This window comes from Cajanus cajan, chromosome 6 (assembly GCF_000230855.2).
Source record: "Cajanus cajan strain Asha chromosome 6, NIPB_CcT2T_4, whole genome shotgun sequence".
Taxonomy (NCBI): Eukaryota; Viridiplantae; Streptophyta; class Magnoliopsida; order Fabales; family Fabaceae; genus Cajanus; species Cajanus cajan.
In genome coordinates this window covers 9,662,889-9,807,067 of record NC_138522.1, presented here as the reverse complement: position 1 = coordinate 9,807,067, position 144,179 = coordinate 9,662,889, and the positions used below count along the sequence as shown (strand labels likewise).

The 144,179-nt window shown below is 33.7% G+C and overlaps 8 protein-coding genes, 1 long non-coding RNA gene and 1 pseudogene across 10 annotated transcripts; 7 read left to right on the top strand and 3 right to left on the bottom strand.

The window, feature by feature from the left end:
* The first annotated feature begins 22,694 nt into the window (after window positions 1-22,694).
* LOC109812465 (class V chitinase) lies at window positions 22,695-24,121 on the top strand. The gene is made up of 2 exons (XM_020376438.3): window positions 22,695-23,833; window positions 23,929-24,121. Exons 1-2 carry the CDS (start codon window positions 22,762-22,764, stop codon window positions 23,949-23,951), a joined length of 1,095 nt encoding a protein of 364 aa, XP_020232027.2. The 5' UTR covers window positions 22,695-22,761; the 3' UTR covers window positions 23,952-24,121.
* Window positions 24,122-27,763: 3,642 nt separating this feature from the next.
* Window positions 27,764-29,263, top strand: LOC109812438 (uncharacterized). The gene is made up of 2 exons (XM_020376401.3): window positions 27,764-28,063; window positions 28,589-29,263. The coding sequence occupies exons 1-2, from the start codon at window positions 27,919-27,921 to the stop codon at window positions 29,143-29,145; spliced, it is 702 nt and encodes a 233-aa protein (XP_020231990.1). The 5' UTR covers window positions 27,764-27,918; the 3' UTR covers window positions 29,146-29,263.
* Window positions 29,264-39,944: 10,681 nt separating this feature from the next.
* Window positions 39,945-42,048, top strand: LOC114916779 (uncharacterized). The gene is made up of 2 exons (XR_003805376.2): window positions 39,945-40,915; window positions 41,464-42,048. It is a non-coding gene; the product is annotated as an uncharacterized LOC114916779 (long non-coding RNA).
* A 5,196-nt stretch (window positions 42,049-47,244) lies between these two features.
* Window positions 47,245-49,549, top strand: LOC109812470 (mitochondrial outer membrane protein porin 1). Of its 2 annotated transcripts, none has more exons than XM_029274215.2 (5): window positions 47,245-47,401; window positions 47,509-47,595; window positions 47,936-47,994; window positions 48,111-48,337; window positions 48,976-49,549. In XM_029274215.2, the coding sequence occupies exons 1-5, from the start codon at window positions 47,353-47,355 to the stop codon at window positions 49,286-49,288; spliced, it is 735 nt and encodes a 244-aa protein (XP_029130048.1). In that variant the 5' UTR covers window positions 47,245-47,352; the 3' UTR covers window positions 49,289-49,549. The 2 variants fall into 2 exon arrangements, with proteins under 2 accessions (XP_029130048.1, XP_020232032.1); XM_020376443.3 differs by having other exon boundaries at window positions 47,246-47,401; window positions 47,933-47,994.
* Window positions 49,550-59,598: 10,049 nt separating this feature from the next.
* Window positions 59,599-61,638, top strand: LOC109812460 (transmembrane protein, putative (DUF1118)). The gene is made up of 2 exons (XM_020376429.3): window positions 59,599-59,862; window positions 60,948-61,638. Exons 1-2 carry the CDS (start codon window positions 59,713-59,715, stop codon window positions 61,389-61,391), a joined length of 594 nt encoding a protein of 197 aa, XP_020232018.1. The 5' UTR covers window positions 59,599-59,712; the 3' UTR covers window positions 61,392-61,638.
* Window positions 61,639-68,565: 6,927 nt separating this feature from the next.
* LOC145958543 (uncharacterized) lies at window positions 68,566-70,359 on the top strand. Its single transcript, XM_083076045.1, has 2 exons — window positions 68,566-70,024; window positions 70,073-70,359. Exons 1-2 carry the CDS (start codon window positions 68,566-68,568, stop codon window positions 70,357-70,359), a joined length of 1,746 nt encoding a protein of 581 aa, XP_082932171.1.
* Window positions 70,360-80,279: 9,920 nt separating this feature from the next.
* Window positions 80,280-89,769, bottom strand: LOC109812467 ((+)-cis,trans-nepetalactol synthase NEPS1). Its single transcript, XM_020376440.3, has 2 exons — window positions 89,522-89,769; window positions 80,280-81,034 (listed from the first exon to the last, which is right to left on the bottom strand). Exons 1-2 carry the CDS (start codon window positions 89,716-89,718, stop codon window positions 80,425-80,427), a joined length of 807 nt encoding a protein of 268 aa, XP_020232029.1. The 5' UTR covers window positions 89,719-89,769; the 3' UTR covers window positions 80,280-80,424.
* Window positions 89,770-104,753: 14,984 nt separating this feature from the next.
* Window positions 104,754-105,401, top strand: LOC145958542 (secreted RxLR effector protein 161 pseudogene; annotated as a pseudogene).
* Window positions 105,402-107,470: 2,069 nt separating this feature from the next.
* On the bottom strand, window positions 107,471-112,646 carry LOC109812459 (LRR receptor-like serine/threonine-protein kinase FEI 1). Its single transcript, XM_020376428.3, has 13 exons — window positions 112,237-112,646; window positions 111,805-111,940; window positions 111,569-111,640; window positions 111,397-111,468; window positions 111,227-111,298; window positions 111,024-111,095; window positions 110,856-110,927; window positions 110,368-110,474; window positions 109,820-110,008; window positions 109,390-109,722; window positions 108,808-109,056; window positions 108,066-108,199; window positions 107,471-107,976 (listed from the first exon to the last, which is right to left on the bottom strand). Exons 1-13 carry the CDS (start codon window positions 112,319-112,321, stop codon window positions 107,755-107,757), a joined length of 1,815 nt encoding a protein of 604 aa, XP_020232017.1. The 5' UTR covers window positions 112,322-112,646; the 3' UTR covers window positions 107,471-107,754.
* A 10,859-nt stretch (window positions 112,647-123,505) lies between these two features.
* On the bottom strand, window positions 123,506-129,762 carry LOC109812439 (ATPase 11, plasma membrane-type). The gene is made up of 22 exons (XM_020376402.3): window positions 129,511-129,762; window positions 129,253-129,346; window positions 129,042-129,161; window positions 128,810-128,908; window positions 128,586-128,723; window positions 128,314-128,448; window positions 128,009-128,188; window positions 127,712-127,918; window positions 127,405-127,524; window positions 127,199-127,318; window positions 126,960-127,082; window positions 126,772-126,876; window positions 126,538-126,682; window positions 126,231-126,395; window positions 125,873-126,111; window positions 125,672-125,704; window positions 125,487-125,568; window positions 125,241-125,401; window positions 124,692-124,877; window positions 124,312-124,494; window positions 124,030-124,208; window positions 123,506-123,924 (listed from the first exon to the last, which is right to left on the bottom strand). Exons 2-22 carry the CDS (start codon window positions 129,304-129,306, stop codon window positions 123,828-123,830), a joined length of 2,871 nt encoding a protein of 956 aa, XP_020231991.1. The 5' UTR covers window positions 129,307-129,346; window positions 129,511-129,762; the 3' UTR covers window positions 123,506-123,827.
* Window positions 129,763-144,179: the final 14,417 nt, after the last annotated feature.

Here is a 144,179-nt window from a genome sequence, read left to right as displayed (position 1 = left end):
CTTTAGAAAAATGGTGGAACTATTATTTATCAACTTGAGTATGCAAAAATAATTGGTAGAGCGCTCATGGATAATGAAAAATTTATTATGAGTGTGAAGGCACAGGCTACCTTCCATGAAAGATTTACTATCTTTATAGAACACTCATGGATAACGAAAGATAAAATTTTTTTTTAAAGCCTAACTTTGTGTAAAGATTTAAATGCGAAGCTATCATAATTTTAAAGATATAAGTGTGTGTTGCGAGGATCTCATCTTAATTTTATTAAGTTCAAGATAATTCACTTCTTGAAATTAAAGTGTTGTCTCCCATCATCTGTGTTAATTCAATTTTTGAGATATTAACACTTAAGCACAATATTTCTTTCCTTGCCTAGAAATTTATTTGTCTCATTTCTTTTTCTCTATTAAGTACCATTATTGGAAGATTATTGGTATAATGACATTTAATTATTATTTTTTTGTTGAATCATAATACTTTAATTTTTTTTTCTTCCTTTAATTCTTGGTTTGTGGCTAATAGCCATTCAAGAGCATTTAGAATATTGATTTTGATAACATTTGGCTATCCTAGATGAAATGCCAACGATCTAATATTTTGTTCTATAAAAGGGTGGGGGCATCACACTTTAGATAGAATATTTCTTCTCTACACTTGATCATTTTTTCCTTTACTCCCTCCATAATTTTTTAGGCATTATTCGTGAAGTTCCAACGCGTTTAACCTTGAGTGTATGAGTTTGAACAAGTTACTGTGTAAACCTTGAAGAGTAAATCAGTTATTAGGTTGCATTAAAAGTCCACTGAAAATTTGTTTTTAGGACAATAGTTTTTACCACAACACAACTTTTATTCTCCTATATTTCTTACAATACCTACATTGTGCATTTAGGGAAAAAAATATTTATATATTAATATAGTTCATTTTTATTTAAGTTGATTTCACAACCCAAACATCAAACCAAACTAAACTGCAAGGTTTAAAAGAATAAAAATTAACAAAATTTTTATTTTCAATTTCTCATCAATTTTAGATTTTTTAGGTTGATTTTTAATTTTCAAAAGTAACAACTTTAAATGTAAGTCGTCAGATTCTAATTTTAAGTGACTTAAAATATCTTCACATTTTAAGTATGTTATTGCAATAACTAATTTAAAATGTGAAGATATTTTAAATTGGTTAAAATTAGAATTAACTTTATAACTATCATTTCTATGTTGTTCAAAAAATTGACTTAGAAATTATCATTTTACAATGTTAGCCTTTTGAATAGATGAATTAAATTTTGTTTTTTTTAATTTTTTATTAAGAATTTTAATTTTATTATAATTTAGATTTTCATAAGATAAAAGATAGTACACATGATTATACATATGGTGCATTTGGTGGAAGATAAAATTTATGGAAATCATGAATCTCAATCATAATTATTAAGAATGACTAAATTATACATGTTTATTTAGGAATCAAATAATTTTACGTTTAGTTTTAATATATTTTTTCCAAAAACAAGTATTCATCACATTAATGAATTAATGAAGGTAACATGATATTTATATTGCAATAAAACTTTTTTTTTTAATCTTATCTTCTTCTGGGAACTATTTTGTGAAAGATATAGATAAATGATTATCAATAAATAATTTTTTTGACAGTATTATTTTTTATACAAATAAATTAAATATGAAGAACTAATATTTTTAATTTCAAATTTCTAAAAAAAACTAAAAGCTTTTCAGATATCAAACATTTGTTTACTGTCATAAATATGAAAGTTAAAAGTCAAAGATACAGAGCATTGCATGAATTTTATGCTTTATTATCATAAGAATATTTTGCAAAAGAAAAAATTGATGATTTTTGTTTTAATACATTCCACATTGCATAGTGCATAAGATAACGCTACCAGATGTATGTAACTATTAGTTAATATTATAAAGTATCACATGAATTTATATTATAAAATTGCACAAAGTACAATACAAGCATACAACCATGCAAACGGATCATCTCTTGCAAATGCAAAGCTGCTTCTGCAACACTTATATTTATCCTTTGATTAGTATCTAACGGTTATAAAAAATTAGAATATAAAATAAATATTTTTGTAGTTGAACATGACAAAGGAAGATTTGTTTGTTGGAGAATGGAGAGCCAGGATGGCCAGAGATAATCCAAATCCTGCAACCATTAATATATCTTTGTGATATACAAGTAAAAATAGTGTAAATTATATATATATTGATATTATAAAAGTAGTGCAAAGATTTCTAAGTAAAATTTTTAATTATTTTTATATATATTTTGGGATCCCTTAATTTAGTTAACAATTCTGACAATTAAAACCAATTAAATGAATAATAAACAACCAATTCTAAAAATTGGTCGATTAATGCTCAGATTTGTTAACGCAAGAACATACAAACTAAAACTTCAAGAAAAATAGAAGGAGGAGACGTCTCAATTGAGAATAATTATTAATACTAGAAGAGTGTCTTTAATAGTTATTTAATAATAAAATATTAAAAAAATTATGTATAATTATTTAAAGAAAATTTAAGATTTTTTTTATATCTGGAGGTATAGTGGTCTATTAAAAAATGGAGACTAAAAAGTGGTTACATCTCCTATATCCCCTTTATAATAGTTATAGATGAATATATGAAAATAATTAATAATTTTTATGTTAAAATAAATAATTTGGATTAAAATATTATAAATAAAATTATCATGTATCATATTATTATTGTAGTTTTTTCTATCATTATTGTTCTCATCATTATTATTATAACTATTGTTATCTCCATCTTTATTACACTACCATCACATCAATCTCTACTGTTATTACTTCTATCATTGTCACCACTATTATTATTATCATTATCATTACAATCATTATTGTTATCATCATTATTTAATGATTGTAAAACTGGTAATGACAATAACAATGGTTGATGCATAGAATAATGATGATAGTAATATATATTAACTTATTTTATATAATATTTTAATTAAAATCATTTATTTTAACTTTAGAATTATTAGTTGTTCTCATATTTTCATATTAATAAATGAAAATCATTTTGGATAGAAGAAAAGTTATTATATTTGCATAAACATATATTTTTTGAGGTTAAATTTATTACAAATATAAAATAAGTGGAATAGAAAAACTAAAGCCAGTTTTTATTTATATTATTATTATTCTGTTTTTGACTTCAACTGGATTTTCATGAAGTGTTTAATTTTAATTAAAAACAATACTAGCTTAATAATATCCAGAGACAAATGATCTGGGCCTCTTGATGTCAAAGTAATAGTTCAGATCCCAAAAAGAAAAAAATTCCAGTAACAGCGTAGCCCCAAACACTAAGGTGTGAAGCTGCTAAAACAAAAGAGAACATGGCACAAGCTGGGCCTAGAGCCAGATCAAGTAAACAAAGAAAGTAAATATGGATAAGATTTTGTTGAGACAAATCTACTTAAATGATTTTTACACCTACAAAAATTTTAATTTCCATCATTACTTCACAGCAACAGAGGAGAGCAACCTTCAGATGCATGGATCACGAAAATTTCCCTCCCACACTATGTGGGATGAGAAAATTAAAAACTGGGAGACAATGTAAAATTCACTGTAAATTAAAAATGAATAATTAAATGATATTTATTAATGAGGCGGATAGTAAGTTACTTATATCATCATCTGTACTTTTTGAAATTATTTAAATACTTTTAATCATATATAAATAAATTAGTCTAATTTATTTTTAATATAAATATTTATTTAAATTTATTTATTTTTATTCAGAATATATGCTACAAAATTATTTTTAATATGAGCATATATTTTAAAACTATTTATTTATAGTTTCATTCCATTTCTTATGTTCTGTTGAAAATTTATATTTTAAAAATATTTATATATACTCGTATATATCCGTTTAATGATACTTGTATTATTATTATTATTATTATTATTATTATTATTATTATTATTATTATTATTATTTCCCGGATCCATGGACATGTTTGATGAGTGTTTAAAAATTGATAATTAAAAATTAATATATTTAATATATAAAAGAATAAAAATTAAGTTTGAAAATATTAAATTAATCTCATGTTTTAAAATAGATCTTATAATCATTAAAAGACTTGGTTGAATATATGTATTATATGAGTTGAGTGATGGGAATCCTCCATCCACAAATACCAGACTTCACCGTAAATAAAGAACAGCAGAACAAATAAGTCAACTAAGACTGCACAAAAAAAAAAAAAGAATAATAATAATAAAGATATCACAATCAAAGGCACGACGTAAATATCAACGAGAAATGAATTCCAATCCTAAATCATATACCTTGAATTTCACCAAAATAAAAAATAAAAAAAATTCAACCTGATACCAGCCGAACATGACATAATAGCTCTTGAATAACATGTATAATACGAAAGCATTGAATAATATGAAAACAAAGCAAATAAGAAACTACATCTTGTATTATGAAATGCTGCCAAAATTTCAGTATCTTTGGTTCAATACTCATATGTATAATAAGTTAATTTATAATCTTTAACACTAGTTTTGAATTCAATATTGTTTTAATCTCTGTTTGTAGTGATATAAATCCCTTCCTACAATTTACAAATTAAGAATTCTCGAAATAACAACTCGACATCACTTAAGAGTTAGTGAATTTTTTTTTTTACTTCATAGAATCTTTCACAAATAATCTATAAATATTATCAATAAATTCAAAAGGTTTATTATTATTAAATATTAAACAATGATATTTGATTTGTCAAATACATCATTATTGTATACTCTTTCATATGTATAGCGCAACCCAATCTTTGTTTTTTTTTTTCATTTCTAATTTATTTTCCCCTTACTTATTTTATTTTTCATTTTGGAATCAAAATATCTAATTTAAGTATAAAAAAAATGAACTCTTGATCTTGACGGTGATATAGGTTGTATATGTAAATCCTAGATGTAAAAATAGGAATACTTTTCCCCGGAAAACAAAAAAAATAGGACGATTCATAATTATTTTTTATAAATTTTTAAAGAAGTTGGTGGGTGATTTTTCAACTTGAGATCGTTTGTTGTCTTAATATAATTTTTTGTTCTAAAAATAAACGTAAATAAGAAAAAAGAAGTTTAGCAGTGTTGTTGTAATTTTGGGTATTTAAAAGGCATATCTCGCACTGTTTGATGCTGTATTTTTCTTTTTATTGTGTTTATATATCAAATTGCTTTAAAAGTTTTTTTTTATAAAAAAAATGTGAGTTACGATCACACATGAAATTGGATTTTGAGTTTCATGACCATTTATTTTACTTGATCTCTAATTTAAAAATGTGGTTAGTGGAGATTAATCTTATCTTATTTTTATCAATTAGTGTAGGAGGATATTCTATGACAGAAATTTTGTACATTCTATGTTTGTTAGGGACATAACATAAATCCTATTGATATAGAATGTTTATATATTCGAGTGGTTAACGTTCGTTATAATAGAGGTATAAAATATGATCATATAAGACTTTGGTACTCACATTTTATGATGGATATTGACATTATCTATCATAGAATGTGACACATTATACAACATGTGTGACAATATATTGGAAAAAAATCTAAGTCCTACATCGACCAGAGATAAAACAATTAAATAGTATATAAGTAAAGAACAATTTTCATCTTACAAGTTAGTTTTGTAGGGTTAAATTATGTTTAAACTCACTATTCTAAGATGATATCAGAACTATCTAGATCCACTTTAAATGAGTCACCTATCATTGATACATGCACCATGGACATGAGGGGGTGTATTGAGAAAAACTCAAATCCCGCTAGATCATTAAAAAAGGGGTCACCCACCATTTATCCACGTACCAAACCCAATAGTACTGGACCTGAGGGAGTGTATTGGAAAAATTCTAAGTCTCATATCGAATAGAGATAAAATAATTAAATAGTATATAAGTAAAGAATAATCCTCACCTTATAAGTCGATTTTGTAGAGTTGAATTAGGCTCAAATTCATTATTTTAAGACAATATCTGTGATAGAATGTGAGTTTTTTTAAAATATGAATCATTTTTTGAATTTTCCCACGGATCATGGTGGGCCCCAAAAATGGAGAGCTTTGGACTTGTAGTGGTTGCTAGAAACAAGGAGAAAACCAATTAATGAGACAGTGCGTGAATGAGTTCACCAAAGAAAAAGAAGAAGATGTATACTAGATAAACATTTATCCATCATATATAATGTTTCTTTCTAAGACGAATAAATTAACATCCATTATAAAATATATGAGGTCAAAGGCTGACCAACATATTTTATGATAGGTGTTGACTTACCCATCATAAAATAAAACATTCTATGATATGTAAATGCTCACTTCACATAAAATATTTTAACATAATTATAAGTATATGTTATTGTTCCATTTTTTATGTCATGTTAATAACATCTAATATATAAAGTACGTCAAAAAATGTGTATTTTGCACTTAGTGATTCAACCTTTAACCATTTCTTAATGTGTATATTAATTAACATTTTATATTTATGTTTTAATTATTGATTTTATAAATATCCTTATATGTGAATTTTTAATAGATTTATTTTTTTTTATCACACTTTTCTTCTACCTCCCACTCTCTTAATTATAGGATTATACACGTATTGTAATCCATGGGACTCGCATATACGTAGATAAATTTAAGTTGATTTGTATTCGTGTGATGTGAATTTGTTGATTTTCCCCCTTCCCCTTGCATGCATGTGCAATAATGGACATTAAAGAAAATTTGGTTTGAGTTTTTATAATTTATTTAGAAATTAATATTTAAATTTCAATTAAATGACCTTTATCTAAAAAAACAGATTTTTCATGACATTTTATTTGTCTTGGTCTCTTATATTAAAATATGGTTATTAGTGGCGATCAACGTTACCTTATTTTTATCCTATTATTATGTTATCGTTGCTTGACATGCACATTTATTAACTTTTTTACTATTAATATTTTAATTATCAATTCTATAAATATCCTTGTACGTCAATTTTATTTTTAATTAGACTTAATTTTTCCCATATTCTTCTTCTACCTCTCACTGATTCCTCATTGACCTCTTCATCGCCGTGTAAGTAAATGTTCAAACCTGAATTCATTGCAAGGTTGAAACTTCAAATCCCTCAAATAATTTTTGGCGAATAAAACTTCGGTTTAGGCAATATAGTTGCATTTACAATAGTTACATGTTACTTTTTAAAGTTATATATCAACTAGTATTTATAATGTATAGACAAAATATTTATTATATATAATTAAAATATATAATAAATTATATATATATATATATAAATAAATATTATATTTGAATATATAAACTATATTTAAACTTTATATAAATAGATTTTTTTAATATATAAATTATATTTTAAATTTATAATAAATAATTTATATTATAATATAATATTATTTTTATTTATTAATAATTTATTTTAAAAAATTAAAATTTAATTAATAAATTATTATAATAAATAAAAGCTAAATTAGATTAAAAGTAAAAAAAATATAAAAATTTTCTCATTATAAAAAATCTTCTAAAAACAATCTCACTTAAGATAAATATTAGTATTTAATATATAGGAGTTAATAATGATTTTTATAGTTTTAATTTCTGTTTTTTATGGTCAGCTTGATTGAATAGAAGGAAAGATATAGGGGAGATAAAAATTTAAAAATTGAATTAGAAAGAATACAATACTGAGTGATTCAGTGAATATATAAATTACAGAAGTATATACAGTTTTGTGCTTTAACCTTTTATTTATATCTTTTGCAGAATAACCTTTTTGTCAACTGCTATAGAAATTATTAGTAATTAATCCGGTATAGGTATGATGACTTTTCGAGCTCAACAGTAGTTATCACTGATTATTAAATTATAAATATGTTATTTCATAATTTCATGATCTGTAATATTACTCGTACTCACTGCATGGCTATAATTTATTTTGTAGTGTGGTCTTCTTTATAAATACATCTCTTGACTTTTGGCTAGCCCGCTAAAGTAGGTTTGGCAGGGAAGCACACAGCACAAGGTTTAGCCCTCTTCAACAGGGCAGGTTCGCTTGTTGCCCACTTTTATTTAGTATTTTTATTTATTTATTTATTTATAAATGTATAATGTGTTTAAAGCTTAAATTTATTCATTAATGTATAATTCATTTTATTAAAAAATATTTATTATATATTTAAAATTAGTCTCACATTATGAAGATAACTTTAAATGTAACATTCAGTCTTAAAACTTAGTTAATATTTTTTTTAAATAATGAGATAAAAAAATTCTTTAACATATTTTAAGTCATTTAAATAAATGTAATTAAAAAATTTATTTAACTAAATTTGTTAATTTGAGTTGGTGTTGAAGTAATAATTTTGATTTTTCCACTTATTTTTGGTAGCCCAAATTGTCAACTTATCGATTCACTCTTAAGAAAGGTATACCATCATATTTTACCCACCATGTCTCACTCTCGTTTTTATTGGATTTGTGGTATAGGTTAAAACGTGATGATGCACTTTATCACTCCTATTTATTAATAAGTCAAATAATCATTGATTAATATAAAAAAGACATTTTTATTCAAAACCTTTTATACATGAAACTTTTGTCAACATGTATAGCAATAATTAGCAATTAATATTGCATAGGTATATATATATATGTTCATTTTCATACTTAACGGCTATAGTATTGATTACTGATTATTATTATATTTATTCATTTTTAAGTAGTTGTTTAAGGTTTTTAAATGGTTTTCATAATATTGTTTTAATATTTCTTATTATATCTATATATATATATTAGATGAGTATGTATAAATTAATTAAAAGTTAGAATGTAAAGTGTACTTGTCTGAAGGGCACATTAGTAATCTTCTCGTACTCTGAAGATCGAGAGTTCCAAACAAATATTCCAATGAGAGGGAGGGTACCTGCAAAAGGCACTCCAACGCTCAAGTCAGGACAAAGCACAAATATCGATAGTAATTAATGAACAGTGACGTTACCTCGTGACATGAGCTATTTATACTGACATTAATGGGCCCTGCAACAAAATTACCATATTAGGTAATACGTCCCTAATCGCCTTATCGGTGTGATTAACCCTTAATTCTTGATTAGGGGTAATTCCTGAGTTCATGGTGTACTGCACTTGGGACTTCGGCTACTCGGTAGTCGATCGACTGTCGGCTACTAGGTTCGGCTATTCGGTGGCCGATCGGGTGTCGGCTATCCAATGGCCGAGTGCTCTTACTCATACACTTGCCCCCCAGCCTTGGAGAAGGGTAAACTCTCCTGAAGGGTACAAGGTTGAAGCTGATTTCCACGGGTAAGTCAAAAGGTTGCGCAGTCTAAATCATTGGATCTTGAAGATCTGATGGTTATGATTTTCAAATTTTCAATTCTCCCGCCTTTTTTCGTGGCTATAAATAGCAACGAGTGGTAGAGCCCCCCACGCGTATTGCTTTCAACCGAGGTATACTGTCCGAACGATTCTGAGACCGAATCGAGTGTGCCAAGTGATTTTGTTTGTGCTTCAAAAAACTTGGTAAGTGTTTATTATTATGGCTGAGACTCCCGAAATCTCTTCGGTCAGTAGCTCTCGGCCATCGTCATCCGGGGGGTCATCGTCTAGTGATTCTAGTCGTTCGAGCGCGAAAATTCTATCCCCAGTCCAAGCCGAAAGACCTAATGGGAGTGCAACCTCTTTTAGAATATACCATCTATCTAACCTTTGACGCTAAGGAGGAGCCATATCCTATCGGCATTCGGTCTTGCCGAAACAATGCCTTTCCCAACCCCGACATGGTCTGTCTAGGCCAACATTCCCCGAAGATGGATTCGTTCTACGTATACGATTGCCTTCTTCGAGATCTCAAGGTAAAGCTACCGTTTGACGAGTTTACGATGGGTGTGTTGAGAGTTTTGAACTTTCCTCCGACTCAACTACATACAAATAGTTGGGCTCAAATACAAGGCTTCAAGCACCTATGTCGATGCCTTTGCATTAGGCCCTCGCCACTTCATTTTCTCTACTTCTACTCGTCCAGGCCGTCCGAGCTGGCGAAGTGGGTGTCTTTAAGCCGAGTAGGGGATCGGCAACTACTGGATAACTTTACCTCCTCTTACAAGAACTTCAAGGCTGGATTTTTCTGAGTGACGATTTGCTCGAGCGGACAACGTTTCTTTTTTGGAGAGGATGATAGGAGCTTATTTCCATTGTACTGGACACGCGCCCCTCGGTCGTACGATGTTGTGGCTAAAAAGATGCTTTCGGCCGGAGAGCGGAAAGATTTAAAATTACTACTTTGTCTCCCCCGGCGTTTGCCGACCAGATCTCTAATCAACTTGGTTGAATCCTCTCAGTGGGAGAACGACTTGATAGGTATGTTATCTGTCCTATTTTGGTCGTGCGCTAAATTCATATTGATGTTCACTTGCTCATTTTTGCAGGAATCATGGTGTCTAGTGGTACCGACGAGTTCAACATTTGGAATTTGTTGGCCGATCGAGTGAAGCAGGCCAAACCATCCGGAGTGGTTGGCAGTTCGACCGTTTCCCGCACTTTCCAACCAGTTCAAGATAATCGACTTTCCCCCTCCCCGGAGCGCAAGCACCGAAGGGGTAAGAAGGGAAAGGGGTCCGACCGGGAGGGCCAAAAAAGAAAAGCCGACAACGAGCGACCAGAAAAGGTGAAAAAACTGAAACAACCCGTAAAGCCTTCGCCAACACGGACCGTCAATGTGGTGCGCCCCACTTTGATGTCTCGTGCATTTCTGAGTGAAGATGTGTCTTCCGATAGCCTGATTCAGCCGGATGCAGTGTCAGATCATGGGTGGAAATTCTTGGACCGGTTGGATACCATGTCCAAATGAAAGTATTTTTGTGAGGTGCAAGCATGATCCTTGGCACTCGCCCATCATCTTGTTATGGAACCAATCGGCAAGTTCATGAGCTTGAAGCAAAGGGTTGAGGAGGCCGACAAGGCTACTGTCGAAGCCCTTTCAACTACACAGAACGTAACGGCCAAGAATCGAGAGCTCATTGCCGAACTAGATATACTAAGGCACGAGAATGACACTCTTTGGCTAGATCTTCAAAAAGCGTCCAATGAGGAGCGTCATCGGATGGAAGAGGCGAAGGCCGAGTTGGATCGGCTGAAAGAACAAGCGAAAGAGCGTATTGTCGCTCAACATGAAGCCAGGTTCTGGCAAGCCAAGTACTTTGGCCGATTCCGGGAGGATTTTGAGTTTGACATGGGCCAAGATTTTTACCAAGGGTCCTTCATGCCGTTCAGGGATATACCAGAAGGGGCAAACCCCGATAGCAATGAGTCAAGCTCTGCCCCGTAGTTGGAGGAAGATACTTAGGTTACTTCCGATGGCGAGGCTGAGGACGAGCAGGAGGAACAAAATCCCGACCTGGAGGTCGATGCCGAGACTCGTGAGGACCCCGTCGAGAATTCCCAGGATCAGGGTGCCATCTGAAGGCGTTTAGGGTAGTCCAAGTTTTTGCTTTTATCAAAGCTTTTGTTTACCAATATGGGTTTTATTTGATTAATGTAAAAGGGGCCGACAGAGCCTTTTATTTTGTAATGAAGTGACTTTTGCTAATTGAACAATGGTGTTTCTTTTCATAAATGAATTTGGCTTCTCTGGTTAAATAGTGTGACATTCTCTTCATGGCTGAGTAGTTACGACGAATGCATCTCCAAGGTGTAATCTTTACCGAGTTGAGTTCGGTGAAAAAGTCCTGTGAGTGGAAAATGTCCTTGGCCGAATGTGGTCATTCGGCAAGGCTTTTTTAGCAAAATCCGTAGCTTTGCCGAGTTAGGTCATTCAGCAACGGATCCTTGTGAGTGAAAACTGAATGGGGTCATTCAACAAGACAGCCTTTTTGAGTAAAAATTGAAAGCAAAGTTATTCGACAAAGGCAGCCTTTTGGCGAATTCTTAAGGTAGCTTTGCCGAGTTAGGTCATTCAGCTAGGGATCCTTGTGAGTGAAAACCGAATGGGGTCATTCGGCAAGGCAGCCTTTTTGAGTAAAAATCGAAAACTAAGTCATTTGACAATGGAGCCTTTTTTTTTTTAACTTTCGAAGGCAAGGGCATTCGGGACGGTATCCTTTTTGGTATGGATTCCGAAGGCACATCCTTAGCCGAGTGAGGTCACTCGGGAGGGAAGCCTCTTTGTACGAAGTTCGAAGGCACATCCTTGGCCGAGTGGGTCACTCGGGAGGGAAACCTCTTTTGTACGGATTCTGAAGGCACATCCTTAGCCGAGTGGGGTCACTCGGGAGGGAAGCCTCTTTGTACGATGTCCGAAGGCACATCCTTGGCCGAGTGGAGTCACTTGGGAGGGAAGCCTTTTTTGTACGGATTCTGAAGGCACATCCTTAGCCGAGTGGGGTCACTCGGGAGGGAAGCCTCTTTGTACGAAGTCTAAAGGCACATCCTTGGCCGAGTGGGGTCACTCGGGAGGGAAGCCTTTTTTGTGTGAAGTCCGAAGGCATATCCTTGGCCGAGTGGGGTCACTCGGGAGGGAAGCCTTTTTTGTATGAATGTCGAACGAACAACAAAGAAATAAAAAACACCGAATAAGAGGGAAGTGTACTTGATTAATTTGTGCCTCGTTAAAAACTTGGTCGGCCAAAACCCCTTTTCACTTTTTTATAAGGGAAAAAAGACCGACCGAGGAAAAGAGTGCACCTTGGTATGTTTACAACGCTTTGCATATACAAATTTGAAACAAAATTTCAACTATAGTAATTCTTCAGGTGGGTCGAATTCCATGTCTTGGGGATGATTTTTCTCGAAAGCTCTTCTAGCTTATATGCTCCATTTTGGAGAGTATGCCTAATTATGAATGGGCCATCCCAATTGGCCGCTAACTTGCCTTCTTGCGGGTTGCATCTTGCCGATCCTTGCGCTCTCCATACCAAATCTCCTTCATTGAAGTTTCTTTTGGTGAGGTTGGAATTAAACGTCCAGGTCATTCTCTATCTACACGCCTCGACAACAAGTTGAGCCCTATTACGCACTTCGTCAACCAAATCGACCTCAGCCCAAAGCGACGCATCGTTGGAGGCCTCATCGAAATGTGATAAGCGAAATGAAGGCTCTCCGACTTCAGCCGGAATCATTGCGTCGGTGCCGTACGTCAATCGAAAGGGAGTCTCTTGGGTTGTGGATTGGGGGGGTGCAACGATACGCCCATAGTACTTCCGAAAGCTCTTCGGCCCAGTCTCCTTTGGCTTCTCACAAGCGTTTCTTTAATTCTGAGAGAATCACTTTGTTGGCGGATTCGGCTTGGCCATTTGATTGTGGGTGCTCGACTGATGTAAATCGGTGTTTGATCCCCAAGTCTTGGATAAACTTGTTGAGCTTCTGGTTCATAAATTGCAGACCGTTGTCCATTACTATGGAATGAGGGATGCCGAAGCCTGTGATGACATTCTTCCAAATGAACTTCTGAACGTTGCTCGCTGTGATGGTGGCGAGTGGCTCGGCCTCGATCCACTTGGTGAAATAATCAATTGCGACCAGCAAGAACTTTCATTGCCCCTTGGCAATAGGAAAAGATCCCAGTATATCCATTCCCCATAGGACAAATGGCCAAGGCGAACTGATGCTATGCAACTATTCAGCCGATGCGTGAATTAGGTTGCCATGTTTCTGGCACTGGATACACCGTTTGACAAACTCCATGCAATCAGATCTGAGTGTCGGCCAATAGTAGCCGGTCCTTAGCACTTTTGCTGCTAGAGTCCTTCCCCCCGAGTGAGAACCGCAGATTCCTTTGTGGACTTCCCTCAAGACATAATCAGCTTGTTCCGAGTTGAGACACTTAAGCAATGGAGATGAAAAACCTCTCCGATAGAGTTCACCACCCACTACTGAATATCTTGCAGCTTGCGTTTGCAGCTTCTTCGTTGCCGAAGGGCATGCTGGTTCGGTGCCTCAGTAATAAAGCGTAATATGTCGCTCATCCATGTTGTTGCTTGTTCGGTAACTGCTAGACACTCGGTGGTATCGATGCTCGGTTGAAAGTTTAAAATGAAGTTAGTTCGGAGTTGCTCAGGTTTGCGATTGCTGGTCGCTAATCGGGCCAACTGATCGGCCCTCTCATTGTTCTCTCGAGGTGTGTGCTTCACGGTTACTTCATCAAAATTTTGGCACATGTCTCGAAAAGTATGATAATACCTCAATAAGTGGGCATCTTTAACTTGAAAGTTCTCATTCACCTGTTCCGAGACGACCTTCGAATCGGTCCAACATATCAGCTTCCAAACACCCACTTCTCGAGCTAGCCTTAAGCCTGCCAATAGCGCCTCGTATTCGGCTTGATTATTCAAAGCTTTGAACGTAAAACGAAGGGATTGTTCGAGCGCCAGGCTTGTGGGTACTTCGAGGATTATTCCAGCTCCTTTGCCTTGGTTGTTAGACGAACCGTCAACGCGGATCGTCCATAGGTCGCTCTCAAAATGTCCGATTGATTGCAACTCGTTGACAAAATCAACTAGGCATTGTGACTAGATCGGGCCTCTTGGTTCGAATGATATGTCAAACTCGGATAACTCGATTGATCAGGCCATCATGCGTCCTGCTAATTCGGGATTTCTCAAGACTTTGGCGATTAGACAATTAGTATGCACTATGACCCGATGGCTTTGGAAGTATTATCGGAGGCGCCGTGCAGTGTGGACCTGATGGAACTACTTGGAGATGGTTGATGTTTCTTCAAGTTGAACCAAATAAATCCTTTCTTCTCTTGAGGTTCTTCACGGCAAGGTAAGAATGAAGGAGTTTCAAGCTTCATAAAGCTTGAAGAAGCAACAATGGTGGTTCGGTTTCTCTTGAAAGAGAGAAACTTGAGGAACCAAGCACAAAGGAGAAGTTCTTTTGTGAAGCTTCTAGGAGAAGGAGATTCTCCATGAAATTGGACTCTTGAAATGAGAGAGAATTCTGAATTCTAAGTCTCAAAATATGTCAAAAGTGATTACAAGAGTAGAAATTACAAATATATAGAGGTAGGTAGCTTAAGGAGCAAGCTAACCTTAACCATGGTTCACTAGGAACCATGGTAAGGTTAGTTGACCTTCTAGGTGAGTTTAGAAACTTGTGGAGCAAGCTTCTCACTTAGCTTGCTTGGGAAGCAAGCTAAGGAGAAGCTTGTAGCACAAGCTTCTCATTTCCTTGAAGGTTAGAGAAGCAATTTGTTCAAAGAAAGGAGACTAGGCAAGGTGGGCGGATTTGGTCTCCTTTGACTCCTTGAATTAATTTCAAAAATATTTGATTTGGTTTAGTTAGGTTCATCCAATGATGATGAAACCTAGCTAAATCAAATCTATGAAAAATTAGGAGCAAAATGAGTCAATATGTAAAATTTTGCCTAGGCCCAATTATGGCCCAATTACTAGTCATACCCTCAAGCATTGCTAAATGCTACCCCTTTTTTCCTACTGAAAAAATAGAAAATGAGTGTATCAAAAAAAGGAGGTTAAATGGAGTCAAACTCTCCAAGTAACCCACCCTAGAATCAATATACAATGACTAATAAAAGAAACTAAAGTGTCTCACAAAACAAAGGCAAAAATAAGCCTATACAAGAGAACTATGTACAAGATATTTACAACTAGAACTATGCGTTCTCTTCATGATAGAGTGGTCCAAATTGAAGAGTACCTTGGACTTGGAAAGCCCACTGGTCTTCAGGGTGGCCATAACTCTAGTAATTGGGCCCTTGGCCCATGGTCCATCATCCCATTCCTCTTGGTTCTTTCAATGTATCACCTCTTGGATTCCTTAGCCTTGGCCATAGTCTATCAGGACCAAACCGAGCGCCACCTTTTCCAGAAGTTGATACCTCCCTTCGGAGTCTTGAAGCATTCGACTGACAAAATAGATAGGTCTTTGTGAATCTTTTTCTTGCACCAAGACGGTACTGATTGCATCATTTGAGACACATAGATACACCACCATGTCCAGATTAGGATCGGGTTCAGAAAAGATCGGAGGCGAGCCGAGTCGTTGCTTGAGGGTTTGAAAAGCCTCCTCACATTCTATCATCCAGCTGAACTTATTGGCTTTCTTTAGCAATCCAATGATGGGTTTTGCTATTTCGGCTAGGCAGGGAAGGAACCGAGAGAGTGAAGTTAACCGACCGACTAATTTTTAAACTTCTTTGATGTTGTGCAGACTCCTCATTCCAATGACCGCTTGGCATTTATCCGGATTGGCCTCAATGCCTCTGGCCGACAACATGAAGCCTAGGAATTTACCCCCAGCTATGCCAAAAATGCACTTTTCAGAATTGCCTCATGTCATATTTCCGAAGCTATTGAAAGACTTCTACAAGATCATCTATATGAGTGTCGAGATTATTTGATTTGATGACCATGTCGTCTAAGTATACTTCAAGGTTTTTGCCGATTTGACATTTGAAGATCTTGTCCATCAGCTGCTGATAAGTTGCCCCAGCATTTTTTAAGCCAAATGGCATCACCCGATAATAGTAATTAGCCGATTCAGTGATGAAAGCTGTTTTCACTTCGTCCTGCGGGTACATCCGGATTTGGTTATATCCCGAATAGGCATCCAAGAATGTTAGCAGCTTATGTCCTGCTTCCCCGTCGACCAATCGGTCAATGTTAGGTAGTGGGTAGGCATCCTTGGGGCATGGACGAAAATATACTTTACTTGGAAATTCCGATGTTGGCATGGACGAAAATATACTTTACTTGGAAATCCCGATGTTCCTTTTTGTTGAAGCAAAATCGAGTGAAGAGTCTGATGAATCCCTTGGTGTTGACCCTTTCTCTGGCAAAGCTGACAAGCGGCTCGTTATAAGGAGTCAGTTCCTCCTCGGGAATGCCGAGTTGCTTGAATGTGTTCCAGTACAGGATGTCGGACGAACTGCCCTGATCTACCAATGTCTTTTTCACAATGCAGTTATGTATCTCTACACTGATGACCGTAGGGTCATCTTGGAGCGGGTATATGCCTTGAAAGTCCTCATCAATGAATGTGATGGTAGGCAACTGCTGAGCTGACCTCTTTTCAACAACATTGACCGATCTGACGACCCGCATATGTCTTTTTTGAGCCGACGTAGTTGATCCTCCCCCAGCAAAGCCTCTGGCAATTGTGTTGATTACACGCCTATATGACGTTTGGGGTTCTTCCTTTCTGTCCCTTGATCGGCTGCGCTCGCGACGATGTCTGTCTGAGCGCTCATGTCTGTCCCGGTGTTGGGACTGGTACGTAGATCGATGCCGAGACAAGTTTGGCCGATCGACAAAATTTTGGAGTTGTCCTTGCTTGATCAAGTCTTCAATCCTATCCCTTAGGGTTGCGCACTCCTCAGTGGAATGTCCACGATTGCGGTGATACCCATAAGATTTGTTTGTATCAGCACGAAGGAAGTTGATGCTCTTTTGGGGACTGCCAACACTTCCAATGCCAGAGCTTGTTCAAGCACGGCAGCTTGGCTTGCATTGAGGGGAGTGTAGTGGGAGTATTTCGGACCATGTGCGGGTCGTTCTCTAAGGGTTAACTCCTTGTTCCGCCCTCTAAATGGTTGGTCCATCATCTTTTCGGCTTTGCCTACTAGTTCGGCTCGGGCTTGGTTGCGGAAATCAGCCAGTTCTTCCATCTGCATATATTTGTCAGCCCTTCTCCGTAAATCATCCATGTCAATGGGGTTTTTTTTGCAAATGTTGTTAACAAAGGGCCCTGGCTTCAAAGCCGTGGTAAGGTGGTGAAGTGCTACGACTGGATTGAGATTCCTTATTTCAAGGGCTGCCTTGTTGAACCAATCCATGAAGGCTCGTAGCGACTCTTTCTTATCCTGTCGAATGCTGATCAGTGACAAGGAAGTTAACTAGTGTGGCTGACTGGTAGCAAACTGGATGGTAAATAGTGATGATAAAGTACTAAAGGAGTCAATCGAGTTGGGTGAAAGCCGAGTGAACTAGCTTAAGGCTCGTCCTTTCAAGGATGTCGGAAAAATCCGACATAAGGCAACATCATCCGTGGTATTCAATGTCACCTGAGTAAGGAACACGTCAATATGTTCATCGGGATCCGTAGTGCCATCATACTTATCTATTGGAAGAGCTTTCCAGTGGTCTAACAAAGGTGATTGCATGATAGACGAGGTAAAGGGGTGCCGATGAACGCTAACAGGTTCTACGCTTGTCGACCGTCCAATTGTCGAGATTTTTTTGGCGCGACAGCCGAAGCGCGAGGGGCCGAAGTATGGATTTCCAAGGATTGGGACGATCCTTATGTTTGTTCATGGGTCGGCTGAGTGGGTTTCCAAGAGGGGTCTTGACTTTTTAGGGCGGCATTCTCAGCTTTCAATGCCGAAAGTTCTCTAGCGTCTTTTTCTCTTTGATGCCTCATGGCGGCCATCTCCTCTTTTAGCTGACGAATGGTTTCCGAAAGGTTCGTTTCGTCCACCACTTCCACATGTTCCTCTTCTCCTTTGGATCGGTCGTCTTCTGTGTTTGTCTTCCTTGTCTTAGCCATTGCTTTGATTTTGTCAACTTCTTCTCTCAAAACTCTCAATTCGGCCCCACGGTGGGTGCCAAAATGTACCTGTCTGAAGGGCACACTAGTAATCTTCTCGTACTCTGAAGGCCGAATGAGAGCTCCAAACGAATATTTCGATGAGAGGGAGGGTACCTGCAAAAGGCACTCCAACGCTCAAGTCAAGACAAAGCACTGATATCGATAGTAATTAATGAACAGTGATGTTATCTCGTGACATGAGCTATTTATACTGACATTAATGGGCCCTGATTTCCCTGGGCCCTGCAACAGGATTACTGTATTAGGTAATACGTCCCTAATCGTCTTATCGGTGTGATTAACCCTTAATTCTTGATTAGGGGTAATTCCTGAGTCCATGGTGTACTGCACTTGGGACTTCGGCTACTCGATAGCCAATCGGCTGTCGGTTATTAGGTTTGGCTATTCGGTGGCCGATCGGGTGTCGGCTATCCGATGGCCGAGTGCTCTTACTCATACATAAAGATATATTTGACAAACAAAATATTATCTTAAAATTTAAAAAATGAAAAATAAATAAAAACAAAACTCTATTCAAACAATGGAAAATATTGAGTAAATCACAATTGTATTATTTGGTATATTTCTCCTACCGAAGGAACGATGATAATTCATTTTGTAGTTTTTTTTTTGTTTTTTTGGAAAATCATGACATTAATATATATTCATGGCTAAAATTTGGACAATTTATTAAGTAACACAACTATTAATAGATTGATAAGGAGAGAGGGGGAGAAGTAATAGGAATATTGATGACACAATAATAAATTAATAATTGTAATTAAATTACAATGACTTTTTAAGTAGTTAGTCATGTGATCATTAAATAACTTTAATCTTAATCATTCATATTTAAACTTCAACAGTAAATGACCAAAACAAAAACTTACTATATAATAAAAAAAAGGCCGAAAGGTATAGTAATAGTGTAGAGATACTATAAGAAAATTGACATGTAGTAATAAACATAAATTGTCACTAAAAGTTAAAAATTGTAATTAATTGTCTCTTTTACATTTATCCACATGATCTATATCGTCCATTATGTGAGTTATATGGAAATGATTTGTAGATTTTAATTTTAATAAATAGTTGTAAGTATAAGTATTTTGAGTTTTACTAACACTAATACTTGTAGGTACATAGAAGTAATTTTAGTTTTACCTACAATCATTATGTTATAAGATCAAAACAACCATATAGTATAAGCCACTTTTCTTGTAGTGAGAAGTGAGAACAAAATAAAGACACAGAATAAGGTGTTATACCAATTTGTTGTCATGTGATGTATGAATAATATTGTCAAATATAGTTGGTGAATAGTTGAATTATCTAAACATTTTTCTTGAAGTTTGATTTTTGATATGTATGAAGAGACAACTCACTTTGATGTTTTCTATGCCTTTAAAAAAAATTAGTCTCCTATTATTAATCAAGAAATATTTTTATGAAAAACCAAAAATGTTGTTATGTGATATTAAAGTGAAGTGTTGTTGTTGTTGCAAGTTAATTAACTCTAACATATTAAGTGATATTCTCTTTCTCTTAATCCCTCATAGAAAAATATGGAAAAGAAAGTGCTAAGCTATGAAAATGTTGTGCACGGAAGGGGTTACCACACATACACACATGTCTCTACATTAGTGAGATATTGTCCTCTTTGGGCCCAAGTCCTCACAGTTTTGCTTTTGGACATCACCCAAAAGGCCTCTCTACCAATGGAGACAATTGTGTGTATATAAACCCATGTCCATCCTCTTGTTTGAACGATGTGAGACTTTGCTTTCATCCCAACAATCCTCCCCTTAAACAAAAGACCACGATTTACCCTGCAGGAAACTACGAGTATTATCTGTTGGTGGCCCACAAAGCTCACTCACGCTCTGAGTGTTTGCACCGCCGCACCATCATGACCTCCCTCATGACAGCGGGACACGCCTCCTAACCCCCCACCGTTTAGGAAAACTTTCGACACAAGGGATCCCAAACTTGGATCCACCTGCCAACCATCATACTCGTCGAGTCGGTCACCTGATCAGACCATCGACTCTGATACCACTTATTATGCACGGAGGGGGTTACCACACATACACACATGTCTCCACATTAGTGAGATATTGTCCGTTTTGGGCTCAAGCCCCCACGATTTTTCTTTTGGACATCACCCAAAAGGCCTATTTACCAATGGAGACAATTGTGTGTATATAAACTCATGTTCATCCTCTTGTGTGAACGATGTGAGACTTTGCTTACATCCCAACAGAAAATAAACATTAAATAATAATAATAATAAAGTAGAGGAATAAAAATGCTAAAAATTGGAATAGTATAGGGATAAATAAGTTTATAATTATGCAATTTTTAAAAAATTTAGTCCCTCTTAAATTTTTAGCCAATTTTTAGTCTTTTATTAATTTTTTATTTCATAAATTAATCTTCATAATTAAGTATTATTTATTAAGTGGTTATGTATGCTAATTATACATGTCTAAGGATACACTCATAATCTTCTCGTAAACTAGGGATCAAACGAGAGCTCCGATTTGTGAGACAGGGGGGAGGTACCTGTAAAAGATATTCCGATGCATAAGTCAGCACGTGAGTGAACAATAATGATAATAAATGAATAGTAATTTTACCTCAAGATGTGAACTATTTTTATTGACATTAATGGGCCCAGATCTCGATGGGCCCTGTATTAGGGTTACGAATTAGGTAATGTGCTACTAATAGACTTTACTCTTGTAATTGACTTCTAATTACTAAGCAAGGATAATTAATAATCACTTAGGGGGAACCTTGTTTCTATACCCTATTGGATGTCGAACATGCTGAATGGATTTCGAATTTAGAGTGCACCGAATGAGGCTGATGTCTTTGTTGTTGAGGGCTTCGGCTGTCGAACGTGCCGAACGGGCATCGACCATAGAGTGTGTCGAATGGGGTCAATATCTTTGATGCTGAGGGCTTCGACTGCCGAACGGGCTTCAGTCGTAGAGTGCGTTGAACGGGGTTAATTAATGTCTTTGATGCTGAGGACTTTGACTGCCAAGGGATATAGCCAAAAGGTATTCTCCATACACTTACCCATACACTAATAAATCATAATTGACTTGAGTATAGATGTTCATATGACTACTTAATAAATGTCAAATTATATGTCGTGTATAATTTTTTTATTCGTTCATGGTCAAACATTCTTTTTTGAAAATAAAAGATGTTATTAAAATAATTCTTCGCCCCTAGAACAATGAGCGAATAATAAAATTATACATACTAAATGATTTGATATCTATTAAATATATTTAAGGTAAATATCAATAATCAAATTAATCATAATTTATTAGTATACATCATCATTTAATAAAAGAGATTTAATCTTAAGAATTAATTTATATGATAGTTATTTAATAAAAAACTAAAAATTGATAAAATTTTTTATATAAAAACTAAAAGTCAAATTCTTAAAACTAATTTAAGTCAATAATATATAAGAGAGAATAGAAAATGACGATGATTCAACTATTTTATTTTATTTTATTTTTTTAATTTTACAAAACACAATAAGGAAATAAATTAGACTATAAAATGTTATTTTGGGCTAGTTTTATTTTATTTTATTTTTTATTGGTTGACATTATAATGATGACTAGCAACATTATTAAAATCTAAAATTGTATTTATACACTCCAACCTCACCATTAAATCAATTTTAGAATCTCTTTGGATATAAAATAGAAATATTTTTTTATATTCTTTTTACTCATAATAAAAAAAAACTTTTAAAAATATTTTTAAGTTTATATCTAAATATATTCTTAATTATTTATGGAGTGCATATATAAATATAATAACTAGGTAAAAAGAAAAGAAAAATAACTTGTACGACAATGGCACGTTGTGAAAAGGAGAGAGTGGCAGCATGCAATATGCAAACGTTACGGCAATGGCGTTCTAAGTTTTGACATGACTCATTTACTTGTGAGAATGGTAGTTTGACTTCAATAACTTATAAATACATATTTTGGCGAGACTCCAATTTACACCACAAGAAGCATCGATCGATCGATCAAAGAAGAAAAGAAAACGACGATGGCGAATTCCAAAACCCTTTGGTTTCTAATTGCCACTCTCCTCCTCCTCCAACTCCACTTCTCCCCAACAAAAGCCGCCATCAAAGGCGGGTACTGGTACTCCGACAGCGGCCTCGCGGTGGCCGACATAAACGCCACCCTCTTCACCCACCTCTTCTGCGCCTTCGCCGACCTCGACAACACCACCTACAAGGTCACCATCTCCTCCTCCAACGCCGCCAAGTTCTCCACCTTCACGCAAACCGTGCAGGCCAAGAACCCCTCCGTCAAGACGCTCCTCTCCATCGGCGGCGGCGGCGGCCCCACCCTGGCCGCGCGCTTCTCCAAAATGGCCTCCCAAGCCGCCACGCGCAAGGCCTTCATCGACTCCTCCGTCCAGCTCGCCAGAGCCAACAACCTCCTCGGCCTCGACTTGGATTGGGAGTACCCTTCTTCCGACGCCGACAAATCCAACTTCGTCGCACTCCTCAAGGAATGGAAAGCCGCTATCACACAGGACTCCACCTCGTCGGGAAAACCGCGCCTTCTCTTATCCGCCGCCGTTGCCGGCTCCGACCAAATTTCGCCGCTCCAATACTACTCCGGACCCGACATGGCCAACTACCTCGACTTCATCAATCTCATGACCTACGACCTCTTCACTTCCGATGGTTACCCTACTTCGACGCAGCCCCCGGCTCCCTTGTACAACCCACGTGGCATGTTCAGCGTGGACCAGGGGGTGCTCACGTGGAACAGGACGCTCGGGGTGCCGCTGGGGAAACTGGCCCTGGGCTTGCCGTTCTACGGCTACAAGTGGAGGTTGACCAATAGCAACAGTAATGGGCTTTTTGCCGCCGCCACGGCTGGGCTTGGGGCCGTGGGCTATAGTCAAATCAAAGCTGTGGGGGCCACGGCTGTGTATAATTCCACTTTTGTCACCAATTACTGCTCGCGCGGGACGGATTGGTACGGCTACGATGATGTTCAGACTGTGACTGCTAAGGTTGCTTACGCCAAGCGACAGGGGTTGTTTGGGTATTTCGCTTGGCAGCTTGGGACGGATAACAATTGGGCTCTTTCTCTAGCTGGTGAGTCCAACAAAAATTATATACGATAATGTTTTTGAAACATGTTATAATTTTTATTGATCATTCTAATGGGAAATTTGTGTGTCTTTTTGCAGCTTCTCAAGCATGGGGGGCGTAGAACTGGATCATGCACAGTGCATACACAGATATAAGTATAACTACCTCTCTTTACAATAATGATACTTATAGGAAATAAGATTGTATTACAATATAAGTGCGCCATGAAAATAAATGATTGCCAAATCTCATGTTCGCCGCTTCCACTAAAAGATTATATTTTTTTCAAAATTTCCTTTGTCCGTGAAAAAATTGGATGAGTCAAACTACTCTATTTGGACTCTTCTAATAGTAATAATATCTCTCTTTGGATTTAGTGGGCAGGCACAAGCTTACATGGCATGCGTGCGAGCCTCACAATCATCGCAAGTCACTTTTTAATGTCTATATCACATGTTGATATATAAATCAATAACTAAAAACAAAATAAGGAAATGTGGGATTTCTTACATACCTTTTGAAATACTACAAATACAATATATATTATGAAAGCTATAAAAATTTTAATAAAAAAAAAAAAGAAAACCGTTTTGGATGCACTTCCTTTTAACAATCACAAAACCCTTTTAACTTTAAAAAATTAGAAAAATGTTTAAATTGAAAATAAAATTTATATGATTTTATGCAAGTTTTATCTCTTATTTAGTGATTTTATTTATTTCCTATTTAGTGAATTTAATATAAATTTCATCGTATAATTAAGAATATATTAAAACAAATATTAAATAATATATGTCATTAACCATTTTTATTAAGAAATATAACATTAGTCTTTAAAAATTAATCACTAGCCTCGTAGTAGTCAACATTTTAAAATTCAAAAGCCATTGATAAACACAAATTACAAAAAAGTCAATGTCTCAATTAGGATTGACAAAAAAGCCATTATTCTTTTATATATGTAAATACAATTTGTCACACATAATTAATAAGTAGCCTAAATGGATATATATAAATAATGAATATGTGTATTTTTTTTTATTCATTTATAAATAAGGTGGAAGTGAATATGATAGTATTTATACTTGTAAGTACTCCTTAAATAAAATTACTTAAATATTTATATTTTATTTATTTTATATTATTTTTAATATAACATTCATTACAAGTTCAAAAATTAATGTCAATCCTCCAATATAATTAACATCAACTAAGCTTAAACTTTTTTTTAAAAGAAAAATAAATATGCTAAGACATCACAATGCAGAAAAGGGATCTTAACTAGGTTAGCACCTCACCTAATACTATATAAAACATAAAAAGAAATGTAACAAAAAGAACAAGAACTAGTACATCATCATAGCTAACTAAGAGAATTGAAAATGTGGAAGACCACACTCCCTAGGGTAAGCATGAATAATAGAAGGTGGAATGGTAGACCCCCAAAAAGATCTGAAATGACAGAGACCAAACCTAGCTAAATTGTATGCTCAACCATTACCCTCCCTAAATATGTGAGCAATCTGAATTGCATATGCTTAATAGAATCCAATGTATTTCTCCATTAAACATGTATACGCTAAGGCACTAGTGATGAATCATAGAATGCTTTGATGACAAGTAAAGCATTTGACTCCAACCAAAGAGACATTTGACCATGATTACGAGCAAGCTGAACCACATGAATGTTTGCCAATAGTTCTGCTTCAAAGGCTAACTTGACCACAATTGATTCCATAAAACACCTTAGAAGATCAATAGAGATGTCTCTAAATATAATCCCACAAGCAGCAAACAAGGAACGTATAGAAAAAGGTCTATCTATATTGTACTTGATCTAACCTCTAGTAAGGGGATCCAACAAATCTCAACAATGGATTCAACTTTTCATAACCTGCAATGCACCATAAAAGCCTTTACTTGTTTAAATTCCATAATATTAGATTCCATAGTAAAAGAGGACAAAGAACAACAAGAATTTACTAAAGAAAAAAATCTTATTCTTTAAAAAATTAATGTCGATAGATGCATTGTTAAATTTTATTTAATTTTTTCTATACCAAATTTTAGAAATAATGAAGGTAATTGTTGCCAAAAAGAACAATATTTTCTAATTTACACCATGGTTTTTGAAGAATTTCTAGAATATAGCTCAAGCTAAGTCTTTGATTAGTAATATGAGAGAACCAATCTCAAAGATTAAAAGCAAAATGACATTAAAAAATGTGAGAAGAAGGCTCATGGTCATTATAAAAGTGAGCACAAATGTAAGTAATAACCACCCCATTCTTTAGAGAAGATCCTTAGAAGCAGTTTATCATGTAGAAGTCTCCACGTGACAAAAGATTTAGAGGGAGGGATGTTTTGATGCCAAATCTTTTTGGCCAATTAAGCCTAGGTTTGTGATTTGTAGTACTTTTTTTCTTAATCTTTATAATTTTTAAAAATTCACAAATTTTCATAGATATTCACGAATTTATATGATTTATGGATATTGATACTGATCTTACCGGTATAAGACAGGTACAAAACCAATTTTTATTTGGTAAAGTGGGAATAGGCATCCTATTACCAACCCCACAAAATCCAAATTCATCCCTGGTCTCAATTGGTTGGAGGAAATAAAATAGAAAAGGGTGAGAGAAAAGGTCTATGTCATTCTACATATGTAGGTTGAGCCTTGGGGAGGTACAAGAATGGTATCATCAATAGATATATTAGTTCATTCCAAAACGACGACCTCGTCCAAACCAAAACCATTACAACACATCAAACACATTTTCATGACAACATGCATCTAACTTGGATCCCCCGTAGCCATCCTCTTGCGTCACTACCCAGCAAATTAAAGCCGCCATGATTGACGCTACTAAGTCAAGCACGTAATTCATCCAGCAAGTCATGCACGTAACTCATATCCTTGCGCATTTAGTGGCTGAAAAAGTGACTCAGTTACTTTTCAAGTGATATAATTACACACAATTCGACCCTTTTCTTTCTATGTTGATTATAAAATTCCAATTTCAAAATTCACTAAAATCAAATAGAGTTTACATAGTATATATAAGATTTACTTTCAAACCTGTTATACACCAAATTGATTATCCAAATCGCTAATTTAAGAAATGAAGGGAACTGAATCGACAAAATTCAATTCGATCTCTTGTATTTTAAATTGCTCATTAATTTAAAACCTTTTCATCTAAGTATAATGTTAATTTTTTTCAGATATATCTAATACTTTTTTTTTTTTTTTATCATGGTGGGTATGTTTACAAACTATTTATCAGAGAAACTATTTTGAAACATGCTAAGAAAAATTGTTTCAAAACAATCTTGATAAATACTTTGTAAAACTGATCCACGATAATACAAAAAATCATATATCTAATAAAGATAGTTCATAGAAGGTTTTCAATAAGAGATAGGAAGTTTCAGTAAAAACTATGGCTTGTTCTAATAATAATAAGTTAAATATGTGTCCAGCAATGTTATTTCCAAGTCACTTTATCATACACCCATTATACCTTCCTTAATTCCTTTCATGAGAAAGAGAAGGAAGACAAGATGTACGTTGTTTTTAATAATTGTTTATATATGAAAAATTAGTGTAAATGCAATGGTCCGCAAAAAAAGTCATGTAACACCGAGAAAAAAGTTAAGATTTAACAATACTACTTATGTTCAATTTTATGTAAATTAGAGGATATACTTAATCGACTAATCTTACTTGGTACTAATACGAATTCATAGGTAACCTTGAATTTGATAGAACATTAAATATTAACAATTATAATAAGCAAAGCAAGGAATTGCTTTTGCATGTCAGAAACTACCCAATTAGGCGACAACCTTACACGGTCTTGCAAAACAAGTATGGAATAAGAATGTTGAATCACTGAAAGCAAGCCATCTAATTTCGTCATATCAGGGAAGTCTAATCAATCCTAAAAGTGCATTTAGCTTCCAAAGGTTTTTCTATAAACCGTGCAAACAACACAATCGCTGTCAAATATATTTGTGGCACAAACATCGTTGGAATTTGGAGGTTTATATTGGTCGCTACGTGCTGGTTTAACTCATTCTCAATGGCCATCGAGACAGGTAGAAATACAAGACGGGTTGGAACAAGAACAAGCCCATCATCACCAGAACCACTGGTCGAAGAGATCGTACCTAATTCTGCATGGACTGAGGACCATGCACACCATTTTCTTCTTGTAGATCTTCCTGGTATATATTATATTCAAACACCCATAATGGTTTCTTATTGTTGCTATGGTCATGCTTATAATAACGTCACAATTACCGAAATTGCTAGCAAATATGCAGTTGTTTGTTTATATATATTCACACACATATATATATATATATATATATATATATATATATATATATATAATCAATAAATTAATTATTATTATTATTATTACTAATAGAATATATTACTATATTTTATTTAATAAAAAATTTTAAAAATTATTAATATTAGATTAGTTGTTATTATGTTTGATTCTTAAATTTTAAGATTTTATATTTATAAAGATAATTAACTTTTAATATTATTTTATATTAATTAAAATTTAAAAATAATTAAAAAAAATTGAGTACATCAAATCAAAGATAATCTTAAGTCTTAACCCATAACTCCTTTTTTCTATTATTAAATGGTACTCTTTTATATTATGATTTTGCATGCTTGATTAACCATTTTTCTTTCTTATATTTCATGAATCTCTGTTATTTTTCTTGCTTCAGAATTCACAAAGGAGGAGGTGGAGCTTCAAGTTGATAGCTCCACTGGTCGTATATTTGTAAAAGGCGAAAGGCAAACAGATGAACATAAATGTTTTCGCTTTGAACTTGCCTTTCCACTGCCAGCGGATTCAGATATGGATAACATATCCGGAAACTTCGATAGTGAAACTGAAATCCTTCACGTGTACGTCCCCAAGCGAAGTTCACAAGAGCACAGAGAAACTGATGATGAGATACAGAATGTTTCGAATGGCAATGTTGAAAGGCCTCAAGAAATTGAAAGTGATCATGAGTACCACAATGCGGTTAATGAGGAGAGGGATCATTCTCCACACGACTGGGGTAGAGAGAAGGAAGAAATAAAAAATGAAAATGCACATAACATAGAGGGTTTTTCTGATGGATTAACAAGAAGGAAGTTGGTGCAAAAACATAACGTGTCAAGAGCTCTAGTGGAGGTTTTGATGAGAAACAAGGGAGTTGTTGGAACTGCTATTATGGCTTTTTCCTTTGGATTGTATGTGTCTCATAAGTTTCATTCATGGAGTGCACCATAAGGGAAGTCCCTTGACACGCCAAACTGCCTTTATGTCTCATGTTTATATATGTGTACCATGTTGATATACATTAGTAATAAGAAAATTTCTACGGTACCCACTATAATTGGGATCAAAATCTTGTGTCTCCAACTCCTGTCTCCAAATCCATATCTTTCAATCACAAAATGCCACATCATTATTTTTAATTTTAATTTTAATTTTTAAAAAATGTAACCGGTTATGATTTGTTGTTGGAACGTTATGTAGTTCAACCCCTGTTTTAATTTATCTACTTTAAAGACACTTCTTGGGGTGTTCATGTCCTCAGGTCTCTCCTAACAAGCGTGGTCCTTCACTGCATCTCCCACCTGCAAAAACACGCACCCATTAATAACACCTCCGTAGTAATATATCTTTTAACATAACACAAGAATGACAGAAGAAATGGAACTACTAGGAAGAGAAGAGTAACTTGAACATAAATGGTGTCTGGATGTGCAGTGGTTTTGAAAAGATAATTTGTGGCCCAACGAATGGCTTCTCTTGCATTCTGCAACTCACCCTTCATGACCCCACCAAACTCAACAACACTCCACGAAAGCATGGTGGTGGTGAAGGCCACGGGAAAAAGTCATGTTGAACTGCCCAACGTTCCAATAACAAATCGTAACCGGTTACATTTTTTAAAAATCAAAATTAAAATTAAAAGTAATGATGTGACATTTTGTGATTGGAGGGATAGGGTTTGAGGACAGAAGTTGGAGACAGAGGATTTTGATCCCTATAATTGTGGGGTACCGGTACAACCGTCTAATTTTTTATTTATTTATTGTAATTACTTGTTTTATTTTTATTTTTATTTAATATTTTTAATAATTTTTTTTTATAAAATTTTCTATATTTTTATATTTTTTTTTTATATTTTTTTAAATTTTATCTTAATATAGCATCTATTATAATTAAATAATTTAATATTAATATTTTGTTATTATGTTTTAGTTTTTCTTTGGTGTTAATTTTTTAAATTTATGGTATAAATTAGTTTTTTAATTATATTATTTATTTTTTTCTTATTTTAATATTTTTATAATATTATTATACTTTTTGTTTTTAATTTTTTAATTCTCACATATAAATAAAAAAAAATTATGAAAATTGACCTTTTGATTATTTTTTTTGAATTAGTCTTTTTAATTTACTGATTCATCTTCTACAAATTTTTAATCTAAAATTTATATTATTTTAAATTTATTTCTTTTAAATTTATTTGTTCAAATAATTTAAAGTACTAAAACCCTTCAATTATCATGAGTACCATAGCAGTTCCTAAGTAATACACAAACTTATTATATGGAAATTTCATAATATGATACAATAATATACTTGATATTAATATTTTTTCTTACTAATTAGTTTTATAAATGATATTAAATTTATATTTTGATATCAATTAATATTATCTGTTAAATTTTTTTTTTTGGTATATCAGTTAGGCGTTTTCTTTTTATTTATTTATAGGAATTGAAATTAGTACTAAAGTGTGAATTGCAACTACGTTGTTCAACTGATCCACTTAAACTCTATTGGTCATCAATTCGGTGTTTAACATACCCTTTTAAGAAATTTTATTGACATAAATTTACATCGGAAAGATATATTTTTGGAGAATCTGTATGTAAAAATATCAATATTAAAATTTCTTTAAATAAAATTTTTTAGTTCGAGGATGTACCACTTAACCTAATTTAGTAAAAGATCATTTTGATCCCTTCAATTTGAAAGACATTGTTATATTGATTTTTAAAAATATATCAAATAAATCTTTAAATTAATAATCACATCAATGAGTCCAAAATTCAAATATATATATATATATATATATATATATATATATATATATATATATATATATATATATATATATATATATATATATATATGACTAAATTAATAATACCGATATATATTTATTTAGAGACATAAATGATAATAAGTAATTAAATTTAATTATTTATTTTACATTCAAGAAACTTTTTATTTAACATTCTCTTACTTTCATACACTAATCTGATAGATAAATGTTTTTTTAGACACTCATATAAGATCAAAACACATCAACAACACTATTAAAAAAATTTATTTTCTCTTTCCTAAAGTGTGTTACATAAAAAAGGTAAGAGAATAATTAAAATTAAATAGAAGTTGCTTGGATATATATCGATGTCTCTTGAAATTAGAGTGTTTAAAAAATAGAACTCAAAAGTGATAACACTTGTCACTTTTACAAATCAAAATGAATATTTATTCTTTCTTAGTTTGTTTTATACTTGCCAAACTAAATATTTTTTTTTTTGTATGTTAGGAATCAACTAAATCAAACTATGCTCGCATATAATCGGAAAGAAGAAGAAAAAGAAGGCTACCGTAGAAATGTTCTTACTTATTTTATTTTTGTATTCATCTTTAGTTATGTAATAATTTGAAGCTTTTTATTTTTTATTTTTATTTCTCATTCTCATATAATTACATATTTTTCTTTCATTATTTTTTGCATAAATAATTGAAAGATGTATTATATGAGAATAACTTTCTTAGATAAGAATAAAGATATTTAATCTCAACTCTTAAATTAAAATAAATAATTTAATTAATTAATACTCAGACATTTTTAATTTTTGTACAATAAAAATAATTAAGATCAAACCTAACTTCTAATACAATCTAATTCCATTCCTCCACCATTACATCCTCCATATATAATGTTTCATCAACATTAAATATAGTAGGTTATTTGCAAAGATCATTCAAATACTTTTAAAATTAAAATCTTCAAACACCTATTTTTAATTATATTTTAATTTTAGTATGAAATTATTTTAATTTAATATCAAATTTAAGTCTTGAATAAGTAATTGTACCAAATTTTTAAAGAAAAACTTTATCATTTATAATAATTTTACTTACCTTATTTGAATATAATTACCACAAAAATACTTGTGATATATATTAAAAGTAATTGTGTTTTGATTTATATTTTATTATCGTAGATTTATTACTGTTAAGACAATATAAATCAACTATTAGAATCAATTTAATAATAAGAGGTTAAAATAATATATATATATATATATATATATATATATATATATATATATTCTTCTTAAATTTAGACTTTATTAATTATCATATTATAATTCATATATACATGTAAAAATAAATAAATAAAACATCAATATTTTAACTAATGGTTGATTCCAATAACTAAATCCAGCTAGTAACCTAATTAACCACTTTACGAATATCGTATTTTTATCAAATCAAGATTATAACCCACGCTTCATTAATTTAACTATTTAAGGCTCAGCGATTTCTTCGACCAATCCCCTCCTTTTCGGATCCGGATCCTCTGACTTTGAGATTTTAAAGTTATGGTAACTTAACACATTTCAACCTTTGGATTTGTAATAATAGATCAGATTGTGACACGTGTACAAAATATATTTTGACTTAAATGTACACGTGTCACAATCTGATCTATTATTACAAATCCAACAGTTTAAATGTGTTAAGTTACCCTAACTTTCCCTCCACAAAGTTAAGGGATCTATTTCCCTCCTTTTCAACTAGTATGCATACTACTCTTTTTATCTTTTTATATTGGTTAAAATAGAATTTTAATTTCTTATTTTAAGTTTTGTTTGATCTCTTAAGTTTAAGAAGTTTTATTTTGATTCCTTAAAATATATATCTGTATTAGATAAAATTTATTCATTTCATCAATTTATTATACTAATTTAACCGTGAGGGAAGTTACATCAAGTTTGAACAAACTGCTTAACATCTTTGTTCATACTCTTCCAATAAAATTGAGCTGAAATTCTAGCCAATGTCCGTGTAAAACCAGCATGTCCTCCAATCAAGGAGCTATAAAACTAATGCAAAATCTGATTAACCAAATCATGAGATTTGGGAATAACCAGTCTACCCTTCCAGAAAAGTAAATTATCATGTACTGAATAATGAGGATTTGGAGGCTTATTAAGCAAGCACAAGTCTAGAACAACCTTTAATTGAGTATCTTTAGAAACAGCTTCCCTCAAAGCAGACAAAATTTGTAAATTAGGTTGAGACCAAGCCATAAAATATGATCTAGACAGTGAATCTGCAACAATATTGTCCTTCCCATGCTTATATTCAATGGTAAAATCATATCCCAATAGTTTGTGCAACCACTTCTATTGTTCTGGGGTCTAAATAGCTTGTTCAGTTAAGCTCTTCAAGCTGTTTTGATCCGTTCGAATCACAAATCTATGTCTAAGCAGATAATGGTGAAACTTGGCAATAACTTATGTGATAACATAAAATTCTCTATAGGCAGATTGTTTTTGCATTGAAGCAGACAGTTTCTTAAAGAAAAAAGAAATAGGATGATGATCTTGATTGAGAACTGCACCTATATACCCACTCTTGAAGCATCCGTTTCTAAAACAAATGGCTTAGAAAAATCGGGTAAAGCCAAAACAGGTTCTTGACTAACTGCTATTTTCAGAGCTGCAAATGAAGCATGAGTAGAATCATCCGACTTAAAATTGTCCTTTTTCAATAGGATAGTGAGAGGAGCAACCATGCACCATTGCATATTGCTTGATGAATCTTCTATAATAGCCCGTAAGGCCAGGAAATCCTCTCAATTGCTTCAAGTTTTTTGGACATGGCCAATCCAGAACAGCTTGCACCTTCCTCTTGTCCATCGCCACCCTTAGGGCTGAAACATTATGGCCTAAATAATCTACTTGCTGAAGTCCAAAAGAACATTTAGACAATCTGGCAAATAGTTTATGTTGCTGTAATTTCTACAGTACGACCTCGAGATGATGTAAATGAGCAAACCATGAAGAGCTGTATACTAAAATATCATAAATAAAAATAAAAAAACAAGAACAAATTTCCTTAACAAGCCTTGGAAAATTTCATTCATCAAGCTTTGAAAAGTTGTAGGTGCATTAGTGAGACCAAATGACATCACTGCCCACTCGTAATGACCTTGATGGGTTCTAAATGCGATTTTGAACATGTCCTCTTCATTAACCAATATCTGGTGGTACCCAGATCTCAAGTCCAATTTAGTAAAAAAATTAGCCCCATGTAACCCATCAATTAGTTCATCAACAGTCGGAATAGGGAAGCTATCCTTAACAGTGATAACATTCAAGGCCCTATAATCAGTGCAGAATTGTCATGTTCCATCTTTCTTCTTGACAAGATTTATTAGAGAGGAAAAAGGACTAGTGCTAGGGACAATAAGTCCCTCCTTTAACATATCGTGTACCATAATCTCAATCTGTTGTTTCTGGCTATGTGGATACCTGTATGGCCTGACTTTGATCCTTGTAATAGAGGGATATAATGGTTATATGACCTACTAGGAGGCAACCTAGAAGGTACAGAAAACACCACACTATAAGTATGCAACAACACCACCAATTTCGATTCCATATCAGTAGGTAAATCAAATCATTGGTCTTGAGGACAGTGTCCAGTTGTTGAAATTGCAGTGTGAATAGCTCAGTTATGGCATGTGTGTGATTCATTCTTCTCATATGATTCTACTAAGCTTCCACAGGTAAGGTTGGTTGCTTGCCATGCAATGTGAAAAATTGGTTTCCCAGGTAAAACTTCAATGTAAGATTACTATAATCTGAAATGTGGGGACCAAAAGTAGCTAACCATGCAGCCCCCCAACACTAAGTCAGCCCCAGTAACAAGGAATAAATACACTGGCAAGGTTAATGAATGGCCCTGAATTCTGACTTCTAAGTCCTTGACTAACCCCTCAACAACTAAGGCATTACCATTTCCCACCAGAACTTGAAAATTTGGAATTGGCTCAATAGGCAACTTCAAACAATGAGCTATTCTTGGTTGTAAAACATTATCACTCGAGCCACTGTCTAATAACACTTGTAGTGTTATGCCATTGACAGAACCCTGAAACTTCATTGTACCCAAACTGAAGGCTCCTTTTAATGCATTATAAGATAAATGATGCTTTTGGGACAAATGTAATTTTGTGTTATGCTCAATATCTGGAGGTTCTGGTTGTAATTCTCCATAGTACTCATCTTGTAATTGGAGATATTGTTTGTTGGGGCACTTATATGGCTTGGGGGAAATTTTTTATCACAAGTATAACAAAGGCCTTTTTCTCTCCTAAGTTGCATCTCAGCAGGGGTTATTTTCTTAATATTGGTATTTCTTATGGTTGTTGTGGTTGGAGATGAAGTAGGATTAGGAAGGAGGGGTGGTAAGCTAGTGGATTTATTGGTTTGGCTTATAGGTAGGCTTGTGTTTTGGTTGCTGGGTAGGCTTGATAGTGTTTGGGTTTGGAAATGTACTTCTCTTCATATAACTTAACCAAGGAAAAAGATTGAATCAAAGTTGAAGGCGATTGAGCAATCACATCCCTTCTATAATATCTGGTTTTAAACCTCCAATATCTAACAAAGCTTTAGTGGTGATACCTTGCACACGATTAACTAGAGCAGTGAATTGAACATAATAATCATGCACATAATCTGTTTGTGTTAGCTTAAACAAATGAGACCGAGGACACTCATATGGAGAAGGACCAAACTCCAATTCTAAGGCTCAAGTAAACGCAACCCATGAATGAAATGAATCATGACAAGTCATCATTTGATACCAAGGTACCACTTCCTTGTCTAAATGTATGGCAACAATAGTTAATCTATGATCATCAGGAGTATTGTAATACCAAAAAAATTGCTCGGCCTTGAAGATCCACTACAACAATGTATCAACGGTAGACTCCAGGGTCTCAAATCTAGTGGCATTTTCTTTATGCCATGTCTCCATTAATTCCAGGATTCGCTTAACATCAGCAGTAAGTTCTTTAAGGTGAGTATTCTTTGCCATGTGGATGAAAGCACCAATGTAACAGGGTAATTAACAAACCAATGCACCAGAAATTGGAATGAGAAAATACTGCTCTGAATGATATTAAAGAAATACTCAGAAAATGAGTATCTATGAGCCACAGTCAGTAGCTTTATAGAGCAAAATTACGTAAAGAAGAAACAAACATGGCACCAGCAGAAAAGAAACGCAAAGAGAAGAAAACAGAATCAATCCTTCCTACTCTCTCTCCTTAACAAACAGAATATATATACTAGACCCTGTATTGTACCAATCAAAATCATGCAACCTAGAGTTAGTTATTCTGATTCTTGTGCCCCTCCTCACTCCCTGATGATTGGAATCTGATGTCAGGTGTCTTTGCTGAGTAGTATCTTCAATTGACTCTTCTGTCCCTACTGCACTTGTTACACACTGTAAGTATATAAGAAAAAAAAACTACGGTACTCAACAGTTTTTTGGAAGATTTTGGTACAGTTACGTAAGCTTATGTTATCTGATATTTTTTTAGTCATGTCACCATTTTACATTCTAATACTAAAAACTATTAGGCTTAATTACATTTTTGATCCTTCAAATATTGTAATTGTGCAATTTTGATCCCTAAAGTTTTAATTAGGTAATTTTAGTCCCTTAAAGATACAATTGTGCGATTTTGGTCTTTCAATTTTTAATTGAACAATTTTAGTCCCTCGAATATCATAATTGTGTCATTTTAGTCTTTCCCATTAAAAATTTAATAATTTTAATATATATACATATAATGTTTTGAAAATATACAATTATTTACGTATTCAAGTTAACGTATATTATAATTTTCATTATTATATCAAATAATATATATTTATTATTATTAAATAAATTAAATTTATATATTATTATTTTTATGATATTACTGATAAATTAATATCAATAATACTATTAGTATATTTATAGATAAACTAATAATTTGATAAATATGAATTATTATATATTAATATACTTTTACAAAAATATAAGTATATTAATTAGAAACATATATCTTATCTTATATATTTATATTTTTGTAAAAGTATATTAATATATACTAAGCTATATTTATCAAATTATTAATTTATGTATAAATATACTAAAAATATTATCGATATTAATTTATTAGTAATATTAAAATATTAATAATATATAAATTTTATTTATTTAGTAATAATAAATATATATCATTTGATACATTAACAAAAATTATAATATACGTTAACTTAAATAAGCAAAAAATTGTATAATTTTAAAATATTATATATATATATATATATATATAAATTTTAAAATTATTAAATTTTTAATGAGAAAGACTAAAATCGCATAATTATGATATTTGATGGACTAAAATTATTTAATTAAAAATCGAGGAACTAAAATCACACAATTACAATTTTTTAAGGACTAAAATTACTCAATTAAAATATTGGAGACCAAAATTGCACAATTATTATATTTAAGGGATCAAAAATGCAATTAAGAAAAACTATTATTTATTTCAATCTAGAAGCAATGTAAGAAAATAAGACTGTTTGCATCAGACTTAAGCTTGACAGACCTCTGGTGGAAGTTAACATCAAAATGCAGAGATACACTGTGAATCAAAATGGTGTGTTCTATTTGGGAAACGTGCATCACATATGGGTAAGCGATTTCTTTCTTTGAAGATAACTGAGATATGTAAAGTCAATCATATAAACTTAGTATGTGTGATGTTTGTGAAAGAATCTGGTGAGGGTTCTTGTGCTTCGATCTCCCTCTATGTGCAGAAATGTAGGATTTCAACATACAACCACCTTGATCTTAAAACTAAATCATCCGATCTCCTTCTACACGCCTCGAACTTCTTCTACCATGAAGAAATGTAGAATTTTAGGCTTTGTTTGGATTTGAAGATGGAAAAGGAGGAGTGGAAAAGGAGAGATTTGAAGGAAAAGTGAGTGAAAAGTGAGGTTGTTTGGATTAAGGGAAAGTGAGTGGAAAGTGTAGAGAAAGTTTGTGAATGAAATGATTGATGTGATAGATAAAAGTAAATTTTTTAATTGATAATTGTAAAAGATTACTATTTTGTCCTTAGGCTAAAAAAAGTTTATAATTATTATAATTAAAAGATAAATATATAGATTTTAACTAAAAAATTATAAAAAATTAATTTAAAAATAAATTAATTTAAATATTTGGTTTAAATTTAATGATAGATAAAAAATAAAAATTTAAGAGATGAATATATAATTTACACTTTTACCCTTGGATTAAAAATGAGTATAATATTATTTATTATAATTAATAATAATTACAATAAAATTATATTAATAAGTATAATTTATTAAAAATATAATAAATAATTATAAAAATAATAATAAATATTATCATAATAAATAATAATGATATTAATTATAATAAATAATAATATTAATATTAATAAAAATGAAAATAATAATAATTATAATAATAAATAATAATAACAAAATATATTATGATAATTATATTTTGTAACATTATTTTATTAATGTTTATGAAAGTGTTATTATTATAATTTTATAAACATGTATTACTTTATTTTTTTTATATTTCCACTTTTTGATGTTAATATTTAATATATAATACCTAAATTAAATATAATTATTTAATATTAATATTTAATTTATATATATATATATTAAATATTTAATATTTAATATATATATATATATATATCAATTAAATATTATTTAATTTATATATATATATATATTAAATATTTAATATTTAATATATATATATATATATAAATTAAATATTAATATTAAATAATTATATTTAATTTAAGGTATTATATATTAAATATTAATATTATATATATATATATATATATATATATATATATATAAACGTATTAAACATTAATAACAAATTAATGTGCCCAGAACGGCCCGTTCTGAAAGTGGAACGGCCCGTTCTGGGGTTATAAAATACTTCGCAAAGGTCAAAAATGGAACGGCCCGTTCCAAAAGTGGAACGGCCCGTTCTGCTTTCGCATTTTTCTCATAACATGCATTTTTGGAACGGGCCGTTTCGGGTTCCTGCATAATCGATTATGCTTAGCCACATAATCGATTATGGCCTTGCATAATCGATTATGCCTCACCCATAATCGATTATGCAAGGCCATAATCGATTATGTGGTCAACCATAATCGATTATGCTCCTTCGTTTTCTTTAAATGGAAGACCTCCTTCCACAATCACTCACCACCAACACCCACCAGCCACCACCAGCCACCCAACGTCGAGAATCAACACCAGCCCGTGGAGAACGTGAACGTAAATCCTCTGCTGCATGGCACATGCATGGAAGGGGCATTTTCGGATTTTTACAAATCCTACGTGGCTTTCAGCTCCTTTCTTCCCTTTTGTGCGAGGAGAGTAACAGTGTTTCTCCTCGCTTTTCTTCGCCTTTCTTTCGTTCCAAATCACGGGAAACAAACACACACAATCCACGCCTTTCTTTGCTCGTGAACAGCGTTCACCGGAAACAAACACTACCTTAATGTCTAACACCCTTCAATCGAAAACCTACATGTACACCTTTGATTGGAAAACTGCATCCTCAACAAATCCAATTGAAAATCTGCACCCTCAACAAATGAAAAATCCAATAATTTTTTTATTTTAAAAATATTAAATAAGGAGCTAAAGATAATTAATATAAAAAATTTAAATAAAAGATAAAATTTATTTAAAAAATTAATGTAACTTTCTTAATTGACGTGTACTTATTTTATGGTATATATCAGAAACAATATCAGAACTCCTCAATTTTTTAGGGTATAATAACAACTCATCAAAAGGATTAGTTAGGTTAACAAAGACATTTAAGAGATTAAAATAAAAAATTTTAAACTTTAAGAACCAAATTCAAAATTTAAATTTTTTTTTAATTTTTCCTGCAAATTAAAATTGGCAGAAAAAAAATTTGCATGATCATTAAAATTGTAGCAAAATTTGCAAAAACTTCTTCTAGATTATTTTTCATAATTTTTTTAAAGAAATATTTGTAAATTATATTTCGCAAATAAATTTGTAAAAAAAAATTGTAAAATTATTATTGCAAAAAATTTCTGCGAATATTTTTTTGTAGAAAAATTTATAGGAAAATGACACTTTTCTAGTAGTGGGTGTTTTTGAAAAAATAAAATAAAATAGAAGATTAGCAAAATAGTAATAATTAAATAAATTAGAATGAAAATAATGACTTCCGTATACACAATCAATTTATTAATTTAGATATAATGTATCAATTTTCTACCAAAGAAAGATTTAAGATTTTCTCATAAACATTTTTAGGACAAAAAATAAAAATAAATAAAATTCCTTGATAAATTAAAATTACCCTATACATAAGATAAATTATAGAAGTTTTCCAATATAGTTTCTTCAAAAATTTATTTATAAGTTAGTTTTAATTTTTATAAAAATTTATTTTATTTTTTCTTCTTATTTTTTTCTCTTTTAGAAGTATTTCGAGAAAAGTTTATTCAAATATCACCTTAATCTATCAATTTAATCCCTCAAACTTGAAATCCCCTGCGATCTCATCACCTCTGTGAATTTCACGTAACTCCCTTAACCAGAAAAAGCTAAACCAAATATAAACTAGTAAAGCTAAATAAAGTAAATATTTCAGAGCCCGTGACTATAAGTGGAAAGCGAAGATAATGGTAAAATTTAAAACCATAGAATAATTTTGAATTTGTGGGTATAAATGTATTGCACTTAAACTGCTATGCCCAGACAATTAAGAATTTGAGTTTGCAAATTTTTAGACCATTCCAAGGATTTGAGACTACAACCTCCAGGTAGTATGTTCTTTCATCTGTTTGATTCAACTTTATCCCACCATTGCTCCTTTTTGAAAGTCATCTCTGATTTAGTCATTAGTAAAATGACATGACTGTACCCTTTTATTATTTTTAAATGATTGTTTATTTACAAGTTACAACATAGAAGAATATTTTTGGTGAAACGTTGAATATGAACTCCATTCTGTTTTGAATAAATTTTTACTTAGTTTAATATTATTACATGTCTATAGTCAGTTTCAACGTAAAACGTAGCTACCTGAAATTTTAGTTTGCTAGAAACAAACAATAAAACTTAATTATGTCTCATGTGGATTATCGATATCATAATATAGTTTTGGATCATATATAACAATTTCTTCTATTTAGTTACCAATGTGTTATGTTAACACGAGATTTTAGAGTAAAGTGATTGATATATATATATATATATATATATCAATAACTAATTAAATACATGTATTTTGGTTAGTTAGAAATTAAAATAGATATATTTTGGACAGCTTTCTAACTGGTTTTAACAATTAAATTTACTGTTTTCAAAGGAAACAACACCACAATAATCTACTGCAATCCTTTGTTTAAATATGGGAGGAACTGAAGAAGATAAACATGAGGGCGAAGCTGAGGAGCATAAGAAGGAAAAGAAGCATAAAGAGGAAGGTGATGGAAAAGAAGAATCTAAAGAGAAGAAGAAGAAAGACAAGGAAGGGAAAGAGAAGAAGGAGAAGAATCCTGAAGATAAAAATGATCCTACGAAACTGAAGCAAAAGCTTGAAAAATTAGAGACCAAGATTCAGGCGCTAGTAACTAAGAGAGAAGAATTACTGAAGCTGTTTCAAGAAGTAGTAGCGAATTCAAGTGCGCCACCAGTGGCCTCTTAGATCAACTGTGTATATGTTTTTATATATATATATTGTATGAATAAGTGTATAATCTATAACACACACTTTCTCTCTCCATATATGTATTTGCTATAGGATAAAAATAAAAATGCATGGACACTCCCATGCTAGAAGAGAGAACAAAGAAAAATGTAGATATTGTGGAGACGGTCTGTATTTAATTTTGCCTGTGTTAGATTCATGGCTTGTGTAATTTATTGAAATAAAGTATTAATTATTATAGTATCTTCATTGTTGATTTGAACTATATAATGATAATTAAGTTAGACAAACCATATATACCATAATACCAATATTTTTTGAAAAAAACGTATAGCGGACATTTTAAATATCGGTTAAAATATTTTTTTAAATTTTTATAGTTTTATTAATTTTATTTTTTAATTTGTATAGTTTAAAATAGGTATTTTTAATCTCTATATTTATATATTTTTTAATATTTTTAATTTTTATCGTTAATTTCTTTGTAAAGTCATTTTTGAATGAATAACACAAACTTATTAAATTCATGTGGTGGGGATGTATTTTATTTTATGGATAATGATGTGTCACTTAATGATTTAAGAGAAAAATAATAATAAGTCTTGTTAGGCATACAATAATTACTATGATTTAATGAATGTGATTCATATAATGATCAAATTATTAATGATTACATATATAATAAACCATTAAATGAAACATTATCATAAAAAAAATTAAATATATCATTGTCACATGTATTTAATAATTAATCCCACATTATCCATATGAAAACAAAGATACAAAAAATTAATTATAGAAATTTAAAATAATTAAAAAAATATAAATATAAAAGTTAAAATGTCTATTTTAAATTATAAAAACTAAAAATAAAATAAGTAAAATTACATGTCTATAAAACTATTTTAACATTAAATATTCGAAACTAAAGTGGCATTGATACTAACAATAGGTACAAAATTAATTCAACGGATAGAATTGAAACTTCAATGATAATTAAACTTAATAATGACTATATTCACTATATTTGATAGAAATTATATAAAAAATATATATATATAAAGTAAATTTATTATTATTGAGAACCTTACTCTCATAGTTTTTTGATATGAACAACCTCAACTAATTAGTTGAAAATTTTTCCCACCTTTCTCACCCTCTAAACATAAATTTGGGTAGTACGAGCTATTACAGATTCAAGTTTTGAATCCTAGTATAAACGCCTAGTCGTATTAATATTAATCTCAGTAATATACGTATATATATATATATATATATATATATATATATATATATATATATATATATATTCTAGCTAGAAAACACGTGTATAATAATAATATTATACATCATACCATACCATAAATATTTATCACTACATGCATAGTTGCTTACTTTTACATATATATTACATATTATTGAAAACATTTCCCATACGTGCCTATTTATACATCATAGTTTCTTTTTTCTACTTCTATTATAATATTTACATGGGTGGTTGAAACAAATTTACAATAGGATTCACATGATTTGCTGGAGGTAAGTAAAAAGTAACAACTATGGGCCCATCTATCATGGTTGAAATTTCTTGATTTGGAGAAAAAGTGAATGAAGACACAGCTACTCCATTGAAAGTAACTGAGTTGGCTACAGCATCAACACCCCATGTTGTGCCAAAGAAGATTGCAGAAATTACTGAAGGAAAAGGAGCTAGAATTGCTGGAACATCCATCTATATTTATTTAATTATTTTTATGATTATATTACACAAGAAAACATAAGGAGTGGGAACAATTTTCAAATAAATATTTATAATCACATAACATGCGTAGCAATAATTAATACTAAAAAAATATATTAATGATAATTAACATTAAAATTTGAATTATACTTGTAGTGACTAGTCAGGATAAATGAGTATCATCATAATACCAACCAACAAAAGCATATTTCTCCTTAACCAATAATAGGATAACATTCTTATCCTATTATTGGTAAATGAGAGCTCACATAGTTCACTGATTTGGGATAACATTCTTTTCCCTGTAATAATTTAGTGTACTTGCAGCTTTTCTTACATGTATCCACTATATACGTAATCAGATGAGGTAATTCTTATCTCTATGCAAATTCCTTATCTCTGTGCACTTCATTCCTTATCTCTGTGCACTTCATTTATTGTAATGCCCACGTACTCCCTCCATGTAACTTGCCACGTAAATGCTCACGTAACTTTGCCACGTAAATGCTTACGGAACTTGCACAGCACATTATATTGGTAGTCACGTAACTACACATTATTTTGGTAGTAATTGCAATCTGTAGCACATTTTTTTTTCCGTTATATAAATAGCATTGAAACAGCATTGGTAGTCACATATATATATATATATAGTTTACTAAATATAAATAAAAATAGCCTACTAGTATTTACCTATTCATTTTAAATATACAAACTAAAATTTAAGAGTTTGTTTTAAAATAATAATAATAATAATAAAATTATAAATATTAGATGATTCTATTTTATTAATTAGATCATAATAATTATGTAATTAGGAATAAATATTTTATAATTTTATTTCAATAAAAATTTGATATATATATTGTGAAAATACTATACTTATTCTCTATTATATATATATATATATATATATATATATTATAATAACTAAAAATTTCAATTACTATTTTAAGAAGAGTACACTTAATAATAATATTAAAAATATTATCTAAAAATTTAAGACATTACACCTAAGGCAACTACTATTTCAACACACTCTCCTTGATTAGGAGTTTTTATTAAGGAAATATTTTTACTTCATTTTTCTATTACAAGTATGTTTATAAATATAGAAGATGAGATCTTTGAAAATAAAGTATGAAGAAAGGATTGCAACTATGAAAGTTTACTTTGATAACTCTCTTTTATCTTGTTTGTTTCAAATAGTTTCCTTGGTCTTTCTTTTATAGACTCTAAAATAGGTTCGTTGGAGTTGACTTAACTTTTAAGTAGTATTAACATTATGTTAATTGATGTGTTTAGACTGATAAGTCATTCATCATATTGAAAATGTTACACTACATGCATATTGCATCTCATTTAATTAAATAAATAAATAAATATATATATATATATATATATATATTTTTTTTTTTTTTTTTACTTTTCTCATATTGTTATTTCTCATAAGATTATTATTAGTATTTATTTTTTTCAATAAATTTACGTCAAACATCAAAATAGTATTTTTATTGTTACAAGGTTCAATGTCAAGGAATATAACATAAAACTTATATTACATTTTACAGTATAAAAATACATACCAACAGTATATAAACCAATTTTATGTGATTTCAAATTAAAGTATTCATTATCAAATATTTGATGTAAAAAATGTTGTTAATATATACATTAGTTATAACAGAGTCAAAAAATATATTAAACTCAGTATTGTATACATTAATTTATAAAATTATATAATCAACTTTTTCTAATAAAATAAAATATACTTTAAAATATAATACTAATAAAATTAACTTATTTTTTAAAATATTTATTATCACATAAAATATATATTAAATCAAATACCATACATTATAGGAGTAAATATACTAGTTTGATAAAATGCTATAAGAATATATTAGTAACTTTTTCATAATTTAACATTTTTTTAATAATTTTCCAATTCGCTGATAATTTTGTTCGTGGTAATGTAAAAATTAACTTGAAGAGTTTTTAAATACAAATACAACTATCATAAAAGATTAAAAAAAAATTGCTATTATATATTTAATTTTTGTTTCAATATTTATTTTTATATTATTTATCATGTTCATAATTTTTTCTCGTACTTTTAATTTTTGTATTTATTTCTTTCTTTTTTCCACTCATACACTAAAAAAATATAATACATGTTGATAATAATTTTGTTCAAAAATCATCAATAAGCATAATAAAACCCGAATGTATCACAACTACGGCGAAGGCTTCGCCAGATCAGACCTTGTTGCCAATTCCCATGGTGGTTAGTAGGAGAAATCATTAATAATTTTAGATTATTAATTGTCTTTATGATTTTGACTAATTCTAATGTAATATATAGTCATCAATTTATATATAAAAAAATAATACCATATAAAAATTAGTTGAGCCTAAAGAATTTAGATTTAAGAAGTGCCATGTTGGAGAAAATTGAAAAACAAGGAATGTGTTATCATTCATAAATGAGACGGAACTTAAGTAATGATTTTGGTATAAAATGCTTACAAAAATGTACCAAATCACTAATAAATGAAGTCAGCTTAAGAGTGAAGCAATAATGATTTTATTACATAACTCGATGTAAATTAGGGATTACAAATAAACTCGTACCGTAGGTAATACTCGAACTCGTCCTGATTTTAACGAAAAATATCTGATTTGACCGGGTACGGGTAAAACCCGATAAATTAAATCGGGTACAGGTACGGGTATGGGTATATACATACCCGCTCCGTACCCGTACCCGTACCCGTACCCGATTTAATTATATTAAAAAAATTTATATTTTATTATGTGTAATTATTTATTATAATGTGAAATATTTATAGCTGTATAATTATTAAGAAATCTCTTGATTAAAATATGAGATAAAGAAATAATCTAATTATAATTATAATATAATAAAAAAAATAATTTAAAAATATTATATATTTTTTTTGCAAAAAAAAAATAATTTTTTACTGGTACGGGTATACCCGTTACCCGACGAGAATGGAGATGGAGATGAAAATTACATACCCGGCGAGTACGGATACAAGTACGGAGATGGGTTTATGTCGCAGGAACGGAGACAAGTATCATAAAACCCGTACCCGACCCGTCCCGTTGTCATCCCTAATGTAAACCCCAGTATTGTGTCGGTGTCTCAACTACAACAAAAATTTGACAGGACATCTTTTAGCTTACATAGTTAAACACAATCATAAATATTTATGTGAAAAAATAAAATGAGTTGAACAAAGAATGTGGGATAATAAACTCAAATGATGACATTGTTAATGAAGGTAAGAAATCATTGATGGATAGTTGATTCAACTAGTACAAGCTTGATTAAAAAAGATTTTTTCCTTACACGACCCCTTACTTCAACTTGTGTGTGTTAATTTGTGAGAGGTGTACAATTATGTATAGATGAAGAAAATTATTTTTAAGTAGTTTTAACCTTAATTATTCATCTTCTTGTGCTTTGATTTAACATAATACGCTTTCTGTGTAGTTTACTCAGTTCAAACTTTATTAGCATTAATCGTTATATAGCTAGCTTAACTTTTACTCTTCTTCTATTCGTCATCATCTCTATGTCTCATGTTCACTGTTATAAACGATATGTAGTTAGAATTGATTATTGGAAATTTCGCTTTATACGGTGCTCAATCGATTGTCCTATTCTCACGAGGAAACATCGCATGATGCACAAGCCAATTGTACTCTTGCCACTTTTCTTTTTCTAATAAATAATAAACTAAGAATATAATTGACTTGTAAGCATTCTTCATGGCAAAATGAGCCAGAGTCCGGGCTTATATTTTGATATTGGAAAGAAGGCCAGAGGTTTTACAAATTTCTTTTATGCCAATTATTTCCCTCTTTCATTTTCATTTTAATCTTTCATTAGCATTGATTTTGATCTGATTGTTTACCTTTTATGTCTATGTTAGATGTTCTTCACAAGGACTATGCTCAACAACCACCAATTCACTTTAACTACAGATCCTTGAATTGGAATTTAGATCTCTCCTGTCAAGGTAATAATATATCATCTTGAACCCTCTTTCTCTTCTTTTTACTTTTGTTTAAAGCATGTTACTTGTAATCTACATGTAATTCTAGTCTACTGAAGGGTCCATTAGGGAACTGTAGACATTTTTTTGTGTCCAACTACATGTCATTTGTGAGGGAGAAAAATTTATCTAACATGTTATTTGGCTTAGTTTGGTGTGCTATTTATTTGGCATAGAAATAGAGGGAACCAAATAGTCCTCAAAGATGTCCATTACATCATAAGAAAAATGTTATATCTCATAACCCTGAAATAGCTATGGAATTTCATATCTGACTGTACTGATGGTGTATCTGTTGTAGTAGAAGAACTTGTGCCTGGACTAAGGGGACTTTTCAATTGTAACTTACCTGATTCTGGAAAGGTACAACTAGATCATACTAGTCTACTTACCATGATTAGTTTCATCTTTAACAATTTCGAGTCTTGATTTTCATTGAATCTAACTAGTTTATGGAATCAAATTGAATTCAATTACAGGTGGAACTTCAACACTTGAATAGATTCAGTGGGTTTTCTGGAAGCATTGGATTATTGGGAGACCCAGAAAAAGGATACAACCCTGTTGCAAACATCACTGGACTTATAGGAACCAGAATTCTCACCTTGGGAGCTAATCTTGACTATGACTTGTCAAGAAGGGAAACTAGCAATATGAATGCTGGGTTGAGCCTGAATAGTCCCTACCTTGTCGCTACCATGACCTTGTGAGCTACACTGTAATAGACACTAAATTTATCAGAAAATGTACACTAACATCATATCTGTTATCTTACAAAAACCTAAGAATCAATTTATAAGCCTCTTTGAATACAAGCTTATAAGAGTTTTTGAAAACTTCTTTTTCTGAAAATAAATAATTTTTTCTAGTAGAAATACCCAGAAAACACTCTTTTGAACTTGTATCCAAATATTTTCTGTAATGCATAAAAGCTTGTCTGCTTGAGCACTTATTGTGGTATTAACACCTTAAATATCCTGTCAGCTTAAACTTCAACTTTCCATGTTGTCAACTCAGCTTTTGCTTGTAGTTCAATCTCAGTTCATGCATTTTAGTAACTAACACTAATAAAGAACACTTACCACCTCCACTTTAGGAGCATCTATCCACCTCCACATTAAGCACAATTAAATCTGACAAACTTATTTAATATTTGTGCTCATTTTTATTTATTTATTTATTTTACATAGAACCTATAACTTTATAGAAATTATCCAAAACTTTCACTATTAGGCTGCCTCTAGTGAGTTCTGCTCACTGCTCTGTGATCAGTATTATGTTTTTTATTCAAATTAAACCAAATGGTAGTGTGATGCTGAAGTTTGGTGTATGTCAATTATGCAGGCATGAGAATTTTCAAATTTTGAAAGGTTCGTGTTATTTTGAAGTGAATCCCTTGACGAAGACTGCACTTGCAGCAGAGGTGAAGTATGACCTTGCAGATGATGAGACTCGTGGTGTGACCGTTGGTGCTCAGCATGCATTGTTTCCTTGGACGTTGCTTAAGGCTCGACTTGACTCCTCTGGCAAGGTTGGTGCTCTTATTCGACAAAACTTTGGGAAGAAGTTTTCCATAACCGTGGCTGGTGAGATGAACTTGAACATCAAAGATAAAGAGAAGCTCCCTAAGGTTGGAATCTCCATGGCTCTAAAATAAATTCAACAAGCAATGAGAGACTTCCAAAACATGTTGCAAATTGCATGGAAATTTTGTTTTGCCCCATCCATTTTGTTCAACATTGGAGAACGGTATCATATCCATGTTTAGTGTCTTGTCCACTTATGTTTGAGGACTCAAGATGTCATACACGGTTTATGAATATTTAGAGCTAGAATAGAAATATTGAAACTTCTATTTATCAAAGATTTGTAATTTTGTACCAATGGAAATTCAAATTGACTTCTGCTTCTTCGTGTAGGTAAATCTATAAAACAAAATCCACAATGCAAGAATTAATTTCTTCCTTTTGCTAGTCAAGATATGATGAAGGGTATAGCTACAATATTATTTCCATGTTTTATTTGGTTTCGGAGAACTCATTATTCATAGAGAGTAGGATTATGTTGACTGAGAGTCTAGGAGAATTTTACTCCAATTAGTTTACCTGTTTTCAATTTTCAATTTAGGAGTTTAATTTCAATTTTCAGATTATGCATAATGTCCATGATTCTATGGAGTATCCGTCAATTTAGAATTAATCATTTATAAACTCTCAGTGTAAAAAACTTTACACTGACAGTGTATGAATGATTAACTTGTCAATTAATGGCCTATTTAATATACACAAGATTATTCCTTTTTTGAATATAGAGAAAGACATTTCTCATTCTTGCTCTTTTATTATATACTTGATTTTATTTTTTAAGCTAATTGTAGTATCAAAGTTAATGATTTGATTAAGTGGTCGATTTAGATAAGTATTGATCAATATAGAATTGGGATGAATATCCAAAAATAAGATCATTCTTTTTTTATCAAAGTCTTCTTGTGTGTAGAAAATATGTCCTGTTAAATTGATGACTGTAGACCCCTAAAATTGTCCGGGTCGGAAATAAAACTCGAAGACCCTCAAAGATCGAAGGAAAGTCAGCCAGAAGGACTCCTAGAAGACCATAGGATGGCTATCTGTAGGTTTAGAGGTCTTAGAGTAGCTTAAAATAAGGAAGTGGAGGGAATGAAGCCCAATACGGCCGTACTAAACTTAATACGGCCGTATTGAAGCTTCAATACGGCCGCAGTGAACTCAATACGGCGTATTGAAGTTTCTGAAACTTCAATACGGCCGTACTGAAATCAATACGGCCGTATTGAAGCTTCAATACAGCCGCAGTGAACTCAATACGGGCGTATTGAAATTTCTGAATTTCAATACGGCCGTATTGAACTCAATACGGCCGTATTGAAGTTCAAAAATTTCAATACGGCCGTATTGATTCCATAGCCCGTATTGCGCCTGTTCCCTATAAATATGGCGTCATTTTGACGTCATTACACACTTTTACACGGAGTTTTAACCCTCTCCTTGAGTATTCTGGGGTTTTTGAGCAGTGTTCTGCCCTAGAAATCACTCGGAGAGTTGATCCGACGAAGTTCTTGAGCCCCGAGCCATTTTGCTTGAGGATCGAACCTAGTCGAAGGGAAATCCTCCGGATTTCCGTAGTCAAAATTTTATAGGAGGGAGCGAGCGGGCTTGTAGAGCGAGGGAACGCCAAAAAGCTTCCCAGTTTTACGAAATATATAAAAGCACGCTTCAAAGGTTTCTTCTTAAATCCTTCCTCTTACTGCTTTCTGTGTGTATATTTAATTGTCATCATGTAGATAGTTAATTTATAATTGCTTAGAATAAATAGGGGTAATTTAGTAATTTCACACTATTATTTTTAGAAATAATCTGTCATAGGGAACCCGAAAGGGGCGCTGTGGGGTGCTAACACCTTCCCCACGCGTAACCGACTCCCTTACCCGACTCTGGTTGTAATGGCCGAAGTCGATTTTTGAATCGATTGCCTTAAACTTCTTTTTCCAATGTTTTGAGTAAAACATTGGTGGCGACTCCATGAACCCTTTTACTACGAAAACCACTAATCCATGGAGGGTCCCGCTTGGGATTAACATGGATTGGTGAGACATTTAATAAATAAATTGGATAAGATCGACAAGGTCTCAGTTTGAGAACAAGTCGTTCTAATAATCCAATACATTTTCAAAACTAAAATAAAAGCGAGCTCGACCGTCTTCGCGACCGCCGAGGCCCGTTTGGGCCGGTGGCGACAGATGGCGACTCCACTGGGGAAGCCTCGAGAGTCAGTCCCATTTAGTGACAGATTATTTTTAACAAATAATAGTTAAAATTACTTTATTACCCCTCACTTGTATGATAACATATTTATCTATTTGGCTTTAATAACTGTTGTATTTTTAAATTTACGCAATTGTTTGAAATAAAAACTGCACACAAACCTTTGCACACAACAGTTCCCTCTATACCCGGGGGCATGAGTGATTAACCATAGGGAGTGGATGTTAGTACGGCCGGTTGTCGAATGGGTCTATAGGTGCCCGTAGACCGTTGTCGGAAAACATCACTCAAGGTGATAACCATGAACTTGAGTCCGACGGTGCGTTGGAGCTTTCCATCGACCTACGATGAGAGGAATTGGGTCCCTATAATGGGGGCACCTTGGGGGCCTCAGACCGGTGAGAACAGTTAGAACCACCTTGAATATGCACTTTTCTGCAGGATACCCCTACCTCGTGATTCGCTCGTGACTGTTCGTGGATGAGTGAATTGTTTGTGCATTGTTTATGTGAAATTGTTTGAGCATACATTGCATTTCTTTAAACATACAACATTCCTATTCCTTTTTAAAATAAGAATAAATAGGAATAAGAATCTTCCATTGCATGGTGTTAACATCTACCTTCATCACATTCATATAGGTAGTTTCCCTTTTCACCCAAAAAATACAAAAAATATATAAAATAAAAAAAAATACCCAAAAAAAAGGAAAAAAGGGTTATTTATCCAAACCAAGCAATATCATGCATCATCTTAGGGACATCCTAAAAACATGATAATGCTTAGTTGAATAAACACAATGCATGCATATTCATCGCCATCATCTCATATCATGCATTCTTATCAAAGATCATGGAGGGATCTAGGTTTGCATTTCATACATCCCTCCTAGTAATTCATTAATAAACGTTAATAAAAAGAAAGAAATAATCGATGCGTATGTTCAAGATGGATCGCACGCCATTTGTTATTAACTGTAAGCCAACAACCGCGCCAAGCGGGCGCACATCAACTCCGTTGTTGGTAATCAAGACGAATAAAGGGGAAGGTCCAACACCATTAAGGATCACTGCTCCAAGACCTTTCCCCTACGAATCGAATAAGGCTGTGCCGTGGATATACGACATCCATTTTTCTGCCGACAGCGATATCTCTAACATCGCTGGGCTTGGGGGCATGACTAGGAGTGGCAGGATCTACACTCCCGAAGATCTTCATGATAAAGCCCCCAAGAATAAAGAAAAAGAAGAAAAGAAAACCGAGGAAAAAGAATCCGAGGAGGAGACAGACGAGCTGTTAAAGTTTATCCGACAGAGCGAGTACTCCATCATGGATCAACTTCATAAGACGCCAGCAAAGATTACTTTGTTGTCGTTGATCCTATGCTCCGAACCGCATCGACAAGCTCTGTTGAAAGTCTTGAACGAGGCATACGTGTCGCACACTATCTCCCAAGACAAATTTGAGGGGATTGTTAGTCACATCACGGCTAATGATCACCTCACTTTCACCGATGAAGAAATCCCCGTTGGGGGACCGAATCATAACAAGCCCTTGCACATCTCTGTAAAGTGCAAGGAGTATCACATCGCAAAAGTCTTGGTGGATAATGGATCTTCCTTGAATGTGATGCCTAAAAGAACTCTTGATCAAGTGGCAACCAAGGGAGTCCAAATGCGCCCGAGCAACATGATCGTTCGAGCTTTCGACGGCTCTAAAAGAGAAGTGGTGGGAGAAATCAGTCTTCCAATCCAAATTGGGCCCACTATCTTTAATGTCGAATTTCAAGTGATGGATATTACTCCTGCATACAGCTGTCTCCTTGGCCGACCTTGGATTCATGATGCGAAAGCTGTACCCTCTACGCTCCACCAGAAAGTCAAGTTCATAGTGGGTGACAAACTGGTGACTGTACAAGCTGAAGATGACATACTCATCAGCAAACCATCCACCATACCTTACGTGGATGCAGCGGAGGAAGCTTTAGAAACCGCCTTCCAAGCATTGGAAATCGCCAATGTCGAAACGTTTCCCCGAGAAATGTAGAAGGTAGCCTCCATGCTCACCAAGAACGGATACTTGCCAGGACAAGGATTAGGCAAGGACTCCCAAGGAATCCCGGAGCTACCCATTATCAAGGATAATCCGGGGAAACAAGGGTTAGGATACAACCCTAACAAAGATCAAAGAACGAAGAGGAATCAAGATCCTTCTCGACGTTCTTTAAGCCAGATCTTCAGGAAGGCCGGTTCACAAGCGTCAAGGCCGGTCGTCGTCATCAAGTGCTCTTCTCCTTCCGATAGAGATGTATAGGCCTGATGACTATTAGAGATTACTCCTCGGGGACAGCCCGACCCCCGAGCCTCGATAGGGCACATGTTTCCACTATGATTATAATAAAATCATTCTTCATTATTTCTTATTGCTTCTTTTCTTGCTTGCAATAAAATTCTAAACCACATTATTTAACCCTGTTTGAATGAACATAAGTGAGGTTAAAATCGTCTTAATAAAAATAAACCCGCATCTTTTTTATGTGGAAGTGTGTGACAACTTGGAGCACCTTTCCTTGGCCTCAATAAGTGCCGTCATGGATAAAAAGAAATCCATTCAGGACAAAAATCCTAAAAATAAAAGAAGCTCGGCAGGAAACCCAAAAAAGGGGACTGCGCAAAAATAAGAGCAAAAGACCCGCTAGGAATCCCACAAGAGGGTGACCTAGGCAAAAATTAGGGTTACAAAATAATGAACAAAAAAAAAAAAAGCCCGCTAAGACTCCACAAATGGGTGTTTTAGGCAAAAGTTAGGGCAATCGAAAAACAGAATAAATCCATGATGGTACCTCCAACTGAATTCAACAAAGGGGCTCAAGAAAAGCTATCCAAGTTGTCAAATCACAAATGTTAATAACCAAGACGTGCTTAACTTCATAAGTGTTTAATCAAACAAAGCTAAACACAATAAGCCTACCTTGGCCAGCCATTCTTACAAAAACAATTTTTCAAAACAAAAATAAATCCCCTCTAAAACACAAACTTTCGAAAAAAAAATATATCCTTTCCTTCTTTTCTCTCTTGTCCCAAACGATTTTTGAATAATCTAGTGGAAACATGGAGATATAGTAGTCAATAGGAGGGTTGACACATCTTCTAAAGGAAAGGAAAATCATTTGGTTGATGACACCAAATCTCAATATAACATGCATCATTCCTCGGTTACAGAAATCGGCAGCACACAGCCCGTCTAGAGGAATGGCAAAAATCCAAACAAAAACGCATCGGTTAATTCTTTTGAAAGATAAATCAAATAGAATTAGGTGCATCAATATTGCATACATGCATACAGATGATAGGTGTAATGGAAGATCACTTATTCTCTGTTTATCGAAAAAAAACAAAAAAATAATATATAAACTTCAGAAAAACAATACGCCCGTATCATGTTCAGTATGCCCGTACCAAAATTAGGGTTATGAACAAATTTTCAATTCAATACGGGCATACTGAAATGAATAACGGCCGTATTGGCAATAACAGAAATCCTCCCTCACATCAATGACAAAATTCCTCCAAGAAGAAGAGGATAGGGAGAGCCATTCACTTTTCTAAATAAAAGAACAAAAATAAAAACTTGCATCGCGTGCATCACACACATTAGTTGCACATTTAAAGACCTTACTACGAGGCAATTGCATAAAATAGAAAAATAGGAAAATTGCTTGTGTATGACAGCAGTCAACAAAAGCCGAAAATGAAAAAAGGCAAGGATACAAACAATACTCCTCAGTTTGTACAGAATAATTGAGCCTGGAGAGGCTTGCTGAAAAAATACTTCCTCAGAATAATTAAGCCTGGAGAGGCTTGCAGAAACAATACTCTCTCACCATACAGAATAACCGAGCCTGGAGAGGCTTGCCGAAATAATACTCTCTCAGAATAACTGAGCCTGGAGAGGCTCGCCGAAATAATACTCTCTCAGAATAATTGAGCCTGGAGAGGCTCGCCGAAATAATACTCTTTCAGAATAATTGAGCCTGGAGAGGCTCGCCAAAATAATACTCCTCAGAGACATTTCTGTACAGAAAAAGCCAAAACCAACAAAAAGGCAAAAATACAGAAAAAGCCAAAATCAACAAAAAATACAGAAAAAGCCAAAACCAACAAAAAAGGCAAAAACACAGAAAAAGCCAAAATCAAAAGGCAAAAACACAGAAAAAGCCAAAATCAACAAAAAGGCAAAATACAGAAAATCCAACAAATTATACAGAATAACTGAGCCTGGAGAGGCTTGCCAAAATAATACTCTGCAAAGGACATCTCAGCTTGCATTCTTAGGCTGAACAAGAAAAGCAACTCATCGTACAGAATAACTGAGCCTGGAGAGGCTTGCCGAAATAATACTCATACAGAATAATTGAGCCTGGAGAGGCTCGCCGAAATAATACTCTCAGAATAATTGAGCCTGGAGAGGCTTGCCGAAATAATACTCCCACAGAATAATTGAGCCTGGAGAGGCTTGCCGAAATAATACTCCCACAGAATAATTGAGCCTGGAGAGGCTTGCCGAAATAATACTCATACAAAATAATTGAGCCTGGAGAGGCTCACCGAAATAATACTCGACAAACTGTACAGAATAATTGAGCCTGGAGAGGCTCGCAGAAATAATACTCCCTAAAGAAACCTCAGCTTCCACTCACGGGCCAAATTCCCCAGTGAAAGCTATCAAACCAAGATCAGCAAAAATCCCCAAGGGAGGCTTGATCATCTAAACAGAATATCCAAGTCGAAAGGACTTAAACTTCCTCAGTGGAAGGTAGCTTTCCAACTCAAGCGATGAGTGAAGCTAAGCCTGAAGAGACTTTCTAAATAATACTCTGGGATAAATAAACTTTAAATCCCCACTCGCCTACTCAGAGGCACCCCCTCAAGAAAAATCACAAAAGACAAATAATCATTCCCCAAGCGGAATCCGGCACTCAGCCGAACACCAAACATCAAGATAATTCGCCTACTCAGAGGCACTCTTTCAAAAAAGAAAAAAAATCCAAAAGATCAATAACCATTCCCCAAGCGGAATTTGGCTTTTCAGCCAATCATTGAACATCAAGATGATATGCTTAACAGAAGAGGCTAATCAAAATCAACATCCAGAATCCCCAGCGGATAATAGCCTACACAGAGGCAACAAAATCAGAAAATCAAAAGAGTCACCCGAATAAGGATAACCGGGATACTCCACCAACGTCGAAAGGACGTCAGCCAATCATAAGGCACCGCTCATCTCAGAAAGAGCATCTTCGTGTCTACACCCCAGGGAAACAGAAATTCCTCAATGGGCACCAACTACCCAATGGAAAGTTGGGACACAAGAACCTATGAGTAACTGCACATCCCCTAGACGGATCCCTGCGTTATCCAGCCCTCAGTGGCACAAAAATAAAAAACAATCGTCGAAGCAGCATCGTGGACTGTGGAGACAAAATCATCTCAAAGCCTAAGAGGCGCTACTCAGCTACCCAGTTGTCGAGAGCACCGAGGTATGCACAAGCCTAAGAGGCGCTACTCAGCTACCCAGTTGTCGAGAGCACCGAGGTATGCACAAGCCTGGAGAGGCAATACTCAGCTACCCAGTTGTCGAGAGCACCGAGGTATGCACAAGCCTAAGAGGCGCTACTCAGCTACCCAGTTGTCGAGAGCACCGAGGTATGCACAAGCCTGGAGAGGCAATACTCAGCTACCCAGTTGTCGAGAGCACCGAGGTATGCACAAGCCTGGAGAGGCGGTACTCAGCTACCCAGTGGTCGAGAGCACCGAGGTATGCACAAGCCTGGAGAGGCGGTACTCAGCTACCCAGTTGTCGAGAGCACCGAGGTATGCAATGAGCCTGGAGAGGCGACGACTAATACTCAACCTGGAGAGGCTACTCAACAATTTTCCGCCGGAAGACGCTACAAGTCAGAAGGTTGGCACATCACCCGGACAATTGGGTCAACTCCTTTACTTGTCAGCCGGTACACCAAAAAGCCGTTTGACTAAGTAAAGGGGGGGCAGCTGTAGACCCCTAAAATTGTCCGGGTCGGAAATAAAACTCGAAGACCCTCAAAGATCGAAGGAAAGTCAGCCAGAAGGACTCCTAGAAGACCATAGGATGGCTATCTGTAGGTTTAGAGGTCTTAGAGTAGCTTAAAATAAGGAAGTGGAGGGAATGAAGCCCAATACGGCCGTACTAAACTTAATACGGCCGTATTGAAGCTTCAATACGGCCGCAGTGAACTCAATACGGCGTATTGAAGTTTCTGAAACTTCAATACGGCCGTACTGAAATCAATACGGCCGTATTGAAGCTTCAATACAGCCGCAGTGAACTCAATACGGGCGTATTGAAATTTCTGAATTTCAATACGGCCGTATTGAACTCAATACGGCCGTATTGAAGTTCAAAAATTTCAATACGGCCGTATTGATTCCATAGCCCGTATTGCGCCTGTTCCCTATAAATATGGCGTCATTTTGACGTCATTACACACTTTTACACGGAGTTTTAACCCTCTCCTTGAGTATTCTGGGGTTTTTGAGCAGTGTTCTGCCCTAGAAATCACTCGGAGAGTTGATCCGACGAAGTTCTTGAGCCCCGAGCCATTTTGCTTGAGGATCGAACCTAGTCGAAGGAAAATCCTCCGGATTTCCGTAGTCAAAATTTTATAGGAGGGAGCGAGCGGGCTTGTAGAGCGAGGGAACGCCAAAAAGCTTCCCAGTTTTACGAAATATATAAAAGCACGCTTCAAAGGTTTCTTCTTAAATCCTTCCTCTTACTGCTTTCTGTGTGTATATTTAATTGTCATCATGTAGATAGTTAATTTATAATTGCTTAGAATAAATAGGGGTAATTTAGTAATTTCACACTATTATTTTTAGAAATAATCTGTCATAGGGAACCCGAAAGGGGCGCTGTGGGGTGCTAACACCTTCCCCACGCGTAACCGACTCCCTTACCCGACTCTGGTTGTAATGGCCGAAGTCGATTTTTGAATCGATTGCCTTAAACTTCTTTTTCCAATGTTTTGAGTAAAACATTGGTGGCGACTCCATGAACCCTTTTACTACGAAAACCACTAATCCATGGAGGGTCCCGCTTGGGATTAACATGGATTGGTGAGACATTTAATAAATAAATTGGATAAGATCGACAAGGTCTCAGTTTGAGAACAAGTCGTTCTAATAATCCAATACATTTTCAAAACTAAAATAAAAGCGAGCTCGACCGTCTTCGCGACCGCCGAGGCCCGTTTGGGCCGGTGGCGACAATGACGACGATGTAAGTAGATCATTATTGAATACTCATGAATAAAAAAAATTAAAAAAAATAAAACTTTTATTTGAGGAATCAATATAAGTGTGTGAAAGGGATACACACTTGAGGAAAACTCATCAATTTAATGTCAAGTTTTAAGTTATGATATGATATTAAATTCCCTTTATGTGATTTATTTACTACCTATGAATGAAGTAATAAAGTATTCTCCAATGTTTAAACACTTGAACTCAACATTTCTTAAACTTCTTAAACATGTTATTAAGAACCTAATTCTTAATTAGTTTTCAAAAAAAATTATTGAAAAAGATAATAACTATTTCATTAATATATTATTTTAATTTATTACTAAATTATGTTCCAATTGAATATGAGATTAATTTCTAACATGTTATTAAGAACCTAATTCTTAATTAGCTGCTAAAAAATTATTTAAAAAGATAATACTTATTTCATTAATATATTATTTTAATTTATTACTAAATTATGTTCCAGTTGAGTATGAGATTAATTTCTCTCGAAAGTTTCATTACATTACATATTATAATAAAATACTTATTTTTCCTATCAAAATACTCATGAAAAAAGTTTCTCCCAATCAAAATTGGTTCTTCAATTGTAACTAATTAAGTGTATAATAAAAACCTCCACGTAAAATTACACTCTACTAACCTCTAAGTTATTTATTTAAAAAAGGAAGAAAAAAATAAGCTGGAGCGAAAGAAAAAAAATCAGTTTCAATTAGAGGATAAAGCTACAGGCAACATGATTGGTGGAAACGAAGCAAGAAGATCGCGTCACCGAAAACCCAAGACAATTATTAATTAATATTTTATTATTATTATTATTATCACAGAAAACGTCCTTTGAGTCTCTCAATCATTTTTCATCGTCCCACGTGGCAGTGAGTTGAGATATCAAGCATAGAAGCAGTGTGGTTCCAAGGCGCAACCTCGTCCCAGCAACCATGGCGGTTCCTGCAACTTCCTCAGCTCCGGTCCTTCGACCTGTCCCCACCAACCGCTCCTTCTCTTCCTTTTTCCGCTACCGCCGCCAGCTTCCCTCTCCCGCCACCAACAAGCCCCTAACCGTCTTCGCCATGGCCACCAAAAAGAAGGTACCAATTCCTTATATTTCTCTCAGCAATCTTTTTTATTTGTATGTAAACTCACAAGTATTCGGTGTCACAAATTTCATGTTCAAAAGTATATAGATGTGCTAGAAATTAGGTTAGAGATCTCACTCACCTTTATTAATTATATGGTTTAAATTTTGTACATAAACGAACACAACCCTGCTTTGTGAGTTAGTTTGTTGAATTAAGCTAAAATTAAAATTCTAAAATTTGGTTTTAGCCTTTGAATTGAATTGATGGCAGATGTTCTTGTAACGCGAATTCATTACTAATTCAATTTTATAAAATTCACTTGTAAAATTAAACTAAATTGTAAGACAGTATTCCAATATCAAGTTTGTTAGCTCAGTGAGGATAATTACATCTCAAATTGTGTTTGATTGAGAGGAAAAATATATGTGAAAAATAGAGTGAAGAGTAGGCTTAAGAGAAGAGTTGGATATGAGTTTTATGATATTTGTCTCTATTTTTGCTGTTTAAACTCATTTTTATTCTCGTGGATATGTAATTTTTGTCTTATTTCCATTCCCGTCGAGTATCAGATATACTCGTACCCGTACTTATATTCGTTAAAAATTAATTAATTTTTTTTATAAGAAAACACATATAATATTTTTAATTTATCTTTTTATTATATTATAATTATATTTGGGTTATTTGTCTATCTCATTTTAATCAAGAGATTTCTTAATAATTAAATAACTATAAATATTTTACATCATGATAAACAATTACATGTAATTAAATATTAAATTTTTTTAAAATAATCAAATCAGAAATAGGGACATCTATGTTCCCAAGTTTTACCCGTACTCAATCAAATTAGATATTCTCGATCAAAGTCAAGTCAGAAAGAGTAAGAATATTATTTACATGTATGAATTTATTTATCACCCTAGTAAAAAAAATAGAAGGAAGAGAAATAAATGTGGGAAATAAGTAAGAAAAAAATCGAAAAATATTTATAAATTACTCATGACTTTATGCTCCGAGTCTTAAGGTGTATGAGAGAGGTAGATTTAGAAAGTGAATAAAGGGGAAATTGAAAAAGTGATTGGGTGTGGCAGGTGAACAAGTACGACGATGGGTGGAAGAAGGAGTGGTTCGGGGCAGGGATCTTCTACGAGGGAAGCGAGGAAGTGGAGGTGGACGTGTTCAAGAAGCTGGAGAAGAGAAAGGTGTTGAGCAACGTGGAGAAAGCAGGCTTGCTCTCCAAGGCAGAGCAGCTCGGCTTCACGCTCTCCTCCATCGAGAAGCTCGGCGTCTTCTCCAAAGCCGAGCAGCTCGGCTTGCTCAGCTTGCTCGAACGAGCCGCCGCCTTCTCCCCCTCCCTCCTCGCCTCCGCCGCGCTTCCCGCCTTCGTCGCCGCCATCGCCGCCATCGTCATCATTCCTGACGACTCCGCCGCGCTCGTTGCCGCTCAGGCCCTCATTGCCGCCGCGCTTGGCGTCGGCGCCGTCGCCCTGTTCGTTGGCTCCGTTGTGCTCGGCGGATTGCAAGAGGCCGACTGATTCAATGTTGTTAATGTGGATGGATTCATTTTAGAATTTTTTTTCTGTAGAATTGGGGATGACTGATGATGATGGCTCTTTGTTTTGGTGTAAAAATTTGTAATAAAAAAGTGAAAATGACCATAATTGACTGGAAATGGCTTTATACAAGAATGTAGTGCCTCTTGTCAATCAAACAATTGCTGCTTCATCATTTATGTTTCATAATTCACATTCAGATTTATGAAGTACTCTATTTTATAGTGGATTAATAATCTCATTTATGGATGTCTTTTGTACGAGAATAAGACTCTAATGGTCTAAACATCTCAAATAATTAAAACAAACATATTCATATTATTTACAAGTTATGAAAGCGAAAGAATCAATTTTTAGTAATCGTTGTCGTTTGGTCGCTTGTTTTTGGTTTCTAAACTCTTACTCTCAATATATAATGGTGTTGCATGTTGAAGAGTAGACTTAATGACCCAAAATAGATATATACGTTCAATTTGTAGAACTTTAATCCATCATAGGTTTTTTTTTAACGTTAGAGAAATATGTGAGAATCACGGTATCATATCCGCAAGTCATTTGATAATGGGTTAAATTAACATCAATAATGGATTATATTTAGAATATGTTAAGTGTTTAATAGAGGAGAAAAAATCAGGAGTGTATAGGCACATTGTGAAAATCGGAGGTGCGTTGCAAATTGTTACCCCCATTTATCTCATTGTTGCAAAACTATTAAAAACAGAGTGTATATGCCAACATTCTCCCACTTGGTCCAATTATCCGATTATCAATTAGAATAAGAAACCAAATATATGAATCATGGTGATATGTCCTCTGATAATAAATATTATCTCCCATATATCACAATATATTAAGTCTTTCATCATAAGCTCTTAGCTCTAATGAATAAACTATATGTCTATTCCAAGTCACAATTAAATGAATTTTCTCAAAGTAAATAGGTATGTACATAAGATAAATGAGAAAACATCAAACTAAACAAGAGTTTTATCAAAATAAAATAATTACAATGATTGTCACATCATGGAACCAAGTCTCATTCGTGTTATATGATCTTTAAAATTCTTTGGCAGCATGCCTTTAGTCAAAGGATTGGCAATCATTAACTCAATGCTAACGTGCTCAATGACCACTTTCTTTTCCTTAACACATTCTTTATGGCTAGATATTTAATGTCAATATGCTTACTTCGACTTCCACTTTTATTATTCTTAGCCATAAAAACAGTAGTGGAGTTATCACAATACAACTTCAATGGCCTAGCAATTGAGTCCACAACTTTAAGCCCAAATATAAAACTCTTCAACCATACACCATGTGAGGTAGCCTCAAAACAAGAAACAAACTCAATCTTCATAGTAGAAGTAGCAGTCAAGGTCTGTTTTTTGTTGCTCTAAGATACAACTCCACAAGCTAGCATAAAAACATAACCATATGTAGATTTTTCTGGTATCAATGCAACTAGCGAAGTTTGAATCAGAGTAGCCTATCACCTCCAAACTATCAATTCATCTATATATGAGCATGAAATATTTTGTTCTTTGAAGGTATCTCATTACCTTCTTTGTAGCTTTTCAATGGTCAACACTAGGATTACTACGATATCTTCCTAAAACTCCAACTACAAATGCAATGTCAGGTATAGTGCAAACTTGTGCTTACATAAAACTTCCAACAGCTGAAGCATATGGAATATTTTTCATGTGTTCCCGCTCAAGATCATTTTTCGAGTACTAACTCGATTCAAGTTTGTCACCCTTCACAATGGGAGCTACACTTGGTGAACAATCTTTCACGTTAAACCTCTCTAAAACCTTGTTGATATAGGTCCCTTGAGACAAACCCAAAATACCTCAAGATCTTTCTCTATGGATCTTAATGCCTATGACATAAGATGCCTCTCCCATATCCATCATATCAAAGTTCTTTGAGAGAAATTGTTTCACCTTTGTACAACATACCCTTTTCATTAGTTGCAAGCGAAATGTCATCCACATATAAAACAAAGAAAGCAAATCTTGCTCCCACTCACTAACCTTCTAGTATATACATTGATCCATGATGTTTTCTTCAAAACCAAATGAAGAGATAACTTCATGAAATTTTAAATACCACTGGCATGAAGCTTGTTTTAATCCATAGATGGATTTGTTAAGCTTACATATTAAGTGCTCACCATCACTAGAGAAAAATCTTTCAGGTTGTTTCTTGAAAACCTCTTCCTCCAGATTACCATTAAGAAATGTTGTTTTCACATCCATTTGATGTAGCTCAAAATCAAAATGTGCTACTAATGTCATGATTATTCGTAGAGAATCCTTCTTAGAAATAGGAGAAAATGTCTCCTTATAATCAATTTCTTCTCTTTGAGTGAATCCTTTGGGGAAAAGTCTTGCTTCATGTCTCTCAATGTTACCTTGTGAGTCCTTATTAGTTTTAAAGACTCATCTGCATCCAATGGATTTTACACCATAAGGCAACTCAACAAGATCCCAGACTTGATTAGACGTCATAGAATTCATCTCTTCTTTCATAGCATTATACCACAAATTCGATTCCTTAGAACTCATGGCTTGTGAAAATGTTTCAGGATCATTTTTGGCTCCAATGTTATAATTCAATTCTTGTAAATACATTACATAATCACTAGAAATTGCTGATCTTTTGGTTCTAGTAGATTTTCTTCATGTTGTCTCATCACCTTGGTGAGGAACTTGTTGTTCAACTAGTTGCTTAATATGTTGTTCAACATTTACTTGTTGCTCCTCGTCAACAACTTGATCTACATTATAATCTTCAGCAACTTGTGGAACTTGAATCATTAGTTTTCTAACACGCTTTTGAATTAAAGGAGTGTGAATGACTAACAGTCTGTCATTTGATTGAGAGGGTTAAACTTCATAGTGATCCTTTTCAAAACCAATATATTGAATTGAATCATTCCCACTAATCAATTCATTTTCAAGAAACTTTGTATTTCTTGATTCCACAATTCTAGTGTTGTGAGATGGACAATAAAATCTATACCATTTGGACTTTTCAGCATATCCAATGAAATACCCACTAATAGTCCTCGGGTCAAGTTTCTTCTCTTGTGGGTTATAAATCCTTACTTCAGACGGACATCTCCAAATGCGTACATGTCATAAACTAGGTTTCCAACCTTTGAATAACTCAAAAGGCGTATTTAAAACAGCCTTGGTTGGAACTCGATTTACTATATACACAATCGTCTTAAGTGCTTCAGCCCATAAGAATTGAGGAAGTTTTGCATTACTCCTCATGCTTTTCACCATATCCATTAAAGTTTGATTTCTTATTTCTGCCATACCATTTTTGATCCGAAGAACCAGGCATAGTGTATTGGGTAACAATGCCATGTTCTTGAAGAAATCTTGCAAATGGACCAGGTGCTTGTGCATTATCAATGTATTTACCATAATACTTTACACCTCTATCTAATCTCACAATCTTAATTTGCTTTCTGCATTGTAGCTTTACTTCAGCCTTAAAAACCTTAAAGGATCTAAGGCTTCATCCTTAGAATGAAGTAAGTAAAGATACATATATTGTGAGTAATCATCTATAAAGGTGATGAAGTATCTTGGACTACTTGCGTCCATATCTAGATAATAAATATCTGTATGAATAATTTCTAGAAGGTTTGAACTCCTTTTAGCACCCTTTTTGGACTTGTTAGTTTGCTTACCCTTAATGCAATTAACACAAGTCTCAAAATCAACAAAATTTAAAGTACTAAGTACTCCGTCAATTACTAATTGTTTAATTCTATCAGTGGAGATATGTCCCAATCTCTGGTGCCACAACATAGAAGAATCCTCATTCATAACACATCGGTTTAACCTAGAAGAAACATGCATAGAACTATAAGCAACGTCGTTATTTTGTAAATTAATATAGTAAAGTTCATCGCATAATTCACCAAAACCAATAACTTTGGATTTATTCAACAAGGTAAAACCAAAATCCATAAATTTAAAAGAAAAACCCAAAGGTGCAAGTTGCAAAATAAAAATCAAGTTTTTACTAAAATTAGGAACATAAAAAGTCTTTTCTAAACATAAATAAAACCACTACTGAAAACTAAATTGTATGTACCAACGGCCTCCACATGTGAGCTCATCTTTCTTCTTGAATAGATGCATTACTCACTTCCCATCGGTTTCCTTAGGGTTTTCATGCCCTGCAAGGTATTAGAAACATGGATTGTAGATCCAGAATCAATCCACCATTTGTTATGATTAATACTAGTCATATTAGATTTATAACAAACAAAAGCAAATAAATTTCCTTTATTTTCTAGCTAATTTTTAAACTTCAGACAATCCTTCTTCATGTGTTTGTTCTTTTTACAGAAGAAACACTTGGACTCCTTCTTAATAACTGGTTGAGCTGGAATCTTTTCCATCTGATTAACTTGATTCTTCTTATTCTTAAAAGAAGTAGTTAAGTTCACCTTCTCCCCTTCTTCCATCAATAAACTTTCCTCTTCTTGAACACACATGGTCAAAAATTCATTAATAGACCACTTATCCTCATGTGTGTTGTAAGAGATTTTAAAGGGGCATAATGGTGAGGCAAGGTGCATAAAATATAGTGCACCAGGAAAGAATCAGACATGGTAACCTCCAAAGCTTTTAGTTGAGCCATAATGTCCCTTATGCACATGATATGATCATGCACTCCTTTAATTCCAGTGAGCTTGTTGGAGTTTGGCTTCTCGTTCACGTGTTTTTATTCTTCCGAGGCTACCTAGAATATCATAAATTACACTGGACTAGGCTGCAGCATGCCTCTTTCCACTCAATATGGACTTCTTAATTAAGTTTATTTTAAGAAACACTGTTTACATTTCTTTTTTATTTGTATTTTAAGGTTTATATACATAAACTAAGAATTTTTTTTTAATTTTAATAAAATAATTATGAAAATTTTAATTTTATCATTTGTATTTTAGATCTATAATAAATAATCATATATTAGTTTTTTTTTTCATTTTTAAGGTACTGGGTCAGTGGGTCAAAGGTTGAACCGGTGGGTCACTGGTTGAACCGCATGACTCGATTTTTATTTATTTTTATTAAAAAATATTCATATTAAATATATTTTATACTTATAAATTTTAATAAATTCATATCTTATTTTAAATTTTAATTTTTCTATATTATTTAAAATTATTTTTATTTTTATTTTGTAAAAAAATACATAAAAAAATTACATGTTAAACAGTATATTAATACAAATTAAAAATATAAACAATATGTACATATATAATATGCTTGCAATTAATATCACAAAATAATATATGTAATATTTACATAGATATTGCATTATTAAATATATAATTTAAAATTAATAATATACTATAAAAGTTATTTAAGTTGTATATATTGCAAACAAATATATTAGAACAAGTAGTCATTGTTATATTTAATAAGACTCCTTGCTTTTTCATTAAGAGATTCAATTTTCATTATTATTTTTGTGATTTATGGTCCCTTAAAAAAATTTTAAAAAAAATATTTAAAAAAAGTGGTTGAACCGGTTTGACCCACCGGTTCACCGGTTGAACCGGAAAATTGACCGGTTCAATCCGGTTTGAAACGGGTCGACTGCATAACCGATCCAACTTCAGATTCGGACCGGCTGGACCACCGGTTCCCGGTCCAACCGGTCCGACCGGCCGGGTCGGTCCGGGTTTTAAAACACTGAGTAGCAGTACAAATTAAATAATTAATCATCGTATATAATTTTCTTTTTATACTTTATTTTAAAGAAAAAATGTCGACGAGAAAAAAGTGTTATCCCATTATTTGAGATACCTCCAACGTAACGAGGAAATTAGTCACTTTATTGTAGTGAATATTTCAGGGACGAAAAAATAAAATAAAATAAAAAATATCGTGTCTCCATATAGGGTTAATTTGTGTGCACCTGCTTCTTTAGGTCCTCCAGCGAGACGAATCATGGACTTTTATACTCCAATACCAGTAGAGGGGAAACATACAAGAAGACTTTAACGCTGAGTTAGAGAAGTAGTTGCGGAAACTAGATAAAAAATTTTGGGGTGCAAAATTACTTTTTTATATATAAAATTATAAATTAATTTTTTTATTAATTAAAAAATAATAGAATTTTTCTTTTTTTTATTTTAATTTTTAATTTTATTACAATTAGTAATATGATAATATACAAATATAATATTAATATATATATATAAGTATATATAAAAACGAAAATTTAGAAAAATTTGGGAGAGCTCTGCCATGTCTAAGGTCCACCCATGTTGACAAGAGAAGAATTATTATAATAAATATTGAATATAGTAAAATATAAAAAATATTATATATTAAATATATAAATATAATTATCTTTTTTATATATATTTATACATAATTTTAGTATTAATTTTAATAAAATTTAATAATATAATTTTTTATATCACTATAATTTATATTTATACATTTTAGTAATATATTGATGAAATAACTCCTCTTCACACAATAAAATTATCAACACATTCAGGATCTTAAACGAAAAACACACATATTTTATTTCTTGACTTTATATATAGAGTAGAATTATAATACAAAATTTTAATGATATAATCCTCCTAATTAAAAAAAATCAAGAAATAAATCTAAAAAAGATATTGTACTAACCGTACTTCGCACCCGGGCTCCTAACCCGGATTAGTGTTGCAAACAAGTAACCCCGGGCACGCGGTGCATGACGTCAGCCCGACATTTGAGCGAATCATACCTGACTCAGAGGATCTCGTCCCAGACCAGATCCGCCCTTCAATTATATCATATCATGATATATCTTATCTCAAGCCCAAAGGCCCAAGACAACCCTCACTGACACAAAGGTATGTGCATTACATATATACGAGACTCATACTCATACAAACCCTAACTTTAGCATCGGAGTCTCTTTTGCAGGTACCTCCCCCATCTCGGAGCACCAATACACCCAACGAAGGAGACTCATCAATCTTACCCGGCGAATCAGCTCTACAGCAGATTTCCGGTAAGAACATTTGGCGCCCACCGTGGGGCCGATCAGACCAAGCTCTTATCGGCTACTCGCACGGTCCGTACCAGGAACCGTATCAGACGAGCACCCAAGCAAAATGAGCAACGAACATATAGCTTCAGGAGACTCAACCCGCGTCACCAACTTGACAATCCTAAAGAGCACAACTGTCCGCGTTCAAACCCAATGGCGGTACCCCGATCGTCCCTCCAACTCACCCCTCGGCCCCGGCGAGGCAGTCCGGGACCTGGAAGACCGGGAAGCAGGGCCTAGCCCCCCAAACCAATTAGTAAGCACAATTGCGGGCGGCTTCGCAGGGGGCAGCGCCAGCAGCTCGTCCCGGAAAGAACACCTACGCAAAGTCAACCGCGTACACCCCGCCACGCATACTGTGCGCCGAGACTTGCCCACCATATCTTTCACCAACGACGACTACGTCGGAATCAGTCCAAATCAGGACGACCCCATGGTCGTGACAGTAACTTTAGCCAATTGGGAAGTTCGCAGGACCCTGGTCGACCAGGGAAGCTCGGACGATGTCCTATACTGGCCAACATTCCTCAGGTTAGACATTCCCCACTCTCTCGTACAACCTCACACCGAACCTTTGGTCGGTTTTGCAGGAGCAACCATCCACCCCAGAGGACGCGTGGACCTATTGACGACCTTCGGAACACCGTCGGCCTCCCGGCAAATCCTGGTTCGGTACCTACTGGTGGAGGCCGACTCCACCTATAACACCATCATCGGCAGGTCAACCCTAAACCAACTCGGGGCGGTAGTGTCCACCCCGCATCTTACCATGAAATTCCCGGGGCACAACGGAAAAATCATCTCCATCAGAGTAAACCAGCAGGAAGCGCGACAATGCTACGTAGACAGCCTAGAAGCTGCCCTCCCAATCAGACAAGACAAAAGCGACTTCACTGTTCTAACCCGTGCTGATCACGAGGGAACCACCGACCTCGATCCGAGATCCGACGCTCACGATGAGCGGCCCAGTCCCGTCGATGAGCTCGACGATCTCCAAATTGGAAAGCTCCCCAGCCAAACAACAAAGATCAGCAAACAATTAGACCCCAAACTACGACAACAACTCCAGGAAGAAATCCTCAGGAACGCCGATCTCTTCGCTTGGTCCAGCGTTGACATGCCCGGCATAGACGCCAACTTCATCTGTCACAGGTTAGCGATACACAAAGAGGCCAAGCCGGTCGCCCAAAGAAAGAGGAAGGTCGGCGGTGAAAGGTGGGATGCCGTCATCATTGAAACGCAGAAACTGCTCAACGCCGGTTTCATCCGGGAAGTCAGGTACACTACCTGGCTGGCGAACGTAGTCCTAGTAAAGAAGAACTCGGGAAAGTGGCGCATGTGCGTCGATTACACCGACCTCAACAGAGCATGCCCCAAGGACTCGTACCCCTTGCCAAGCATCGATAGGTTAGTCGACGGAGCATCCGGGCAAGCCCTCCTCAGCTTCCTCGACGCCTATTCCGGGTACAACCAGATAATGATGTATCCACCGGATGAAGTACACACGTCCTTCATCACTGATCGTGCCAACTACTGTTATCGGGTGATGCCCTTCGGCCTCAAAAACGCAGGGGCAACCTACCAGCGGCTGATGGACAAAGTCTTCCACCACCAAATCGGGCGAAACATGGAGGTCTACGTGGACGACATGGTGGTAAAAACCATCTCGGCAACGGACCATGCCTCCGACCTTGCCGAGGTGTTCGCCCAGATCAGAAAACACAACATGCGTCTCAACCCGGAGAAATGCGTCTTCGGTGTCCGGGGAGGAAGATTTCTTGGCTTCATGATCACCAGTAGAGGAATTGAAGCCAACCCCGAGAAGTGCGAGGCCATCATACACATGCAAAGCCCATAATCGGTAAAAGAGGTGCAACGCCTGGCCGGACGGCTGGTCTCACTGTCCCGGTTTATCCCTAAACTCGCGGAGAAGGCGGGACCAATTTTCACCCTGTTAAAGAAACCAAAAGGCTTCTCATGGACCGACCAGTGTGAAGCAGCGTTCCAAATTTTCAAAAATTTCCTCACAACCTCGCCAATCTTGCAAAGGCCGGATCACAACACCGACCTCCTTCTTTACCTGGCAGTGGCAGAAGGCGCCATCAGCGCCGTCATTGTACAAGAGCATCAGAAGGCTCAAACCCCAATCTACTTCATCAGTCGGGTCCTCCAAGATGCCGAAAGAAGGTACCAAATGGTCAAAAAGCTGGCATTGGCACTGGTCACCGCAGCCCGGCGACTCCGACCCTACTTCCAAAGCCACCAGGTGGTAGTCAAAACTGACTACCCCATCAAACAAATCCTGCGGAAGCCTGAGCTTGCCGGGCGCATGATTGCCTGGTCAATAGAACTGTCAGAGTTCAGAATCCGGTACAAAAGCTGCGGACCTCTAAAAGCCCAATGTTTGGCCGACTTCGTAGCCGAGCTCACGCCGGCCACCACAGAAGAACCCCAAGCATGGACCCTCCATGTAGACGGATCCTCCAACTCCAAAGGAGGAGGTGGAGGCATCATCCTGGAAGGACCAAACTGAATCACCGTGGAACAATCTCTCAAGTTCGGATTTAAAGCAACTAATAACCAGGCGGAGTACGAAGCTCTCCTCGCCGGACTAAGATTAGCCCGGGACCTCGGAGCTCGAAGAGTAAGCTGCAACAGCGATTCCAAACTCATGGTAGAACAGCTGGGTGGAACGTACCAAGCAAAGGACGCCCTCCTACAGAGATACTTTCATAGCGCAACCCAACAGATCTCGTCTTTCGATGAGTTCTCCATAAAACATGTACCGCGAGAGCAGAACACCAGAGCAGACCTACTGTCAAAACTCGCCAGTACCAAAAAGCCCGGGCAACACCGAACCATTATCCAGGAAACCTTGCACTCACCCAGCCTGGATGATAAAACCGTCAATGTCAACGACAGCGAAGAGCTAGGATGTATGACAGACATATGGAACTACCTAAAAGATGGAGCCCTGCCTACAGATAAGGATGAGGCAAGGAAGGTGAGAATGCGATCAGCAAAATTCACCATCATCGACGGTGAATTATTCAAACGCGGAATTTCCATCCCACTGCTCAAATGTTTGACCATATCTCAAGCAGACTATGTTGTCAAGGAAATTCATCACGGAGTATGCGGAATGCACTCCGGAGCCCACTCGATGGCAGCCAGGGTACTCCGGGCTGGGTACTACTGGCCCACCTTGAAGTCAGATTGCCAAAACTACATCCAGAAATGCAAAGAGTGCCAGCAGTTTGGCAACGCGCATCGACAGCCCCCCGAGGCCCTTCACCACATGATGGCAGCATGGCCTTTCTCCCAGTGGGGAATGGACATCCTTGGGCCTTTCCCCCCCGCGAAGGGTCAGTTAAAGTTCCTCCTGGTGGCAATCGACTACTTCACCAAGTGGATCGAGGCGTGCCCACTTGCCAAGATCACCACGAAAAACGTGCGAAAATTCACATGGAAAAACATCGTTTGCAGATTCGGAATTCCACACACTATTGTCACTGACAACGGGCGGCAGTTCATCGCAGAAGAATTCGAAGTCTTCCTCCAAGAACTCGGAATTAAGCACTTGCCAACCTCGGTGGAGCACCCCCAAACCAACGGCCAGGCCGAAGCAGCCAATAAGGTCATCCTCCGGGAACTCAAGAAACGGCTAGGGAACGCAAAAGGGGAGTGGCCCGACATGCTTCCCGGCATCCTCTGGGCATACCACTGCACCCCACAGTCAACAACGCAAGAAACACCTTACCGACTAACTTATGGAGCCGACGCAATGATCCCGGTAGAGGTCGGACAAATATCCCACTGATGCCAAGTCTTCAACAATGAACAAAATAACCACGAGCTAGCAACAGACCTCGACCTGCTAGACGAGCTCCGAGACGAAGCCCAAATCCACGCAGAATCTTGCAAACTCCGGGCCGCCCGGAGATATAACTCACGGGTGAAACCCTGGTCTTTCCGGGAAGGCGACCTGGTATGACGGCTACTCGGAGAAGCACGAAAGGACACGTCGGACGGGAAGCTCGCACCCACTTGGGGCGGCCCATTTCGAGTCGCAGAAAACCTAAAAAATGGAGCCTACCGGCTAGAGGAACTCAGCGGCAAGCCCGTTCCACGAACTTGGAACGCTACCCACCTCAAATTTTACTTCAGTTAAACTTTGTACAAATACACGGTGCACTCTTTTTAACGAGGCACACGGCTTTCGTCAATAAAATGACTCGTTCGTTTTATATATTCAAAATCCCTTACGGTGCCGTTACCCGGTCATTTAAACAGAGGTCGAAAACAAACCTCACTTCATTCGAATAGAGGTCGAGAATGAACCTCATTTCATTCAAATCAAGGTTGAGAACGAACCTCATTTCATTCAAATCAAGGTTGAGAACGAACCTCATCTCATTCAAATAGAGGTCGAGAACGAACCTCATCTCATTCAAATAGAGGTCGAGAACGAACCTCATTTCATTCAAATAGAGGTCGAGAACGAATCTCATTTCATTCAAATAGAGGTCGAGAACGAACCTCACGGAGGTCGAACACGAACCTCACCTCACTCAAATAGAGGTCGCAAACGAACCCCATCTTACCCCGTCACAAGACAAAAAGAAACCTCATTGCTAACGGTTGCAAATAAACCTCACCACCAAAAACACAGGGCAAAAAGCCAGTCTGAACTTCGTCATAACAAAAATCAGGGTGGAAATAGCAACACCTAAACAAAACTTGCACAACTGAGAAGTATAATCCATAATCCATAAAGACAGTCAGAAACAGGAAATACAAAAATTATCCTATACAGAAGCATTGTCACTAGAACTCTCCTCGACATCGTCCTCTCGGACCAACCGCCCGAAGCGGACAACCTTCTCTAAGTGCATCCCGGAAAGGTCAAACCCCGGCGCAAGGAGCCTAGCCTGCCGGGCCGCCTTAAGAAAGCCTCTCTTATGTTCCACCATGATTGAGCGCTCGGCTTCCTCGAGTCTCTTCCTCAAAGCGGCATTCTCGGCCTCCAGAGCCGTAAGACTCTCCCTCTGATGGACCACCTCCGCCTCCTTAGTACTGAGGACCACCTCGTCCAAAGACGTTCCTCAGATACAGACGCCATTTCACCCTTCCAAAAGGATATCTCCTCCTCCAGAGAGTGAACCTGGCTAGCATAAGCCTCGTTAGAATGGAGGGCCGCCTCTAACGATCCCCGGGCCTCGGCAAGATCCCTCTGCGCCGCCTGAAGCTCGACCCCCTGCTGCTTCGCCTCGAGCAGAGTGGCGGCTAGAACTTTATTCTCCTCCATCAAGGGCTGCACCTGGCCCTTCAACCTTGATAACTCCTCCTGCTGCCGGGACCATTTGCGCTTCCAATAATCCACGATGGTCGTGCCCCTCTGCAAAAAGATCTGGGCAGCGTCAAAACTTGCCACGGGCCCGGCGGATTCAAACATCGCCTGATCGGCCGCACTCAAGGAGCCCTGCGGAAAAAACTTCTCAAGCGTCAGCGAGGCGCTCCACCAAGAGTCGATCCCCTCTGACGCACTCAGGTGCTCCAACCGTGTTGGCGCACCCTCCTGCGCATAACGATACGCAAGGTAGGGACGCTTGGGCGGCCCCCTCGTCGCAGGCGTAGGAGCCGGAGCCCCAGAACCAGAGCCCTTACCACGACGATCGGTTGAGGAGGAGGAGGCCACCGGCCCAACCGCTGGTCCAGTCGCCGGGACGTTACCCCCCCACCATCGGTGACCTTCGACCATCAGAAACTCCTGCGGTGCTCCCCGCCTACAAAAAATATAGAAAAAAATATATATATATAAATTTCACCAACTGAACAAGAGACGCAACAATGTAGCAGATCACAGCCACACGCTGCCCACCTCAACAATAGGAGCGAGCCGCCCAACGGTCGGAATCTCCGCATCAGAAGGCACACCAGCCTGGCCAACGGCCCGGGAAGTCGACCCAACGACAGCCTCCACCTACGAGGAACGATCCCAACTCAGAAACACTAGGCAAAAGCATGCAAAGGAAAAACTAACAAGGTGACAAATAGTCCCTACCCCTCGACCAGCAGCCTGCACGGGCACTCCAGCAGAAGGGTAGAGGGGCTCGATATCCGGCTCTGCCACCCGATCCCCCCCTCCAATAGAGAGGTCCTAGTTGAGCCCGCCGCCTCGACAACGAAGGCCCCTGGAACGACCCCCTCCGCCTCGCGAGGGGCAGCGACTCCCCCGGTCTCCGCCGGGACCCTCTTCCTCTTCCGATTTATCTTCAGGGGGGAGACCTCCTCCTCCCCCTGGCCCTCAGGACCCTCAAGCTCGGCCACATTGTAGCCATAGCGCTGCTTCCAGCCACACCACAGGTCCCTTCCCACAATACCTAAGTACATAAATCAGAGCACATCAGCAGGCATTAAGCCCCAACAGCTAAACGAAAACAACAAGATACCCACCCTCCAAGTCTTTCTCCCTGTGCGCCGAACGCTCGAGCGACAGGATGAGCTTGCAGTCCAGCAGACGAGGAAGTGCCTTCAAAGCTCAACAGCAGCCGTCTCCGACAGCGTTAACTTCGACGGTTCCACCCCATGAAACCCAACAGGGTCGTGGCACCAATAGAAAGGAAACCTTGGCAGCCCGCCAAAGTAGAATCCCCCGTCCTCCAAAGGGTTGACACCAGCAAGAGTAACCCGAAAAAACTCCTGCCTGTAATTTTTATATGAAGGGGAATAGGGGGTAAACAGACCCCCCTCCTTACCTCCATTTAACGACAAGGTCCCGTACGTCGGACCACCCTCCTTCAACTGGTAAAAAGAAAGGAAGACCGGCAGGGATACCTCCATCCCTAGAACTCCACTCAAGATCTCGAACGCCCTCAAAAAGCCCCAGCTGTTGGGATGCAACTGACTGGGGGCCGCATTAATATAGTTCAAAAAATCACTTTCGAACTGCGTAAAGGGAAGGCAAACACCCAAATCTCTGAAAAAGCTCTCATATACATAAAATGAGGGGGGATCAGCAGACCTTTTCATGTACACACCCTCGCCAGCCAAACAAGGCTCCAGTCGGACCATCCGAGAGATGGAGGGGTCACAAATCCTGTGCGTCTCCCACAGCGCATCGACCTCCGGTTGCGAATCAAAGACACTCGCAAACCTGGTCATTTCGTGTTTGACCCACTCATAACCAGGAATGCCCAGCTCTGAGTCTCCGGGCGGAGGCGCCCCTTTTGCCTCGGCGGCGACCACCGCCTTGCCACGTACCCTACCCCTAGTGGAGGCAGAGGACTTGCCGCCATAACCGCCAGCCATCAAGAAAACACAAAGAAAACGGAAACGAGGAGCAACGCAAAGACGAGACGTGCGCAAGAAACCGATAGACAGAGAAAGAGTAAAGCGAAAAGGGCAAAGGCGCGAGAAAGGGAAAAGCCTCTCCCCGAAATTCAAAACCACCAGGCTACGTGTCGACCAAGGGGCACGCCTGACAAAACATTAAATGCAAGCCATCATCGCTTAACCGTCATTTCCTTTAGTGCGCCGACCGCACGTTCCAGAAATGAACAGCCGCGCCACGTGGCGAAGCTCCAGATAGCGTACGCACCAAGTCGCTCCCCCTCCAGCAAGCCCGGTCTTAACTCCTTAACCTACGGCTTTCGGAGCTCGGGGGGCTAGTGTACTAACCGTACTTCGCACCCGGGCTCCTAACCCGGATTAGTGTTGCAAACAAGTAACCCCGGGCACGCGGTGCATGATGTCAGCCCGACATTTGAGCGAATCATACCTGACTCAGAGGATCTCGTCCCAGACCAGATCCGCCCTTCAATTATATCATATCATGATATATCTTATCTCAAGCCCAAAGGCCCAAGACAACCCTAACTGACACAAAGGTATGTGCATTACATATATACGAGACTCATACTCATACAAACCCTAACTTTAGCATCGGAGTCTCTTTTGCAGGTACCTCCCCCATCTCGGAGCACCAATACACCCAGCGAAGGAGGCTCATCAATCTTACCCGGTGGATCAGCTCTACAGCAGATTTCCGGTAAGAACAGATATCAAAATAGATAAAAATCTATAAATCTAAATAATATCATAAAGATTATAAATTTATAAAATATCTCCATATATATTCACTCACTCAACTTATTTGAAATTTGAATTACTTTCTCTTTATATATATTAATATATTTTATATATAATATAAATAAAAATAATTTTTAATAATAAATATTATATTATTATAATATATGCTAGTACATGACAATTGACATCTAATATCTTTTAAATAAATACATAATTCTTATCACCTATTTAAATATTCAAATAAGGAAACATCTCGACAAATAATGATATGACATTGTCTAATTAAATGAAGAGATTCTCTTATCAATTAGTTAAAGACAAGATATTTAATTTATGATGATATCATATTTTAGGACATAATTAACGGGAAGATAAATTGTTAATTAATAAGGAGTAACCTCGTAAGGTTTTGTCTTATGGTGATGTTCGGGATCTATTGTGGGTCAACAAAGGAGGCCAAATCAGTTGAGCCGAGCTGAACGGTACATGGTTAAATAGGTTTTTGGTCTTTTAATATTTTAAGAATTTGATTTTTAATTCTTTTTAAATTCTTTTTCCAACTTTTAATTTTTTATTAATTTATTGTCACATAAATTACTTTCTGAAATTAAATCTTTTTGTTAAATGATAATGTGGTAATATGAGATTTAATTGACAACATTACTGATGCCTAAATGAGTATCAACTAGATACCACATTATATGAGATTTAATAAATTTTCATTTGCCCCAATAATTGCTACAATAAGATAGCAATGTGGGCATAAGATATGGTAGCCACGAAGACATATTATTTAGCCAAATAGAAACATTACAAATCTCATATGATTTAACATCTACTAGACATTAATAGTTCAATCTCATCATTTATTGTCATTCTTAATTAAAAATAAAAAAATTTAACCTTAAAAACTAATTTAAGTGACAAAAATAATTAATAAAAAAATTAAAAGTTGAGAAAAAAAATAAAAAAGACTAAAAATTGAATTCTTAAGAAGTTGAGAGACAAAACTTATTTAACCCCTAAAAATAATTTCAAGTATCTTTTGTATTATATTAAAATTTTCATAATAAATTTTATATGAGATGAATTTGTTTTTGGTCCTCAAATTTAAAATTAATTTTCTAGTCCCTACAATTTGAAAAAAAAAATCTTATTTTTAATTCTTCTATTCAAATATTGTTAGTGAATTGTCAAATAAAATTCACCTATTATTAAATTTAACACACAAAAATTATCTACTATTATCTTTATTAGTAAAAATATTATATTAAATTTAATTAATCTGACCTATATAATTGTCACAATTTTTCATTTTAAGTTATATTACTGGGATCTTGTGAGACCCTCTCTTTTCTTTCCCCAATTACCCTTACCCTCTCTTACTCTCATTCACACACTACCAAGCTTTCACATTCAGCATTCTCCTTCACCCCCCTTCCTCACATTTCTGACTCATTCTAGTTGCTTATTCAAGGTGTTGGTCAAGAATAGGATTGGATTTCTAGTTGAGCCGTGCAGAGCTTCCTCTTCTCCTTCTCCCTTTCTTCCCCGTTGAGCATTTTCTTCTACTTCCCGGAGCTAGGATCTCTTGATTTGAGGTAAGGGAAGCTAGTCTCTTGTCTTGTTTTGGCTGAAAATGAGTTCTAAGAACTCTTTAGTGGTATGGTATTCGCTACATTTGAGCTGAGAATCTGCTGGGATGGATGATTAGGGGCTTTTCGGGTTATGGGGTCCTTCGAAAATTTTTGGGGAAAAAGCTTGATTTGTGGATGCATGTTGAAAATGAGGCATTTTTATTGATATTTGATGAGAATGGGAACTTTTGGCTGGATTGCATGTTTGTTTTCTGTTATGTTTTGCAGAATTTTGGACAAATTTCGAACTTGGGGATGCTTGCTGTTGAATTCGCGCTGGGCGCTGTTCTTCGCGCCGGGCGCGCGACCACCAGGAGACTTTGTTTAGGCAAGCCCGCCGGGCGCAAGGCTGTGTGCCCTGGGCGAGCTTGCAAATGAGAGTCTCTGGTTGGCCCGTGCCGGGCGTGACTCGAGCTACGCTGGGCGCGATATCAAGAGTAACATGTTTTGGGATAATTGGTGCTGCGCTAGGCGCACGTTTGGACTCGCTGGGCGCGGAGGCTCCTTGGGAGTCTCTGCCAAGAGCACGCCGAGCGCAATACGAATTGCGCCGGGCGCGAGACCTTGGTAGGTCTCTGCCTTCCCCATGCTGGGCGCGGGTTAGGCCCCGCTGGGCGCACGAGACTCCTTGAGTCTCTGCCAGGCAGGCGTTGGGCGCAATTTGGAATTGCGCCAGGCGCGGGAGAGCCTTGGTGCTCTCGGGTTGAGTCTCGCCGGGCGCGAGTACTCCTGCGCTGGGCGCGTTGGCCCTGGTGCTCTCGGGTTAAGCCGCGCTGGGCGCGACCTCGAGTACGCCGGGCGCGCAAGGAGATGATGACCTATATGATGTTGGCTGTTGAATTGTGCCGAGATTGTTAATCAATGATGTTATATGCTGAACCAAGTTGTATTTGATGAATATGTTGTGATGACTAGGGGATAAAGTTGAGATAAATATGTTAGCTGTATTAGAGGTGTATTGTTGAGCTGGAATCAATGAATTAATAAGTGAAATTTTATAGTATAGTAGAATTATAGATTGTTGGGCTGAATTGTAGAAAATAATAATTGTGTTGAATTGCTGTGTTGTGTTATGCTGTGTTGTGTTGTGCTGTGATGTGTTGTGCTGTGCTGTGCTGGGCTAAGTTGTGTGATACTATAGCCGCTAAGTCGGTGCTGTTGTTAGCCACACATGTGGTGCTGATTCTAACCGCTAAGGCGGTGCTGTTGTTGCCGCTTTGCGGTGTCATTATAGCCACTCGAGTGGTGCTGTTGTTGCTGCTAAGCAGTGCTGATATTGCCGCATTGCGGTGCTGATATTGTTGAGTGATATAAGTTGTACAAGTGTGCTGATAACTGTATCTGTTGTTTATTTATATTGATATATATATTTGTATGTTGAATTTTAATTACACTAGCTTACCCTTTTGTTGTCTCCATGATGTTGGACTGCAATGATCATACTATGTATGGGAGCAGAGCAAAGATAGGTGGGCGTCTGATGATGAGTCTCCGGCGGACCAGTAGAGCTGATTACTTTTATGATTTTTTTGCTGTGTAGCTACTTGGGATAGTAGCATTTGATTGTAATTTCTTTTGTACACTCTAACTCTAGTTGGATTGGAACTCTGTATATATTTATATTCTAGACCCTATAATTATATACTTGTTCTATTCTGTCTAGTGTTTCCGGTGTGCGGTGGTTGGAAGTGTAGTGGCCAGCCGGGTCGTTACAGATCTCATAAACTAAAACAAGATTTTTAAACCTAAATTTAATTATTAACTTGTTTATAAAATAAAAATATTCAAACATAAATTATATTATTTTAAAAATGATTTTAATGAAAATTAATTTTAATTAGAGTCAATTTTAACAAAGTACTCTAATCACACTCAATGAATCATAAATTTATTAGAAAAAAAGTTATTTTACAGCAAACTTTACTACTTTATTATTAAAGAGTTAGTGTAAACACGTGTAGTAGAATTATTTTTATATAAAAACTCTTAAAAATCGATTCCTAACAATAAACAAAGATTTTCACTTAAATAAAAATAATGAAATGTAAGATTCATAAAATAAATTAAAATTTTAAATTAAGTCCTTCTAAAATCTTAAATCACATTGAGAAATTCATAAAAATTTGATTAAAGACTTAAAGAAAAAATAAGAAGACCGATAAGAAAGACAAACAACGAAGATTGATAGTAATAGATCAGGCACGGGCGAAACAACCGTCGACGACAAGATCGTGTCCGGTCACAAACTGAGAGTCACTGGACGCAAGGAACAGCACCGCATCGGCCACAAATTTAGGGGTCAAAACGACACCTTTCAGCCTGGAGCTCTGCGCATAGTGTTGTTGCACCTCCTCCGGGGTCTCCATGGAGGCAAGCGCGGCACGTGTGAGGGGCGTGGCCAACCCACTCGGTGAGACGCAGTTCACCCTAATACCGTGCGCCCCAAGCTGCGCGCTCGCGCACCGCACCAGCCCCTTCACGGCGTGCTTCGACATCACGTAGTCCGTGCGCTGCGGCGCGCCTCGCGACGCCGACACGCTCCCCGTGCACACGATGCTCCCCCTCACGCCCAGCGCCGCCATGGAGCGCGCCGCGTGCTTGACGCAGGCCGCCATGCCCCGCGCGTTGACGGCGAAGAGGCGGTCGAACTGCGACAGGTCGAGGTCGAGGATTGTCTGGTCGGAGGGACTGAGGATACCGGCGTTGCTGAACATCACGTCCAACTGCCCGTAGGCGTTGACCGTCGCATCCACGAGGTTTTTCACTTGCTCTTCGTCTGTAACGTCACAATGGACATAGCTGCACCTGTACAGTTTATACACTTAATCATTTTTGTTCTATGTAGCAGTTCAGGCATTCTGTATATGTGTTTTTAGCTTTAGTCAAAAAATTCTTTTTAATGTATAATGGAGGTTGTAAACAGTAGGAAGGGGTCTTGGAGTAATTGAATATTAATTAATTAATTATTAAATTAATACAATAAATAAAAGTTACTAAATTATATTTTACCGATAAAAAAATATAAAAAATAATGTGATAAAAAGAATAAAAAAGTATAATTAACGAAATGTATGCATGAAAATATTGTATGATTTGTATCTATTATTATATGTTTGGATTTAGAGTCTACAATTCAGTTCAAAATTCATGTATCGGTGATGGATGAGGTGTAGGTTAAGAGAACCTAACCTATGTCAAGAGATTAATTGCTATGGTTGATCACATGTTGGAAGAGTTAAGGGGTGAGTCCATTAGCTCAATGAAAGTATTATGGGATACAATTACTCGTGAGACTATCTGAGAGGTAGTTAGGAAAAATTGTAATAATGTGTATTTTTACTAGTTATTGTTGTTTTTATTAAATTATTGTGTTATGGTAAATTTTTATTTAATTCAGAGAAGTTCCTTGGAATTTAGAAATTCTTATGAGTTTTTAGTTGTTTAAGAGTTTCTCTAAGCAGAGTTTGATTTGTAAGGGAAGGCATATAAGTCTGGGTGCAGGATTGGTAGATCAGGCATGAGTTAAAGGAATGCTCTCAAACCTGATCACACTAGGCGTGAGTTGAATGATACTTGGTGTGGGTGCCCTTGGAGCTCTCTAACTTAGTGACGTCAGGCCCTAGTTGAGTAGCGCTATACATGATTAAGACAGAAGTTCTCTACTTAGACGATGTTGAGTGCCAACTTAGTGAATCTGGGCTTGAGTCAAGACAAAGCACTCTACCTAAAATGGGGTATAACTTGAAGGAAGCACGCCCATGCAAGAGGTACCATGATCGTGCTAAAGGAAGGATGTCCATGCATTGTCAATATTGGGGAACTACGACCACGCTTAATTAACCACACGTTGAATTGTAGTGAAACACACCCATGCTTATTTATGAATGCTCTCGTGCATCCTTTTAAAATTCGAATTTGCCTTTTATATCTATATAAGAAATGTAGCCTTAGATGTTATTAGCTTTCTAATGTCATTGAAATCACCCAAAAAGGATGGGTATAACTCAAGTTATAATCAAATTAATGAGTGAAGTTCAAACTGTCATATTTAGACTAAAACATTGTGGTTTTGCATTTTTTAAAAATAGTAGATGGAATAATTAGCTCTTGAGATCAACATAGAAATTGGAGATAATTGTATTAGCTTTCTAGAAAAATTAAGATCAATTTGATAGCATACTTATGGCTCTAGATAAGGCATTTGGATCACCCGATGTCTTAGAAGATTAAGTTATAAAAATATAGTTTGTGAATGATGATGATGGTTTTAGCCTCTAAGTGTTTGATCTCATGAATGCTTAGAGATATCTATATTAGTATTAGGAAGGATAAACCATGAGAAAGGATAATTGGGAATAAGTTATGATAAGAGTTAATTATTAACAACTTCAGATGTTTTGGTGATAACAATGTCTAAGGACTTAATGTGTGATAGTGATAAAATTGCTAGATTAGTTAAGTTATTGATTTAAACTCATAATGACATTAATCTCTTAGTGATTATGGTTGAGGTGTTTACATATGATTAAACAATCTCATAATGATTCTTTCTTGAGGTGTATCGGATGATGTGTAATCATTGTACTACTTAATGTTGATAATTAGTTCTAATTAATGTGTATGTCATTAATATGATATATTGTGAGCTATGTATTAGTTGAGTGATCTGCTTTGACATTGATACACTTGATGTGCATAAATCGTGTGAGGGTCATATGATGAGAAGTCTAAGCGAGGCTTAGCCATGATATGATATAACAAGATGTGTGATGTGTTATGGTATGAGATCATGTGAAATGTTATGCATAAAGTCTATTTGATATGTATCATATGCATAGAAGTATTTTTAAGGGTACGATATGAAATATACGTCCTTGGTGTGCATGATATGTATCTTGTGCAACTCAACTATCATGACCAAACCTTGGTAGTATCTCCTTCTAGTTAGAATGCACAAAAGGTGTGACCCAAGATGTACACTTAAACTACTCTACATGTATTACTAGTGGTAATGCACAAGTGTGATGTATGGTATTTTTACTGATGCCACATACGTAATGATATGTAGTTCATGTCCATTGCAAAATGCATTATAATGTATATGTTATTGCTTATTATGCTATGACTAAATAAGTGTGATGATAATTTGTGTGTGTTATATCTTGATGTATGTCTTGTTTATATTTGACTATCTGACTTGCATTCCTATACCGTGGACTAGAGTAAGATGTTTCTCTCTTCCTTTGTTTTATGTTGTTTTCCTTGTTTGTTATGCACGTGATCATCAACATGAGGTTGAAGATGTGGTGATGAGTTTTAGGCTTCAATGTTTGATATTGTTCTGATAGGACATGTGACATCGGGGTGTACTTAAGACTAGATTAGGATTTTATTTTTGTTAAATTATTTTGGATACATTAATTTTGTTTCCTTACAATTTTATTGATTATGTTATTTTATTAAGTTAAAAATGTGATACTTTCTACTTAAACTTGTTTGGTTTATTTATAAAGATTATATTATTATTTTATTTATTACTTATGTATTATGGCATGTGGGATAGTATAGGGGTCAGTCAAGTAAAATGATTATAAAATGATCAATATAGATTCATATAAGAGTTAGGCCGAGTCATACGTGTACAAAGTGACCAAATCGAGTAAGATACAAGATTGGGGATCAAAACCCCTAACTAAGTACTAGAAGGACTATAGTATTTGGAAAGTAGTCAACGAACTAATCTCATTAGAGGTTTAGTTATGCTTGCTAATGTTGTGGTAGACCTACACTCGAGTTATCTTACCATACAGAAATACTGCACTTTCCTAGTTTTAGTGGCAAAAAAATCATGTTTTTGTATATTTTTATCCAAGTTGGTTGTTGATTTAGCATATGTAAAAAAGATCATGTTGTTGTTAGTTTGGTAGGTCATGCCACTTAGATTGCTCATTTTGTTATAAGAGATCTCTTAGTTAAATGCGTAACGATGCATATAGTTGTTAGATTGTGCATATAATGTGTTGATTGTGTTGTGTTGCTCAAATGTTATGCTAAATATTTGAGGTGTTGCTATTGTGTTTTTAAAATTGAAAACCATGAGGAGTTTTGTTGTGTGGTTGATATGTTGATGTGATAGTATAGTTAGATCTTTCTTCTATACTTGCTGATTATTTTTGAATATGTTAGTTTATCCTTACATGTCTTCTTGTGGTTGAATTATGATAATCATATTTATATGACAACATTGATTATTTTTAGACTACCCAGGTTTAGTTAGTTTGTAGATATTGTTTGATTGATAACCCATATTTATACTTCAGTTTTTAAATTACTGTATATACATATAATTATAGCTTATAGATGTAATTCCAATGAGAGATTTACTTTCAATTTAATATAATTTATACATACACAAATATATATATATATATATATACATATATATCATAATATGTATTTTTAAGAATTTTTTGTATGTTAATTTAAGGGTGAATTCTTTGAAAGACCACTTTCACAAGTGTTCCATGGGTGCAACATCAGTTTTCACCCTTAGATGCATCTAAACTAGTAGACCATAATACACCTTACCACACTAGATCTAAATTTTTGATTTTTTTACTGAATTTTTTTTTAAATTATCCCCAAAAAAAGAACACGTGGTAAGAGACGAAACTGCTACTGACTCTCGGAACGGGCCGTTCTGAAATCAGAACGAGCCGTTCCAAATGAACAAATAACACATAAATATAGGACCAGAACGGGCCGTTCCAGATGACAAAAAAACACATGACGAATGGAACGGAACGGCCCGTTCCAAAATCAGAACGGGTCGTTCCGAATTCAAACATGACACATCCACAATTAAAGCAGAACGGGCCGTTCTGAATTCGGAACGGCCCGTTCTAACTACAAATTTGTCACACGAATTTTTTTAAGCAAAATAATATTTTTTTTTTTCATTCTACTAAATTACATCTACACCCTAAACCCTAAACCCAAAAAATCTTATACTAAGGTCCATAATACAAGACTAAACAATATAAACTCCTGTACTACCAAATATACAAGAAAGGTGGTCATCCACTAAGGCTCATAATACAAGACCAAACATTATAAACTCCTATACTACCAAATATATGAGAAAGGAGGTCATCCATGTAAATCCCAAGTAAAGAGAACCTTAGGCCCACCAAACCCATTGGGCTCACTAAGCTCAGAAGTAAACAAAAGCTCAAAGGCCCACAAAGCCCAAAACTAGGCCCAATAAGATTAAAACCCAAAAAGTCTTATACTAAGGCCCATAATACAAGACCAATTATTATAAACTCCTATACTACCAAATATATGAGAAAGGTGGTCATCCATGTAAAGACCAAGTAAAGAGAACCTTAGGCCCACCAAACTCATTGGGCTCACTAAGCTCAGAAGCAATCAAAAGCTTAAAGGCCCATGAAGCCCAAAACTAGGCCCAATAAGCTTAAAACCCAAAAAGTCTTATACTAAGGCCCATAATACAAGACCAAACATTATAAACTCCTATACTACCAAATATATGAGAAAGGTGGTCATCCATGTAAAGCCCAAGTAAAGAGAACCTTAGGCCCACCAAACTCGTTGGGCTCACTAAGCTTAGAAGTAAACAAAAGCCCAAAGGCCCATAAAGCCCAAAACTAGGCCCAATAAGCTTAAAATCCAAAAAGTCTTATACTAAGGCTCATAATACAAGACCAAACAATATAAATTCCTATACTACCAAATATATGAGAAAGGTGGTCATCTATATAAAGCCCAAGTAAAGAGAACCTTAGGCCCACCAAACCCATTGGGCTCACTAAGCTCAAAAGCAATCAAAAGTCCAAAGGCCCATGAAGCCCAAAACTAGGCCCAATAAGCTTAAAACCCAAAAAGTCTTATACTAAATATAAACTCCTATACTACCAAATATATGAGAAAGGTAGTCATCTATGTAAAGCCCAAGTAAAGAGAATCTTAGGCCCACCAAACCCATTGGGCTCATTAAGCTTAGAAGCAATCAAAAGTCCAAAGGCTCATGAAGCCCAAAAGTAGGCCCAATAAGTTTAAAACCCAAAAAGTCTTATACTAAGGCCCATAATACAAGACCAAACAATATAAACTCCTATACTACCAAATATATGAGAAAGGTGGTCATCTATGTAAAGCCCAAGTAAAGAGAACCTTAGGCCCACCAAACCCATTGGGCTCACTAAGCTCATAAGTAAACAAAAGCCCAAAGGCCCATAAAGCCCAAAATTAGGCCCAATAAGCTTAAAACCCAAAAAGTCTTATACTAAGGCCCATAATACAAGACCAAACAATATAAACTCCTATACTACCAAATATATGAGAAAGGTGGTCATCCATGTAAAGCCCAAGTAAAGAGAACCTTAGGCCCACCAAATCCATTGGGCTCACTAAGCTCAAAAGCAAAAAAAAAGCCCAAAGGCCCAAGAAGTCCAAAACTAGGCCCAATAAGTTTAAAACCCAAAAAGTCTTATATTAAGGCCCATAATACAAGACCAAACAATATAAATTCCTATACTACCAAATATATGAGAAAGTTGTTCATCCATGTAAAGCCCAAATAAAAAGAATCATAGGCCCACCAAACTCATTGGGCTCACTAAACTCAAAAGCAAACAAAAGCCCAAAGGCCCATGAAGTCCAAATCTAGGCCCAATAATCTTAAAATCCAAAGTCTTATACTAATGCCCATAATACAAGACCAAACAATATAAACTCTTATACTACCAAATATATAAGAAAGGTGGTCATCCTAGTAAAGCCCAAGTAAAGAGAACCTTAGGCCCACTAAATCCATTGGGCTCACTAAGCTCAGAAGCAATCAAAAGTCTAAAGGCCCATGAAGCCCAAAACTAGGTCCAATAAGCTTAAAACTCAAAAAGTCTTATACTAAGGCTCATAATACAAGACCAAAACAAAAGCCCAAAGGCTCATGAAGTCCAAAACTAGGTTAGTGAGCCCAATGGATTTGATGGGCCTAAGGTTCTCTTTACTTGGGCTTTACTAGGATGACCACCTTTCTCATATATTTGGTAGTATAGAAGTTTATATTGTTTGGTCTTGTATTATGGCATTAGTATAAGACTTTTTGGATTTTAAGCTTATTGGGCCTAGTTTTGGACTTCATGGGCCTTTGGGCTTTTGTTTGCTTTTGAGCTTAGTGAGCCCAATGGGTTTGGTGGGCCTAGGATTCTCTTTACTTGGGCTTTACATGGATGACCACCTTTCTCATATATTTTGAAGTATAGGAATTTATATTGTTTGGTCTTGTATTATGGGCCTTAGTATAAGACTTTTTGGGTTTTAAGCTTATTGGGCCTAGTTTTGGGCTTTATGGGCCTTTGGCCTTTTGTTTACTTATGAGCTTAGTGAGCCCAATGGGTTTGGTGGGCCTAAGGTTCTCTTTACTTGGACTTTACATAGATGACCACCTTTCTCATATATTTGGTAGTATAGGAGTTTATATTGTTTGATCTTGTATTATGAGCCTTAGTATAAGACTTTTTGGGTTTTAAGCTTATTTGGCCTACTTTTGGGCTTCATGGGCCTTTGGACTTTTGATTGCTTCTAAGCTTAGTGAGCCCAATGGGTTTGGTGGGCCTAAGGTTCTCTTTACTTGGGCTTTACATAGAGGACCACCTTTCTCATATATTTGGTAGTATAGGAGTTTATATTTAGTATAAGACTTTTTGGGTTTTAAGCTTATTGGGCCTAGTTTTGGGCTTCATGGGCCTTTGTACTTTTGATTGCTTTTGAGCTTAGTGAGTCCAATGGGTTTGGTGGGCCTAAGGTTCTCTTTACTTGGGCTTTATATAGATGACCACTTTTCTCATATATTTGGTAGTATAGGAATTTATATTGTTTGGTCTTGTATTATGAGCCTTAGTATAAGACTTTTGGACTTTAAGCTTATTGGGCCTAGTTTTGGGCTTTATGGGCCTTTGAGCTTTTGTTTACTTTTGAGCTTAGTGAGCCCAATGAGTTTGGTTAGCTTAAGGTTCTCTTTACTTGGGCTTTACATGGATGACCATCTTTCTCATATATTTGGTAGTATAGGAATTTATATTGTTTGGTCTTGTATTATGGGCCTTAATATAAGACTTTTTGGGTTTTAAGTTTATTGGGCCTAGTTTTGAACTTCATGGATGACCACCTTTCTCATATTTTTGGTAGTATAGGAGTTTATATTGTTTGGTCTTATATTATGGGTCTTAGTATAAGACTTTTTGGGTTTAGGGTTTAGGGTTTAGATGTAATTTAGTAGAATGAAAAAAAAATATTATTTTGCTTAAAAAAATTCGTATGACAAATTTGTAGTTAGAACGGCCCGTTCCGAAATCAGAACGGCCCGTTCCGAAATCAGAACGGCCCGTTCTGATTTAATTATTTATGTGTTATTTTTGAATTTGGAACGGGTCGTTCTGATTTCGAAACGGGCTGTTCTGATCCTTTTGGTCATGTGTTTGTTTTTCATCTGGAACGGCCCGTTCTGATCCAATATTCATGTGTATATTTTTCATATGGAACGGGCCGTTCTGATTTCAGAACGGCCCGTTCCGAAACTGAAAAGCAGCTACCTCCGTACGTCGTAACACGTGTTTGTTTTTGTGTAGTTGAAAAAAAAAAATTATTTCAGTAAAAAATTAGAAATTTTTGATCTTGTGTGTGAAGGTGTATATTATACTATCACTAATCTTAACCATTCATTATTTTTTATATTATATCTAAGGTCATCCTAAATCCTAAACATGCAGCACGGATGGACCACTTCCTGAACTTCTTCCTGAACTTCCCCATCAGAAACTTCACCTAATTTAAGTAATTATAGTTATGCTTTTCACTATAAATAATTAAACCTAAAATGTAGTGATTTGGTAGGTGATTACAACAACTCAAAAATGTAAAAATGGTTACTCAACTTGACATATAGTCAAATTTTAATTGGATCGGACGAGTTTGAACTAAATGTTAAAAAAATCTAAATCAAACTCGTCGGCTCAATTAAGTTTACAAATTATTCGTGGTTGTTTACATCCTTAGGTGAACACTGACGCTCTAAATGACATAAAGATGACAAGTAAGTGTAGATATAATAATTAATACGATGGATTGAAAGATAGAGTTGAGGGAAATGATATATGTTGATAAGATGTTGGGAGTGATTATTATTTAGATAGAATAATATTTTATTTCCGTGTCTTAATTTAACATAGTCTCATATTAAGGTTATGTAATAAGAATTTAGTATACCTGTGAGAGCCGATGGATGCTGCAACTTGGTTGCCCAGGTCATCTTGGATGTCTGCGATGACCACCATTCGCGCACCATGGTCCGCAAACACACGCGCCGTCTCTTCTCCGATGCCGCTCGCTCCGCCGGTGATTATGGCAACTTTTCCGGCCAACTTCTGCCCACTGTTGTGGATCGAGTTAGCAGATTCAGCCATTTTCTTTCTTTTTTCTCTCTCAGGGAGACTCTATGGACCAAAACTAGTCTCCTATATACTTACACTTTTGTTAAATAACCACACTTATTATTTCACCTACCACGTGAAATAAATATATTTTTCATTTTATATTTTTATATTCATAATTATTCATTACAGTTGTTCGGGAATAATGTCAAATTGACATCCAAACTATTATAATAGCCTCATACTCATTTCCATTCATAATTTTACGTAGACGCAGTGAATAAAGACTTCAACAAAAGTAAAAAAGAAATAATAATCTTATCTCCATTTAGCAACAATGAACCAAATTAATAAGTAAGCAATAGGATAAGTGAAAAATTAAAAATATAGAAAAAAATATATATAATAGAAATAAGAATGTTTGATTTTAAAAAATAAGAAAATATAAATAAAAATAATTTTAAAATCAAATAATTGATTATTTTAAGATTAAGCGTACGTCAAATAATTGATTATTTTAAGATTAAGGGTCCTTTGATAAAAAAAAGTATATAGAAAAAACATTTTGTTAATCAAATATACAGTTTTTATTTTCCTTTTTTTTATATATTTTTATAACTGCTTATTTTAAAAATAAAAAATATATTTTTTAAGAAACAACTCCAATCTACTTTTTTAAATTATTTCTTTTTAAAAAAATATAATTATTCTTTTAAGTATAAATAAGTGAACCATTATTCCATTAAGATAGACATTCTTATAGAGGATTAGAGTAATATGTTAAAGATCTTAGCACAAATCTTTTTGTCACCGTAATTTGTATTAATAAAAAAGTAATTAAATAATTTGTCCCTTAATCAATTAGATACTTTAAAAACAACGATTTCACATGAAAGAGGGAGCAATAACAAATAACCGATAATTCACTTTCACAATGTAAAATCACCTGGGTAAGTTAAGATGTTCACATTTCTTTACTATTTTATTTTCTACCAATTTTGCGCAAAAAATGAAATTAAATAAAAGTCACAACCTTTATATTTATTGCATATCCCATCTGACAGGATATTGATAGGCCCGCCCCTTCTTATTTCCACACGTGCCCTTTGTTGCTCCAATAATTTGTCCCAACTAAATATAGTATTAATATCAAAGAAGAAACGAAAAGAAAGAGTTCAAATGATTTAACCATCAGTAATACCAATAGATTAACCATCAGTAATGAATCACCATTATTTTTTGACAAATATATTTGTCAATAATAAATGACCATTAGTTTCCGATAAAAAAATCCATTGATAACTTTCGATAAAAATATTTATTTGTAATTATGAAAAAATATTTCAACAAATTTTTTTTCCAATAACTATCTTTTTAACAAATTTTTGTCCATAAGTAACCTCCTGTGCCATATCATGTTACATCAACTTTTTTTCACTCTATGGATTACTTAAATTTTAGTACTAAGCTTCTACAAATAATTTTGCAAAAATTTAAGTAACCCATAAAGTGAAAAAGAGCTGATGTAGCATATGTGGCACAGGGATTGATCAATAAATATTAATCATTTATCTTAATTGAAATATAATTATTTTGTAATATTAGTAATCAATAATACAAGATTAATCTAATCCACGAATATTAATCATTTACCTCAATTGGAATTCAATTATTTTGTAATATTAGTAATTAGTAATGAAAAAAACGTAAATCTAAGTAGTAATTAAAAATTAATTAATTAATTAAAAAAATCAAATCATGAAAAATACTTACATATTCTTTATTCACATGTTTATTTATAAAGTATTATGGATATATATATATATATATATATATATATAGTAATGAAACGTTTATTAACGTCACAGTAGAAATACAATTATTTTGTAATATTTTTTTTTTTTGAAGGGAATTATTTTGTAATATTAGCAATTAGTATTTTTTTTTCTTGACAAATTGTAATTAGTAATAAAACATAAATCTAGTAGTGAATTAATTAAAATAATTGTAACCCCGTTTAATTATTATGGAATAATAATATTAAATACTATGTATATTACTTTGAAATATTTAATTATTTACCTAAAAAAATTCATTCCTTTTATATATTCTGCGGATATTGTTTTTATTTATTATCTTATAAGTATTTTTGAATAAAAATATTAATTAAATTTAATTCCATTGACATTTATTTATATTTTATATTTCAATCTAAAACAAATGTAAGCATTTTTTACTAATTTGAATTATGAGTACTAGAAGTGCATTCAATTAGTCATTATTAACCAAGTAACATATTCTAAATCTCATGTGGGCTTTTTCGCCATAATAAATTTTTTTAAAAAATAATTATTATTATTAAAATAAATTATTAAAAAATTTATTTACTAAACTAAATAGTTTTGGCCATATTGGATTGAAGAGAGAAAGAAAATGCCAGTTTCGATTATGACTTTCAGAAATGGAAGCACGGAAGAGAGAAAGAACAAAAAACGTCAACCATTGTGACGTTTCCTACATGGTCTATTGTGAACAGAAAACGTCAACTATTATGACATTTTCTGCATGATCAAGTGAATCTCCAGGGTTCGTGCGCAACAATGAACTAAAAGGCAATTTGGTGTGAATGACAATCACGTTCACAGTCGATAAAACCACCCATTTATTTGTAAGATAAAATATAAGTATAGGTTTATATGCTTTTGTTTAAAATATAGAGAGAAGAGCGTGTCTATAAATCATTAGCTGTGTATTGTTGTGAAAGAAAAGGTGTGAGATGGAGGGAATAGTGCACAAAACAGTGGAAGTGAATGACAAAAAAATGCACATAGTAGAAAAGGGAGAAGGCCATGTGGTATTAATTGTTCCTTCACGGCTTCCCTAAATGGCGCCATCAGATCTTGGCTCTTAGTTCCCTAGGATACCTGTCGTGGCTCCAGATCTGCAGATTTAAGGTTATATTTGCATCATTTTTCCTTCATTATTTTTAGTTATGTTATAGCTAATTACAATGGTAGATCTGATTATGTGTGAAAGGAACCAGGCAAAATGGAAGGTGAGATGGCTCAAGTTGGCATTGAGTATGTGCTCAAAAACATCCTTACAACTCGCAAACCTGGACCTCTAGTATTTCTCAAGGGAGAATACGAAACATGATTCAATCCGAATATGATTGATGTGTGTGAACTCGTCCGAGAAGGAACTCGTCAGCTAGACTGACGTTTTTAGCTTGCAAGGAAAATGTCTCATGGATTGACGTTTTCCCACTAGTATAAAAGAGGTATTCCACGTCGGCTATTTTGAGCTTTTTACATCAGAAAAAATACCGACGTAGATGCGGGAGACGTAAATCTACGTCGGCACTGTAAAACTGACGTAAATTTACGTCGGACAATATCAAGGTCCGACGTAAAAAAGTAGTAAAAAAATAAAGAAAAAAAATAACAAGTAAATGAAGAACGGGTCGTTCTGCTTGGAGAACGGGCCGTTTTGCTTCATAGAACAACAAAAAAAAGGCCAACAGCCCATACAAATAAAACAACCAAAAAATCGAATAGAACAGATAGCCACAATAGCAATACGAAGAAAAAAAGTGTTAACGAAACCCTGATTCATACATGATGAGCAGGAATAGTGTGCGAATGAGTAACAAAGAGTTCACCCCACTCTGTAGAAAACAAAAAAATGATTCAGTAACAAAGGAGAGGGAGAGGGTTTACAGAGAAAAAAAACAAAAAGTGATGAAGAGTGAATGCGCATAGGGATGACAAACATACTCGTACCCGCCGGTAATACCCAAACCCATCCCGACTTTGACGGGGAATACCTGGTTTGACCGGGTACGGGTACGGGTACAGGTAAAATCCGATATATTAAATCGGGTACGGGTACGGGTACGAGTATGTACTTACCCGCCCCGTACCCGTACCCTTCCTCGTTTCCAATTTTAATTTAACATACACTTTTAATTTAATTATATTAAAGAATTTTAATATTTTTATGTGTGATTATTTATTATAATATGAGAAAAAGAAATAACTTAATTATTATTATAATATAATATAAAAAAATTAAAAATATCATTTTTTATAAAAAATAAAAAATAAAAAAATTTGACGGGTACGGGTACGGGTATACCCGATACCCGACGGGGACGGGGATGGGGATGAAAATCATATACCCGACGGGTATGGGTACGAGGACGGGGATGGGTTTGTCTCGCGGGGACAAGGACGGGTATTATAAAACCCGTACCCGACCCGCCCAGTTGCCATCCCTAAATGCACGCGGTATGCCTCGCACTCTCTTATTCAATTTCTCGTCCTTTTTTTACGTCGGACACTACCAGGTCCAACGTAGATTTGACTTTTTACGTCAGACCCTACCAGGTCCGACGTAGATTTGACTTTTTACGTCAGACCCTACCAGGTACGACGTAAAAAAGTTCGCGAAAATTACAAAAATGCCACCGTATTTTTTTTACGTTGAATTTTAGGATTTCTGACGTAAAAGGGGTGACGTAGTAACCTTATTTTGCAGTAGTGTCCATTGCTTTTCCAGATAATGAAAGTCGTCAAGCATGGTGACGCTTCCTTCCTCTATATCCTTTACGCACAAAATGTCAAGCATAATGATGTTTTTCGTTGATCCGCTCTCCTACATGCATGCATTTTTGAAAGTCGTCACTGGAATTGACATTTTCACTCTCTCTTTAAATCCGACGTGGCCAAAACTATTTAGTTTGGTAAATAATTTTTTTAATAATTTATTTTAGTAACTTTTTTTTTAATTTAGTATGGCAAAAAAGCCTCTCATGTGAAACAAAGTACAACAAAGCAAATTCCCAAGCACCCTGTCGTGTGGCCTTTTGGCCATAATAAATAAAAAATAAATAAATAATATTGAAATAAATTAAAAAATATATATTTATCAAAATAATTTTTTTTGGTAAAGATGAAGAAAACGTCATCCTTTATGACGTTTTATACATGAAGAAAAAGACAATGAAAAACATTATTGTCTTTGACGTTTTTTATGAAGGAAAAATAAATGTCATAAACTTTGATGTTTTCTGCACCTTCACTCCACGTTTTCTGCACGGAACTCGCATGGCAAATAAACATTAAAACGTCATACTATTTGACGTTTTTTATGCATGCAAACTTGGGTACTTCGTGGCTAGTTTGTGGTACTAACAAAGTGTAGATAGGCTCCCTTTTTCTTTTTCTTTTTTACTTTTTTTCTTTCTGCCTCATCTTAAAAAAATAAAACACTCACAAGTATCATCTTTTCGCTTTTTTTGTTGGCATATACATCGTTTTGAAAAACTGTTTTTGCAACAGTAGCACGTTTGCAATAACTGGGTAAAAGGAAACAACGTGCTTCCGATTTTCACGTTGCGTTCCTGATTCTTCTACTTGCTGCGGTTAACATATCATGAATGTGGTCTATTTTTCAACCCATTATCAAATAACTTGCAGATATGGTACCATGATTCCCGCACATTTTCTCCAACGTTCAAAGAGGCTCTACGATGGATTAGAGTTCTATAAATTGGACGTGTATCTCTATTTTTGGGTCACTGAGCCTACTCTCCTCTTCAGTATACTACACCATCGCGTATTGACAGCAAGGGTTCAGAAACCTGAAGAAACAAGCAAACAACAATGGCTCGAGGTTGGTCCTTTAATTTTCGCAATTATGAGAATGATCTGAACGTGTTTGTTTTTTATTTTTGCCATGTTTAGATCTTTAGAATATTAGTTCTTCATTTGGTATCGGAGCTTGTTAATCCTCTGCCTTGTTTTGTATCGGGTATTTTTGGGTATCTCTTTTCAACCCCATAATAGTTTTTAAAACTGGAGAGGAAGAAGAGGATGATTTTTCTAAAGTTTCTGTAATTAAAATGGTGTTTTTCGGTGTTCAAAACATGCAAAAATAGTTGGGTTTTCGTTTTGGGTCCGCGGGTCATAAATGGGTAAAACTGACCCGTCTCAAGGTTGAAGACGAGTAAAACGCATTGTGTTTTCGCGTTTTGTTTATTTGTTTGCTATTGACATGCATATGTTTTATTTTTAAATTGTATCACACTTCCCAGATGAAATGCTTGGTGCAGTGGTTTATTCACTTGCGATATAGTTGTCATGGCATGGGTTCGAATCCCGTTTCTTGCATGCTGGAGACACGTCACCTACATAGTATCACAAGTTACGTAATTATTTTTCGTAATACGTGTTATTCTTTGCTGTATTACATATTGGAAATTAAGAATAATGAGTATTGAATATTATATGATTATCTAATGTTTTCTTATATTTATTTTATTTGATATTAAAATAAAAATAAGATTTATTTATTTTATATTAATGTTTAGTGATACATATAATTTTAATAAGTTAGAGAATAGCCACAACATCTTTAATTAATTAAAATTATATATATACATATATATATATATATATGTGTGTGTGTGTGTGTGTGTGTGTGTGTATTTTTAAGATCACATTAAGAAAAACATTAATTGTAATTAATTATGTGATGTGATGAAATATACCCACAGGAAATTTCTTACATTTGTATGATTGATTAGGATAAAATATTATATTATATTTCTTAATTTACCCACAGGAATTAAGAAAGGGAACATAATTTGATAGTTTTGTCATAAAGTTACATGAGTCTAATTGAGTATGACTTTGGCCCACAGGCAAGTTTTATGTCACTAGATTCGTTAAAAGAGACATGTTTGCATTGGTAAAACATGACATTTATTTTAGTCTCAAGTTATGATGATGAACTTGTTTTGACATTTGCAGTTTCTCAATCTATGAATATTTCTGATTTCAAGTGTGGAATTCCCGAATTAAAAGGTGACAATTATAAGGTTTGGAAGGAGAGAGTTCTTCTTCATTTAGGCTGGATGGACATTGACTATGCTATTAGGAAGCCAGCACCACCGGGTATTACTGAGACCAGCTCTCCAGATGCAGTTGATCTTTATGAAAAATGGGAGAGGTCAAATCGTCTCTCTGTGAAGTTCATAAAGACCAACATTTCTGCTAGAATTCGGGATTCTGTTGACCAGCATGACAATGTCAAGGATTTACTAAAGGCTATTGATGAACAATTTACCACATCTGATAAATCTCTTGCCAGCACCCTTATAATGCAGTTTTATATCCGTAAAGCTCACTAGGATTAAAGGAGTGCGTGATCATATCATGCGCATAAGGGATATTGTGGCTCAACTAAAAGCTTTAGAGGTTACCATGTATGATTCTTTCCTAGTGCACTATATTTTGTGCACCTTGCCTCACCATTATGTCCCCTTTAAAATCTCTTACAACACACATAAGGATAAGTGGTCTATTAATGAATTGTCGACCATGTGTGTTCAAGAAGAGGAAAGGTTAATGATGGAAGAAGGAGAGCAGGTGCTCTTAACTACTTCTTTTAAGAAAAAGAAGAATCAAGATAATAAGAAGGGAAAGATTCTAGCTCAACCAATTATTAAAAAAGAATCCAAGTGCTTCTTTTGTAAAAAGAAAGGACACATGAAGAAGGATTGTCTGAAGTTTAAGAATTGGCTGGAAAAGAAAGGTAATTTATTTGCTTTTGTTTGTTATGAATCTAATATGACTAGTACTAATCATAACACATGGTGGATTGATTCTGGATCTACAATCCATGTTTCTAATACCTTACAGGGTATGCAAAACCTAAGGAAACCGATGGGAAGTGAGCAATGCATCTATTCAGGAAGCAAGATGAGTTCACATGTGGAGGTCGTTGGGACATGCAATTTAGTTTTGAGTAGTGGTTTTATTTTAAATTTAGAAAAGACTTTTTATGTTCCTAGTTTTAGTAAAAACTTGATTTCTATTTCGCAACTTGCACCTTTGGGTTTTTCTTTTAAATTTATGGATTCTGGTTTTACTTTGTTGAATAAATCCAAAGTTATTGGTTTTGGTGAATTACGTGATGGTCTTTACTCTATTAATTTGCAAAATAATGACGCTGCTTATAATTCTATGCATGTTTCTTCTGGGTTAAAACGTTGTGTTATGAATGAGGATTCTTCTATGTTGTGGCACAGGAGATTAGGACATATCTCCATTGATAGAATAAAACAATTAGTAAATGATGGAGTACTTAGTACTTTAGATTTTGCTGATTTTGAGACTTGTGTGGATTGCATCAAGGGTAAGCAAACTAACAAGTCCAAAAAGGGTGCCAAGAGGAGTTCAAACATACTAGAAATCATTCATACAGATATTTGTTGTCCAGATATAGATGCAAATAGTCCAAGATACTTCATCACCTTTATTGATGATTACTCACGATATATGTACCTTTACTTACTTTGTTCTAAGGATGAAGCCTTGGATGCCTTTAAAGTTTTTAAGGTTGAAGTAGAGCTACAATGCGGAAAGCAAATTAAGATTGTGAGATCAGATAGAGGTGGAGAGTACTATGGTAAATACACAGAGAATGGACAAGCACTTGGTCCATTTGCGAGATTTCTTCAAGAACATGGGATTGTTTCCCAATACACCATGCCTGGTTCTCCGGATCAAAATGGTGTGGCAGAAAGAAGAAATTGAACATTAATGGATATGGTGAGAAGTATGAGGAGTAATGCAAAACTTCCTCAATTCTTGTGGGCTGAAGCACTTAAAACGACTGTGTATATAGTAAACCGAGTTCCAACCAAGGCTGTTTCAAAGACACCTTTTGAGTTATTCAAAGGTTGGAAACCCATTCTACGACAAGTACGCATTTGGGGATGTCCGTCTGAAGTAAGAATTTATAACCCACAAGAGAAGAAACTAGACCCAAGGACTATTAGTGGGTATTTCATTGGATATGCTAAAAAGTCCAAAGGGTATAGATTCTATTGCCCATCTCATAACACTAGAATTGTGGAATCAAGAAATGCAAAGTTTCTTGAAAATGACTTGATTAGTGGGAGTGATTTAATTCAAGATATTAGTTTTGAAAAGGATCACTATGAAGTTCAACCCTCTCAATCAAATGACAGACTGTTAGTCAATCACGCTCCTTCAGTTCAAAAGTGTGTTAGACAACCAGTGATTCAAGTTCCACAAGTTGCTGAAGATTATAATGTAGATCAAGTTGTTGACCAGGAGCAACAAGTAAATGTTGAACAACCTATTGAGCAATCGGTTAAACAACAAGTTCCTGACCAAAGTGATGAGACAACATTAAGAAAATCTACTAGAATCTAAAGATCAACAATTTCTAGTGATTATGTAGTGTATTTACAAGAATCAGATTATAACATTGGAGCCGAAAATGATCCTGAAACGTTTTCACAAGCCATGAATTCTAAGGAATCAAATTTGTGGTATAATGCTATGAAAGAAGAGATGAATTCTATGACGTCTAATCAAGTTTGGGATCTTGTTGAGTTGTCTCATGGTGTAAAATCCATCGGATGTAGATGGGTCTTTAAAACTAAAAAGGACTCACAGGGTAACATTGAAAGACATAAAGCAAGACTTGTTGCCAAAAGATTCACTCAAAGAGAAGGAATTGATTATAGTGAGACATTTTCTCCTGTATCTAAGAAGGATTCTCTACGAATAATCATGGCATTAGTAGCTCATTTTGATTTTGACCTACATCAAATGGATGTGAAAACAGCATTCCTTAATGGTAATTTAGAGGAAGAGGTATACATGAAACAACCTGAAGGATTTTTCTCTAGTGATGGTGAGCACTTAGTATGTAAGCTTAACAAATCCATCTATGGATTAAAACAAGCCTCACGCCAATGGTATTTAAAATTTCATGAAGTTATATCTTTATTTGGTTTTGAAGAAAACATCATGGATCAATGTGTATACCAGAAGGTTAGTGGGAGCAAGATTTGCTTTCTTGTTTTATATGTGGATGACATTTTGCTTGCAACTAATGACAAGGGTATGTTGTACGAGGTGAAACAATTTCTCTCAAAGAACTTTGATATGAAGGATATGGGTGAGGCATCTTATGTTATAGGCATTAAGATCCATAGAGAAAGATCTCGAGGTATTTTGGGTTTATCTCAAGAAACCTACATCAACAAGGTTTTAGAGAGGTTTAACATGAAAGATTGTTCATCAAGTGTAGCTCTCATTGTGAAGGGTGACAAACTTGAGTTGAGTCAGTGCCCGAAAAATAATCTTGAGCAGGAACACATGAAAAATATTCCATATGCTTCAGCTGTTGGAAGTCTTATGTGATGGAATAACACTAAGTCCAAGAAGACCAAGAGGTGATATATTGAAGGAAGCAAGAGGAATGGGTTAGTGTTGAAAAACCATAGGAGGAGTAAGCCTACTTTTGGGCCTTAGCTCCTAAGTTTTTATAGCATTTATTTTTATTCCTATTTTTGCCCTTATCTTTAATTTCCTATTTTACCCTTGTATTTTGGGGTGCTTAGGACTTAGAATTTATTTTCCTTGTATTTCCCATTTTGCCTTTAAATTATGGGGTGCTCTAGATAATTAGGTTTTTAATTTTGGGCTAGGGTGTTAATTAGAGGGTGATGCATGTTTTTTGGTGTCATTGGGTCTATTTTTGGTGTTAGAAAGGCTTAGGCCCAAGTGGAAGTCAAAGGTTGCATGGTCTTATCATGCACCTAGATATAGCCAATCTAAACCCAAAGATTCCATCCTTGGCCACCAAGTTGCATCTAGGGTTCATTTGCATTTCATTTGGAATGCATTTGCCTACTCCAAATGCAACCCTAGATGCCTCCCCTCCTATAAATACCCAACACCCCACACCTTGTAAATACTTTGGAATTTATGATATTAAGAGAGCCTTTGTGCCTTAATATTCTTCCTTAGTCCCCTTGGTCATTTCGGCCACCTATCCTTCTCATCTTCACCGTGAGTGTTCTCACCTTTAGGAGTGGCCTTCATCCATCAATGAAGTGAGCCAAAACCCTAGAGTACCACCTTAGCATTTCATCAAACACCTAGCCTCCATAAACACCATTCGCCCATCTCCATCTCCAAGGCTAGAAACCTTGAGTTCCATGATCCAAGGAGTCCGGTCATCCCTCTTTCACGCTCTTAACTCAATCCATGCAAGGAAGGTTGCCATCATGTGGTATCTAGAGCCAATGGTTCTTCAAGGGTAATCTCTAGTCTATTTTGAGTCTTTTAAAAATGATGATCATGTGTTTTTATTTTATAATCTATTAAGTTTTGTCATAAGAGTATGATTCTCCCTAATTTTTCTTGAAAGAAAAATCCAAATACACATGCCTAAAGACTTTCATGATCAAAATATGATATGCATGCTATATGTTTGTTGAAATGGCCGTGGGATTTAGAGTGCTTTAGAGTGTCAATCATGCATGCTAATTAATCCTAGCATGTTCCTTGATATTTAACCATTCATGTGTGATTTGTATCTTTGCACACATTGCAAAAATCGGCCATCTTGCTTTCCTTTTCCATTTGCACTTAATATGAACATGTTTTGCTTGATAATTTGAGGTTGAAAAGTGATTATATGTGCTTATTTTACTGCTGGACTTTATTACACAAAAAGCTCAAAGAAACTAAAATTATTGACTCATTAAGCCATCACTAATTGCTAAAAGGATACTCCAAATTTTTTGCTAATCAAAATCAACAAACACAAGTGTAAAACCCAAGCAAAGGAGGAATATTAATATAAAAAAAAAAAAAGCAAGAAAGTGGCTAGACATTATCATTAAAAAAAAAAGTGCCAAAACAAGTGAAAAAAAAAATGCAAACAAAAGGGATCCTTTGCCAGACTTGTGGACTTTTGGACAATTTTTCCTACCTTAGCAATTGGAGTTATTCTTTGGACCTTTGGACTATGTTTTAGTGGCTGAATGAGACTTTAAAATTTAACATGTTAAGTGCAACATTTTATCAAACACTTGCTACTCAATTCTAGTGCCATTCTAGGAATTAATCTTTTGAGTACTTGCCTTTCTTAATGTGCCTTAATTTTAGTTTTTGTGTCTTCTTTCTACTCTTAAGTTTTGTCACATATATCTCTACTTGAGTTTAGCCTTTTTAATTGTGCCTTTTTAGTTTTATTTCTTTGGACTCTTGTACTCTTGGGTGGTTTCTTCTTGATCTAGGTGTGGAAAGCTCCTAAAACTCATCACATACACTTTTGGTGAATTGATTGGAGGAGCTGTCTGATTTGATTCCAAGACCTTTGGAAGGATTTCTACTATCAAAAAGAGTGCATACACAATGAGAGGCTAACTTTTGGTTGTTCCTTGTGAAGGGGTGACAAGTGGGAGACTTGAAGACTCAATTTCTTGAATTGTTTTATCTTTTGCACCATTTCTTTTAGGCCACTTGTATTTGGCCTTTGTTTATTCATTTTTGGTTTGTAATTGGCCATTTCTAAACCTCTTCACTTTGGTTTTAGTTCGTGTAGTTGAAGGTGATTTGAAAACCTTCACCTAGGACTTCGACTAGAGTATGTTTTAAATGCTTTCCTTGTTGCATGTTTTAAAGCTTTTAGTAGTATAATTGCTTAGGTCCTTACTTTGCTTCCAATTACGTTTAGAAGGCTTGCTTTTTCCTACTAGGGGTAACGTGCACACACACACTTCATTGTTGTGCCAAATTGTTTTGTAAGAAAAGTTGAAAAGGCTTAGTGATTTTTACTTGATAAGGCTTGGTTATTAAGTGATTCTTTGTAGTCCACCTCCCTTTGAAAGTTCACTTTGTACACTTAGGCCTTTCCTACCTATCTTGCACTTTGAAAACCTTTTGTGAAAACCCTTTTATCACTCACTCTTTGTGAAAAACTTTTTCAACCTTTTTGAAAACAAATTTGTGAAAACCTTTTCTTGATCAAAGATGAGTGATCATTCTAGTGTTCATGGTCATAATTCTTGTAGTACTAGGTCTAGTGTTAGGGATGAACTTAGGCAACTAAAAGAGTACCTAAGAAAAAAAAGAAGAGGAAAATATAAAAAGAGAGGAAGAGTTGAGAAGAAAAGAAAAAGAGTTTGAAAAAAATAATGCGGAAATAAAAAGGTTACTTGCAAAATTAGTTGAGAGGAGAGAAACTAGTGGATCCAAACCTAGGGTTGTCTCAACTAGGTATCAAAATTCCAAAGAGGTTAGAATCCCTAAGAGTATGCATGAGGAAGAAAATACAAAAAGAGATGATGAACTTAGAAGAAAAGAAAAAGAAAAGAAAATAGAAAAGAAAGAAAAAATGAAGAAAAGTATAGAGAAAGTTCAAGAGTGGTTAGAAAATGAAACACAACCAACACTCTTAGAGAAGAGTAAGGAGGATAATGTTTCCTCCAAAGGGCTTATGCTTGAAGAGAGTCACTTTCCCATTGAAAATGATTTAAAAGAAACTCTCTTTATTCATCAAGACCTTAACTCTTTCTCTCACATTGCCACTAGTCATGAAGTGGAGATTCAAAAACAAGTCCTTTTTAAAGAAAAAGAATCTCAACTTCAAGATTTAGTGAAGAAGAAGTGGACTTCACTTAGTCCCACTTCTTGTGCTACTTCCTTGGTGGTGCCCAAGGAAGATAAGCCTTCCTTCTTTAAGACTTTCTCCACTTTAGTTCCCTTCATAAAGCACCCAACTTTAGATTTGTATGATTTGTTGGATACATCTCATGGTGTCCTATTTTCTATTTTTGATCTTGAGGGAAGTTCAAACTTATTTGAACTTAACTTGGATACTTCCCTACAAGACAAACTTAGATTATATGAGTTTTCTAAACTCCTCTTAGCACCTTTTTCTCATATGTATCTAACAAATTATGCAATACAAAGTTGTTTAGGTAATTTTTTAGTTAAGTTTTCTTTATTTTCCAATACATACCTAGGTCATTACATTGGGCACTTCCAACAAGATATTTTAGTTTTTAGGACTAATACATTAGTGTGCTATAGTTTTAGTCTTTTTACCTTTTTAGGTTTTAGTTATACACCTAGACTTCACCATGGGGAGGATCCTATCATTAACATTAGAGAGTCTAGTCCTTTTAATTTAGACAATCTTTTTAGCATTTTTAGTAGAACTCCTCTTAGGATACACTTTCCGTTTCTATCATATACTATTACCTCTCATGCTTATTTTTATGTTTTTGTTGGTCATGATGCCCACCATGAGGAACCTCTTGATTTGAGGTCAAATCCTTTTCAAGAGGGAGGGAATGATGGAATAACACTAAGGCCAAGAAGACCAAGAGGTGATATATTGAAGGAAGCAAGAGGAATGGGTTAGTGTTGAAAAACCATAGGAGGAGTAAGCCTACTTTTGGGCCTTAGCTCCTAAGTTTTTATAGCATTTATTTTTATTCCTATTTTTGCCCTTATCTTTAATTTCCTATTTTACCCTTGTATTTTGGGGTGCTTAGGACTTAGAATTTATTTTCCTTGTATTTCCCATTTTGCCTTTGTATTATGGAGTGTTCTAGATAATTAGGTTTTTAATTTTGGGCTAGGGTGTTAATTAGAGGGTGATGCATGTTTTTTGGTGTCATTGGGTCTATTTTTGGTGTTAGAAAGGCTTAGGCCCAAGTGGAGCAAAAGTTGCATGGTCTTATCATGCACCTAGATATAGCCAATCTAAACCCAAAGATTCCATCCTTGGCCACCAAGTTGCATCTAGGGTTCATTTGCATTTCATTTGGAATGCATTTGCCTACTCCAAATGCAACCCTAGATGCCTCCCCTCCTATAAATACCCAACACCCCACACCTTGTAAATACTTTAGAATTTATGATATTAAGAGAGCCTTTGTGCCTTAATATTCTTCCTTAGTCCCCTTGGTCATTTCGGCCACCTATCCTTCTCATCTTCACCGTGAGTGTTCTCACCTTTAGGAGTGGCCTTCATCCATCAATGAAGTGAGCCAAAACCCTAGAGTACCACCTTAGCATTTCATCAAACACCTAGCCTCCATAAACACCATTCGCCCATCTCCATCTCCAAGGCTAGAAACCTTGAGTTCCATGATCCAAGGAGTCCGGTCATCCCTCTTTCACGCTTTTAACTCAATCCATGCAAGGAGGGTTGCCATCATTATGTATGCTCAGATTTGCACTAGACCTGACATTGCATTTGCAGTTGGAGTTTTAGGAAGATATCAGAGTAATCCTGGTGTTGACCATTGGAAAGCTGCAAAGAAAGTAATGAGATACCTTCAAGGAACAAAAGATTTCATGCTCATATATAGACGGACTAATATTTTGGAGGTGATAGGCTACTCTGATTCAGACTTCGCTGGTTGCATTGATACCAGAAAATCTACATCTGGCTATGTTTTTATGCTAGCTTGTGGAGCTGTATCTTGGAGCAGCATAAAGCAGACCTTGATTGCTACTTCTACTATGGAGGCTGAGTTCGTTTCTTATTTTGAGGCTACCTCACATGGTGTATGGTTGAAGAGTTTTATATCTAGGCCTAGAGTTGTGGACTCAATTGCTAAGCCATTGAAGTTGTATTGTGATAACTCTGTTGCTGTTTTTATGGCTAAGAATAATAAAAGTGGAAGTCGAAGTAAGCATATCAACATTAAATATCTATCCATAAGAGAACGTGTTAAAGAAAAGAAAGTTGTCATTGAGCACGTTAGCACTGAGTTAATGATTGTTGATCCTTTAACTAAAGGCATGCCACCAAAGAATTTTAAGGATCATGTAACTCGAATGGGACTTGGTTCCATGATGTGACAATCATTGTAATTACTTGTTAAAACTCTTATTTAGTTTGATGTTTTCTCATTTATCTTGTGCACATACCTATTTACTTTGAGAAAACTCATTAATTGTGACCTGGAATAAACGTATGGTTTATTCATTAGAGCTAAGAGCTTAGGATGAGAGACTTAATATATTGTGATACATGGGAGATAATACTCATTATCAGAGGATCTATCACCATGATTCATATATTTGGTTTCCTATTTGATTGATAATTGGATAAATGGACCAAGTGGGAGAATGTTGGCATATACGTCGTTTTGAAAATTTGTTTTTGCAACAGTAGCACATTTGCAACAACCGCGTAAAAGGAAACAACGTGCTTCCGATTTTCACGTTGCGTTCCTGATTCTTCTACTTGTTGCGGTTAACATATCATGAATGTGGTCCATTTTTCAACCCATTATCAAATAACTTGCAGATATGGTACCATGATTCCCGCACATTTTCTCCAACGTTCAAAGAGGCTCTACGATGGATTAGAGTTCTATAAATTGGACGCGTATCTCTATTTTTGGGTCACTGAGCCTACTCTCCTCTTCAGTATACTACACCATCGCGTATTGACAGCAAGGGTTCAGAAATCTGAAGAAACAAGCAAACAACAATGGCTCGAGGTTGGTCCTTTAATTTTCGCAATTATGAGAATGATCTGAACGTGTTTGTTTTTTATTTTTGCCATGTTTAGATCTTTAGAATATTAGTTCTTCATTTTTAACCGTAGAGAGAGAACATGTGGATGTAGAACAGCCACACTCACATTAATTTCCAAGTCAATTGCGCAAAATGTGATATTTAACGAAGGATTTTAATAGAGACATTCATATGTAATTTACTTAAATGAATTATGCAACAAGTTGCAACAAAAAGAGACATTGTGTTATTTTCTTCTAAGGGATTTTGGTTTAAGCCAAAGCTTTGGAATGAATCTTTCCTGGTAGATATTTCCTGACATAATTTAAGTATGAAATGCAATGTCCATTTTTTATCGACTAGTAGTTGCAAGATAAAACATTTTTTTAGTTGCATGATCATGTCATCTTTTCGACTGTTGTCTTTTCCTTCTTCTTTTTTGTAATTCCTATATGGTGTCTAAGATTAGAAACAACAAAATTGAAGAATTGCACGTGCAGGTCAATCACTAGCATCAACATAATCTAACTATGAAAAAGAGAGAAAGAAGGATGTATAGAAATGTTTGCTTGTTTGGGAAGCTGCTTAACAGTGAAGAGATTTGACTTAGAAAACGTCTGCATAAAGCTTCACAAAGTCACTCGAATTTTGGTGGTTTAAAAAATTGGTGGTTTGCATGAAACTCGTCAGCCTGGTTGACATTTTCCACCCCACCACAAAAGCACATGCACACAACATCACGACACATGGAGCACATGCAGAGAGAGCAAACAATGAGAGGTGTACACAAAACGTCAAAACTATTAGCATTTTATGTTCAAATTTTTTTTTGCATGGATAGCGTCAATATAATTGACGTCTTCTATTATACATCTGACTTGTCACTAGCGTTAACGTTTTTTTCTAATCTACCTCTTTCTTATGTGTCCAAAATAATTTATTTTAGTAAATAATTTTTATAAAAATTTATTTCAGTAATTTTTATTTATTATGGCCAAAAGGCCCTATCGTGTTGCCAAGCTAACAAGATAGAAAGAGAAAGTGTACCATTTAAAAATAAATAAATAAAAAGTGGTACCATCTATTCTTTCATGCGAGCGAATTTCAACCGGAATATATTGGCACATTGAGAAGTGGTCAAAAAAGTAAAACTATAGGTTTATTATTTCAACCTAAGGCCCTAATTTACCAATTTCCAGTACCTGATGCCATTCACAATCTGAAACTGAAAGTTCAAATAAATGAATAAATTATAGTTTGCATCCATTAAATTCATTTCTAGGCAAAGATTTTTTTATATTTTATTTTATAAGGAGATATAACTCTTTATGTCCAAGCAATTCTCAGTTAAAGAGGAAGAATGTCTAACTACTTGTTCTATCTTTGATTTTTTGGGCAAAGAGTCATTAACAAGTAACAAGTTTTGTCCATTAAATCATGCAGAATGCTAAAAATGATGAAGAAAAAATTAACTACTGGCTTGTCATTGGAGGTCATTCCAAAAACTCAACCAAAATCAACAAAATACATGTTGATTAACCAAAATCATATTTGTGGCATGTCATTGCAAAGTTGAATTCCTGAGGTTGCATATTTGCTAGAACACTAATTTACAGACCCACAAAAGGGGGCTAAAACACTTGCCAAACGTTGTTAGGATAGCATCTTGGAATTGAATTACTTGAGCCATTTAATGATCTGAATGTGACTCATAAAAATCACTTGGGCAAGGAGACATAACCTCTTGTTCCAGTATCTGCAATACTTGGTTCATTGATGGACGTTCATCCGCATTTGCATCAGTGCAACTTGCTGCTAGTTCAAGAATTACTTCAACAGATTCCCAATCTGCATCGGTGCATTTTTTGTCTACTACGTCTACCAATTTATTTTCTCTTAGGAACGTGTTCATCTGCAAATAATTGCCCCCACTTCATTAGTTTTGCAACATGAGGAAACAGAAGTTCAGGTGACTTGTGCACTGAATGAGGAGAAGCTTACCCAACCAACAACATTTACACCTCTCCTTGCAAAGGAAGGATCTGTAGGTCTCTTTCCAGTTACAAGTTCTAGCAGTAGAACTCCAAAACTATACACATCTGACTTCTCAGTGGCTCTCCCACTTTGTAAATACTCTGATATTGACATATATAAGTAATAAATAACCAACCATCGATTATTTTTCATGAAACTGACTCAATATAGAATAGTATATATATCACACGGTCACACTATATAAAACATGTTACAAAAGGAAGGCTAGTAGGCTAGGCTAAACAGGTATGAAATCCAGCTTAACTTTGTTCATTTTCAGAGTCTGTTGGGTAAACTTTCAAAAATACTTCTAAAAGAGAAAAATAGGATGAAAAATGAAATAAACTTCTTCATAAGCTAATCAACTTATACGTAAACTAATTTGTAAGAACTCTTTATTGTTAGCTTCTCCAAGATCTAACTTTTATCTTATGTATAAGCTAATTTTAGTTTATGAAGAAGCTTATTTTGATTTTTCTTCTTATTTTTTTCTTCTAGAAGTACTTTTGAAGAAGTTTATCATAACAAATCCTTAGAATGGTACTTATTGAATATTTCAACAACATTTTTTACATGATCATTTCACTTGCAAATTGATATCTAGGAAATTTAACTCTCAAAGACATCATCAAGTATCAAGGTCTATGTTACACCATAAAAAGGTGACCAGAATCCAGATAACTGCTGGATTGTGGAATTAAATACATACCTGGTGCCAAATAACCAAATGTGCCAGCCACCACTGTCGTAACATGAGCATCATCATCTACCAAAAGCTTAGCAAGACCAAAATCAGAGACACGAGGCTCCATGTTCTCATCAAGAAGGATGTTGCTGGATTTTATGTCACGATGCACAATTTTTGGGCTACAGTCATGGTGCAAGTAAGCCAAACCCCGAGCAGATCCAAGGGCTATCTTTAGGCGAGTACTCCAGTTCAGTGATTGTTCGGCTTTTTCTAAAGCACAAAGGATATATCATCATGAAATCATAATAAGCCAAAGGATAGATAGTGTATATAAACTTTTTTTAGAAGTACTTCTAAGAGAGACAAATAAGAAGGAAACATTAAATAAGTTTCTTTATAAACTAAAACTAAAATCACCTTATGCACAAGTTAAACATAAGTTTGCAAAGAAACTATATGAAAGAGCTTTTACAAATTAGTTTATGCTTAAAATAATTTAAGCATATGGAGACGGTTATTTCATTTTTTTTCTTATTTTTCTCTCTTAGAAGTATTTCTGCCTTCTAGAGAAATTTATCTAAACAAGCTTAAAATGAATCATACCATGCAAGAGATCATCTAAGCTTCCCATGGCCAAATAATCATAGATTAGAAGCTTAGTAGAAGGGAGTCTGCAGTAACCACGCAGGTTAACTAGATTAATGTGCTTGATGCTACCCAATATTTCTAGTTCTCTTTCAAACCCTCGATCAGAACCTTCACGACTTCTATCAATCCGCTTAACAGCAAATGTACCACAATCATTCATCACCATCCGGTAAACAGTACCAAATCCTCCAGACCCTACCACGTCATCTTCATCGAGAGATTCCAACTTTTCTATGATCTCAAATGATGTGTATGGCAGATCACCATGGAAGGTGATAAGTTTTGTACCTGTTATAAGATCGGGTTAGTATTGATAAAGAAATAAAAGATATTAATGTTATTTTCTTTTTCTGCATCTGAACAATGAGTGTCAAATTTCAAATACCATCATCCTTCCTGCTAGATTCTGAATTGACTTGATCCTTAACTTCTACGTATCTCCTAGCAGCTCTTTCCTTCTTTGATAGCAAACAAATCCATAGTAATGAAAGAGTTACTACAAGTGCAAGACCCATAATTGATATTGCACCAACTAGCAGCCACTTCACGTAGTGTGAAGATCTTTTGGCAGGGACTGCTTCAAACAAATTCAATGAGTGATTGATCAATATGTAAATTTGGTTATAAAATCTACCAAGTCAAAATTTATTTAAAAATAGCAGGTTTTCAACTCTTAATATAACATCCTCATGCTTACTATAAATGAAGAAAATATTGAAAGCTTTCATATGTTCAACATTTTATATGCATTTGCTTTTTACATTTTATATTTTCCTTATAAAGAATTAGGAGAAGGTTTTTTTTTATCCGTAATAATTATAACGATAGCACCAAAGTTTGAAACCAAGATCTTGTTCGAAATAGGAGAATATGAAGATATTGTAGGAGAATGTAGCATTATTACTAAAATATAAATCATCAGAATTGACTTGCCTGCAGCTTCATCACTTTCAGCATGTGGTAGCACCACTGGGAAACCAAGTGATGTCCGACATGGTTTCTGAACTTGCCTCCCACAAAGATCTAAATTCCCAATAAACCTATTCATATGCAGTGAACGTATAAATTAAAGCATAAACACAGACAATGAAACCAACCTTCCACCACTCGGTGCAAGGATCAAATAGGTTCACAACATAAGAACTGGATGAAAAGAAGGTTAACAGAAAATGAATGTTTACCCCTATGAAATCAAAAGTGGAAAGTTATTATTAGAAAATGCAACATTTAATGTTACCTAAATATTCCTACTAATTTCCAGTAAAAGCTTTCTATTTATTCATACCTTAATCATTGGCCTAAGGGGAATGAATAACAAAAACGTCATTAAATTATCTGATTGGTTAAATATTGTTTGGTCTATACTATAAAGGGTAAAATGTAGCAGCCAAGACACATCATTATTAGGCAAGTGTGCTTACGCGTTGTTCCCAAAGGTGCTTAGCACTCCAATGTCAGGGATTTCACCGGAAAAGAAATTAGTTGACAAGTTCCTAAGACAAGCAGATTATCATATACTTAATCCCAAAGCTATGGTTATCAATATCATTATGTCAAAGAAAACAGAGCTATTGGTTGAATGAACCTACAGAACTCGCAATTGTGAAAGACGGCCTATAGAAGAAGGTATAGCACCCTTCAATGAGTTGCTCGATAAATCCCTGTATTTGAATTTTCTATTAAAATCTTTAAAACAAGGGTTAAAATGTAGTTGAACAATAAAACCATGGAAATAAGAAAATAGTGACAAAATTATGGGAAACAATCAAAGAAATGAAAAAGAGGGCCTTACATTACATGTAAATAAGAAAGATTTCCAATATCTGATGGGATGCCTCCTTGTAAATAATTAGCTCTCAAGTACCTATTCATTTGAATCACATGAAGCATGTGCACAAGTTACAATCAAAGGGATATTCACATATAAATTTCTAACAAAGTACTAGACCAATTTACACTTACAGTGCTCTAAGCTCAGTACAATTGCTAATTTCACTGGGAATAACTCCATTTAAGCCATTTTGATGAAGTGCCCTGATTCATTGCAAACACAAGAAAGAGATGTTACATCTCTCCACTTTGAGAAGTGAGCGAATCGGGGAGAAACATGATACTTGTACTACTTAGTACTTACAGTCTATGCAGTCTATTGAGTTTGCCAATGCTAGGAGATATAATTCCCCCCAGTTGCATGTAAGGTAGATTTCTGAAGCACACAAGCGTGACAAGGCAAACACAGGTGTCATACACTCAAACTCGGGAGGAAAAATGAGAAAAATTTGTGCCTTTTAGTTTGAATGATGATTTTTTTTCTTCTCAAACCAAGTATAGTATATCAGAGACAATGAATAATGTGTGCTGCTTACATACATTGAGCGAACTCGTTGTTCCCCAGGATGACAAGTGATACCAGTCCATGTACAGTGAGACTCATCAGATTCTCGCCAGTTTCTCAGAAAATTCCTTGTGTCATTCAAAGCGCTTTTGATCTCCAACAATGTCAATCCTAATAGATGAATAAAAAATCAGATTTTTGAAAAACTGCATTATTTTATCCTATCTTTAAAGAACAAATTAAGAGAGTGAAAGATGAGAACAAAACCGAAAACTACCCAAAATGCAATCATCCACCTCCAAACTATATAAAATGAAAATAAACTATACCCAATGTCCCAATGGCAACCAAAGGTAGAAGATGTATAAAGGAAAATAAGTAAATAACAAAAGAAGCACCAAATAGAAGAGGGTAGCTATAACCCAGGAAGAGAAAAAAGGGGTTCATGATTCATATATAGTTTTTACCATCTTGAGTTAGAGCATGAGAAGAAGGGCATAAAACAGTGGTGGAAATCACCAGCAACATCCACACTACATGACCCATTTTCATTCCAGCCTTCAAAAGGGACTCTTTTGGTTACAACTTATTTGGGTTGAAGTGGAATCACTCTCACTGTGAGTGAGAAAGTGTCAACAGTGATGATGATCGCTGTTGGTGGAGTTGTGATGACAATATGGACCTCAAAGGGTCACCATGATTAAACTTTAAACCAGCAAAACTAATAATTCGAACTTTTAAAGCATGAAGAGAGAGAGAGAGAGAGTAGAGGAATGCTTCTTTTTCACTCCAATAAATTAATATTTACGTGAAAAGAGTGAAACTAAAATGCAGTGTTTTTGAAAGATGGCATAAAAAGTGATGCAGAGTGAAGTAGCCGTTCTACAATGCAAAATTCAAAACATGAAAGACGAAACTTTTCTGGTTTATATCACACTCTCGTGCGAGTGGCGGTGAAGTAGAATTCTCGCCAACAATATCACGGCCACGTCAGCAACTGGGAACGTGAACTCAAATTTGTGTACACGTGTCTTGTAAAGGTGGAGAGTAGGAAGATTATAAACATGAGCGCGTTGTTGGAATTTTAACACAACCTCCGTATTTTTGGGGCAGCGGCGTATAATGTCCGAAATACGGGGTTGTTTGCTTTGTGTTGTGATTGGCATTGCTGATGGCAGCATCGAACATGGAGCATCGTTTTGGTGATACCACAGCGTAGATGTGACCCATCACTGTGAAAACTTTAAAACACTTATAGTGTGTTTGGATGAGGAATTTTACAAATTCAAGGAATTTTAAATTCTTGGTATTTGAATTACTTTGATTTCAATTTCTATTATTCTTAAAATATTTTGTCTGGACGAGACAATTCAAATTTCTTAAATTTTAAATTGTTAGGTTGAATATGATAATTTTATTCCATCATAGTAAAATTGATTTTAAAAATATATTTATATGTTGAGATTTTTAAATTAAATTTTATAAAAATAAATATTAATCCATTTTTAAATATTTATTAATTTTAAAAATTAATATTAGATAAGATTTAATAATTTTAGCAATTAATATTAGATAATGTTTAACAATTTTAAAAATATTTTTGAATATCTAATAATTAAAAAAATGAAGAGATAAGATAAAATATATAGGTGAAATAAGAAAAACAAATATGAGGAATTTCAAATTCTCCCATTTTTGGGAGAATTTGAAACTCTACTATTTTAAGAAATTTCACAAATGATTGGATTTCAAATTTTTTGTAAATTCCTCATCCAAACAAAGCATTTCACCTCAAAGAATTTGAAATTCTTCAAATAAATGAATTACCTCATATAAATTCTTTATCCAAACACACCATTAAAGTGTATACAAATGGATTCCTTATAAACAACTTCCTTTATCATGTACTGCATTACTGTTACATTAAACTTATTTTATGGATTATTTAAATTTTAATAAAGTTATTTTTATAAATAATTTTGCTTAAATTTAAATAACTCATAAAATAAGACAGAGTTGATATAATAGTAATATAGTACAGAAAATTACTTATAAATAACCCCATTGAAAATATTTAATACAACGATAACTAGATGCAAGAGACTGTCATGTATTATGTGTTCAATTCAAGAAGATTCAAATATGTATTAAATTTTTATCAAAAAGGTATTAGACTCAAAAAGTAAATTAAATTTCTAATTATCCTAACCTAGAAGTTGCTTTCTTTTGCTAATCAAACTTTTATATTAGAAGCAGACTTAACTATTTTTCTGAGTATAGCACGTGCTAAAATGGGTATTATATGATGAGTTGCCACAAATAACCTGAGTTGCCATTGTTCCTCCTTCTTCCTCCCTTGTGTCCTTCTTCCTGTTCCTCCACCTTCTCCGCTCCCACCCACTCATGCCTTTCACCCCTTTACCCTCTTCAACCATCCTACACCTTAGTCATACTCAAGCCATTCAACACAGGATTTATTATCCCTTTATGGACAAATAATATATTACCTCTATAAACCAAGGAGTCATGTTTTGTGATAAGCTTTCACTGTTTTCTGTTATTTCAACATGCATAGATTTGTTTTATAATCCATGTTGAATGAAAGAAGGAATCATTGGCAATCACCATCATGAAGCTAAATGAAATATAATCTCAAACACAACAACATAAATGTGCGATGAAGTGAGAAGAAAAAAAACCGAATCCAAGAACTTCCATAATATTTGAAGGCCGTAAATTTTAACGGAACACAACAAAATTTGTAAACCTAGAAGGGAGTTGCTATGATACCCTCAAAGATGAAGGGGTTTCAGTATATTCTTTTATGTAAACTTATAAAAATTAAAAAAAAAAACTAATTTAATTATAAAATGAATAATCTAAATTATATTTATAAAATGAAAAATAAGATAAAATTATAGAGATTAAAATTATAAGATTTCAATAATGTTATAAAACATTAAAAAAGAAAAGAATTAATAAATAGTAGAAATAAAAAATTATTAAAATTATAATATAGAAATTCAAAAATTTAAGACAAAAGACAAAAGTATACTTGAAAAATTATTAAAATTAAAATATAGAAATTTAAAAATTTTAAGTGAAAAGACATAAAATATACTTAAAAAATTATTAAAATTAAACTATTTAAATATATAATAATATTATTACAAATAAAATTAGAATATATAAAATAAAATAAAATAACTAAATAATTTAAAATTTTAAAAATTTAAAGAATAAAATATTATAAATATTATTTAAATAAATTATTAAAAATATAAAATATAAAATAAAATTATAATTATAAATGTACCGGTACCCTCTCAAATAATATGGGTACCGTAGAAATTCTCAACCTAGAATCCAAAACAAAATTGGGGACTCAGAACCACATCTTCTTAAAAAAAATTATTACAAAAAAAATATAAATGTAAATATGTTTTTAATTATTTAAATTTAAAATAATTTTTTTTCGTCAAATTTAAAATTGTATTTTTTTAGTTTCTATAAATTTTAAAAATCTTATTTAGTTCTTCAAGTCATCAATAACATATCTTAAAGTAATAAATTGAAACAGTTATACTACATTAGTTAGGTTTAATATTATGTTTTTATCATCAGAAACATTAGTAGGTAGATTTTATGCAATAATATTTGATGGATTCATTAATAATACAAGAACTAAAATAAGAGTTTTTGAAATTATAGAGATTAAAAATACTAATTTTAAATTTGAGAAGCTAAAAATAAATTTAACTTAAATTTAAAATATTAAAAACATATTTAAGCAAAATATATATATATATATATAGATAGAACTCAATTTCCTCCACATTATGTGCTAAGAATGAACTATTCCATGACAATGGACGAGAGGTAATAAGATTTTGAAACATGAACGGATCATCTTGAAACAATTATAGAAAAAAAAAGAGGAATTTGACCCTAACCACGATCTATCGGTAAAACCAAAGTTATCAAAAGAAAAGAATAACTCTAATTGTGATTTGTTGGTAGAACTAACACTATAAAGTTCAACATTAGTATTAACACACTCAAAAAGGATAAAGGACTTCTAGAATTTTTTTGAGAATCCCGAGACATTAGTGATTTCTCCATAGTGTTTTACATACTTCTAAGAATGTTTTACAAACAAAGAAATAGGATTTCAAATAACAATGTTTTAGAATTTTTTCCTCCAACAAAAAGCTTACGCATCTTGTAACCTATATTGTTGCCATTTAAAACAACTAGAGCAAACTTCAACCTAGGACACCAACGATGGCCCTATGCATGTAGCAACTGCATTTTGACATTTTCATTGGAAAACGAAGTGGTGTGGTGGACAATCTCGACCCACGAAGGCATGCATTTGTTGGGTAACGTAACTGTCGAAGGAGGGAATGAGTTAAAGTTAAGACCATATTGCATTGTTCAGCCTTCAAGTCCAAAAGACACTCTTTCATCAAAGGGCATATCAAAGATTTAAAATAGTATTAAATCATTTATGTGCCTGATAACATCCTGAATTGTCAAAAGAAAAAATAAAATTTAAAATACAATGATGATTAATTGAATCTTTGATTCATAAGAGACAAAATTCATTAATGTTGTGTCATTACACTTTATTATAGTAAAATTAATTTAAAATCAATCAAATATAATTGTTGAATTAGAGTTTGTTGCTCTAAAAATGCTTGATTGTGAAGTTTAGTGATTGAAAACCTCTCGGCAAATATATTGTTAAAAATATAAAATAAAAAAAGATTGTTATATAACAATTGCTTAAAAAGATTAAAAATTATTATACGTAATTAATGATGGATTTGGTCTATCCTTTGACTTTAAATTCCTAAGGAATATATTATGGTTAAAACCCTAATTTGATTCCTTATAATATTTTTAAGTTTCAATTTAGTCTCACTTTAATTTTTTGTTTCAATTTAATCCCTAATAATTTAAATTACTGTAATGTCGGACCTTCCGTCCAAATTTCTTAAACGGAGTTAACTGTTGGTCACGTGGATACCACGTAGATGCACAAGTGGATGCCAAATTTCTTTAATGCATCTAGAGCCAGAATGGCCCGTTCTGAAACCAAGACGGCCCGTTCTACTACACTCGTGATGTGTTAATTTTGCATCAGGAACGGGCCGTTCCAGATGCATTAGTTAACACACAACGAGTGCAGCAAAACGGGACGTTTTGAAACCAGAATGGGTCCTTCTGAAACCAGAACGGACCGTTCTGGATTCAGAACGGGTCGTTCCAGATGCAAAATTAACACACAATGGGTGCATCTGGAACGGGTCGTTCTAGTTTCAGAATGGGTCGTTCTAGTTTCAGAAAGGGTCGTTCTGGTTCCATATGCATTATAGAAATTAGGCATCCACCTATGCATCCATGTGGCCAACAGTTAACTCCGTTTAAGAAATTTAGACGGAAGGTTCGACATTGCAGTAATTTAAATTATTAGGGACCAAATTAAAACCAAAAATTAAAGTGGGACTAAATTGAAACATTAAAATATTATAAGGACCAAATTAGGTATTTAACCAATATATTATTTATGAAGCATCATGAGTTGTTTATAAATATTGAGAGGAAAGATATTTTATTAAAGTCACTTGAAACAACAATGATGATAACTCATCCATTGTAATTGGAGATCCCATAAAGAAGGTTCAATGAGAAAAATAAGTCATTTTTTACTTTTGTTTGCACTAAAATTGGTTTTAATCAATTTTAGGTTTTTATCTCTTCCGGTTATGTGAGAAAGTGTTGAAGTTGCATTAATGAGAGAATAATCTTTATAGTTAAGTTTTATGTGGTTATGAGAAAGCTTGACCACTTCTAAAGATTTTAATGATTTTCATATCTCATAAGGGTGGTATATGAATTGTATTATACACTTGACGAAATTATCTATATGAGTGTTAAGTGGAGCTGCTTATATGAGATTTTGACAAAATTTCTAGAACACTCATGAATATCAAACATGCACATGACTAGAAAGTGCAACACAACAAAAACGCCAAGAATTGGGAGGTGTATTGTAATTGATTAACCTCTAATACACACAAAGTATTTTAGGTTCAATAGTTTACTACACTTACTACACTATGTGTTAAGTTTTATCAATTTAGGTATGACTCAATAGTTTGCTACACTAGGTTTGAAATATTACATCATATATGATAACTCAAAATGTCTTTTTAAACATTTTGAAATATGTAAATAATTGTTGTATATTTTGAGATATTTCAAAAGATTAATTTATTTGCGAAAATATGTTGGATTTAAAATTTAAATTCAAAATAATTATTTTATTAATTACAAGTACTAAAGTCTAATTAATATCGATTTTAATGAGATATAATAATATGATCATTGTAATTTTAATTAATTATTATTATTGAATGTTTTAAAAATTAATTGATTTTAATTCTTGTAATTAATTATAGTCACAACAATCACTATCCTTTTCTATAAATATTGAGAATCAGTGAGAGCCAATATTATTGAACACTATTCTCTTCTGTTTTTCTTAATGTTCTCATTTTTTGAATTAAAAATTTGCTAATTCTCTATCATCGGTAGGAAGATCCTATTATGTCATAGGTACTAATATGATAATCTGCAGATAAATGCAATACACGCCTCAAGAGTTTAATTAATTCGTGCTCTCAGCATTTATGGACAATTTCTTTATATGCCTCAAGAGTTCAATTAGTTCATGCTCTCAGTATCCATAGACAATAGAAATCGTACTTCTTGAATTAGTGAAAGTTTCAACACTTGGTGCATGTTTGGAAGCCCATTTATAAAGACGCAAACGGAATTTCACACATTTCCAAATACCAAATGAAAAAATAATTATTTGTAACCTTCAAAGTCAACTGAATTTTTTACGAGCTAAACGATGATCCAAACATACTCTTACATTTTGTAACAATTACCTTCTTTTACTTTTGTTTTGCAGTTTATTCAACCTTTTTAATATTCACCACTTGCATTTTCATCTTGCATTCCAACTTATTTATTTATTTTTGCAACGAAATAACACGAATCAATCTATGATTAGAAAAGTAAATAATAATTAATTATGGATTATATACTAAAGATTTTCTTAGGATAATAAAAAATAGTATGAAATAGTTTTAGATTGGAACATTTAAAATAACCCCTAACTATGAATTGTCTAGAAATAACTATTAAATTATTATAGATATAGTATATTCTAGCTATACATTAGCTACAAAATTGCTATAAAAATATCCTAATTATATAGTCGAGAATAAAGAAGATTAAATAATATATTACTCCAAATTAGAGAATAGTAAAAAATAAATAAAACATTTACTTTGAATTAACTAGAATTTTTTTCTAACTAATTTGCTACTTATTTCATGCTACTACACTAATTCAATAGTAATTTTGTAGCTAATTTTGTCTACAAGAGATTAATTACTAATTAACTATTATTTTGTTGTGAATATGATTTTAAATTTTCTTATAGTGTTTCACTCTCTTCATTCTTTGAATCAACTACTTTTATATATATATATATATATATATATTATATTCACTCTTCCTTTATTCCATACTATAGTGGTCTTCATAAAAATCTTATTACTACATAGCCATCTTCATACAAATGATATAAGAGTAATATTATTTTTTTTAATATCGTCCTATTTTTTAATTTAAATAATTGTTATTATGGATATATTATTATATATAAACTTAAACTTAAATTAAAATCATAATAAATTTTAAATTATAACAATTATTATTGGTTGTAAATTTAAATTAAGTTGTATTAATTATTATTTTTATGAACATGTAATCATCTTTAAATTCAAGTTAGATACTATTTTATATTTAAGTTCTAACAAATATTATTGTTTTAAAATGTTAAATTATAATTAACCCAGTTATTTTAAAATTTAGGTTAGCATGCATTTTGAATCTTTATATAGTTTCATTTGCTTTACTTTTAAGTCTCTATATAATTTAAAATATATATACATATGTAGTCTTTAACTTATCTTTTTCAATCCTTTTTTAGCTCTTACAATTTAAGATAGATTTTTTTACTCCCTATCATTTTTTTATACCATTATATGTTTTGTATGTGGTAGAGGTTTTCAATTTTGTAAAAATAAAAATAAAGTGTCTCAACAATAGTGTCATAGGTGAGGGTACAATTGAAATACGAAGCGTTGAGATATCTATTTCAAAATAATTTCAAAAAAATAAATTTGACATAAGACACATAAAATTTAATTAACGCATCAATCACGTCAATATAAAAAAGACAACATTATAAAAAAAATTAACGGCAATGACTAAAATGATTAGAAAATTACAAATATAAGGAGTAGGGAATTAGCAGAGTTAATCACCTATACAATGCTAGTGTAAAGAGTTTTTACACTAACAACCAATCATATCTTTTAATAGTGTCATGTCAGTTGTTTATTTAATGAAATAAAAATAAAATAAAATAATTTAAAAGATATAATTAGTTGTCAATGTAAAAAATTTTACACTGGCAGTGTACGAATGATTAACTCATTAAAATATCTATCTTAAATTATAAAAATTAAAAGAGATTTAAAAAGTTAAGTATAGGGACTAAAACGTGTTTATTTTCAACTATATAAACTAAAAAGTAAAGTAAGTAAAACTATAAGGAGTAAAAAAATATTTTAAACTAAAATTTAAATTAGATTAAATGTTATTTTTTATATTAATTTGATTCATTAAAAATAATTAAATTATACTTTTGCCCCTTTATCTTATTTTTCAAATTCATTTTAGTCCTTTATCTTTTAAAATATTAATTTTGATCATTGATCTTTATATTTGAATTAATGTGGTCTTTTTAAAAATAATAATAATTTTTTAATTTTGTGATACAATTTTGAATCAATTTTCAACTAATTTGTGACATAAAACTTGTAACATTAGATTCAATTATATAAAAACTATGAAATTCAATTGACATTAGAATTTAAAAAGTTATAAAACATAGAGAAAATTGTGTAAAAAATATGTTTCATAAGCAACTAGAAAATAGTATTATTTTTTTTTAATTTTAAATTTCTTTTTGAACTTTTTATGTCATTTTCATCGTGTTTTTAATATTTTTTTATTTAAATTAATAATTTTTATATATAAAAAAATCTAATGAAACAAGTTTCAAGTCTTGAATCAATCAAAAAATAATTTAAAATCATGTTTTAAGATTGAAAATAATTATTATTTCAAAAGCATCATATCGATCCAAATTTAAAAAATAAAGAATCAAAAAATATTTTAAAAGATAAAGAAACAAAATAAATTTAATAAATAAAATAAAAAATAAAAGTATAATTTAACCTTAAAACATAATAAAGTAATTTACACAATTAAAGGTTTGTTTATAAAAATAAAAATTTTCCCACTAAAAAATACTATTATTAAAATAAAAAGAAAAAGAAATAGATGAAACCCAACACTTTCATCGTCACTTTTCTGCACTAACAAATAATTCTGAAGGATGATAAGTAAGTATGAATGTATTTGGCTTTTAACACGCAATGATGACAAGGACGAGAGCCAAGAATAGTGTAAAATTTGCATATTAATATCAAAAGTCTCTACTCCATAAATAAATGAAACCTGGATTGAATATTGACCACGTTTCCCTTTGGTTTCACGCCATCCAAATTTGTGATCCACCATGATTCTTTTCTCCATTATCCTTTCGCAATAAATTGCAGTGGTTGCTTTCTCATATTATGCAATTGAGTCAGCCATTGATTGCGACTTATTACCTTTTTAATCTGCCATTGGCCAAAAGGCTAAAAGTCATTACCAAGTACCTAATCACGTACTTGCACATGATAAAAAAAATTAAATGAATATTTGCATGCCTAAAATATTTAAATTCAAATTTTAAATAAATTAAAGTTATTAGATATGTCAAAAATTCTCACATTACTTAGGGGTCGGAATTGGTAGTAGTTTGTAAACACATTTATCTCCCTAATCCACACCTTTTGAAGACAATATTGTGATTAGGTGGTAATGAACCGAATCAATTAAAAAATAGTTTGAAATTTGATTTGATGATTAACTTGTTGAACTTGGTTCATGAATCAACTAAGTTGAGCTTGAACTAAAAATTGAACTTGATAAATAAATTAGTCAAATTTTGACCGTATATAATTTAGCTCATTTAATTCATGAATCAACTCTACATGTAAATATCTAATTTATATAATTAACTTTATATTTATTTTCAGCTTATTAAAATTTGAAAGAACTTTCAAAACTTAGTTACAACTTAATAATAATAAAAGAAGTGAACAATTTAGAATTTCATGGTTATGTATTGAATTTTCTATTATTTTATGTAAGATGAAGTATTTTTAATTTTTATAGATTTTATTTGTAAGCATGTTTATTTAGAGTTATATATTGTAATCTTGCAAAACTAATAAAATAAGTTATGTTTTGTCTTTTAAAAAAAATAAACAACCATTTTATCTAAAATCTATTATTATATAGAAAATTTGGAATGTATAAGATTAAATAAAATTGAGTATTAGTTCATAGGATTCAAGTTAACAAGTTAAACTGATCTACTAGCGAGCTTGAACTGAGACTAGTTCAAGTTAGAAAAAAAGGTTTATGTTAAACTCGAATCGAATTGTGAACCAAGTTAAATATTGTTAAGTTAAATCGAGTTAAATCGATCTTGACTTAACTTAACTCATTCTCGATCCTAATAATAACTTAACAAGTACGAAAGTGAACAATACTTTAAATGTGATGATCTTTATCATGTGAATATATTTGAGATAAAAAAATGTTTTTTTTTTAATTTTTAAAGTAAGATTGTATCAATTTTTATATTTTACTAGATTAAAATCATAATACATTTTAAATTAAATAATAAAAATAATACATTTGTATTTATTTGAGTTAATGATAGAGGAGTCAAATAAATCAAAATATATTAACTCAATTCAATCCACTATAATTTTAATCGAGCCTAATTAGAAGAATATATATATATATATATATATATATATATATATATATATAAAAACTTAATTTTAACTTAATTTACTTAACCTGCTAACTAAATGAGTTTGAGTTGCCTTGCTCCCTTAGCTCAACTATAATTCAATAGTTCCATTTTCTGTATTTTTTTTATAGTTGTCATTTGAATGACATTTTCTAGCCTCTTCCACTAAACTCATCAATCCTTGTTAGAAGTCCTGAGATCTGGCCCATTAATAATTCATTAACATCAACTCGATTACTATAAAACAATTCATGATTTAAAAATAGTGTTAAAAATCTTTAAACAGTGAATATTTCGACTAAGTCCTTAATTTTAAATGCCAATCTTATTTTTTTTCCACTCCACTCAAGGTTAATCCTCTTGTATTTAAAGATTTGTTCACTTTACGATATATAAAACTAAATCTTTCTTTCAACCGTGGTGAGAGAATAAATTAGTATATGTCGTGACCATATATTAAAAAATCTAAAGCTTTCTTTACATGACGGAACACAATTTCATTCACCTATCACGCACTCAACATGAATCTGAAAGTGATTCTCCATTTCAATAGAGAATTTAGCATTAATCATGTTCCAACACGTCCCAAGTTTATATTTCTCACGCAAGCGCAAGCACACACGATATAACATAAAATCAAAACTGAACTCTTAAGATAACGTGCTTTTCTTATATTCATAAATTGAAGTTTGAACTCTTGAGGGATATGATTGAGGGAAGTACAGTGGAATTTGGGTTCAGAAGCATAGAAGATGAACTCTAAATTGCATTATGAAAACTGTATAGAAAAAAGTGACAGCTATAGTGAAAAACAAGATACATAGATAGACCTTTCAAAGCACTCTTTTAAGTGGTCAAAATGGTGAGAAGAAATTGAACTGACTACAGTGTAACCATCATTACTTTCTACTCCTCTCAGCATTCGGCAACATCCCCTTTACAGTATCAGTATGCAAATATATAAAACCATATTCAGACCGTGTATGCTTGCTGAATTGTGTCTACATCAATTCCCTTCAACTTCAAAACTGATTCCACATGACCCTTTAGTGTATGCAGTTCTCGCAGCCTACACAAAAAGGAAACAAATAAATACATAAACTTACGTGGTTAGCATATAGCAATGTTGTGATGTTACTGACACAAGACCAAATGATTAAATAATGATGTCTACCTTGCAATTTCGGCTCTCCGTTTGGCTTCTTCAGCCATTTGATTGAGTTCGTTGAAATGTGTGCGCTCAGTGAACATCTTGGTGTCAGGTGGCTGTAATCCATGCAATGTCCTTTGTGCATGGGCCCATTGAAGTTCCCTTTGTTCCTTTCCAAAGTCCTTTTGCCTTGTGAATGCAATCTACATGACAATGAAAAATCCATGAGCATGTAGCAAAAGGTAGTCACTAATAACTAATAAATGCCTTCATAGGATACAAGTTAGTAACAAATGCTCTACTTACCCTTTGCTCAATGACAAGCTCCCAAGCCCTCCCACTCAAAGCATATCGAATTAAAAACTTGATGATGTCAAGTGGGATGTAGAATATTATGTTATACAACCATATTACACCAGCCCAACCCCAACCTATGCCTTCAATCGCAGCAAAACTCCAGTTGGCATATACTGCAATCAAAGTGGCAATCTGCGAAAAAACGAATCAATCACCAAAGTGATCCTTGATGTAATTTGAAATATTGTAACAGAATAAGAACTTGCTTGGATAATAGTTAAGAGCTTCTCTGCTGAAAATAAAGCATTTTTTCCCAGTAGAAGAACTCCCAAAAACTCTTCTAAACTAAACTTGTATTCAAATAGATTCTACATAGTTAATTGACTTACCAGCTGAGCAATCACGAAAGCTGTCACGAGCAAAATACCAGGACGTTCAACATAAGACCAACCCCGGGACCGAGTCACAAATATTAGGGCCTGACTAATAGTGCTCACTTGAAGATAGATTGCAGAGGCCAGTTTCCGAAAATCATCATGAGCAGTTTTCTCAAGAGTAGAAACTCCAAATACTCGCTGAACAAGTACCAGGTAACATAAATGAATGAATCACCAAAAATCATCAATAGCAACACAGAATCCAGGTAAAGGCATAAATTGGCACTGACAAACAATTAATTAGGAAACATTAAATTGTAACGTCAGTGAATCATAGAATCATATTTCATAATATTAATGGAGTCTCACTCAATTAGTTGAGCAAAGTGAGTTGTTGTAAACCCTCTTGGTACCAAAGTTCAATTCTCATGAATCAAAAAATATTTCATAGTACAAGGATGACGTAATGTCGCATGCATCAATGTCACAATAAACTCCAATTATGACTAAATTTAATTAAACTAAAGAATAATTTGGGATGGAAATCGTCAAAAGATATACCGGGAAGAAATTAGTTTTGTATGCTGCCCAAAAGAAAATGACCGTCATCATTGCCAAATAACTTCCGAGCACAATGCCAGTAGTAAATATCTCAGATAGTTTCCAGCTATCAGGCAGAGGTGATGGTTTTACTCGATCTTTTGAAATTGTCATGATAGTACCTACAATGTCATAGATTACCAGAATATTAGCTGCGGATAAAACTCAATCACAAAGGCAAGCCGAGGGAGAAAAGAAACAGCTAACCATCATTCAGAATGGCGATAATAAGCACCATAAAAGGTGGAAAATCAAACTTCCATATGAGAGCCAGTAACATGAAACCAAGCTGCAGGAATACCGTCAGAATATTAGACCAATCCCCATGACCTATTTCATCAATGATGATATCTAAGGTGGAAAATATATTCCAGAGCTGCAAATTAACTTACTACAATACGAATTGTAATAGAGACAGCATAAATCTGCATGAAAGAATAAACAAATGGGTCAAAAAAACTATACTATAAGGCCAAGTGCACAAGGCCTGAACAAAACACATTCCCTCAAAAATAAATAGAAAATTCGATGAATTACTATCATGGCATAAGAAATGATTGATAAGAAACTGCAAAAGAAGTTCAACTGCTCACTGTATAATTTTTCATTCTCTGGAAGATAGCTCGGCTTGTCAAGACTGCACTAATAATAACACTGAGGCCAGGTTCTGTTAAAACAATATCAGATGCACTCCGAGCCGCATCAGTTGCATCAGCAACAGCTATACCAATGTCTGCCTTCTTGAGTGCAGGCGCATCATTCACTCCATCACCGGTCATTCCACAAATATGTTTCCTAGCTTGCAAGCGTTTAACAATCTCATACTTGTGTTCTTGCAAGATATAAACCAATTAGTATGAGAAATAAGCATATACTTCTCCTGTTAATCTTTCTCCCAATATATGCTCAACAGCTTTCAAAACAAACAGTATGATCAACATAAAAGCATACCAGGAAAAACACCAGCAAATCCATCAGCTTTTTCAATTAGTTCATCAATGGGTAAAGCAGAAATGGATTCATCCTTATCCTGCCCAAGTAATGCAGATGAAGGATACATATTTGTTCCCATTCCCAAGCGACGGCCAGTTTCCTTTCCTATAGCTAGCTGATCCCCTGAGAAGAAAAAGAAAGATATATAAATGAATGAAATTATGAGGATATGGTATTAATAAGATTAGAAAAATAAATTATGCTGTGTCCATGATGGAAATCAGATTAATTGGTCTCTAAGTGGGGAAGTAAATATGTAATATGCCTGTAATCATTTTGACATTCACTCCAAGGTTTAGTGCCCTGCGTATTGTTTCTGCACTGTCATGCCGAGGTGGGTCAAACAGAGGCAAAAGGCCAATAAACTGCCATGGACCACCTGGACTCTCTTTCCTTCCATCTGGAACATCCTGTATAAAATGGATAAACCTAAGTAAACAATTATAGCATTCATCAAGTATCATTTAACATTTAAGAGAGTACCCAATGAATCAATTACCTGGAATGCTACTGCAAGGGATCGTAAACCCCGCTCTGCAAACTTATCTATAACTGCATGAACTCTACGTTCAATGTCTGATTTATTGTGCGCGAGATTAAGGATCTAGCAATCATGGCATAATCGTACAAATCAGAAAAAGAATGAGACTTTAACAGAAATTTATGAGAACAATGTTAGTAAGTTACCTGTTCTGGAGCACCTTTGCTTACTCTATGCATTTTACCATCACGATCAATATAAGTCAATGCTGTCCTCTTATCAGTGGGATTGAAAGGAAGAAAATGTACTTCTTGGATACCAAGACGAGCCTTGATAACAGCAAGTTAGAACAGAAAATTAATTTACAAACTTGAATACAGAAAAATTATGAGGCTTGCAGTATGTCATCAAAAGAATCGCAGTGAACAATATATCAATGACTAACCTCCTTTGGATCAGCCAACATCCCTACTATGGCAGTGTCTATTGCATCTTGATTCTCAAGTCTTGAAGCTTGAGCTGCCATCAAAACAACAGTATCTGCATCCACTCCTTTTGCAAAAACCTTATTGGTTAAAACAAAAATAATTAGAAAATGTGCATATGGTTCAAAAGTGTTGGTCTTATCACTGCAAGTAACCAGCATCCAACCTCAATAAGATTTTTGTCAACAGTAAGCTTATTTAATGTTAAGGTCCCAGTCTTATCACTGCAAAGCACATCCATGCCTGCCATCTCTTCAATAGCTGTCATCCTCTTTGTGATAGCCCCCTGCAAACATCATAACCCATGAACCATTAATTATTGTCTATGAGTCTATTTGGATATAAACTTAGAAAAACATTTTTACTAAAAAAAGAATTCTTAATTTTCAGTAAAGAAGCTCCCAAAACACTTTTAAATTCATATCCAAACACACTTTATATCCACCAAACACACTCAACTGAACCTAACTGACCTGCTGCGATAACCTATGAGAACCAATGGCCATAGTAACTGAGAGTACAGTTGGCATGGCAATTGGAATTCCACCAATGAGAAGTACAAGAAGGTTATCAATTCCAGGGCGATATTCTCGATCTTGGATCGGATACATAACAATAATCTCAATAATCATCCCCACAGCAATTGAACATATGCAAAAGTTCCCAATTGCAGTCAAGACCTAAACATAAGCAGAAAATGGAACAAATTAAATCTTAAGCACAAAAGCAACACCGAGGATGCCAAAAAACAATGCCTACTTTTATGTTACCTTTTGAAAGTGTCCCACTTGGTTAGTGGTGTCTACAAGGTGAGCAGCTTTCCCAAAGAAGGTATGAACACCGGTGGCAATAACCACAGCTTCGATCTCTCCTTGTTTGCAGGTAGAACCAGAATACACTCCATCACCAGGTCCCTTCGTCACCGGCAGGGACTCGCCAGTAAGAGAAGACTGAAAAAGTACATAGCATAAGGACAAGCTGAGTGACACTAAATCATTTGGCATATAATGGACAAAACAGTGAATTTATATGATTGAGATGGAAAATGATAAGGGCAAACATATTAGACACACACCTGATCAATTTTCAAAGGATCCCCCTCAAGAAGACGAGCATCCGCTGGTATGATATCACCAAGTTTAATGCTAACTATGTCACCAGGAACCAGGACAGCGGCATCTTGCTCATTCCATCTACCATCTCGAAGAACCTTTATAACAAAGACAAAAGGAATGAAACTATGAGGGGAAACATAAATAGAAGTTAAATCCTTACCAAAGAAAAAGATTTTACAACATAGATATCAAAAGAATAAAGTATTAAACTGAAAGAAGCTAAACTTGGCACCTTTGCTTTCGGAGCAAGCCGGGCCATGAGAGCTGCAGCAGCATTACCAGCATTGTTCTCCTCAATGAAACTAATAGTTGAATTGATGATAAGCAAGGTGATGATACCAACAAAATCTTGCCAATCAGGGGGCTTCCCCTGCACAAAAATTCAAGGGACAATTCAATTAATCAATAAAAGCCATAACAATTAAGAACTCCCAAAGCTGCGTTAGCTCAACTCACCCCTCCATTAGCAAGTGCAATTGCCATTATAGCAGCAGCCTCCATAACCCAAGACAGAGGATTCCACATAAACCCCAAGAACTTCAAGAATTTGCTCTCCTGAAAAACACCCAGAAAGACAATCCTCCTCAAAATTCAAACTTTTTAAGTAGGTCTTATTCAACAAGTGACAAAGAAATTCCATGAATAGAAGAAGAAGAAGAAAAATAAAAGGAAGAGTGAAAGTGTGAACCTTTTTCTCTTCAAGCTTGTTGTGTCCAAAAATGACCAACCTCTCCTCGGCAGCTTCACTGCTGAGACCTTCTTTGCTACATCTGAGATTCTCGAAAACCTCCTCAATGGGAATGTTCTCCTACATTCAACCAAAAACAAGAACCATCAATGAAACAAAGAGACACAGCGAGGAATTAAGAGGCTCTCTCAAAGTTGTTCAGATCTGTTACCAAATCTACAGTTTCCTTCAACACAGCCTCCAATACTTGGGACTTGTCACCCATGGTAGACCACTTCTTCTACCTCTCCCAACTCTGTCTCTCACTACAAATATAATAAAACTTCTAAGAAATCAGAACAAGGCGTGCACAGCACAAACAAACCGTGATAGCTGACAGCACACGTACAAGTACTAAAGAATATTATAGTATGCAAAGAAAAATAAAGATAAAGAAAAAAGAAAAATGCTTGCAGTGGAGTTGGACAACCTTAATCTTTCTGACCCCAAATTTTGGGATCCAGGACTTAAGGGGTGTTCAAACTACAAGTGAAAACACAATAACAATAACAAGTACTCTGCAGAAAGAACAGAAGTAAGATAGCACAAGAAACAGCTTATGCAAACGGAAATGCAAGTGTGTAGGAGGAACACAGAGAGCCAAGTCAGTAACTGTAACCACTCACAACTCACAACTCATTCACCCCTTTAACTTCCCTTTCTCTCCTTATTTTTTAGATTTTTTTCTTCCTTTTCTTGTCTTTATTGTTTATTGTTTATTTGCGGAAAAGAATCATCAGAAGAGACTCCTGAATCGGAATGAATGTCACCTGTGTTAATTATAATTAAACTTGGTTTCTCTTTAATCACGGTTACTATTTTTATTATAAATTGTTAATGTTTCGTCTTCTTGCCCCATATTTTTCACAACTTTTAACGCATTATAAATATATAAATATATTAAATAAAACATAAATGTGACAGATATTAGTTGTCATAAATATTAACTATTTAGCTTGCTTAATCAATTTATTTTATTTTAAATTATAGCCTTATTGGAATAAATTGTATTGTGTCACTAGGGAATAAATTCTATTTTTAAAAAAATATTTATTTTATATATGTTTAAACACTAATGAATATTTATATCAATATTATAATTATAAAAAATGTATTTAATATGTAAAATTATTTACTTAATAGACTTAATTGTATTTTATATTCAAACATTTATTTTGTGGTGAATTTTGTTTCTAAATATTAGAATGTTACAAAGTCTATCTTTCATCAATTTTTGTTAAAATATAAATAGAATGTTGATGAAGCATTAAGTATAATTGTATTTTGTATCCTCAAAATTTCACTTGTTTTCAAATATATTTTTTCTTGTGAATGTTATCCCCAAATTTTGACGATATTACAAAATGTAACATTTTTTCAAATTATAGATGACATAACAATGGAAAACTATTTTCAATTTGTATTAATATTCATATAAAAAATTCAATATGTAAATATAAATATCACATATATTAATTAGGGATAAAAATAAGTTAGATTTTAAACAGGAGTTTATGATTTTATACGTTTAAAGTTTGACCTATTTAATAAGATAAATAAATAAATTAAGGCTTTAAAAAAATTATTTATTTAAAAAGTTAAATTTAGACTTATTAAAAAGTTTGTCAAGTCTAATAAGCTAACTTATTTATTTATATAATATAATAAAAAATTATATGCGTATTACATTATTAACAATATAATTAAATAAATAAATTTTAATACAAAAAATTAAATTATTAATCTTTTTGACATTTTCACAACATTTAAATGTATTATATTCTTTATTCATACAAAATCAAGAAATTAAAAATATAAATTCTACTTGTCACTTTGTTCCCTCTTTTCCTTCATTTTCATGTTTGTGTTTATATTTATAATATTTCAAATGAAAATTAAGGAACATTTAGAAAGCTTTCTTTAGATAAGATTATATGCTTTCATTACATGTGTGAATGTACATTACTGTATGTGGTATGTATAAGTTATTTCTCTTAAGTTATTTTTTATTTTGAATTTTAAATTTTAATAATAATAGAGAAAACTATTATTTTATAATATTAATTAAAAAACTCACACATATATTTAAAAATATAATTATTGACTTATTTAAAATTAAATTTATTGACCTATTTAATGTTGTTAATGCAAAATATATTTTTAAATAGATTTATAGGTCATGTCAAACTTTTATAAAAATCAAATCATACTTATAATAAAACTTATGATAAATAATATGTCAAGTTTAGACTTAATTTTATAGAATAAGTTTCACCTTTATATTTAAAGTATAGTCTTATCTATCATATTTCCATTCCTAATTTTAATATAGAAATCACATATACTAATACAAATACAAATGATATATAAGTTTATTAATACAACTAATATGCATATCATATAAATAGATTAATATAATTAATAAGATAACATTTGGAATAAAAATATACTAAGAAGACTTTAGTATAATAATTATTATTATTGTTTATTTTATATAAGTAAAGTTACAATAACAATTTTGATAGAATAGTAATAAATAATATTTATTTTTATTTAAGATAAACCAACCTATTAGGTTTAAAAAGCTTTTTAAATGATATAGAATTCAAATTTTTAAACTAAATATTTTTAATTTCATACAAAAAATTGTTTTGATAAAAGTTTTGAACAAACCTATTTTTTTAAAATAAAAAATAAAAAATAAAACTAGTTTAATATAAATATAATGAGTTAGTTATAGCCCTTGTGTAAGGATTTAACCTATTTTCATTATTAGCATACATAAATAGTAAACAATTCAATAATATAAAAAAAAGTTATATCAATATATTTCTTAAAATTTAAAACAATTATATATAAATATATGTTATATTTGTATCGATATATTATATAGATAAATTAATATATATATATATATATATATATATGAGAATATGTTTTATTATTAAAGATGAGAAAAGTAAATCATAACTTTTAGATTATTGATAAAAAATAATTAATAGTTAAGATTAAATTTTAATTATAGATATTTTCTTATAAAATTTTTACTATTATCTCTTCCACAACTATTAAAATCATTGGTAGCCATCGTTGTAACCTTCACCAGTACCTCTATCATCGTCATTGTTATTTTACTTGTTGTCACGATATAGTAATGGTGATAACAACAACAATAATAGCGACGATAATAATGGTGATAGAAGTTATAATTGTAGTGGTAGTAATATTAAGTTGTGAAAGGAATAATAGTATTAATCTTATATGAGAATGTCTATAATTGAGTTTTAATTTTCATCATTAATTATTTTTATATAATTTAGAAGCTATGGTCTACTTTTCTCACCTCTCATAATAAGACATGTTCATGCTCTCATTAAATATGTTTCATACATGGGAGCGTATCCAATGAGAGTATTAGGCCTGAGCACGAGATGGGTTTGGACCGGTTCAGGTTGAAATGCCCAGCCCAAATCGACTAAAAAAAATCAACCCATTTCCAACTACTATAATGATTCGAATTTGTTGGGTTTGAATTGGTCAAGTCTCGGATCGGGCGAGTCGGTTTAATCAGGTTGGGCCATATTGGACCCAACATTTTTATTTGTTATTTTTTCAAAATCTAAACAACTATTTTAATTAACTTTGGATTGACCTAATTTTTTTTTCTCTCTTTTATTCTCACCTATTTAAATCAGTGGAGTTATTATTATGGGACTTTTTTTTAAAGGGATTATAGGTCTTTTCTGTAGACTTTAATACTTAATAAATATATTACAAAAAAAGTAAATGAATAAATCACATATAAATTTTTGTAGGTATAACTATATCAATTTTAAGCCAATTTTTTTATATAATAATTATCATTAAATTTAAATGCAAATTAATAAAAAAGAAAACGACAAATCACATACATACACATTGTATTACTACTTTTAATGTTTGTCTATAATCCTTCAAATCTAGAATGATATTTGTAACACCCCGAATTTTTCCTATTAATACTACGAATAATTATTATTTATTTTTGTATTTATGAAGATTATTTCCTTATAATTATTTTGATTAATTAAATGGGTTTGATTGAAGTTTTAAAGGTTTTTAATAATAATCATTTATGAAAATTATTTTGTATAAATATTATTAATTATGATATTTTGTTATAATTATTATTTGAAGAAAATCATGTTTTAAATTATATTGATATTTTATTTTAATTTGATATATATATATATATGTTATTTATTTATTTATTAATTAATAATTCTGAATTTTCATAGCTCTAGAACGGGCCGTTCCAGTTTGGGAACGGGCCGTTCCAAATCAAGCATGCGTGGGTAAAATTTTAACCCAGAACGGGCCGTTGCACTTTGGAAACGGGCCGTTCCGGATGTGTTTATAAAGGACAAAGTCTTGACTCAGAACGGGCCGTTCTGGGTTTGGAACGGGCCGTTCTGGGAGAGATTTTTGACCATGTTCTATGTGCCCAGAACGGGCCGTTCCGGATTCGGAACGGGCCGTTCTGGCCGCGGCCTGATGCCTATAAATAGAGCGTTTTGCACTCTCTAAAACTCATTTTTTCATTTTCCAATATTTTTCCTCCTTCCTCTCTGAAGGCGAAGGGAAACCTAGAGGGGGCGACCAAACAAGATTCGGCTTCTGCTTATCGAGGTAAGGGGGAGTGAGAAATCTTGCTCTGGGTGTGGGATTGTATGCTGGGTAGTGGGATTGGCCCCCAATCTTGTGTTTGTTGTATTTTTTGTATGTCTATGTATGAGGGATTTTTCTCAACTGTATGAATTGAGATTTCTATGGGTTCCTATAGGAAACCCTAAGATAATGTATTGATAATTGTAAGAGGCAAATTTTAAATGTTTTCTGTTTTACCTTCTGAGTTTTCTGTTGTGTTTCTTGATATTTGTTGAGTGTAAGTATGTGCTTAATTTTGAAAATAAATATGTTTTGATATGATTTAAAGTGCTCTATGGGTTCCTGCGGGAAACCCTATGAGAAATAGGAAAAATATGAATATTTTATGTTTTAATTTCTGATTATTCTGTTATATTCCTTGTTTGATGTGATGTTAAAATATGTATTTAATTTTATAAATAAACGAGTTTTAATATAAATTAAAGTGCTCTATGAGGCTTTGTGAACATGATGAGAAAATGTGATAATGTGATATGATGATCTAATGTGAAATGTGATTGAGACATGAGATATGAAACGTGATAAAGAAATATGATGATGAAATGTGATGACGAATGTGATGATGTGATATGACCATGAGAAATGATAATGTGATATGAGAATGCATAGAGTCTTGATTGACATGCATCATTTGCATAAGTGTTTTAAGGGTACGATATGGAATACACCGCCAGAGAAGGCCCCCTAGTGTAAAAGCTTTGGGGATTAGTCCTTGGGGATAACTCGGTTTGGAAGTCCCAGTCTCGCCCATTGTGTGCATGGGATGTATCTTGCGCGGCTTAGCTATCCCGACGAGACTCTCGTAGTATATCCTTCTAGTGAGAGTGCGCAGAGGGTGTGACCCGGCATGTACTCCTAGACTACTCTTCGTGTATTGCTAGCGGCAATATGCCATGTGATGTTTTACTGGCGCCACATGCATGATAATATGTAGTCCGTGTCCATACATGTGCATTTTCAATGTTATATAATAAATTGATATTTTTATGTCTTGGATGAGTAAGATGTAATATTGTGTTAACATGTCTATGCTATATCTGTATTGTTTGTGTTTGGCTATCCGGTGTGTATTTCTACACTGTGAGCCAGAGTGAGATGTTTCTCACTCCCTTTTCTCGTGTTGTTTTGTTTTGACTGTTATACAGGTGATCATCAGCGTGAGGCTGAGGATGTTGATGATGAAGCTTAGGCTTCTATGTTGGGTTTTGCTCTGATAGGACATGGGACATCGGGACATAGATATGATTAGTGTTAAGATGTTTTTATTAAATTATTTTGGAAAATTCAGTTTTATTTCTTTGTAATTTTACCGACATGTTATTTGTATTAAGTTTATGAATGTGAACTCTTTACCCTTACGTGGTTGGAAATTTGATTTTTAATGATGAAATATTTTATTTTTTTATAATTACTGTATATGTATGTTGGGGTAGAGGGTGTCACAATATTTCACAATAAAACTAGCAAATATAATCATTCTCTCGAACTTAATACTTATCAATCCTATTTGTTACTTCTTTTCTACTCAAAGCTTCATCTTTTACCTTAATTATCTATGCTTCAATGTTAGCCAATAGTTCAAAAGGATCAACCAGACCTACACAAAAAATAGTAAGGTTCAATTATTCAATAATATTATACCATATTAAAGGTATATTCATAATTAATATTTAAGAGATATAATTTTTACAAAAAACAAGTTAATAACAATAAGGGTCAAATAAAAAAAAACACAAAGACATTTGAAATATGCACACACATATAAAATAGAACATAAGCCCCAAAGGATGTGAACAGAATAATGCTCTTGAGTTACACAAAATGTGGGTTGGCCATAAATACAGCTGAAAGCCTTGGGTCAAATAGTCTACTTTAAAGAGAGATCGACCAATAAAAGTATTGCAATAGTTTAGTCTTTGAATGGAAGGGAGATGGAAAATAGGGTCCATGCCTGATGAAAGGCGGAGGAAATCCTTACTTTTACCCACCACAAAAAGTAATAATAGACATTGTTCGACTAGCCAAAAAATAGTTGTCACCTGTACAAAATAGGGATTCATGAAAGGATCCTTTTTATGACAACATTGTACTTTAAAAGAGATTATTTATTTACAAAAGGAAACATTAGTGCAAACAAAAATGTCATTTGAAATATTGAAGATTTAATAATGATGTAAGAGAAGCCCATTTTAATAGCAATATAATAAGCAGACTAATGAATTCATTGGTTTGTCAAGAATTCTTGAGCAGTCAAACTTAGAGGCATAATCAATCAAAAAATTTAAAAGTTCAATTTGAAGAGCTGAAAATCAAGTCACTCAAATGATCATAGTTTCTTTATATAAAAAACAAATGAAAAAACAACACACAGGGGCAACAATAATCTTAAACGTGCCTATTTTTCTTTTCTTGCAACTCTTAGCAGCATCTAAACATTTCTCATCCCCTTTTGATGCGTTCGCATGAGTGTATCTCAAACAAATGCAGAAAGAGTCAACACTTGATTTATATTCCTGCAAAACATGATTTCTTTAAAGTGTTATCAAAAAAGAAATTGACAGAATGATAACCATGTTGACAAGTAGAGACCCAAGAAAGAAAAAATGACTGACCAAAAGATTTTCTAGAGGATACGAAGAAGAAGACGAATGAACCAGATCGTCTTCGTGGTAGTAAACAGAGAAGAGCAAACGATTACGTGATGGTAGACGTAGATAAGCGAATAGTGCTAGGGTTCATATTTTAGAGAAATCGAAAGTCTCTCGTGGTGTTAGGGTTTCTACAAGAAAGAACTGAACTAGTAATTTTATATATACCTTTTAATTCTTATGTCTCGGTCAGGTTTAGGTACCAACGGGTACAAATATTTTAACCCAAACCCAACCAAGAAAACCCATTCCAAACCGAAGCAACAAACTCGAAGCCTCAAAAATTCGAGATTGACCATCCAAAGTAAAAAAAAAAAAAAAAAATGCATGCGATTACCTTCGATTTTGGTTGGACCAAAAAATTTTGATCACACCTAAAGAGCATATCTTATTATGAGGAATGAAAGGAATAAATCATAATCTTTAGATTGTAGATAAAAATAACTAATAGTTAATATTAAAACTCAATTAAAGGCACTCCTTTACAAGATCATTACCATTATCTCTTGCATAACTATCGACATTATCATCACCCACCATTGTTATTATCATCACCGCTACCACCACCACCACCACTACCAATGCCATTGTCGTCGATGACTGCAACAACAACTATGGCAATGACAATAATGATGGTGGCAATTTTGTCATCACCATCATCGTCACCACCATCGTCGTTGTCGCCACATGATGGTAATGACGATTGTAGTAATAGTAATAGTGACAATAATAACAACATAGTTTTCACTACTATCATCAATATCACCTTTGTTGTTGTCGTTGTAACCACCGTTGTCGCCAACAACATGTGACGATGGTGACAAACGGTGATAAAAATAACATCAATAGGTTAATGACATTGATACCATCACAACCCCTAGCATTGTTGCCTCCACCGATGGTGATAGTTGTAGTGACAACGTTAATAATGTTGGTGGTGGTTGTTGTTATTACAATGATGGGCGATAGTGAGGTTGATAATTATGAAAAAAGAAATTGTAATTACCTTATAAAGGAGTGGTTATAATTAAGATTTAATATTAACTATTATTTTTTTATCAATAATTTAAAAATCATGATTTATTGATCTCATATCTCATAATAAGACATGTTTTTATTGAATATGTTTTCTATATATATTATAACTTTTATCTATGTTATAAAGAAATTTATTTTGTAATTTATATTTTGTTAAAAGATAAGAATGTGGATTCCAATCCCATCCCATTTATAAACATGGATATGAATCTATTGAGAGAAAAAACCGTGATACAAATTTCCACAGTTTTAAAAAAAATTGCAGTGGGTGCAAATTTTTCACCCTTTTATAATCTTTTTTTAATTAATATTTTATATAAATAAATATTTATTTTAATGGATGATATTCATGTGTTTGAAAAGAAATGGTAGACAATTATGATTCTAAAACATTTAACGATATTTATTTTTATAAGTCACAATATTATTAACCATGTTATTGTTGTATTAAATTATTTTTTTAGTGGATTTACACTGCATTCATTTTTTAGTGGAAAATTAATGAAGGGAAGCACATCTAAGCCTATTTACTTTTTATTTAGTGCTCTTTTTATTTTTCTTAAAGAGCATCTAATATATTCGAGATATAAAATTTTTGTTTTTCAAAAAATTAAAATTAGAAATATTAAAATAACATTTTAGAAAATATTAACTCTTGATAGTTTTGGTTCATGTTTGTCACAAAATTGTTTTTGTAAAAAGATTTGAGTATCTTACATTTCTAAATTGGAAGGAAGGTTTTAATAATATAAAAATATCACAATATTCTTTCATATTAACATAAAATGTATGTCAATGAATTTGTGCATAAAATGAGATAAAATGACAATCCACAACACATTAAAATGCAACAAATAAGGGTTTAAAACACTTTAAAGGGTAGAAGATGTCAAATGCTTCTTTGTTGGTATAAGGAGGGTTATAAGGAGGGATGAAGCTTATTAGTAGGACCATAGTTGTTGTTTTAGACAATGAAGAAAGTAAAACAAATTCAAGAAAGGATGAAAATTACTTAGAGTAGACAAAAATCTTATGTTGATAAGTGAAGAAAGTCCTTATAGTTTGAAGAGGTTAATCATGTGTTCTTAAAGCTAACACTACTAATGGAGTAGGAAGGATATTAAGAGGGTGACCATGTGTTCCATATTTCTCAATTAAGGAAATATATTTATGATTTGACTAATGTGGTGGAGTCACATATAGTACAAGTTAAATAGAATATGACCTATGAGATGACACATGAAATAATTGTGGGTCATAGGGTGAAATGACTACGTGGCAAGTCTATCAATATGGTAAAAGTGATGTGAGATAACATCACAAGTGATCCACCTGATAATTAGAAGAAAATATATACAATCAATACCCTAATCTCTTCGCAAGAAAGCAAATTTTTTTGAACAAAAATTATTGTTGTTGTGGGAGAATTGTAATGTTGTTGTTTTCCTATATGCTTGTTATATATATATACATATATATATATATATATATATATATATATTATATTTCTTACTCGATATACGCTTGTTGTTAGGAAAAAGTTAGTGATGAAAGACTGCTAAAGTTAAGTTATAAGATTGTAACTCAAAGAAAATTATAAGGTTAATATAGGAATTAGAAAAGTGAAACCTCATAATAAGTTTCATTTTCAAAAGTTTAAAGAAGTAAACTAAAGAGAAAGGTTTTGGGAGAAGAAGACTTTTTTTCTTATGTTGATCATCCAACAAGCCCCAAATGTACCTCGAGCAAGAGATTAAAGTTATTGATAGCTGAAGGAAGATTAGTAAAGTAAAGATCCGCTAAGATGAAACTGATGTGTTAGTGTTTGGGAAAACTTTTCCTTTTCTTTGCTTCTAGCTTATAGAGAGCTCAATCGGGGCAAGGAAAGTTTAAATCATATGTTTCTACTTGTTTCATGGATGTGTGGTTTTGAGCCAATTCAATGACTAGATTATGAGATCTGAATGATTTTTCTTGTTGAGGGTTATAGATTTTGGGTTGTTTCCAAAAAGGAGTGATTTTTTATTTATCATATTGTGGTTGCATGTGCTATTTGATGAAAGATTTGGTAAATTATATATAATTGATGTTTTGCATGAGTAAATGAGTGTTTTGGATTAACAAGAAGCCTTGCATGTTTAGATGTTTTGGCTTTCTCGTTCAGCAAAGCAATTTTCTCTTAGTGAGCCTTTAGGAGTTGAAGGTTCAAAGGGAAGATGAGTTTTTTGCTAATGGATCAACAATATGAATCTTGATTGAGTGAATCATTGTAAACTAGATGGTTAAGCAAGTTTTAGCCTTTGTAACGGTGTTTGAGAAATTTGCTCAATGAATTTTGGCCTCTATGATATGGCCTTTTTAATTTGCTCAACGAGTGAATTTCGCTCATCGAGTGAATTTTGCTCATCAAAATTTATTCTCTATAATTTGTGAGTTTTTGGGGTTCACTTAGCTTAACTATTTTTTGGCTTAGTGAACATTGGTCTCTATTTTAAAGTCGTAGAAATTTGCGTAACAAAGGAGGTTTGTTGCACTAGCTAGGAGAGTAAATTTTTGCAAAAGTATAAAATGAAGTCCTTGACCACCTTTATTGTTGGAATACAATCAAAGTTTCATATAGTTCGAATAAGACGATGAACATGAGTTTGAATATACACAAAGTCTCCATTGATAATAAGTTTTTTGTATGATGATCAAAAGCAAAATCACAAGGATATAGATTCAAAATGAATAATGTCTTACTAATGTAGAGACATTTGCATATTTAAACCCCCTAGTGCACAACATCTACATACAAATTCCAACTTGTGCTCATTCTTAACTTCCAAAGAATAAAAGATCATAAAACAATAGCCTCATGTTAATGCTCCACACTTTGAAAAAATATGGACCCTTTATTTATGTGATAGATTCTCTTTCTTTCAAAAGATTTGAAGAGATTATGTTTTAGATTTTATTTTTTACTTTCTTTTATCTTATTTGAAAACCCCTCACTTCCTTAAACACATTCTCTACCCAAAAACACCTATAAAACCAAAAATTCCAGTTTTAAAAACTACCAGCCTCATTTTCAACTAATAATCATGAGTTGCCAACATCATGACATTATATCAACATAAGAGCTGCAAAATGAGAATATTATAGTCATATTAAAATTTTGGCCAATATAAGTGTTAGCCTCATTTTATTGAATTCAAGTTTGATGTTGAAGTTATGGTAGCAATGTATGTGGTGTACAAAGCAACCTCGCCTAGTGCGGAATTATAAAGTTCTTTGATAGTGATGAAGTTTTCTAACCTTACTATTTTCAAGGAGTTTTGGAAGACAATTCAATTTAAGGATAATTGTTTCTTTAGCAACATTTTGTGTAAAAGTTATCATTTACATTGGTCAAATAACTATAACAACTTAGTGCATTCGACATTATTATTTCATTCTCTTTTGTTTCCCCCTTAACACTCAAAATTAAGAGTTAATCATTTATACACTGTCAGTGTAAAGTTTTTTACACTAGCAACTAATCATATCTTTTAAATTATTTTATTTATTTTTATTTAATTAAATAAGCAAATGGCATGACACTATTAAAAAATATAATTGGTTGCTAGTGTAAAAAAACTTTACATTAGCAGTGTATAGGTGATTAACTCCAAAACTAATACACACAATTTCAACGAATCAATTAGATGCAAAAAGAGATGTATCTAATAAAAAGGTCATTTTTATATAAAAAAAGGCTTAAATATGTTTTTAGCCCCTCAAATTTAAGACAAATTTATTTTTGGTCCCTCAAATTTAAAATTGTTATTTTTACTTCCTGTAATTTGCAAAAATCTTATTTTAGTCCCTTAGGTCACTAATAACATATTTGAAAGTGACTAATTAAGACAGTTATGTAATATCAACTGGATTTAATTATAGGGACACTAATAGATAGATTTTATGCAATAATGTTTGATAAATTTCTTAATAAAATTTGAATATAAAGACGAGAATAATTTTTTTTTAAATTACATAGACTAAAAATAATAATTTTAAATTTGAGAAACAAAAATATATTTAAAAAAAAAAATGAACAAATCTGAGTCACATCACTACATACATAAACGATTTAGATTAAAGCTTTTTAAAATTACACAATCACCTAAAAAGACACGAACTTTATATATATATATATATATATATATATATATATATATATATATATATATATTACGTGTCTTATACATTTTAATTTTAACTATTTATAATAAAATTAATAATCAATATTTATTTTTATAACTTTCATCACGTAAGAAAATATTTCTCACTTAATATTTCTCTGGATAATAAAAATAAGAAAATTGATAACATTATATTGAATGACTTTTTTAACCGTTATAAATCTATGAATACTTCTAAAATTACAAGCATCTAATGTATTATATTTTCTAATTTAGGTATGGTAATTAAAAATATTTGAAGTTATATAAAATGCACAATAAATTTAAGTAGAATTAAGAAAAATATATAAACTAAAAAGTTTGAAAATATAAAAAAATATATGATCTCAAAAGCAAATTGTGGTAGGTAAACATATTATTAGAGATGTCAATAGGACGGGACAAATATAGATAGTAGTTCTTGCTATCAATCTCCTACTTATCTCAATATCTATGCACATATCCGTTAAATATTTTTTCAATATTCATGGTTATCCATGAATATATGTGAATATTTATTTTTAAAAATAATTTTTATTTATTTTAATAATTTATTTTAAAATAATAATTTAAGTAATATCAAAACTTAAATTATTCATATATTATACATAATTTTATTAATCAAAATTTTTCAATTTTAAAATTAAATTTAATTATTAAAATATTTTATTAAAAAATTTAAATAAATTTAATACAATTAAATATTAACATGTACTTCTAAGTACAAATAAATATGAAAATAAATGTACTTATTACCGTAGATATTTATTTATAATATTTATTTTTTATCCGTAATAAATTTTATCTACGGATATAGGTACGAATTTTTTAAATATCTACATACTACACTGCTAGCAGGTTCGACCATTCCAGCCTCAACAAATAAGTTGTTAAAAGAAAAAAAAAATAGATAATATATGGTTTTTAAAAATACTTTAATTAATTTAATATATAATGATAAATGAATAACTTAGAAAGATAATTAAACATATTCTTACATTCTTTTCACTGTACAGCTACCACACTAGTCATGATTGCTTCCTTTGAGAAAAAGAGTGCAAACAGGCCTTTGGAGATGTTGATTGAACTTTGGGTTTAAGGAAAAAAAAGTAATGATAGATTCATAACAATGATGTCAACCCTCAACACATAAAAACATAAACAGAAGAAAAGGTGATGAGAGAAAGTAACTACATCGCTTTCCGCTTTGCGTTGCCTTGCCTCTACGTGCTTTCTCAATGCTATTTTTTTCCCCTTCCAAGTCCTAACTTCAATAATTTTGGTAGCATCGGTTTAAGGTTCGAAAATCATTTTACTAATATTTTAGGTTAAAATGCACCATAGATGAATTTTTATTGGAATGCAAGCATGGTCTCATATAATTTAAACAAGAGAATAAACTTATATTTATATACACACAATTATTTTTATTGATAGATAGGTTTTTTTAGGTGGTATCCAAAAACAAAATTGGTAATGTTGGACTTAAAACGCACAATATCTTACTAATATGAAAATTATGTATGTGGTAACCCAAAACCGTAAGGACTGGACCCGCAGCACTAGATTAATATATGTGTATGTGTGTGGTAACTCCAATACACAACAATTTTTTATTTAAAAAAAACTTGTATTTATTCTACAAGAATGATACCGGTAGTAAAGATATTAATAAAATGCACCACAAATTAATTTTTGTTGGAATGAAAACATAGTCTCACATCATTCAAATAAGAGGATAAACATATATTTATATATACAATTATTTTCATTGATAAAGAGATTTTTTGGGTGGTATCCAAAAGTAAAATCGGGAGTGTTGGATCCAAAACGGACAATATCTTACTAATATAAAAATTATATGTATGTGGTAAGCCAAAATCGTAAGGATTGGACCCACAGTAGATAATATGTAGATACATATGTACGTGTGTAATAACTCTCATTATATAACAATTTTTATTTTAAAAAAATACTTATATTTATTCTACAAGAATAATATCGGTAGTAAAAATAACATGTAACAAAAAAATACATGTCATCGTAATGTTATACACTAATATTAATATTTTAAAATATTTTGAGGATTTCAACCATATTATAGTTTTACCTTGATGTTAATCACAATTTTTGTCCCTAGAGTCATCATTCATGAATAGTAGCTGAAAGGATATTCCTACACACAATAATTCACGTATCTTTACAATACGTAGTCCCTCGCAGAAACAGTGCATCATCACATGTAAGTAACAGGTGTTGTATAAAAATGGCAGACACCAGCTATTAGCAACTTGAAACACAAAAATAATTTAATGTAATTTTCTTTTAAAATATCATATATGCAATAACAGGGGGCTGGCGGCGTTGTGTCTAATCTAGAGACTTTTTTTTTTGTTTTTTTTTTCTTAAGGAATCTCCTCATGTAAATGAGGATTTAGGGTTCTGAATCAGTGTTATAAATCATTCAATCATTTATATTCGTAAAATATTTTAAATAAAATATT

Coding starts and splice junctions, on each gene's coding strand:
- LOC109812465 (XM_020376438.3), top strand. CDS start 22,762: ATGGCGAATTCCAAAACCCTTTGGTTTCTAATTGCCACTCTCCTCCTC. Junction 23,834..23,928: donor TTGGGCTCTTTCTCTAGCTG/GTGAGTCCAACA, acceptor GTCTTTTTGCAG/CTTCTCAAGCATGGGGGGCG.
- LOC109812438 (XM_020376401.3), top strand. CDS start 27,919: ATGGCCATCGAGACAGGTAGAAATACAAGACGGGTTGGAACAAGAACA. Junction 28,064..28,588: donor TCTTCTTGTAGATCTTCCTG/GTATATATTATA, acceptor TTCTTGCTTCAG/AATTCACAAAGGAGGAGGTG.
- LOC109812470 (XM_020376443.3), top strand. CDS start 47,353: ATGAGCCAGAGTCCGGGCTTATATTTTGATATTGGAAAGAAGGCCAGA. Junction 47,995..48,110: donor ACTTACCTGATTCTGGAAAG/GTACAACTAGAT, acceptor ATTCAATTACAG/GTGGAACTTCAACACTTGAA. Junction 48,338..48,975: donor CTTGTCGCTACCATGACCTT/GTGAGCTACACT, acceptor TCAATTATGCAG/GCATGAGAATTTTCAAATTT.
- LOC109812460 (XM_020376429.3), top strand. CDS start 59,713: ATGGCGGTTCCTGCAACTTCCTCAGCTCCGGTCCTTCGACCTGTCCCC. Junction 59,863..60,947: donor CCATGGCCACCAAAAAGAAG/GTACCAATTCCT, acceptor TGGGTGTGGCAG/GTGAACAAGTACGACGATGG.
- LOC145958543 (XM_083076045.1), top strand. CDS start 68,566: ATGAGCAACGAACATATAGCTTCAGGAGACTCAACCCGCGTCACCAAC. Junction 70,025..70,072: donor CACGTCCTTCATCACTGATC/GTGCCAACTACT, acceptor TCAAAAACGCAG/GGGCAACCTACCAGCGGCTG.
- LOC109812467 (XM_020376440.3), bottom strand. CDS start 89,718: ATGGCTGAATCTGCTAACTCGATCCACAACAGTGGGCAGAAGTTGGCC. Junction 81,035..89,521: donor GCATCCATCGGCTCTCACAG/GTATACTAAATT, acceptor TAAACTGTACAG/GTGCAGCTATGTCCATTGTG.
- LOC109812459 (XM_020376428.3), bottom strand. CDS start 112,321: ATGAAAATGGGTCATGTAGTGTGGATGTTGCTGGTGATTTCCACCACT. Junction 110,009..110,367: donor TGAAAGTGATGAAGCTGCAG/GCAAGTCAATTC, acceptor TGTTTGAAGCAG/TCCCTGCCAAAAGATCTTCA. Junction 107,977..108,065: donor GTGTAAATGTTGTTGGTTGG/GTAAGCTTCTCC, acceptor AATTATTTGCAG/ATGAACACGTTCCTAAGAGA.
- LOC109812439 (XM_020376402.3), bottom strand. CDS start 129,306: ATGGGTGACAAGTCCCAAGTATTGGAGGCTGTGTTGAAGGAAACTGTA. Junction 126,877..126,959: donor GCAAAGGTGCTCCAGAACAG/GTAACTTACTAA, acceptor CATGATTGCTAG/ATCCTTAATCTCGCGCACAA. Junction 126,112..126,230: donor ATTTGCTGGTGTTTTTCCTG/GTATGCTTTTAT, acceptor ATATCTTGCAAG/AACACAAGTATGAGATTGTT.